This window comes from Prionailurus bengalensis, chromosome E2 (genome assembly GCF_016509475.1).
Source record: "Prionailurus bengalensis isolate Pbe53 chromosome E2, Fcat_Pben_1.1_paternal_pri, whole genome shotgun sequence".
In the NCBI taxonomy this organism is placed as follows: Eukaryota; Metazoa; Chordata; class Mammalia; order Carnivora; family Felidae; genus Prionailurus; species Prionailurus bengalensis.
Window position 1 is genome coordinate 20521094 of NC_057352.1, and position 134024 is coordinate 20655117.

The 134024-nt window shown below is 45.4% G+C and overlaps 3 protein-coding genes and 1 pseudogene across 9 annotated transcripts; 1 reads left to right on the forward strand and 3 right to left on the reverse strand.

The window, feature by feature from the left end:
• Nucleotides 1–423: 423 nt before the first annotated feature.
• On the forward strand, nucleotides 424–27718 carry SLC7A9 (solute carrier family 7 member 9). 5 transcript variants are annotated; one of them, XM_043599096.1, is made up of 14 exons: nucleotides 424–539; nucleotides 1098–1255; nucleotides 3037–3184; nucleotides 3465–3707; nucleotides 4079–4204; nucleotides 4434–4533; nucleotides 5257–5301; nucleotides 5764–5887; nucleotides 7435–7538; nucleotides 13510–13606; nucleotides 14685–14834; nucleotides 24044–24218; nucleotides 25972–26085; nucleotides 26435–27718. In XM_043599096.1, the coding sequence occupies exons 2-13, from the start codon at nucleotides 1160–1162 to the stop codon at nucleotides 26034–26036; spliced, it is 1473 nt and encodes a 490-aa protein (XP_043455031.1). In that variant the 5' UTR covers nucleotides 424–539; nucleotides 1098–1159; the 3' UTR covers nucleotides 26037–26085; nucleotides 26435–27718. The 5 variants fall into 5 exon arrangements, with proteins under 5 accessions (XP_043455031.1, XP_043455030.1, XP_043455029.1 ...); XM_043599095.1 differs by having other exon boundaries at nucleotides 27548–27718; XM_043599094.1 differs by having other exon boundaries at nucleotides 25972–27718.
• Nucleotides 27548–106421, reverse strand: TDRD12 (tudor domain containing 12). The gene is made up of 32 exons (XM_043599093.1): nucleotides 106100–106421; nucleotides 98246–98404; nucleotides 95937–96073; nucleotides 94165–94284; nucleotides 91442–91497; nucleotides 90137–90222; nucleotides 84537–84726; nucleotides 83662–83754; nucleotides 74607–74704; nucleotides 73729–73805; nucleotides 71225–71305; nucleotides 69384–69444; nucleotides 68946–69053; nucleotides 67096–67281; nucleotides 65371–65527; nucleotides 64781–64908; nucleotides 63218–63409; nucleotides 62840–62968; nucleotides 61829–61946; nucleotides 61030–61169; nucleotides 60676–60896; nucleotides 57905–58004; nucleotides 50283–50470; nucleotides 49312–49522; nucleotides 48219–48311; nucleotides 39925–40097; nucleotides 32590–32699; nucleotides 30823–30883; nucleotides 30621–30734; nucleotides 30384–30537; nucleotides 30230–30299; nucleotides 27548–28719 (listed from the first exon to the last, which is right to left on the reverse strand). Exons 1-32 carry the CDS (start codon nucleotides 106121–106123, stop codon nucleotides 28628–28630), a joined length of 3927 nt encoding a protein of 1308 aa, XP_043455028.1. The 5' UTR covers nucleotides 106124–106421; the 3' UTR covers nucleotides 27548–28627.
• Nucleotides 106422–113373: 6952 nt separating this feature from the next.
• Nucleotides 113374–113472, reverse strand: LOC122495342 (annotated as a pseudogene).
• A 4481-nt stretch (nucleotides 113473–117953) lies between these two features.
• On the reverse strand, nucleotides 117954–128758 carry NUDT19 (nudix hydrolase 19). Of its 3 annotated transcripts, XM_043599105.1 has the most exons (5): nucleotides 126795–128593; nucleotides 126373–126423; nucleotides 120883–121090; nucleotides 118511–119487; nucleotides 117954–118271 (listed from the first exon to the last, which is right to left on the reverse strand). In XM_043599105.1, the coding sequence occupies exons 1-4, from the start codon at nucleotides 127494–127496 to the stop codon at nucleotides 119282–119284; spliced, it is 1167 nt and encodes a 388-aa protein (XP_043455040.1). In that variant the 5' UTR covers nucleotides 127497–128593; the 3' UTR covers nucleotides 117954–118271; nucleotides 118511–119281. The 3 variants fall into 3 exon arrangements, with proteins under 3 accessions (XP_043455040.1, XP_043455041.1, XP_043455042.1); XM_043599106.1 differs by lacking the exon at nucleotides 126373–126423; XM_043599107.1 differs by lacking the exons at nucleotides 117954–118271; nucleotides 120883–121090 and having other exon boundaries at nucleotides 119416–119487; nucleotides 126795–128758.
• Between the last annotated feature and the right edge of the window lie 5266 nt (nucleotides 128759–134024).

Below are 134024 nucleotides of genomic sequence, written 5' to 3' on the forward strand. Positions count from 1 at the left end.
GCCAAAGGTGAGTGGGAAAGACTTGCCTCCTCCTCCTCCGGGCTTGGCCAGAAGCAGGTGGGAGGAAAGCACCCGCCCTGCCCAGCCCAGCAAGTGACACGCACGGCGGTTCCTCTTTGTGCCGCCTGACCAGGGTTGTAAGTACAGCCCATTGAGGCAATAAAAGAGTTAGTTCCAAAGTTTATCCCCTCGGATGCCAGTCTTCGGAGGGAGTTGTCCTTACAGGATGTTGCTGATTTGGGGGAATCTGGTTAAGGACAAAAACAGTGTTCTAGACATAAATGAACAACACAAAAACATTTGTGCACAGAAACTGGCTTGCCTGACCCTCCCCTTTTTGTGTGCTGTGTCCAAGCTTCATTGCTTAAAAAAAAAAAAAAAAAAAAAAAAAAGGTGTTTAATAATTACCTTCGTTGACCTCTGTACCTTCTGGCTTCCTCCACTCCTGGGCACAAGACATGGCCATTCCTAGGGCGCGACAGTGCAGACGCAGCCGCCAGCCTCGCTGGGCGGCTCCTGGACTCCGCGGGGTCAGGAAGGTAAGGCCCGAGGGGCGATGGGAAGGTTCCCTACTCTCCTGGCCAGAGGCTGAGAGGGACTTTATTTGGAGAAAGGGGACAGGAAATGACCGCCAGCTAGCGAGCCTCGAGCCGAATCTCCTCAGCATTCCATGCCCGGTCTCACTCAATGAAAAGCATCCCCTTGGCCTGCCCCAGGCGCCTCTACTCTTGGGCAACAACTACGAGGAAAGCGGTCATTCCTCACTATTGATGCCACTGAGTATATATTCCAGTATGTTCTAAGATACTTCTTTTTACTTTTGGAAAAAAGAAGGTGGAGGTAGAATGACTTTCGAGTGCATCGTTGCTGACGAGCAGGAGCTGACCGGTGGGGGCGGGGGGCCTTGGAAAAGAGCCCGGGACCCCCCCTTCCCCGTAGCGTCAACAGTGGTCGGGATGAGGTGTTAACCCTGGGACTGAGCAAGTGTACCCTAAAACAGTAGCTACTCATCTGCTTTTGGAGTCAGGCCCCACGGGCCCGGAGGGCTGCGAAGGAGAGCCCTCGCTGAGCCCGTGTCTGCATCCTGTCCACTACAGCATCTGCTGAGTCGAGGCCCATGCCCTCCTTGGAGCTGTCCTAGAACTGGCAGGAGGGGAACATGGAGGAGACAAGCCTGAGGAATCGGAGAGAAGATGAGAAGTCCATCCGGAGTATCCAGAGTAAGGAACCCAAGACCACGAGTCTCCAGAAGGAGGTAAGGTTGGTCCCTGGGCACCGGCCCTTCCCAGGTCAAGGGCAGCAAGAAGGGGCCCCGGTGAAGTCCCCGCTGATCTGCGTTGTAAAGCACATCTCTAAGTGAGCAGTTCTTTGGACGTACCTCTCTCCCTCTGGCCAGTGAACTTAGCTTTTTTTTTGCGAGGTTAACGCATGTGCTTCTGTGTGCCTGGCGAGTACCTGGAGGGGCTGGTGTTTGCCCAGACCGATGACCTCGGGGCGGGGGGGGTGGTCAGACAGGACCTTCTGATGTTGGGATCCCCTCTATAGTGTCTTTACCAAGAATCTGCCCCGTGTGTGTCCCTCGTATTCCTTCAGTGATGGGAAACTCATTCTGCTTTAGTGAGTCTAGCAGGGATGGTGAGTGTGACGTGGGTCTGACATGGATGAGCCCTCTGAGACGGAATGTATGTAGTAATGGCTCGAATTGGAGGTGCCTGCGCCCTCGAGGGGGTCAGCGTCACATGCGGCTGGCAATTGAGCTGCAGGGAAGGGGAGCTTTGTGGGGAGGGGGGAGTGGAGACAGAACGGAGCTCGATGCAGGTGGATGGGTGTGGAAGGACAGCTTCAAACTCACAGGATGAGGAAGGAGAGTTCCAGAACAAGATCAGAATGGCTTTGAGGGCCCAACTAGTGGCCTGAGCTCTGGGCGGAGCCTCCGAGAGCTCCCATGCCTGATGGCAGAGGGGATGGAGGAGGGATTTGGGGGACAGCACCACTTGACTGTGGGTTGGCCTGGGAGCTGGGGTCCCTAGGAGTGGCTAATGCATGTTCCTGCCCACCGAACAGCACAGAACTAATTCCAGGTGGTCCTCAAGTCATTCCTAAACTCAGGCAGCTTCGGGGTGAACGCTGAGGGCCTCTGGGCTGGTCAGCCACATGGGCCATTAGAGGAGAAAAGCCGAGACCAACCCGCTAGTGCACCCCGGCCCCGAGGCCAACACAAGAGCTGACCCTGCTCCCGGGCCCCTCCCCGATTGCGTGTGACCCTTGCTGGCAAGCCGCGGCTGGGGGCTTCCTTGTTCACTGGACTCAACCCGCGTAATTCCGTACGTGACGTGCAGATCTTCAGTGTTCAGTCTGATGGGTATTGACAAACTCCTCACCCTAGAAAGCTCCCTCTTGTCCCTTTCCAGGTGGACTCCCCACCCCAGCCCTGAGTTTCTATTCCCATAGGTTAGTTTTGCCTGTTCTTAAATTTCATAGGAATGGGATTCCACGGGACGTGTCCGAGGCGGGGCTTGTCGCTAGGAAGCTCATACCCTGCAAAACAGCATCAGAGAAAGTTCACAGCCCCCAGATGTTTCTGCGCCTAGAGGCCTGGGTTTCTCCCGCCTGTCCCCACCTCTGCTCCCGAGAGGCCAGGGCCCCTGGTCAGAACCCCCAGCCCTGATTTCACTGTTTGCTAAATCAGTCTTCACCGTCTGGGCGCCTTTATCAATAAGATTAGAGGTTGGGAGACTGGAACCTGAGCCGGGTCTACCCACTCTGGCTGTAGATCCCTGGACAGTCACGTGACCTTTCTGTGCCTCTATTTTCTCCTCTGTCAAATGGGGTCATGAGGCCGTGGTGAGGATGCATGGACCTGATGTAAGTGAAGCCTGGTGTTTTGCTGCAACAGCACAGGCCAGAAGCGCCTTCACCTGGGCTGCGCCGGCTGCACTGAGGGAGGGGAGGGGGGAGAGGGCTGAGGGCTGCTGTCTCGGGCCACGCGGCATCCTGGGTGGTGGCACTAATGCTCCCCCCTCCCCCACATCCAAGGTGGGCCTGCTCAGCGGCATCTGCATCATCGTGGGCACCATCATCGGCTCTGGGATCTTCATCTCCCCCAAGTCTGTGCTCAGCAACACGGAAACCGTGGGGCCCTGTCTCATCATATGGGCGGCCTGTGGGGTCCTCGCAACACTGGGTAACAAAGACGCCCCTCCCTGGCGAGCTCTCCCTGTGGAAGGTGGGCGCGGGCTGTGTGAGCACAATCTGTGTCCTGGCCTTGCTGTTGCCGGGGGTTCCTTTCGACGCCCGCGGGCAACCAGGTGTAAATTGGGCTGCTCTGGAATGAGCAATGGCCAAAACTCAGGGCGGTCTGCGGAGAGGGCCATGGTGGCCCGCATGGGCATGGCCCAGAGGGAGGGGGTGACCAGGGCCACTCCTCACCAGGGGCCTGAAGGGACCCCCTCTCTGTGTTCCAGGTGCCCTGTGCTTTGCAGAGCTTGGCACGATGATCACCAAGTCGGGGGGCGAGTACCCTTACCTGATGGAGGCCTTCGGGCCCATCCCTGCCTACCTCTTCTCCTGGACCAGCCTGTTCGTCATAAAGCCCACATCCTTTGCCATCATCTGCCTCAGCTTTTCGGAGTATGTCTGTGCGCCCTTCTATTCGGGCTGCAGTCCCCCTCCGGTTGTCGTGAAATGCCTGGCTGCCGCTGCCATCTGTGAGTACCCGAGTGTGACGCTCCGGGCTGGGGTCAGGAAAGACGCGGCACAAGGGACGTGGGAAGGCAGGCCTCGGCTCCACCATGCCCAGAAGAAGGCCGGTGGGCCTGGAGGCACTGGCGAGAAGCAGGGCACGGTCTGGTGGGGGCCCAAAGCCCTGGCGGTAGTCTGTCCCTCAAGGCAGCATTCACCTGGGGACTGGCTGCTTCTCCATGTCGTGGGACTCAGGGGTCCTCGCCAGGCACACCTGATGAATGAGGCAGTGGAGAGGACAGGATCGGGGGCAGGAGACCCTCTCAGGCCCCCAGGAAAGGAGGGAGGTGCTGAGCCCAGGGACGCACAACATCGCCCCCTCTCTGGCCCCTTCCAGTGCTCATCACCACGGTGAACTCGCTGAGCGTGCGGCTGGGGAGCTACGTCCAGAACGTGTTCACGGGGGCCAAGCTGGTGATCGTGGCCATCATCATCATCAGCGGGCTGGTCCTCCTGGCCCAAGGTGACCGGCGGCTGGAGGGGAGGGTGGGCCACTCGGAGGTTGTGCTCTGAGGCCTGTGTCTCAGAAAGCCTGGCAGGAGTTCTGCAGGAAACATCTGTGGTTTCTCTGCTTTTCAGAGTCTGTCTGATAACCTGAGGCCACAATGCCTGTCCTTCTGTCCCACGGAGATGAGGCAGGATCCCAGTGTGGTCCTCTGACACCCACAATCCACTGTCTGACTTAATTACAGGGAACACAAGGAATTTTGAGAATTCTTTTGAGGGCACAAAACTGTCCGTGGGAGCCATCAGTCTGGCATTTTATAATGGACTCTGGGCGTATGATGGATGGTAAGGTGCCCCCCATCTGGTTGGGATTTCTCAGGTACGATGCTGAAACCAAGGAAGGCAAGGACCTCCCCTTCCTCGGGCTTGCGGGGGGGACCCTGAAGTTCACCTCCACGTCTCCATTTGGTTCCGCACCCACCCCCCCCGCTTCTGTTCTCCTCGGACCCCACAGACGCTGAAACCCCGAACCCTTTCCCAGCCCCGCAGCAGGCCTGAGCTAGAAGCTTCACTGGACAGACAGGCCCAGCCGAATTGGAGGCCGTCAGAGCTGCCCAGGCACTCGATGAGGCACCAGTTCTCAGAGGCACGTCCATTGCACCCTGGGAAATACTAGGTGTAGTCGACGAGATTCCGTTTATGTTCTGTGAGGAAGAAGCGTGGCCCCCGAGGACGCTGCTCCTTCCCTCGTGCAAAGCAGCTTTCATTCTCCTTCCAGACAGTGACACTAACAGTTTTCCAAAGCAGCCTGGGGACTCGTGCCTCCCCAGTAATTCTTGAAAACTTCCATGATTCCCACAGAGGGCAAAGACTTATCACTGACAGACGTGCAGACGTTGGGGGCCCCACCATCGTGGGGCTTTCTCCAAATGACATTACCCTGGATTCCTGCAGGAGAATTTTCTCTGTGGTGGAGGGTCTTCAATGAGGCCAACCTTTACTTTGTGTTTCACAACCTTAGCAAAGAAAGTTGAAGTTATGTTACTTGTGTGCCTTTTCTTTCTCTAGGAATCAACTCAATTACATCACGGAAGAACTTAGAAACCCTTTCAGGTAGGAGAACTGAGTCAGGCGGGAGACGGTGGGCCAGCAAGCACGTTTCCCTTCCCCAAGCACCAAGTGGACCCCTTCCATACTGCAAATTGTTCCTTATGAGCTCATGTATATCCGCTCGTCAGAGCTCGGTTTTGCTGTGGCAAAGTGGAATCGTAGCAGAGAGGATGAATGAACCCCAACTTTATCCTGGGCTTATTTTGCTTTATGAACAGTTCGACCTCCCCACCCTGGAGTCTGAGAGTGGGAGGGTTCTTTCTCATTTGAAAATGTCACGTCCCACAGCCCCTGCTTGTGGGTGGGCCTCCGGAGGCAGCAGTGACCCCCGCCCACCGCAGGGAGAAGTGGACGGGCAGCTGGGTGGGTGGGAAGAAAGGACTGGACAGAGACAACAGTCTTGTGAGGCTGTCACGGGATGCTCTGTCTGACCCTGGGTCCCTGCCCCTCGCCCCGCCCCCCCAGAAACCTGCCCTTGGCCATCATCATCGGGATCCCACTGGTGACAGGCTGCTACATCCTCATGAACGTTTCCTACTTCACCGTGATGACTCCTACCGAGCTCCTGCAGTCCCAGGCGGTGGCCGTGGTGAGGACCCGGAGTCTGTGGGGAGGGTGCTGGGGTCTGTGGGAAGCTGAGATACCCGCTCGAGATGAGGGAAATAATCGTCTAGGACATGCGTGGAGGGAGGGATAGCTGTTAGGGACGGCAGCAAAGACCCAATGCCATGGAAGGCCGAGGGCAGGTGGAGGCTTCTGTCTGTGACCTGGGCACACGCACTGAGGGCGGGTGGAGCAGGGCCGGATTTCCCCGGGGTTGGGGTTTTGACAGACACACATGTGCGTGAGAAAGCGCAAGGGAGGGACGGAAGGAGGGAATCAGAACAACAGACTGCAAGTTAAGCTGGTCAAGGAGGGTCTCGATGACAAGGGGGATGGGTGTGAAGGTCCGCAGAAAAGGTGGGGAGGGCCCCACATGCTTGAGGCCTTGTGGAGCTGGGGTGGGACAGGAAATGAACTGGAAACAGGAGACAGGGAGCAGACGCCATCTTGGTTATGATGAGGTCACTGACCACCAGGACAGGTGGCTGAGGTGCAGGGAGAACAGGGTCGTGCTGAGCAAGGCGGTCAATTCCTTGACCCCTTGACTTCGGTGAGGGGCCACGGTGTTGGAAGGAAACCGGGACGAAGAATTAGGACAGGGAGGAGTGGAGAGGAGACTTCTGTTACTCAGTGTTAGACGGTGGGGGACAGTAAAGCATCCCAGAACAAAGAGCTGACTCCATACAGTTTACACAGCGTTCTATTCAGCATAGCTTCCTGACAGGGGAATCCGGCAGAGGTTGATCAAGGCTCTGCGCAGTTATTCTCTGCAAAGTCTGGGCCTTGGTCCACAGATTTGATAGAGCGAGGGATGCGCAGGAGGGCACTGGAGTGAGATCAAAGGGCTAGCATGCACCCAGTTGCCAGCCAACCTTTCATGACAACCTTGTGTCATGACCACCTGTGCACCAGGAAGGGGAAAGACCGTGTTCTAACAGAGTCCTGGGAGGGCAAAACAAGTCTCCTCCCATCCCAACCTTGGCAGGCATTTTTTTAAAAATTTTTTTAACATTTATCTATTTTTGAGACAGAGAGAGACAGAGCATGAACGGGGGAGGGGCAGAGAGAGAGAGGGAGACACAGAATCGGAAACAGGCTCCAGGCTCTGAGCCATCAGCCCAGAGCCTGACGCGGGGCTCGAACTCGCGGACTGCGAGATGGTGACCTGGCTGAAGTCGGACGCTTAACCGACTGAGCCACCCAGGCGCCCCCTTGGCAGGCATTTCTAAGGGATGTAGGTTACCGGGAACGCGTAGCCCCGGAGATCACCCAGAAAACATGAACACGACGGACAGAGGGCCAAGGATAGAGTATCATCAGCTCCGCTACAGTTCAGGAGGTGGGGGTGGGGAAGAATAAGTCGTTTTCTTCTGGAGAGGTTCTCTACTTTCTCCTCTCCCGGAGGGATTCAGAGCCAGTGCCCACCCAGGGGAGGGGGCCTGGGCCCCCCGGGGAGAGCCCAGCAGCTTCCTTGGGACCCATGGCTCCTGGGGGCTGTGCGAGACCTCAGGACTCCTCTGCTTCTCTCTGCAGACGTTCGGCGACCGCGTTCTCTACCCGGCCTCTTGGGTGGTTCCGCTGTTCGTGGCCTTTTCCACCATTGGTGCCGCAAACGGGACTTGCTTTACGGCAGGCAGGTAGGGGACCCCAGCACTCACCCTGGGGCGGTGGGGGGGGGGGGGTGGCGGTGGCAGCAGGGCCCATTCCACACTTGAGGAAAATAAGACCCAGGGTGAAAGTCCTTAGGGCTCTGCCAGGCTAACACATCATGGCATAACAGAAAACACAAAGTCTAACTGAAATTTGAGTAGAAGCTTAAAAAAAAAAGAAAAAAAGAGAAAAGAAAATCCAAAGTCCTAGAAAGGGAGCAAAAAGCTTGGCCGAGCTTACACACTGGCGCTGGACCCGGTGGCCCCACTGAAGCGAGGCCCTGGCTTCCTTGTCGGCGGGGAGCAAAGTTGCCAACTTCACCAGGCAGTATGGGGACACAGGGTGACAGGCACGCTGGGGCTACTTTTCACCTCGCCCCGTCTTTCACCTAAAAATATTTCTTGAACATCTTCCCATGTGAACATACACATAACCTAGATCAGGTAGTCCCAGCTTAGGCTTTCAGGCCACCTTTGTCACTACTCAACTCTGCCAGTGTAGCTCGAAGGCTGAGAGCTGGGGTTCCATTCTGCCCAAACTGTATCCACGCAAGCAGGCATAGCTCACCAGCCCCTGCCAATCCCCTGGACCCTCCTGGTCTAGAGAGAGTTGACAGCGGTGTTGTATTCCATTTTGCGATGTGGCACGACTTAACCTCGGCTCACGGGCTGAGCGGGGGTGGTGGTCACAAACACTGATGCAGGGAACATTCTGGAACATGTCTCTGCCCCAGTGTCCAGTGTTCTGAATGGATAGATTTCCTGAGAGTGGAATCGCCAAAGTTTCTGTGCTTACACACTCTATGCCACAAAACCTTTCTTCTGAAGCCGCCGTCAAAGCCCGGGTTGTGCTGGTCTAGCAACATTCGTTCTTCAAAAGCGTTCGGCTCTTCTGGATTCTTTGCATTTCTATAGGAATTTTAGAATCTACTTGTCAATTTCTACAAAAAGGCCCTCAAGGACCTTGATCAGGGCTGCGTGGAACCTGCAGATCAGTTTGGAGAGGGCCGCCATTTTAATGGTATTGATTTTTCTTAATCTAGGGGCAAGGACCCGCTCCCTTTATTTAGGTCTTAATTTTTTTCAAATACAGTTGTTTGAATAGTTTTTGAGTAGTTTTGAGAGTATGTGGCTTTTGCATATATTCTTTCAGATTCACCTCAAAATATTTCTTTTTTTTGCGCTCTTGTAAATGGTATTTAAAAAATTTTTTTCAGTTTCTGAGAGTTTGCTGCTAATATTGAGAAACATAATTTCAGTAGCTCCACTGAGGTTTAAATCCCATAAACTCACTTTGTAATTACACAATTCAATGATTTTAGTACATTTATTAAGCTGTGCAAATATCCTCACAGTTCATTTCTAGAACATTTCCATCACACCAAAAGTTCACTCCAGCCTAATTACCGTTAATCCCTGCTCCCACCTCCAGCCCTAGACTACCACTGACCCGCCCCTGTGTCTATAACTTTGCATTTTCTAGACAGTTCACTTAAATGGAGTGATACAATATGCCATTTGCATCTGGCTTTCTTTCACTCAGCATATGAGTTTTGAGGCTCATCCATGGCATAGCATATACCTGCTCGTTCCTTTCACCTGCTGAATCCTATGCCACTGTCTGGATATACCACAGTTTGTTTATCCATTCACGGGTAGATGGAGGTTTGCATTGCTTCGAGTCTGGGCTATCATGAACACTGCTGCTATGAATTCACACATGGGTTTGTGCGGACATATGTTTTCATTTCTCTTAGATTCCCAGGACTAGAACTGCGGGCTAATATAGATCTGCGATCAACTTTTACAGAAATGGCTTAACTGTTTTCCAAGTTGGTTGTCTCATTTTAATTTCTATTAGCAATACATGAGCATTCCAGTTTCTCTACATCCTCACTAACACTTGGTGTTGTCTTTTTAATTACAGTCTTTTGAGTGGATATTATGTCATTGTGGTTTTAACTGCATTTCCTTAATTACTAATGATACTGAGCATCTTTTTATGTGATTAGCCATTCATGTATCTTCTGATGAAATATCTATTCAAATCTTTTGTCCAATTTTTATTTTTTATGTTTTCAATGTTTGTTTATTTTTGAGAGAGACAGTAACAGATTGTGAGTGGGGAAGGGGCAGAGAGAGAGGGAGACACAGAATCTGAGGCAGGCTCCAGGCTCTGAGCTGTCAGCACAGAGCCCGACATGGGGCTCAAACCCACAAACCGTGAGATCATGACCTGAGCTGATGTCGGACGCTTAACTAACCGAGCCACTCAGGTGCCCCTTTTGTACACTTTTTAAATTGGGCCATTTGTCATCTTATTGAGTTGTAAGAATTCTTTATATATTATGGATACAAGTCCTTTATCAGGTATCTGACTTACACATATTTTCTCCCAGTCTGTGGCTTGTCATTTTTTTTTTAATGTTTATTTTGAGAGAGAGAGAGAGAGAGAGAGAGCACACCCACGCACATGAGCTGGGGAGAGGCAGGGGCAGAGGGAGAGAGAGGGAGAACCCCAAGCAGGCTCCGTCCGCACTGTCAGCACAGAGCCCTATGGAAGGTTTGATCTCACAAACTGTGGGATCATAACCTGAGCTGAAATCAAAAGTCCAACGCTTAACCCACTGAGCCACCCAGGCTCCCCAACTTCTCTTTCTTAATGGTGTTTTTGAAATGCACGTTTTAAACTTTGACAAAGCCCAGTTTGTCACCGTTCATGTGTCACGCTTTTGTTGCCATATCTAAGAGCCTTTGCGCAAGCCAAAGTCACAAAGATTTTTTTTCTTTTGTTTTACCCTAGAAGTTCTATATTCTATAGGCGTAGCCCTCACATTTAGGTTTATGATCCATTTTGAGTTAATTCTGTATCATTCATGTGCCTGTGCAGCTTGGGGGTGGCCTGGGACTTGTGCTGTACTGAATTCTGTTGGAGAGAATTTATTGTGGGGTCAAACCTAAGATTTTTGCTTCCTGGTTTCTGAGTTTCCTATCTCACATAGACAAACTTTTCGCCTTTCAATAACACCTACCCGTGTTTTCTTCCAGCATTTTACTTTAGCTCTTTGATCAATCTGGAATGTATTTTGATTTGAGGCATAAATCTCACTCCTCCCCCTGCCCCCAACCTCTACCTGTTGTCCCAGATCCTGTTGATAGTCCGACCTTTCCCCTACTGGTTTGAATGATACCGCTATGCCCAGCATGCCGGGTTCACTCCATATCACCCATGGGCCCTGTCCTGGGCTATCACTGCGTGCAGACGCTTCCCAGCTCTGGCCACACAACATTGGGGAGAACCAGTGCTCCCATGTCAGTGCTCCACTCCTCCTTGCCTGCTCAGCCTTCCAGCCACACTTGCAGTGATGGTCTCCAGTTCCAAAAGTCCTGCTTGCTTTCTGAGCACTTGGAATTTACGGAGGGCTGTAAGCACTGAGGGGTCTACAGTGTGAGGTCACAGCGCCACCTGTCTCCTTCCATCTGGCAACTCCTTTATTCCCAGTTTCACTGGCTTGTTATGGGAACTAATCCGACGCCCTGTTTATGTCGTTTTCAAAGTTCAAATACGTACTTTTAATAGACAGGGCCCTTTGGCCTTTGTATTCCTGACTTGCGATTTTATCGTATTGTTGTCAGAGTGTGGGATCTTTATGACCTCACTTCTTCGGAAGCTTTAAGCCTTCCTTTGTGGCTTACTGCAGTCTTTATAAATGCTTCCTAGGGTCTGCAAAATAAGGTGTATTGTGTTCCCGCCGTCTGGATTTTTTATATCATCAAGCTTGTGCCTTGACCGTTCGAATCTTCTGCTCTCGGGGGATTTGTCAAGTTTGGCCTTCTCTCTCAAGGGCTCCTGTTTTTTGTAGTTTCTGGGTAGACGGCTTCCGTTTTCAGAGAAAATTCTTTTTGCCTTACGTTCTGTATTGTCCGATACTGATACTGCGGTCGCTGCAAGCTTTAGGATGCTGCTTTTGGTAACACATCCCCCAACCCTTGTATCTTCCACACTCAGCGGCGACGGCGGGCTCTGGCTTGTCTCTTTCAACAAGCCCCCCCGGGGCATCTCGGGCAAAGCCAGCGGCCTCTGGTCACATTTGACGTGATTAGTATTGCAGTGGGACTAATCTCCAAATATCGTGGGGTTTTCTGGCTTTAAAAAAAAAATCATATCCTGATTATCCATCAAATGTCGTTTTTTTCTTCTGCTGAGGTGGAAGTTGTATTTCTATTCTTTTAGCAATTACCCAGCAAATTGAACTCGAACACCTAAGAGTCTACTAGCCTCTCTGTTCTCTCCCCTCTCCCGCAAGGGCTCTCCCTTTCACATCGTCCAGTAGGTGAGCTCCACCTCGTCTGTCAACCTGCCACGTGCAGGACAAAAATTAAAGATCCAATACTTACGATGGGGTTCGTGAGCAAACGGCTGAGAAAGAATTCCTGAAACGCGTTTGGTGCAAAAAGGTGATTTTATTAAAGCACGGGGACAGGACCCAAGGCAGAAAGAGCTGCACCGGGGTTGGGAGGAGTGACTGATTATATACTTTTAAGCAAGTTTCGAAGGAATTTGGAAGCAAGGCTTTCAGGACCTTGAGGGGCTAGCTGCTGTTAAGATAAGGTTACTTTTAGTCTTTAATCGAACATCAACGTGAAGGCACTAAGGCAGTTCCTCGAGGAAGGTCACACTCTGCACGTTTCCATCGGTGGTGTGTATCAGTGGGCTGCAAGCTGTAAGGAGATTTCATTGAAGCTACGTTTCTCTTGCCTTTGTCTCCCTCGTCACTCACATACATACCAACGTGTTTTACTGCTGTTTCCTTAACGTTGCTTCTTCAATCAACTCCTTCTGAGTTCAGTCCCTGTTTGTTTGTTGGAGTAGACTTCTGAATAGTTTCCAATGAGGAACGGAGAGCAGAAAATGTGCCGTAGTTATTGTTTACCTACACATGTACTTACTAAGTCCGTCGTCTTGAATGGTAGTTTAGCTGCACAGCACAGGAATCTGAAAACCAATTTCCCTCATCGCCGAAAAGATTCTCATTCCACGTCTGTTATGATTTTGCGTGTCTTAATTTTGTAGCTAATCTTTTAAATTCGGAAGCTTAAAATTTTTTTTCCTTCCACTATAATATTTGTATCTGGGTATGCTTTTTTTTTTTTTTTTTTTTTTTTTTTTTTGTCTAGAGCTGGATTTAATTTGAAAGTTGTTTTTCAATTCCATGAAAGCTCTCTGCCCTTCTTTGAGTTTGCCTTACCCCGTTTAATATATTTGGGCTTCTTCCTGTTTCTTAATTTCCTGTCTGCATTTTCCATTTCTCTACACTTCGTAACTCAGATCTGGTTTCTAATTTATTTTTTTCACTGGTACCTCGTATATCAGTTATTGATTCTTAAATTATGGTAATTTTGTATTTTTTAGAAATTTTTGGCATTTCCGCTTTTTCAACATTTTAAACCTCGTCTTTCAGATTACTGAATCACCAGGAGTTCTTGGGGGCGGGGAGTCTAAGCTACTTGTTTGCAGTCTGCTGACCCACCCTTAACGTGTTTTGGTTCAGGTTTTGAAATATGAAAATTCTGTACAGCTTGGATTTAGGGAGTGCCAGGCTCCCCTGTGTTTGCTTCTGTCGCGTGCTCTGAGCACCGGGGTCCACTGCCCCTAGACTGGTTTTTCCATTTGCTTCTTGCCTAACTTTTGAGGACACAGAGCAGGTCGAGTCTCCCCCCAGGGCAGCCCCCTGCTCTTCCCCATTCATGTGACCCATGGTACCAGGATGCATTGCTCTCAGGAGCATTTAACCGCTTCACCTACTTCCCCCAAACTCACTCACCCCCAGAGACCGACTCCCACTGACAGCACCAGGTTCCGATTCAGTCCCTTTCTCCGTGGCCTTGGTGGTGAAGCCCAGTGATGGCACGACAGTCTGCACGCCCATCCACGGGTGCCGTATTATCACTTTTCCAGACTTGTGTATGTGGCGGGCCGGGAAGGCCACATGCTTAAAGTGCTCTCCTACATCAGCGTCAGGCGCCTGACTCCAGCCCCTGCCATCATCTTTTATGTAAGTATGAATTCCGCCATGAAAACACCCTCTTAAAGACAGAGGGGCCCTGAAGTAAATCAGTATTGCTAAGCCCAGTGGTTTTCCAAAGGCCCAGGTTCCGTTAGTCCTCAGCATGAAACAGGTATATGAAACAAGTTACCCAACGCCTGCTCCTCCTTCTGAGTTGATCCAGGAGACACTGTTGGACTCTTCCAACCTTGTACCCTCCGTGAGTCTTACAGGTACATTTGTATGTCTGGATCCCTGCTAGCAAACTATACCAAAGCCCACTAGCTTACAGGGAAGGAGAATAAGGCATTTAATGAGGTGCCTGGTAACTGCTTCTTGTTATGACCCAGGAATTTAGACGGCATGGCATCGTTGAGCACTAGAGGAAGCCCTGTGACATCTTCTGATTGGAGTTTCTCAGTAGGGGACAGTCCCTGGTCCTGTGCAACTGTCTCTAGTACCTATGGTCTCTATGGACCATCCAAGCCCAACCTCGGGGCCAGACTCCTTCCACCTCTTATGGAGAACATTGCTCTCCATAAGCCTACACGCTTTGAAGATGAGGAGAGGGCCCAAATCACAAAGCCTAGGCCACACAGCCGAAGGCAGGGCGGGGTCAGACTAAGGCTGTGTTGCAGCCCCCGGCCCTTTCCCCTGGCAAAGACTTTCCCGTGGGAAAACGTATCAGAACACTGGAGAGGTGCCTGGCTGGCTCAGCTGGTAGAGCCTGTGGCTCTTGATCTGGGAGTTGTGAGTTCAAGCTCCACAGTGGGAATAGAGATCACTCAGAAAAGTAAAATCTTATCAAGAAAAAAAATTTTTTTAAGAAATCTGGTGTGATAAACATGTGTGTTTTGTTCTCCCCCTGCTTGAAACTGCAACTTCACCGAGTTCTTTCCATCAGGCCTCGGGGAGAACACCCATCACAGCCAAAGACTAGTTTAACCCCACCTATATGGGATATGTAGGTTTCTGTCATGCAGACCGTTCCATCCACAGGAAGCACGGCTTCCTTAGCCTCCTGTGAAGGGACAGGGACCACGTTTTATGTACAAGTGACCGAAGAATTCACTCTTCTTTCCACTAGGGCATCATAGCAACTATTTATATCATCCCTGGTGACATAAACTCATTGGTCAATTACTTCAGTTTTGCTGCATGGCTGTTTTATGGCCTGACGATTCTGGGATTGGTTGTCATGAGGTTTACAAAGAAAGACCTGGAAAGGCCTATCAAGGTAAGTTTCGTTGCCTCAAATGTCACAGGTGGCTTTGATTTCTTGAAACGGATTACAGGTAACTACACTTTAAAATCTAGGGGTATGCTTTCTATTCCCAACCGGAGTGGAGTTTGCTCCTGATTTCTGGCCCCAGACCCGTTCCTGTGCAGGCAGCCACTAATAGTCCACATCTGCGAACTGTCTGGGGCTCCCTCCCTGCACAGCTCCCCGAGGTGGGTCTAAGAAGAATTTATTTTGTTTTGCTTCTGTTAGGGGCTTTTTGTTTTGCTTTGGAAACAACAATACGATTGAATTCTTATAAGAGCAAATGCAGATATAAGAAAAAGGTGGGGGGGGGGTGCGGCGCCTGGGTGGCTCGGTCGGTGAAGTGTCCGACTTTGGCTCAGGTCACGATCTCACAGTTCGTGGGTTCGAGCCCCACATCGGGCCCTGTGCTGACAGCTCAGAGCCTGGACCCTGCTTCAGATTCTCTGTCTGCCCTCCCCCCCAACTTGTGCTCTCAAAAAAAAAGTTAAAAAAAAAAACTTCTTAAAAAAAAAAACAAGGTAGGAAAGCTGAGGACTTAAGTAACTAGGACAAGAACAGGATCATGTCTTTAGCTTTAGGATGTTGTTTCAGAAGTGTGCCTGGTGGTCTTTCTGGCACTGAAGCCTGCCTGTGGCCAAGTCTCTGAAGTCAGCGGAGACATGGAATTTGGCATTTCCACTTCCATCAGGTCACCTGGCAAGCAAAATCATGATGGTAGAGCAGATTTTTTTTTTTTTTAAAGGAGATTGAAGTTTATTGACTATAGCACAAGAGAGCAACGGGCAGGTCAGCAAAGCAGAGGCTGTCTGCTGGTGGAACAGATTTTTTCATCTGTACAAAATCCCTCAAACAAAAGGTATTTGGCAGAAAATAACAAAGGAGGTAGGGGAAAAAGGATCTAACACACACGTACAGTTGGAGTCCCCGATGAATGAAATAAAAGCAACAGAATTCTTTTTTAAAATTTGTTTTAGATTTATTTTTGAGAGAGGGCACGCAATAGAGTGGGGGAGGGACAGAGAGAGGAGGAGACAGAGAATCTGAAGCGGACTCTGTGCTGACAGCAGGGAGCCTGATGGGGGCTCAGACTCACAAACTGTGGGATCGTGACCTGAGCCAAAGGCGGATGCTTAACCGACTGAGCCACCCAGGTGCCCCAAGCAACAGGATTCTTAAGAACTGTAATTCAAGGAACGTGTATTAGGGTCGGAAAAACAGAAGGGGGACCGAGAGAGGAAGGGATTGGAATCAGCATACCAGAAGTCGTATGACATCACTTACAGACTCAGAACTAGAAGGGGCAACCGGGAAATGTATTCTGATTGAACTCTGCAGCTCTAGAAGATCATGCTGTGAGTGTCCACTCCCTCCTCTTTCCTCCCCCGACCCCAGTCCACTTACAAAGGAAAGAAATTAATACGGGCACCAAAATTCTCATCAGCCACACTTCATATCCCGAGACAGTGGAGCAACCAATTTCTGGCGTTCAGAGAGAGAAAATATTAGCCAAAGATTTTATATCCAAACTGACCTCGAAGAATAAACTTACCAATATGAAACACCTCAACGCATGGACTGTTGCATGAGAACTTTGGGAGGAACCACCTAGAGAATGAGCTTCAGAAACCAAAAAGTTTGTGGCCCAGAACCGGACTCAGTGACGGCAGACAGGGAGACAAAATATCAAGCCCTGACAATTTGATGCAAGATGGAAGAGAAAGCCTATGAAAGCGTGCCGGGTAAGGAAAGCACGCCAACAAGACTGCCCCGGGGTGCCATCTGGAATTAGACGTGGGGAGGAAAGAGAAGAATCCCTAGCTAATTCCATTACTGCTTATTATAGACACTATGGAACAAAGAGATTGTAAGGAGGGTACGGTGTGATATCTTCTATTTATAATGGTAACTCTCGGAACAAAAACAGCATTTATAGATCCCAAAAGTTATATCCAAAATACATACACACACACACACACACACACACAGACCATATTGTAAAAGACCCTCTCTAGAAAGACTTGAAACAAATCAGAATATCTGCCTGGTTAACATTTTCTTGGTAGGAGGCATATTAGGGTGATTTGCTGTTACTCTTGGTTTTTTTGCTTATTACAACTTTTTAACACCCCCAAACTTTCTAGAATCTATAAATCTCTTCATAGTCCCATTTCCAGCTGCTAGTTGTGTGGGAAAATAATAATATTTAAGTCCCCAAATGTAATACGATGTTTTCAAGACGTGTGAGCAAAGTTTCAAATTGCGCTCCAAATCCAACACAAGTCAGAATCGCGTGTACGCACAGTGAAAAGTGAGAGTCACGTGCCCTCAGGTGCTGGGAGACCGCGTTACTGGGCGAACGGTAACCACTTGTTAACAACCAGATTCACTGGTTGGTCACCAGGAGATCACTTTTAAAGCAGTTTACTTCCTGGTGTAATGCATGCGTTTATATGCATTTGCTGTGTTTTAGTTACATTTGAGGACACTGGTTGGGAATCTGGCGTTTCCTGTGATACGTGGTATTTTTTCCCCCGTTTAAAATAAGAGAAACAGGCCTCAGGTGAGAGTTTTCCCACCGAATGTCACTCTTCAAGGGCGGAAAACTGACAGTAAGTAGCAGTCTGCATAAAGGAATATAAAACAATGTGGAGCCCAAACCTGTCAGTTACATGAATAAGCTAATCTATTCAGTTTACGTGAGTTTAAATCAACCATTAAAAGAAAAAGACTTTTCAGAGAGCGCCTGTGTGGCTTAGTCAGGGGCCGGCTCTTGATTCTGGCTCAGGTCCTGATCTCACGGTTCCCGAGATCAAGATCCGAGTTGGGCTCTGTGCTGACAGTGCGGAGCCTGCTTGGGATGTTCTCTCCCCCTCTCTCTCTCTCCCCCTCCCCTGCTCGCCTTTTCTCTCTAAAAATACATAAACATTAAAAAAAAAAAAAAAAGATTTCTCAGGCAGCTTTACAAAGCTGTGAAAAATTAAAAGGATATCAGCAAATGAAAACACACAGACAACAGGATTTGTGATCTCAGCAAACAGGCACCAAGGCCCAAAGCACACTTCAGTGTCCTTCGTAATGCGAAGTGCTTCAGTGATGCTGAAGGCTAAAATCCACAATAAAGAGATCACAGGTATGAAAACCTAGTCACCAGATCACACGGTAGTCATTTTCATGAAGCAGCAACCTCAGAAAGTACAGCTAGACACACACACACACCCTAACAGGAGACTTTAAAGTGGCTCCCTTCAGGGACGCCTGGGTGGCTCAGTCAGTTAAGCGTCTGACTTCAGCCAAGTGTGATCTCACAGCTTGGGGGTTTGAGCTCTGGGCTGACAGCTCGGAGCCTGGAGCCTGCTTCAGAGTCTCTGTCTCCCTCTCTCTCCGCCCCTCCCCTGCTCATGCTCTCTCCTAAAAATAAACAAGCATTAAAACACATTTTTCACGTGTCTCCCTTAAGTCCCAGACAGACCCAGACATCGCACTGGTACATGTGACAAGCCCTAAACAGCAGAACAAGGCAGATGTCAGAGACCATATCAGACTGTGAGGCCCCAAAATAGCAAACACACCTTTTCAAGTGCATATGGGAGAGGGCTGAAAACTGACAGTCTTTGATGCCACAAAGAAAACCTTGAAAAAATTAGAAGTAAGGGCAAACCACATCTATCTCAATATCTTAATGCAATGACACAGGAAAGTCATCTTTAAAAATTAAGCTTTTCAACCCAACAGGAAATAGGAAATGAAAGTACACAATTTCCTAAAAATGACAGTAAAAATAAGACATAATCTTAGGATCGGTGCTCTGAGAAAGTTTCGTTGCATTAAATACAACAATAAACATGAAAACAGGCAACTCAAAAAGCAAGAGAAGGAACAACAAAGAAAACCGAGAATGTAGAAGGAATGAATGAACATGAAAGACTTTAAGATTTTTAATTGGATTATCTGGTTTTTGGAATTTCCCTGAGAATTAGTTTTAGTAACTTTACATTTTCCTAGAAAATTGTCCATTTCGTTGACTTTATTTACACTGAGTTGTACAAATTAGTTTTACGATTAAAAAAAATTCCCATGTTCTGGAGATTATTTCCCCATTTTTGTTTCTTATTTGTGTGTTTGTGCCCTCATTTTTTAAAAGGTTACCCACAGGGGCACCTGGCTGGCTCTGTCAGTACAGCCTGCACTCTTCATCTTGGGATTGTAAGTTCAAGCCCCATGTTGGGTATAGAGATTACTTAAAATCTTAAAAAAAAAAAATTTTTTTAACGTCAATTCATTTTTGAGAGACAGAGACAGAGTGTGAGCGGGGGAAGGGCAGAGAGAGAGAGGGAGACACAGAATCCGAAGCAGGCTCCGGGCTCTGAGCTGTCAGCACAGAGCCCGATGCGGGGCTCGAACCCAACGAACCGCGAGGGTCAGATCGTGACCTGAGCTGAAGGCGGGCACTTAACCAACTGAGCCACCCAGGTGCCCTGACCTGAGATTACTTAAAATCTTTAAAAATAAAAATAAAAGGTTAGCTACAGATTGTTTTATTGATTTTTCAAATTATTTCTATCAACTATAATACTCATACCAAAGCTAGCACAAAAAAGGGGAAAAAGAAAATCATAGACTAATCTCACTTTTCAATAACAGCTATAAAATTTTTTTTAATTTTTTTTTAACGTTTATTTATTATTGAGAGACAGAGTGTGAGCAGGGGAGGGGCAGAGAGAGAGGGAGACACACAGTCTGAAGCAGGATCCAGGCTCCGAGCCTGCAGCACAGAGCCCAATGCAGGGCTCGAACTTACAAACTGCCAGATCATGACCTGAGCTGAAGTCAGACACTTAACTGACTGAGCCACACAGGCATCCCTAAAATTCTTAAATAAAACTGTTTAACAAATAGAACATAATTACATTAAAAAGATAATATATCATGAGGCGCCTGGGTGGCTTAGTCGGTTAAGCATCTGACTTCGGCTCAGGTCATCATCTCACAGTTTGTGAGTTCGAGCCCCGCGTCGGGCACTGTGCTGACAGCTCAGAACCTGGAGCCCACTTCAGATTCTGTGTCTCCTCCTCTCTGCCCCTCCCCTGCTCATGCTCTGTCTCTCAATAATAAACGTGAAAAAAAAAATTTTTTTTTAAAGATAGCATGTCATGACTAGGTCATGTCTGTGCAAGAACAGCTAAAGCTCAGAAAATCTACTCTCTCCCAAAATACATAAACATTAAAAGGGGGGAGGGTGGCTCAGTCGGTTGAGTGTCCAACTCTTGATGTCATCTCAGGTCATGGTCTCGCGGCTCGTGAGACTGAGCCCCATGTCTGGCTTTGCACTGGCAGCACAGAGCCTGCTTGGGAGTCTCTCTCTCTCTTCCTCTGCCCCTACACTGCTGGTGCTCACGCTCTCTCGCTCTCTCAAAATAAACAAATCTTAGATTTAAAAAAAATCAAATATGGATTTAGCTCATGGGTAGATAGAATTCATCATATTAATATACCTATGGAGGAAAACCCTACAATCACCTCTCACAGATTTCACCAGATATGATTCAATATGCATTACTGATAAAAAACAGGAACTTATTACTATTTCCTTAGCATGAACACACACACACACACACACACACACACACCCCTTCGGCAAAATGCTAACAGCTGTTTTAATTGAGAAGGTGACAGACACTACAGAGGTCCCCGCTGAAGTGAGGCACAGGCGCCTTCCATGTCTGCTGTCATTTAGCTCGGTTTGAAGACAGTAACAAGGCAATGAGACGAGAAGGCAACTCGGAGTGGCAGAGCTAGGAAAGCCTTTCTAAAGTCTCAGACTTCCTCCTTCCCAAGACACCACATCGTGCCTCTGGAAAATCCAAAAGGATTAAAGAAAAAACTACACGGAAATATGGTCAAGTAATGAGACGTAAAATAAACACACTGAAATCAATAGCCTTTTTATAAAAATGGCATCCACTTAAAAGATCATGAGTGCACTTCATTCCCCCAAACACATTAATTCGCGAGTGCCTAGTCGTAACCTCAGAGGGGAGGCCTCTTCTGAAAGACAGAAAAGGTCACCTCAACAAAGGAAAATTCACACGTGTTCTGAGTTAGGAAAAATCAGTATCATAAAGATGTCACTGTTTTTTAATGTAGACATTAAAAAAAATTTTTTTTTTTTTTAACATTTTGAGAGACAGAGAGAGTGCTAGCAGGGGAGGGGCAGAGAGAGAGGGAGACACAGAATCTGAAGCAGGCTCCAGGCTCCGAGCTGTCAGCACAAGAGCCCCATGTGGGGCTCGAGCCCATGGATGCAAGCAAGATCATGACCTGAGCCAAAGTCAGACACTCAACTGAATGAGCCATCCAGGCGCCCCTTAGACATTTAATGAGGCCATGATATATCAGATCTTTTTTCTAGAGTTAGAGGAGTTGATTACAAAGGTCACACTGAAGAAGCAAGATGAACAGCCAGCAGAACAGAGAAGAGGATATTGAAATATAAAGGTTCTAAAATTTAAACATAATGGTGCCTATGCATGAAGAAAATCTAAATTATGTAAATTGCTTTGTCATCCAAGAATGGGCGAAAACTTTCCTAGGACTCAAAATCCAGAAATGAAAAGGGAAAAATGGACAAACAAAACCCGAACAAAATAAAAATGTATGCATTGAAAAAAAGGGAATTTTAAAACACGTATACGTAGCAGATGGGGAAAATACCTGCACTGATATCACAAAAAGAAAGGGGGCTAATACCCTTAATTTAAAGAGTTCCTACAATTGGGACGGGAATCACCCACATCTGAAATGGACAAAACCTATCAACAAACAACAGATACGAAAAGACAGTTCAGAGAGCGCCTACAATGATACTTAAAGATGAAGCAAACGAACCCCAACCAGCTCCACCTCCCGCCAGTAAGAGAACGCAGACCACAGCTCTGGTTGCCCATCAGTCGGGCAGACACCCCACACTCTGGCCACACTCCTCGGGGAGCAGCCTGCTCGCACACGGCTGCCGGCATACAAGTGGCGTAGCACATTTGCATTTACCTTTTCACCCGGACACCCCATTTTGAAGTAATCTACCCCAAGGTGAAATGGGCAAAAATATGAAATATACACAAGATTACTTACTGCGGCAAAAGGTTCAGCACAACCCAGGAGCCAATCATTGGGAGACCGGTTGAATAGATGTTGACACCTCCACGAAGCAGAATGGTATGCAGCAGTAAAAAATGGATATTTTTTACTAGGTATTATTATGGTATTACTATGGCCCTATCTCTGCCACATATTAATGGAAAAAAAGCCAAGTGCTGGGGCGCCTGGGTGGCTCCGTCGTTTATTTTTATTTATTTTTGAGAGAGAGAGACACACACCGAGCACAAGCAGGGGAGGGGCAGAGAGAAAGGGAGATACACAACCTGAAGCAGGCTCCAGGCTCTGAGCTGTCAGTGCAGGGCCCCACGCGGGGCTCGTACTCAACGAACCTCGGGATCGTGACTTGAGCTGAAGTTGGATGCTCAACTGACTGAGCCACCCAGGCACCCCCTGGGTGAGTCTCAGGTCACGATCTCACAGTTCGTGATTTCAAGCTACGTTGTCGGGCTCTGTGTTGGCATCGCGGAGACTGCTTGGGATTCTCGCTCTCCCCCTCTTTGCCCCTCCTCCACTCACACTCTCTCTCTCAAAATAAATAAGTAAACTTCAAAAAAAAGAAAAAAGCAAAGTGCAAAACCATTGTTTATATGTTTGGTATCTTTTATCTGGGGGCAGTGGAAGATGAACATGTGCATGTATGGTTGCACTTCTGTGTGTGTGTATTCATTTTCAAAAAGAAATAGGTCAGGGGCACCTGGCTGACTCAGTCAGTGGAGCACGCGACTCCCGATCTTGGGTTCATGAGTTCAAGCCTCACATTGGGCGTAGAGCTTACTTAAAATCTTAAAAAAAAAAAAAAAAAAAAAAAGAAAGAAAGAAAGAAAGCAAAACTGATAAGAAATTTTAAGTTATATTTTTTTTATGAAATTTATTGTCAAACTGGTTTCCATACAACACCCAGTGCTCATCCCAAAAGATGCCCTCCTCAATACCCATCACCCACCCTCCCCTCCCTCCCACCCCCCATCAAACCTCAGTTTGTTCTCAGTTTTTAAGAGTCTCTTATGCTTTGGCTCTCTCCCACTCTAACCTCTTTTTTTTTTTTTCCTTCCCCTGCCCCATGGGTTTCTGTTAAGTTTCTCAGGAGCCACATAAAAGTGAAAACATAGGGTGTCTGTCTTTCTCTGTATGGCTTATTTCATTAAGTTATAATATTTTAAAATTTAGAAGGGAAAAAAAAATCCCTCAAAACTGAAAACAAATAAAGAAACCTTACTCTGTGACAAGTAAATGACAAAAGCACCCGGAGGAAAACTAAGTGTGGTATTTTGAATGAATCTCCCTGTGGGTTATACTCTGAGGTTAAAAAGAACTACAGGACATCTTACAACTTCATAGCACCACTTACAGTAGTGGTCTGAAGACAGGACTGGTACAGTTACAGGCACATCGTAGGACAAAGCAAGTAACTACGCTGAAGCCATTTAAGAAACAAGATTTTCAGAAGCGTTAAGAAAAACAAGTCTAAAGTAAGGAAAAAATGAAATCTTACCTTTGAATTGGCAGTAGCAGTGTGAACTTGTGCATTTTTCCCTTTCTTGAAAAAAAAAAGTGTGTTCGGTCTCTGTAAAAGAACAAGGAGTACTCCAACCCCCCAGATTATGGTTTCTAAGCGCCATTGCCTACTAAAAGAAAACCGCTCCCTGGAGAAATGGAGGAATCCAGACCCGGTGGCACTGGCTTCCTCTCCTGCCCCTGAAGCCACTGACTGACCCTGGCGATTCAGAAGTGGGACAATGAGACTTTAAGGGCCTCATGATGGGTTTAGGAAAGGAAGCGCTGCCGTTCCAACGACCAAGTATTCTTGCCTCCAGACCCAACTGCCAGCGTGCAGGGAACTTTCAGGGAGAGGCGGGGGGGGGGGGGGGGCAGAGGGGGAGGAATTAAAATTACTGAAATTGGAGGAGGGGCACACAGAGTTCATTACATTCTTTCCCACTCAGTGTTTTGTTTTGAATGAAAACTTTCGGGAAGGACAGGAGTGCACGTGGTCAAATCATGACTCCATGTTGTCTCGCCTGCAGGTGCCCATTTTCATCCCCATCTTGGTGACTCTCGTCTCCGTGTTTTTGGTTTTGGCCCCAATCATCAGCGAACCCGCGTGGGAATATCTCTACTGTGTGCTATTTATACTCAGCGGCCTTATATTTTACTTCCTTTTTGTCCACTATAAGTTTGGATGGGCTCAGAAAATCTTAAGTAAGTACCAACACGGGGACTGTCGTGCTGTTGGCGAGGCGCAGACAGGCACAGCGTCCCGCACCTCACCTGTCCTGGTTCTAACAACTTTCTTATCGCAGGATCTCAGGCAGCTAGCAAATTTCATCCTCTCAGTGTGACACCTCTGGGGTCCACCCGTGGCCTCGTCCCTTGTCCCCGTCAATTACTGTAACAAGTAGGAAGGGACATCACCATCTGCTTTTCTTATTTTCCACCGTAAAGTACACATAACACTGACCATCCTAACGGTTTTTAAGTGTAGGCTTCAGTACGGATAAGTGTATTCACATCGTTGTGCATCCAACCTCCAGAGCCCCACTTTCTTTCGTCTGATACACAGACGCCATCTGAGGCTCAGCAGCACCCCCGAGACACCCAGAACGTGACAGAGTCAGGACGAGGGCCTGAGCCTTCCAATGCCGGAGCCACAGCTCTCACCACTCAGCCATCCTGGCCCCTCAGCTGCGTTAGGGCAATTGTTAGGAAGCGTAGCTACGTTAACCACTTTCACTTTGGAAAAACAAAGTCGTGGTACCAAGTACATCAAGGGGCCTCTGCGTACAGCGCACCTGGGGGGGGGGGGCACTCACAGCATCACATCCTGTGCTGCAGATTCAACCACAGGGAGCCAGCCCCCAGCACCCTCGCCCGTCAAGGGTCCTCTACCTCTGACAGCCCTTTCTCGGTCCCCCACTCCCTGTACTGTTTCTAGAAGGCGGGAATTGGGCTGTGCAGTTTCACTCCGGGTCTATGCAACAGCCACCTAGTATCCATAGAGTAGATGTGACGAAAACAGGCCCCTTCTCCCTCAGCTTGTCCGAGCAGGAAAGCAGGGAAGCACAGCCGTCCCTGCAGGCACTCCTATCTGGTTTTACTTCCGTACGTGCGACTCGGGGAGACGTACGAGGTACGATAGCAAAACCCAACTGCGAGGCGGTGAGGTTGACCCTGGACTTTCCAGGGGCCGCTCCCCAGCCCGGGCACTGCCTCACCTGGGAAACCTGACATAGGTGTTACAGCAAGAGCGAATCTGTTTCATGTTGATTAACAAAGTGAAACCAAACCCAAAATTCGGCTTTATTGTTTCTACCGGGGACATTTTCCTTTCCGGAAGCAGCTCTCCCCACCGCACAACCTCTTTCCTCTGATCGAAGCCCGAAGCTGAGAGAGGGCTGCAGGCACACGACTAGAGACAGGAAAGTCCGGTGGTTACTGTGAGGACAGCCATTTTCCCCAGGCCTCGGAGCATGAATTCAGATCTGATCGTCCCGACAGAGAATCTGGCCAGGACGACTCACAACCTACAGGGACAAAGCAGGGCTTACCTCTCAGCTTTAGAAAACTTACTCCACCCGCTCCCTGCAAAAACTGGTAGGAAGCTGGGCTTGAGGAGGTGGAAAGAAGAAACTATCTGGGTTTTAGGCAAGATGCAGGCCTGGTGCCTTCCAGCCACATATTCAACTCTTGGTCAGTGGTAGTTAAATATGTACACACGAGTCCTGCAGATCTTCCCTGTAGAGGACGGGGTTTGGTGGCAATAAAATAGCAGGTTCCCAATGCTTTTCCGGGAAGTAACTTACCTCCAAAGAGCCACTGTGGCTCCCAGGATGGTTCTGAGCCCCTCGGGCCCCTGACCCCTGAGCGCGGCTCGAACAGAGGACACGGCCCCAGGGGGCGGGAGCCAGATTTCTGCGCCCCTCTGACCGCACTTGTTGACTGGCTTTTGCTCCAGAGCCCGTCACCATGCACCTTCAGATGCTGATGGAGGTCGTGCCGCCAGAGGAAGCTCCAGAGTAGCAAGCCCGGCCTCCCGGAGCCAAGTCCAAGCTGCGACGGATTTATTTGCGTAAGCGGTATTTGTGGTTATTTCTACCTGGTGTCTTCCTCAAGGGAAAAAAAAACCCAAAAAAAACACGTATTCAGGTGTTCATAACGCTGTTATGTTTCCATAGCCTCAGTTCTCTGGGTGGGGGTTCTAGAGAGAACGGACAGGCGTTTGCCGAAGTTAGCAGTGAAGATGCAACCTAACTGAAGGCTGGCGGCCAGCCGAGGGCTCAGTGAAAACTACCACCTTACGACTGTGACGCTTCAGCGGGGGGAGGCACATCACATCTACTTAGATAAAGGGCACTCTTTAAACCAGGGACCAAGAAGGTGTGCAAAAATACACACACGTTTTGCTCTGATCGAAACAGATTCTTAACACACTGAAGTACAGATGTTTTACTGCCCACCCTCGCCGCTCCCAGAAGTACCGCACCCCCGTGTCCGAGGCAGGTCTATCCCAGGCTGAATGTCGAGGCCCCCACTGCAAGACGGACCATCCAGAACCATCCGCAGCCTGGTGCCCAGGACAGGCCCCACCTCAGCCCTCACAGACACTGGTCAAACCAGAAAGGGTGATGAATAAAATCATAGTTTGCGTTCGGCACTCAGGGAAAAACACTGTCTAAAAAAACGTAAAATGGCATTTCTGTGAAAACGCTGAAATTTTATTGATATACTACAAAAAATATTCACACCACGACTAAGTATGAGAGCAATTTTAGAAGGCATAGAGACAAAAGCACTTTCACTTTGCATTTCGGAAATCTTCCCCAAACGTGAAATCAATATGTATTAATAGAACAAAAACAACTGGTCATTGTTTACATTTCACAAGTCGGTGCCTACATCCTACAGAATGTTATCCAGGACTTCAGGTAGTACATTTCAATGTCAGAAAAAAGAAGGCAAGATTGAAACCTACAGCCCTGCTCCCCCACCATTTCCCTTTGGCTGTCTGTGAACGACACGAGAGAACCAGAACCCACCCCCCTCCCTTTATGCAGCTCTCTTACTTGCTCTTATTATGGGCTACGTTTTACAAAAGAGAGTGATTATAAGTGAGCATCAACGGCGGGTGGCCAACAATCACAAGAAAAGCCAGTGCAGCTCAGGAGGCCCGGCCACCAGTCCAAAGGCTCTCCCAGTGGGAGCAAAAGTTCTATTTACAGAAACCGACACCTGCTGAGGACATTACAAAACCTTTGCCATCAAAGACCAGGACTTCCTACTTCCTGAAGAGCCTGCACAATTTAGTGAAGAAAAAGGACAATCACCACCGTACCGCACGTGTCCACGTGACACCTGCCGGTCAACCCACGGGAGTCACAGCAGCAGCAAGGGAGCGCTCCCCGCAGCGGGCAGGGGTCTGACCTCCATCACCGAGGCGCTGCGCGGAACAGAGGCCCCTGCCCGGCAGCGTGCTGGGGCAATGCCCGAAGCAAGGGCAGGCCACACCATGAGCAGAATGTCTTATTTTACAGATGAGGAAACTGAGAGCCAGAGCGTGATCCAAACCTACTCACGGGACAGCCTGATGACAGAGTTTACCTATCGTTCCAGAGGTGGCTTATGTACCCGGGACAAACACAAACGCGGACACCTGTGCTTTCTGACGTACACTAAGAATAAAAATCTTGGGGACAGTCACGACAGTCATGTTCTGTCCCTTTTCTTTCCTGCTTCGAGGCACAGCAAAGCCGTGCGTGGGGCTCGCATTCTGTTCCTTTCTAACTCTCCCAGTTGGCGCGGGCATCAGGCTCGGGGCGCCCCCACAGTCAGGTGGTGACGGGACACCTTCCTCCGGGAACCTCGCGACCCTGCAGGCCGCAGCCCCACCCCAGGATGGCATCGTGAATGTCCTGGCTCCTCACACCCAGCTGTCCTGAGGGTCACCTCTAAGGCCCCACAGGTCCTTTCCAGATTCCACTAAAGACAAACCTCTGTCCCATTTGCCCAGGACTCTGCAGCCCAGGTGGTTCTTCAGAAGCAGTAGCTTTTCCTCTAGAAAGCCCTAGGTCCGGCTGGGAGTTGCCGAGGCCACCCCACTTTTACCCTTGGTCTATCCTAGAGCTTCACTCCGAGTTTTGCTGAATCCCAACTAGCTCATGGCTGAAAGCTCTGTTAGGCAGTGCTGAGCATGACTTTGTAAGCTGGAAACCTCAATTTCTATGCAGGACACCAGGTTTTTAGCAATGTACCAAACAGGTCTACACGAAAACGCAAACAGACTAGCTCCAGAAAGTACAATTCATCCCTCAAATGCACACCGTGCTCCCCGTCATTCAAGGCGAGTGTTAGGACGGGCTGCGTGTGACCAGTGTGGGATGGATGGCTCAGGAGGAGGCTGGGCCCGAGTGACAGCAGTGCCCTCCCCCCTTCTCCCAGAGCCCCTGCAGCCCATCTCTCGCCAATACCAATCCCAGTGCACAGGATGACACTAGGTCCTAATTTATCCTTGAGTCAAGGACAGGTTGGCCATGACGGCTTGTCTCCTGAAATCCCAGCCACACCGTGTGTCCATCTCTGTGCGGTTCCGGCCACCCTTCTGGGTCTGACTCTGCTCATTCACTCTCGCTTCCGTCATCCTCCAATGTCCCGTCACTGCTCTCAGCCACCTCTGCCACCTTCAAGGGCAGGTTTTTACAATTCACAACTATAAGAGATATTGTTGAAAACCTTTTAATTACAGGCTGATTAGCAAATCTCCCTTCCCCAGCCCCACCATTATTTTGGCCAATGTAGGAAAAAAAAAAAAGTCCCTTAGGTTCTAGAGCGCTATTTTGCAACTTATTTTAATTTTTAAATTTTATTGAAATCCAAGCGTAATAATGGTTTAGAAGTAGAATCTAGCGGGGCTCCTGGGTGGCTCAGTGGGTTCAGAGTCCGACTGTGGCTCAGGTCATGATCTCGCAGCTTGTGAGTTCAAGCCCCGCATTGCTGTCAGCCCCGTGCTGACAGCTCAGAGCCTGGAGCCTGCTTCACATTCTGTGTCTCCCTCTCTCTCTGCCCCTCCCCTGCTCACACTCTCTTTCTCCCTCTCTCAAAAATAAACATAAAAAAAAAAAGTAGAATCTAGTGATTCATCACGTACATATAACACCCAGTGCTCATCCCAACAAGTGCCCTCCTTAATGCCCATCACCCATTTAACCCATCCCCCCGCCCACCTCCTTCCATCAACCCTCAGTTTGTTCTCTGTATTTATTTTATGGTTTGCCTCCCTCTCTCTTTTTATCTTATTTTCCCTTCCCTTCCCCTATGTTCATCTGTTTTGTTTCTTTTTTTTTTTTTTTAATTTTTTTTTTCAACATTTATTTATTTTTGGGACAGAGAGAGACAGAGCATGAACGGGGGAGGGGCAGAGAGAGGGAGACACAGAATCGGAAGCAGGCTCCAGGCTCTGAGCCATCAGCCCAGAGCCTGACGCGGGGCTCGAACTCACGGACCGTGAGATCGTGACCTGGCTGAAGTCGGACGCTTAACCGACTGCACCACCCAGGCGCCCCCATCTGTTTTGTTTCTTAAATTCCACAAGTGAAATCATATATTTGTCTTTCTCTAATTATTTTGCTTAGCATAATACACTCTAGTCCCATCTATGTTATTGCAAATGGCAACATTTCATTCTTCTTGATTGCCAAGTAATACTCCATTGCATATATATACCACTCATCGGTCAGTGGACATTTGAGCTCTTTCCATAATTTGGCTGTTGTTAATAATGCCGCCATAAATGCTGGGGTGCCTGTGAGCCTTTGAATCGGTATTTTTGTATCCTTTGGGTAAATACCTAGTAGTGCAATTGCTGGGTTGTAGGGTAGTTCTATTTTTAATAACTTATTTCAGATTTTGACTAAATAGTGAAGAAATAGGCAAGAAATGAACAGGTAAAACTGGCCTGCTTATAAATAAATTACTATCCTGGGAAGATGTGCACAAGTGTTATAAGAAGATATGCTTATAATTAAGAGCTGATGCTTCCTCAAACCAGATCATTTATCACCAAGATCGACCACAAGGGGGAAACGAATTCCTAAGGGCTTCCTGTTAACGACCGACCGATTCCCACCAAGGCCTCAGCCCTCAAGCCAGCGGCGTGATCAGGTGAGCCCCGTGGCGTTCAGCACCTGTCCCTCCCCAGGAAGGGGTGCACCCCAACTTACCCTTGGGGAAGGGGCTCTCCTCTTCTTCACGTTCTTCCCAGTGATCGAAATCGAAAGCCACATTAGGATTCTGTTCAACAGAAGAGGTGACGGTAAGTGAGAGAACAGGTGACGCTCGGGGTGCTGAGAGCAGCCGGGGCCAATGTGCACTCACCCTCTGTTTGAGTAAGCTGCCCCAAGGCTCCTTTCTCTCCTTCGCGAGAGTGATGACAGGTTCCTCGTCTGCAATCGTGCACTTGCAGCCGTCTCTTACTATGTTGGCCTGCAGCTCCATATCGGCCACGTAAAATTTCTCTCCCGCCCAGGCACTAGGTTTGCAGAAGGAGAGATCGGTCTTCTCACGTGTTAGAAGTGATTTCTAGTGTCCTTTATAAGACACACATGAACCTACCTGAACACGACTCTATCTCTGAAATATTTACAGTTGTAATCCTTTACGTTCCTTATTCTTATCTTCAGTATGACCACGTCGTCTTTTTGGAACCATCTGATTTGTGGGTGGAACCTAAGAGAGAAGAAAAAGACTTACACACGCATCACTATTTACTCAAAAGGCAGGGAGGGAAGACAACTCCAACGGTGGATGGACATACCTTTGCAGAGGTTCTGTGGTTTTGTTAAGGGAAGAGTCTCTCGTGTTTTCAGGTAGAGTTTCTGGGCAGAAGGTCAAATGTTCCAATAAGTTATTTATACGCAACTGTATAATCTACGTACCCATATGTACTTTTCCCACTTCCTGCAACTTTTAGCTGAGAACTGAAGAGCACAAATTCCACAGTAACTCAAGTATCCGCTTGCAAAGAATAATTAGAAAAAATTAAAATGCACAACACTTAGCAGAACTAATAAAAATGGGCTCTGACAAATACTATACAAAAAACAATCAGGGGTTGCCTGGATGGCTCAGTCGGTTAAGGGTCCGACTTCAGCTCAGATCATGATCTTACAGTTTGTGGGTCCGAGCCCCACATTGGGCTCTGCGGTGACAGAGCTCCAGAGCCTGCAGCCTGCTTCAGATTCTGTGTCACCCTATCTCTCTGCCCCTCCCCACTTGTGCTGTCTCTCAAAAATAAGTAAATGTTAAAAAAAAATTAAAAAAAAAAAACAATCAGGAAAGGGAAGTTACTCTGAAAGGAGTGGCATTATTGCTGCAGCCACAGGCTTCTCTGGGGCTACCGTGCCCTGCTGGGACCAAAGATGCCCGGCCACATGGGAAGTCGTCTGTAGCCAGTATACACGAGGAACCAGTGCTAAACACAACACTTTCTGAAACAATGCCATTTGAACTTCTAAGTCTAAAACACTTGAATCTTCCATCCGAAGACTTGAGCGAGAATGTTCACAGCAGCTTTAATAACAGCCAAAAACTGAAAACAGCCTCAGTGTCTATCAACAGGTAAACAGACAAATAAGTTGCGGTATATTCGCATCATAGAATACAACTCAGCAGCAAGAAAGTATCACCACTCCTCGTGATAATCTAGATGAATCCCACAGATAGGATGCTGAGTGAGAAAGCCACAGGAGTATACACTCTGTGCTTCTAACTCAGCGAAACTGGTGGTGACAGAAGTCAGGACAATGGTTCCCGGGAAGGGTTTCAGGTGGGGGAGAGGCATGAGGGAGATTCCTGGGCTTCTGGAAATGTTCGACAGCTTCATCTGGGTGTGGTCAATGGACGTATATACACGTTAAGTAATTCTGATGAGCTATGTACTTTATTGGATGAACGTTATTATACCTCAATTAACAAAAAGGAAAAAGTTATTTAAATTTTTTTTTTCAACGTTTATTTATTTTTGGGACAGAGAGAGACAGAGCATGAGCGGGGGAGGGGCAGAGAGAGAGGGAGACACAGAATCGGAAGCAGGCTCCAGGCTCTGAGCCATCAGCCCAGAGCCCAACGCGGGGCTCGAACTCCGGGACCGCGAGATCGTGACCTGGCTGAAGTCGGACGCTTAACCGACTGCGCCACCCAGGCGCCCTGGAAAAAGTTATTTAAAAAACGTTGGGGGGGGGCTCCTGGGTGGCTCTTTTGGTTGAGTGTCAGACTGTTGGTTTCAGCTCAGGTCATGACGCCAGGCTCATGGGATGGAGCCCGGCACTGGGCTTTGCGCTGAGCGTGAAGCCTGCTTAAGATTCTCTCTCTCCCCCTGCCCCTGTCCTCAGCTCATGCTCTCTTTAAAAAAAAAAAAAAAAAAAGTCTCCCGTTTGAAAAATAAAACCATTGGAGGTTGAACTGTCAAAAATAGGAATTTAGATAACAGCAGTTTATGTCACCTTCTATATAATTCACCTAAAAGCTTATGAAATTTCCAAGCTTTCATGATTTTAAGTCAGCCATGTTTTAAATCACCAACCATGCTTTTGGCTTTCTGGCTTTGTCTCGGAGTCAGCACCTCCTCCCGAGCCCCTGTCCTCTTGCCGCGCGCTCTGCAGACAAGCAGCATCTTCTGCTGAAGAAGGCGCCCTGGACGGAGGAGGTGAAGGTCAGCTCCGGGATGGAAAGAGAGCAGACTCTAGCCCTCTCCAGGATCCCCCCAGCAAGAGGAGGAAGGCAGGCGGCAAATGACTGTGAGGTGCCTACCGCCACAAGTCAGACCTGCACACAGCTTAGGGCCCCTTTCCGGATGGAGGGCGGGGCCGCCAGGTCTGCTCCCTGCCGCCCACCTTGCAGCGAGCACAGAGCACGCGATCCACAGAGACTGTCAGATAAATGCAGTAACTCATTCACCAAAGGAGTTAAAAGGGCAGGAAGTAAAAGCCATCTCTGCTCCCTGCCCTAGTCCCTCAGCCCCTTCTCCTCCCGGAGACATCCCCTTGCCAGTGTGGGTCTCTGTCTAGAAACATTCTTTGCATAAATAAGCAAATATTGCCATCTGTATCTAAAACAAACACACACACACACACACACACACACACACACACACACACACACCATTTAATGATATGGGATCCTATTAAATTCACTCTTCTGCCCATTATCCAATTAACTAGAGACAGATTACTCCATATCGGTACAATTTAAAATTAAAACATTTTTAAGTTGTTTACATTTTTTGAGCAGGTAACCACATTCATGCAGTTCAATATTTTGAAATAAATAAAAAGGTCTACAGTGAAAAATCTCTTTCATCCCTGTTCCCCAGCCATCCCACTGCCTTCCTCATGGGTGACAACGTAATTCATTTTTTATGCATTGTTTTAGAGAGAATCCCAGCCTAAAGGAGCAAACCATACTAAACTATACAAACACGTGTCCACACACACACATCCATGGTGTGGGGAGTGTGCATGTGTCTCTCCAAGGGGACTTCTGGTTGACGCACATGAAGCCTGTGAACGGCACCCCCCAAATGGTGAAGGCACATCCGTGTTCCAACCAGCCAGGCAGGGACCCCTCCTCAGGCCTCGTCCCCCGCACCGTGCAGCACCAGGCCCTCCATCACCCACCCTAACTAATGCCACCGGGGCTCTCCTCTCCTTCACCAGACCCTCACCTGCTGGGGCTCCGTCCCTCCTCATCACACACTTTCCCAGTTGTGACTCTCCTTTAATACCAGCAGACTAGTCTTCCCAGCTGCTTTCCTGAGCTCTAGGCTTCTGCTTTTGATAACCCTAAACTTAACATGTCCCAAACCAACTCAGTATCTCCCCCTCCAGAGCTAGATGCTCTCTGGGAAGCACCCTGGAACTGTCCGCCATGCCAATACCCTCCCACCCCCAGGGCTCAGAACTACAGAACCACACTCCCTATGACTGTCAAGCCCTATGGCTTCCAGATCTTTTACATCCCCAAGATCTGTCCTCTTTCCCAACCTGCTGTAAGAATGGTGCCATTCGGCTCCTGAAATGGAGTCTCTTGGGCAGGTCCATCTGTAGAACCTAGTTCGCGGTCCTTTGCACTTCCGCCTTAACGTGTGTGGTCACAGGTGGGCAAGACTCCTGCACAACCACACAATCAGAGTACAGAGGGCCAAGAGGAGAACAGAGCTGGGGCTCAGGAGTTGCTGTGTTTCACAGAAGTGATCAAGCCTTGCTTTCATTAAATCTGCTAAACTCTAATGCGGTGTCTGTTTTTAGAAGAATATCTTTTTTTTTTTTTTTTTTTTTTTTTTAAATTTTTTTTTTTCAACGTTTATTTATTTTTGGGACAGAGAGAGACAGAGCATGAACGGGGGAGGGGCAGAGAGAGAGGGAGACACAGAATCGGAAACAGGCTCCAGGCTCTGAGCCATCAGCCCAGAGCCTGACGCGGGGCTCGAACTCACAGACCGCGAGATCGTGACCTGGCTGAAGTCGGACGCTTAACCGACTGCGCCACCCAGGCGCCCCTAGAAGAATATCTTATAAGCAAGCATGGAGCATTTTTTGCTTCCTGAAAGTGTATAGAAACTGACATGTATCCTGATCTCAGGGCACCCAATTCATTAAGATAAAAACTACCAACCTCAGACGGTGAAGTATTTTAACCTTTGCCATGTTCTTTCAAATTCTCCTGCATTCATCAGTCAGCAGGAGTCCTCCCAGGTCACCGGCAGCCCCATGGCTGCCCCCATGACCAGCTTCTTCCTGTGCTCACTCCTCGGGCCTCCTGGCAGCATCTGGCAGGCTCACGGCTCCTGCTCTGAGACACCTCCCTCACCTGCCGTCTGGGCGTTCGCCCTCCCAGGCCTCCTCCTACCCTGCTGCTGCTCCTTCTCAGGCTCCATTCCGGTGTCCCCATAGGCCCCCGCCTCTCAACACCGGGCCCCAGGGCTCAGCGCTCGCTCCTTCGGGCTCTCAGTACCCAGGACCTGTCAACAAGGCTCGTGAGGCCACACACTCACTACAAATATACCCAGAAAGCAGCCACTTCTCACCACCTCCACACAGCCACCCTCGCCCAAGCCAGTGTCACCCTGTCCTGAACTCCCAGCACAGCCTTCGTCCCTCACCCCAGCCTATCCTCAACACCGGTGCCAGGGATCTTTTGATTAAATCATCCCTCTGCTCAAAACCTTCTCATGGCTCTGCCTCCTTAGAGCGGGAGCCCAGTCCTTGACACTGGCCACAAGATCACGTCCCAGGACTGCTCAGCACCTACGGTCCCCCACCCTGCCGCATTTCTGCTCTAGTCGCTGTACCTTCCTCCCTGTTCCCAAAATCACGGGATGATGGAGCCCTCTCTACGCCCTCAGGAGGACTGTCCTGGCCAGTGGCTGGGCCACTGCTCACCCTCCTCAGCCCACAGCCACCCTAACTTCCTTTCAGTGCTCATTTGCTGCCTCTCACCGGTCACCATCGCTGTATCTCTGGAACCTGCTTATGGTCTGTCTTGCTCTATTAAAACACAAGATGGCCCTTCATCTGTTCGCTGTATCCCCAGTAGACAATAAAAATTTACGGAATGAATTTTAAAGCTTCAAGTGGCCCAATGGTAATTCAGTTAAGAGTAATTATCTGTTAATTAGATGAACTGGAAACAAAATCAGACTGAAGAAATATTCCCGCACCTTGCCACCAGAAGACATGCAGAACAAAATGGTGGGCAAGGAAGCGCCAGCTTCCCATCTCCCCACAGAAGCCCTGAAAGCACCACCAGGTGCTGTTGGAACCAACTTTCCAGGAGCTAACACCCAAAGGTTAACAGCAACAAAGCAAACGCCCGATGAAGAAAAAGCCAGCTTCAAAACTGGAGGAAGGGCCTTTGGCATTTCAACCAGCCCTTGGCCCACCCGCCACGGTGTGGTGGTCTTGCTTTGGGCAAGCAGCAGCCCGATTCCCATCCCCACCTTAAACCAGAGGTAACAGGGCAGACTTGACTCACAGATTACTGTGTGGTCCACTCTGACCTGTCCGGTGGGGGACCTGAGGGACCAAACTTGGAACACAGACGGAAAATGGCGGGCACTGCTCAGAAAAGGAGACCACAAGCCCACAGACGCTGAGGGGAAGGGATCAGGGACCCAGCAGACCACAGGCCACCTAAGGCCCAGAGGAGAAGCTGGGTGACACTAGGAAATCAGGACATTCACAACCAGAGCACTCAGGGGCAGAAAGCCACACGCATACCGAGGCAAGATGCGTGTTCAGAAACGTCCTGAGGAGACCTCAAGCCTTCACCTTGGGCTAATTTCTAGGCAAGGATTTGGAGAAAACGGGAACCTTCGTGCATCGCTGCTGGGAACGTCAAGTGGAGCAGCTGGTGTGGGAAACAGTTCGGCAGTTGAAGAAAATGAACCACGGAATTACCGTATGATCCAGCAATGCCACTTCTGGGTGTATCCCAGGAAGAAGTGAAAGCAGGGACTTCAACAGAGGTTTGTACGGCCATGTTCACAGCAGCACTACTCACAACAGCCAGACGTCCACTGACAGATGAAGGGACAAACAAAATGGGGTCTATCCACACGGTGGAATATTCGTCAGCCTTAAAAAGGACGGAAATCCGGATACGTGCTGCAATGTGGGTGAGCCCTGGAAACTTCACACGGGGTGAGCTGAACCAGACACGAAAGGCCCCACGTTGCATCGTCCCATTGATACGGGGTGCCCAGAATAGGCCGAGTAACAGAAAGCAGAATGAAGGTCTCCAGGGGCCGTGGGGGCAGGGATGGGAGTTAAGAGTTTCGTGGGGACAGGGTTTCTGTTCGGGGAGATGAAAACGTTCTGGAGGTGGACGGTGGTGGTGGTTATGAGCAGGGAACGTTAACATCAGGCAGGGGTCGATCAGCGACCCTCGACCCTCGACCCTCAGGGAGGCAGGCTGCAGCTGCAAGTGGGAGGCTGAAGAGGCGGTGGGATTTGGGGGGGCGGGGGGGAGGGAAAAAGGTATTCCAGACCTGCCTGGACTAGGGGCCAGGAGAGGAATCTCACAGACTTTCTGATAAGGTCCCAATAAAAAGTCAGGGGCAAAAATCCTCGGTGGCTCCCCAGTCGGGACCCCTCACTTTTGACAGCTTTGTACTTCCCCTCAATAAACTCTATCCCTCTGCTGTCTGTTGTTTGCGAGATCCTTTCTTCCACTGGGAAGCCAGGACCGGAGTCTCTCCCGCCCTCCTGTAACATTCCTGTCAATGTACTTCTGGATGCCTCGAAGAGCACGACAGGTTTTATGTGTATTTCACAACTTAAAAAAAAAAAAACCTGAGAAATTCTGTTATGCATATTTTAACACAGTAAGAAACACATGCAATTTTGGAAATGACTGTTAATTTTTTAGACGTAATAACAACATTCTAGTCAAGTTTCTAAAAGCCTTTTGTTACTTCACAGCCTAACCAACACCTGGTATTTTCTTTCCCTCACTTGGGGGGGGGGGCGGGTATGAAGTGCTATTATCACACCGTGGCTTTAATCTGCATTTCTGTGAAGACTAGGGAGTTTGGGCACCCTTTCACATATTCATTACTGAGCAATTCATTAGTTAGACGTTGTAAAGTGTCTGCTCAGGTGCTCAGTCTTCTGCCCACTTTTCCACCAGGTGGCTGCAACGTTCTTCCTGATGAGTCCATCCTTCCCCACGGGGGTGCCAGGTACTTTCCCAGTGACTTCCACAGTCTCTCATCCTCTGCCTGTGGAAGTGTAAACTGGGCCTCCCAGTCTGGAACACTACTGGGCAGCAGCTTTAACTCTGCCTCAGCAATTCCAGTTTTTCCTTTCTTTGTGTGTGTGTGTGTGTGTGTGTGTGTGTGTGTGTGTGTGTGAGAGAGAGAGAGAGAGAGAGAGAGAGAAAGAGAGACAGAGAGAGAGAGAGAGACAGAGACAGAGAGAGACAGAGACAGAGAGAGACAGAGAGAGAGAGAGATTGAGCCCTACGATAGGCCCTGTGCTGACAATGCAGAAGAGCCTGCTTGGGATTCTTTTTCCCTCGCTCCCTGTCCCTCCCCCACTCATGCACCTGCTCTCCCTCTCAAAAATTTAAAAAAAAAAAAAAAGCCCTGGGGCAACCTGGGTGGCTCAGTCAGTTAAGCATCCGACTTCAGCTCAGGTCACGATCTCCTGGTTCGTGGGTTTGAGCCCCACGTTGAGCTCTGTGCTGATAATGCAGAGCCTGGATCCTGCTTCAGATTCTGTGCCTCCCTCCCTCTTTCTCTGCCCCTCCCCCAATCACACTCTGTTTCTCTCTCTCAAAAAGTAAATAAACATTAAAAATTTTTAAAGCCCATCTGAAAAAAAAATCAGATTATGTCTCTAATCTTGGTTATAATAAAGACTACACCCTACAATGTCAAGCTTATCTATTTCTTCTGAAAAAAAAAACAGGGAAAGAAAGCCCTACACTAGGAAAAGATGGAAAGCAATTCTGGTCCTTTTATTCATGAAGGAGAGGATGAATAGAAATGAAGGTGCCAACTGCCCTTAAAAAATGGATTTTTAAAAGGCGCACAGGCACAAAAATTAAACTGAAAGAGTACAAAGTAACTCTGTCCTGACGTTAAGAAAGCCAAACAAATGTGAGGGTGAAGTTGTGGGACGTTGATGTTTACCAGACACACAGACTGTCCCGTTTACGCGGCGGGGTGTGTGGGCTGTGATGGAGTCTCAGAGGCAGGAAGTCAAGGAATTTTGGGTAGAGGAAAGCAACAGTCCCACAAAGTGTCGAAGAATCCAAGTTTGGTTTTTTTTCAGGTATATTTGCATAAAAAGAAGCGAAGTGAAAACGATGCAACCCGGGCTCATTCACACAACACACACAGATTGCAAAATACCAGCCTCAAGGAGCAACACCTATACATGCACCAAAACACAGGCAGGAGAATGTGTCTTAACCACCACCAGAAGCGGCTCAGAGCGGGGAGATTCCTCCCACCAACAGCAGGCGGGGTGAACAAACTACAGTACATTCACACGATGGAATGTCATGTGGCAGTTAAGATTTTACGACCTACAGCCACATGCACAACACGGATGGATTTCACAAGCTGTGCCCGGCCCAAGAAGCCAGACCAGAGACATACTGCTTGACTCCCTTCGAACAAAGTACAAATCAGGGTAGAGCGATCCATGCTCTTCCAGGTCAGGGTGGCAGCTGCCCTCGGGGAAGGGGCAGGGGGTGGCATGGACTCACGCCCTCTTTCTGATTCAGGCTTGGCTTCTGTGTTCAGAAAGCCCACCAAACTACACTTACGGTGTATATACTGTTCTGTGTGTGTGCAGTCAGGAGAAAAGATAACAAAAGCTGATTTGGCAAGAGATACAGGTAAAACAATATGTCTGGCATCTGTTTTATAATATTCCACCCAAAGCAAAAAAATGGGCATTGGGGTGTGGATAAAATAAGATTCCCAAGTCTGAGAAATTATCGAAGCTGAGCGATAGAAACATGGAGACTCAGTAACCTAGTCAACTTTCAAAAAAAAAAAAAAAGAGAGAGAGAAAGAAAGAAAGAAAAAATCTCGAACACTTGTGAGTTATAGTCCCCAAAAACAGCTCTTCCAAAAGGGAGACAAAAATCCACTTACAAGGGTGCCTGGTGCCTCAATCAGCTGAGCATCCGACTCTTGATTTTGGCTCATTGTGATCCCAGGGTTGTGGGATTTGAGCCCTGCGTTGGGCTCCACGCTGAGCTTGGAGCCTGCTTGGGATTCATTCTCTCTCTCTCTCTCTCTCTCTCTCTCTCTCTCTCTCCCCCTCTCCCTCCCTCCCTCCCTCTCCCCTGCTCACACACACTCTGTCTCTCAAGTTAAAAAAAAAAAAAAAAGTCCACTTACGGGGCTTGGCTTAAGCTTTCTTCACCGGGTGGTGTTTTAGCTCCTTCCTGTAACGTCTTCAGGCATTCCATATGCTCTGAGTTGTCAATGCCCATTCCCATTGACAGAATTTCAGCACGAACGTTATAATCAATGACAGAAGTTTTCAGATTTGACAGTTTTGTAACGTGCACCTTGAATCAAAGAAAAAGCACATTTGCAGGAATCACACCGTGAACTTTTAAATCAAACATGCTCGAGGAGTTGCGGCAAGATGGCGGCTTAGGAGGACGCTGGGCTCACCGCACGTCCTGCTGATCACTTAGATTCCATCTACACCTGCCTAAATAACCCAGAAAACCGCCAGAGGATTAGCAGAACAGAGTCGCCGGAGCCAAACGCAGACGAGAGGCCCACGGAAGAGGGTAGGAAGGGCGGCGAGGCGGTGCGCGCTCCACGGACTGGCGGGAGGGAGCCGGGGCGGAGGGGCGGCTCGCCGGCCAAGCAGAGCCCCCGAGTCGGGCTTGCAAAAGCGGAGGGGCCGGGCGGACTGTGTTCCGACAGCAAGCGCGACTTAGCGTCTGGGAGGTCAGAAATTAACAGCTCTGCTCGGAAAGCGGGAAGGCTGGAGGACAAAGGGAGGGAGAGCTGCTGAGCCCCCTGACAACAGAGCTCAGTTTGGTGGGGAACAAAGGCGCTCGCCAGCGCCATTTCCCCCGCCCATCCCCCAGCCGAAATCCCAAAGGGAACCGGTTCCTGCCAGGGAACTTGCTCGCTCCGCGCAAACACCCAACTCTGCGCTTCTGCGGAGCCAAACCTCCAGCAGCGGATCTGACTCCCTCCCGCTGCCACAGGGCCCCTCCTGAAGTGGATCACCTAAGGAGAAGCGATCTAAGCCTGCCCCTCCTGCCCCCGAGCACCTTGCCTACCCACCCCAGCTAATACGCCAGATCCCCAGCATCACAAGCCTGGCAGGGTGCAAGTAGCCCAGACAAGCCACACCATCCCACAGTGAATCCCGCCCCTAGGAGAGGGGAAGAGAAGGCACACACCAGTCTGACTGTGGCCCCAGCGGTGGGCTGGGGGCAGACATCAGGTCTGACTGCGGCCCCGCCCACCAACTCCAGGTATACACCACAGCACAGGGGAAGTGCCCTGCAGGTCCTCACCACGCCAGGGACTATCCAAAATGACCAAGCGGAAGAACTCCCCTCAGAAGAATCTCCAGGAAATAACAACAGCTAATGAGCTGATCAAAAAGGATTTAAATAATATAACAGAAAGTGAATTTAGAATAATAGTCATAAAATTAATCGCTGGGCTTGAAAACAGTATACAGGACAGCAGAGAATCTCTTGCTACAGAGATCAAGGGACTAAGGAACAGTCACGAGGAGCTGAAAAACGCTTTAAACGAAATGCATAACAAAATGGAAACCACCACAGCTCGGCTTGAAGAGGCAGAGGAGAGAATAGGTGAACTAGAAGATAAAGTTATGGAAAAAGAGGAAGCTGAGAAAAAGAGAGAAAAAAAAATCCAGGAGTATGAGGGGAAAATTAGAGAATTAAGTGATACACTAAAAAGAAATAATATACGCATAATTGGTATCCCAGAGGAGGAAGAGAGAGGGAAAGGTGCTGAAGGGGTACTTGAAGAAATCATAGCTGAGAACTTCCCTGAACTGGGGAAGGAAAAAGGCATTGAAATCCAAGAGGCACAGAGAACTCCCTTCAGACGTAACTTGAATCGATCTTCTGCACGACATATCATAGTGAAACTGGCAAAATACAAGGATAAAGAGAAAATTCTGAAAGCAGCAAGGGGTAAACGTGCCCTCACATATAAAGGGAGACCTATAAGACTCGTGACTGATCTCTCTTTTGAAACTTGGCAGGCCAGAAAGAATTGGCAAGAGATTTTCAGGGTGCTAGACAGAAAAAATATGCAGCCAAGAATCCTTTATCCAGCAAGTCTGTCATTTAGAATAGAAGGAGAGATAAAGGTCTTCCCAAACAAACAAAAACTGAAGGAATTTGTCACCACTAAACCAGCCCTACAAGAGATCCTAAGGGGGACCCTGTGAGACAAAGTCCCAGAGACATCACTATAAGCATAAAACATACAGACATCACAATGACTCTAAACCCGTATCTTTCTATAATAACACTGAATGTAAATGGATTAAATGCGCCAACCAAAAGACATAGGGTATCAGAATGGATAAAAAAACAAGACCCATCTATTTGCTGTCTACAAGAGACTCATTTTAGACCTGAGGACACCTTTAGATTGAGAGTGAGGGGATGGAGAACTATTTATCATGCGACTGGAAGCCAAAAGAAAGCTGGAGTAGCCATACTTATATCAGACAAACTAGACTTTAAATTAAAGGCTGTAACAAGAGATGAAGAAGGACATTATATAATAGTTACAGGGTCTATCCATCAGGAAGAGCTAACAATTATCAATGTCTATGCACCGAATACCGGAGCCCCCAAATATATAAAACAATTACTCATAAACATAAGCAACCTTATTGATAAGAATGTGGTAATTGCAGGGGACTTTAATACACCACTTACAGAAATGGATAGATCATCTAGACACACGGTCAATAAAGAAACAAGGGCCCTGAATGAGACATTGGATGAGATGGACTTGACAGATATATTTAGAACTCTGCATCCCAAAGCAACAGAATATACTTTCTTCTCGAGTGCACATGGAACATTCTCCAAGATAGATCATATACTGGGTCACAAAACAGCCCTTCATAAGTTTACAAGAATTGAAATTATACCATGCTTACTTTCAGACCACAATGCCATGAAGCTTGAAATCAACCACAGGAAAAAGTCTGGAAAACCTCCAAAAGCATGGAGGTTAAAGAACACCCTACTAACGAATGAGTGGGTCAACCAGGCAATTAGAGAAGAAATTAAAAAATATATGGAAACAAACGAAAATGAAAATACAACAATCCAAACGCTTTGGGACGCAGCAAAGGCAGTCCTGAGAGGAAAATACATTGCAATCCAGGCCTATCTCAAGAAACAAGAAAAATCCCAAATACAAAATCTAACAGCACACCTAAAGGAACTAGAAGCAGAACAGCAAAGGCAGCCTAAGCCCAGCAGAAGAAGAGAAATAATAAAGATCAGAGCAGAAATAAACAATATAGAAACTAAAAAAACTGTAGAGCAGATCAACGAAACCAAGAGTTGGTTTTTTGAAAAAATAAACAAAATTGACAAACCTCTAGCCAGGCTTCTCAAAAAGAAAAGGGAGATGACCCAAATAGATAAAATCATGAATGAAAATGGAATTCTTACAACCAATCCCTCAGAGATACAAACAATTATCAGGGAATACTATGAAAACTTATATGCCAACAAATTGGACAACCTGGAAGAAATGGACGAATTCCTGAACACCCACACGCTTCCAAAACTCAATCAGGAGGAAATAGAAAGCTTGAACAGACCCATAACCAGCGAAGAAATTGAATCGGTTATCAAAAATCTCCCAACAAATAAGAGTCCAGGACCAGATGGCTTCCCAGGGGAGTTCTACCAGACGTTTAAAGCAGAGATAATACCTATCCTTCTCAAGCTATTCCAAGAAATAGAAAGGGAAGGAAAACTTCCAGACTCATTCTATGAAGCCAGTATTACTTTGATTCCTAAACCAGACAGAGACCCAGTCAAAAAAGAGAACTACAGGCCAATATCCCTGATGAATATGGATGCAAAAATTCTCAATAAGATACTAGCAAATCGAATTCAACGGCATATAAAAAGAATTATTCACCATGATCAAGTGGGATTCATTCCTGGGATGCAGGGCTGGTTCAACATTCGCAAATCAATCAACGTGATACATCACATTAACAAAAAAAGAGAGAAGAACCATATGATCCTGTCAATCGATGCAGAAAAGGCCTTCGACAAAATCCAGCACCCTTTCTTAATAAAAACCCTTGAGAAAGTCGGGATAGAAGGAACATACTTAAAGATCATAAAAGCCATTTATGAAAAGCCCACAGCTAACATCATCCTCAACGGGGAAAAACTGAAAGCTTTTTCCCTGAGATCAGGAACACGACAAGGATGCCCACTCTCACCGCTGCTGTTTAACATAGTGCTAGAAGTTCTAGCATCAGCAATCAGACAACAAAAGGAAATCAAAGGCATCAAAATTGGCAAAGATGAAGTCAAGCTTTCGCTTTTTGCAGATGACATGATATTATACATGGAAAATCCGATAGACTCCACCAAAAGTCTGCTAGAACTGATACAGAAATTCAGCAAAGTTGCAGGATACAAAATCAATGTACAGAAATCAGTTGCATTCTTATACACCAACAATGAAGCAACAGAAAGACAAATAAAGAAACTGATCCCATTCACAATTGCACCAAGAAGCATAAAATACCTAGGAATAAATCTAACCAAAGATGTAAAGGATCTGTATGCTGAAAACTATAGAAAGCTTCTGAAGGAAATTGAAGAAGATTTAAAGAAATGGAAAGACATTCCCTGCTCATGGATTGGAAAAATAAATATTGTCAAAATGTCAATACTACCCAAAGCTATCTACACATTCAATGCAATCCCAATCAAAATTGCACCAGCATTCTTCTCGAAACTAGAACAAGCAATCCTAAAATTCATATGGAACCACAAAAGGCCCCGAATAGCCAAAGGAATTTTGAAGAAGAAGACCAAAGCAGGAGGCATCACAATCCCAGACTTTAGCCTCTACTACAAAGCTGTCATCATCAAGACAGCATGGTATTGGCACCAAAACAGACACATAGACCAATGGAATAGAATAGAAACCCCAGAACTAGACCCACAAACGTATGGCCAACTCATCTTTGACAAAGCAGGAAAGAACATCCAATGGAAAAAAGACAGCCTCTTTAACAAATGGTGCTGGGAGAACTGGACAGCAACATGCAGAAGGTTGAAACTAGACCACTTTCTCACACCATTCACAAAAATAAACTCAAAATGGATAAAGGACCTAAATGTCAGACAGGAAACCATCAAAACCTTAGAGGAGAAAGCAGGAAAAGACCTCTCTGACCTCAGCCGTAGCAATCTCTTACTCGACACATCCCCAAAGGCAAGGGAATTAAAAGCAAAAGTGAATTACTGGGACCTTATGAAGATAAAAAGCTTCTGCACAGCAAAGGAAACAACCAACAAAACTAAAAGGCAACCAACGGAATGGGAAAAGATATTCGCAAATGACATATCGGACAAAGGGCTAGTATCCAAAATCTATAAAGAGCTCACCAAACTCCACACCCGAAAAACAAATAACCCAGTGAAGAAATGGGCAGAAAACATGAATAGACACTTCTCTAAAGAAGACATCCGGATGGCCAACAGGCACATGAAAAGATGTTCAGCGTCGCTCCTTATCAGGGAAATACAAATCAAAACCACACTCAGGTATCACCTCACGCCAGTCAGAGTGGCCAAAATGAACAAATCAGGAGACTATAGATGCTGGAGAGGATGTGGAGAAATGGGAACCCTCTTGCACTGTTGGTGGGAATGCAAATTGGTGCAGCCGCTCTGGAAAGCAGTGTGGAGGTTCCTCAGAAAATTAAAAATAGACCTACCCTATGACCCAGCAATAGCACTGCTAGGAATTTATCCAAGGGATACAGGAGCACTGATGCATAGGGCCACTTGTACCCCAATGTTCATAGCAGCACTCTCAACAATAGCCAAATTATGGAAAGAGCCTAAATGTCCATCAACTGATGAATGGATAAAGAAATTGTGGTTTATATACACAATGGAATATTACATGGCAATGAGAAAAAATGAAATATGGCCTTTTGTAGCAACGTGGATGGAACTGGAGAGTGTGATGCTAAGTGAAATAAGCCATACAGAGAAAGACAGATACCATATGGTCTCACTCTTATGTGGATCCTGAGAAACTTAACAGGAACCCATGGGGGAGGGGAAGGAAAAAAAAAAAAAAAAAAAGAGGTTAGAATGGGAGAGAGCCAAAGCATAAGAGACTGTTAAAAACTGAGAACAAACTGAGGGTTGATGGGGGGTGGGAGGGAGGAGAGGGTGGGTGATGGGTATTGAGGAGGGCACCTTTTGGGATGAGCACTGGGTGTTGTATGGAAACCAATTTGTCAATAAATTTCAGAAAAAATAAAAAATAAAAAAAAAATAAATTAAGGGTTATAAATGTGAAATAAATATATATTATTCGAATCAAAAAAAAAATAAAAAATAAATCAAACATGCTCTCGGTGACCCCGCGATTCACCGTGCAATGTTTGGTGCACATGGGCCTCCCTCTGCCGCATCAGAAGTCACACGTGAGATGCTTCCAGAACCTGCCCCCACACTGCGGAAGTATGGTGAGGTCTGGGGTTGGGAGGCCCAAAACTGAATCCTGGAGTAAAACCCCCAGATGAGACCAATCTATAATGCAAGGACCACACACACAACTCTTACTTTCTAACTTTCTAACTTAATTACTTGAGTATTTTCACCTCTCCTAACAAGGAGCCTACCCCAAGGCTCGGAGACTTTGGCGCCCAGAGAGGGGCTACGCCAAGGCCCTAAGTCCCATGTTCTGGACAGTTTCCTCCACTGGGTTTTTTTCCTGCGACCAAAATACTCTCATCAATTTTAATGTGGATGGAATATGAAGTTCTGCAACATCCTGATTCCTGCTGACGGAAGGTGCAGACCCAGGACCGCGCGGTCCTTTCATGGCAGGGGAAGCAGCGGGAGCACTTTCCGAAGTGAACACCGGGAACACATTCCCACCTGGGAATGGCGCAGGTGCCTCTTTCCACTCGACTGGGGGTTGAGCTGGGCCGGGTGGAGAAGGAAGCAGGCGTGGGGGTCTGTCTCCCCTCCACCGAGCCACGGACAGCACTACACTTCGGAGCTGCGGGAGCAGACGGCCAGGTGGGTTTTCTGTTTTAGCTTCTTCATTTTCTCAGCTATGGTTTTCAAAATCAGTTAATCAAGTTTCCATATTTTTTCTTCTCCATTAAACAACCAGAATATTGACTATTACGGAAACTGAAGACCCCAAATCTTCATTTACCTAAACTGGCAACCTCTACCTTCTCTAGTGAAAATCATTTTCTCTTCTGAACCCCTAAATCTTACACCCAAGCTTCTTGTTGTAAGTGTTAGGGCTTTTCCAGTCTCATAAAAATAACTTCTAGTGGAACAGTTCTTAAGAACTGGATTCCTTTAAATCTTATCATCATACTAATTTAAGTCCAATGGAGCAAAACTTCAAATTGAAAAGCAGGGTTCTCAGGGTAGGAGTTCTTGTTCATGGACAGAAGCCAAGTGCTCCCACACAGGACCTAACACATAAATATTAGTGCTCAATAAATATTTGCTGAAGGAATGAGGCAGAAACTGTAACCATAATTCAACCTACCTTTCTTTTTTTTTTTTTTTTTCAACGTTTATTTATTTTTGGGACAGAGAGAGACAGAGCATGAACGGGGGAGGGGCAGAGAGAGAGGGAGACACAGAATCGGAAACAGGCTCCAGGCTCTGAGCCATCAGCCCAGAGCCCGACGCGGGGCTCAAACTCCCAGACCGCGAGATCGTGACCTGGCTGAAGTCGGACGTTCAACCGACTGCGCCACCCAGGCGCCCCTCAACCTACCTTTCAAAAAAACATTTTTTTTACATGTTTATTTATTTTTGAGAGAAACAGCGAATGGGGGATGGGGAGGGGGGGGGGACACAGAATCTGAAGCAGGCTCCAGGCTCTGAACGGTCAGTACAGAGACCGACGCGGGGCTCAAACTCACTAACTGTGAGATCATGACCTGAGCCCAAGTCGGACACTCAACCGAATGAGCCACCTGGGCGCCCCGAAACCTATTTTTGAAAGCCCAAGAATCCTCGACATGACTGATCCCACGTGGGGGCCACCACCACCAGTGGAGACAGAGGACTGTGAAACTGACTTAATAGTGTACAACCAAACCTTGAAAAAGTGGAATAGAATTATAAATATCAGAGACTGTCACATGGAGCAAGGAGAGTTTCAAAACGCCTGTCTCCATCGTGAGTGCTGGGTTATAGTGTAAAGGATTCTCTTATACAAGAAATCTACAACCAAATTCATGACCCAAATAATATGTAAAAAACCAACTCTCCCTAACACAGAGATCCCCCAAAACCTCCATTTATTCGAGGCAAACAATTATTCAAGCCACAAATTAGAATAATATGAATAATTTCAGGGGCCCATTCAAACACAGATTTCTTTAAAGAAAAACACACACTCACCATTGGGTCGACCCACACTGTGTTTCCTAAAGCCAGTATCACTTTCGCATCATGCAATTTCCCAATGATTTTATGATGAATGTACCTAGTGATCTGAAAAAGTAAAAGAGGTAACTTATCTGAAGCTTTAAGAAAATCTCTTATCCCGTTTATGCTGTGTACTTTTGCAAAAACCTGTTCCGTGTATTTTCCTTGTGCCTTCCCACCTCCCCGTGAGGGGGGTCACAGAGGCCATGGTGCCCCTCTGTGGACAAGGGTACTGAGCCGTGGGGCTCGGTAAGGACAGTGCACACGGCACTTCTGGACTCCCAAGGTGCATGTTTCCCACTGTGGCCAAGTATCCTCTCTCCTCTGTGAACAAGTCTTCAAAGTATGGATGCCCATTTCTTTGGAAGCTCAATGAGAACGAAGCGCCCTGGAATTGAGGGGCCCCGGGCTTCCGTGTACCCTTTCCCAGGCACGTGGCTGTTTTTCCCTCACGCGAGCCCACGGCAGACCAGACGTGCCTGAGTACTCTCTCAGGCACATTTTACCTCCGAGAAAGCCCACCCGCCTTGGACAGCCAGGTGAGCCCACGTGGGATCAGTCTTCCGTGCACCTTCACCTTCAGTGCCTCATCCGGTCTGCGAGGTGACATGCTAGCTATTACTCCTGAGGAGCCCAGAGGAAATGTCCCTTCCAGACTCTCTCTCCTTGACCATCGTCCCAACCGCAGGGGAGCTACCCCGCCTGGCCAGAGAATATCCATCACCCGGGCCCCCGGGGGGCCCACCCCCGTCTGCCAGGGGCATTCACCTGGTGCTTACACTGTTTCTTCTCGAGCTGACAGCCAACCTATTGCATAGCAATGCATATTTTATACCAATTCCAAGACCGTGAGCGCTAATGATGACGACGGTGCCAGCCAGTTCTCTGGGGCTTGGGAGCTGGCTCTGGGACGGCGGCTGTCAGCGCATTCCCACACCAGCAGGGACCCAAGCAACTGCTGCGTTAACTGGCCAGGACCAGGACGCATTCTGCCTACACTCAAATAAACCTCCATTCTGTGTATATTCTCAAAGTCAACAGGACATAAAGAGCCAAAATAACTTACCTTTGGGTTCCATTCAACTTCGTTGTCAGCGGGTTTCACTCTGCAAACAATGAACTCCACCGCCTGCGGGGGCAGAGCGTGGAAATTTTCTGGGAGAGGCAGCAATTGGTGTCTCGTGACGAGTCCAGTCCGGCCTTCGTCTATAAACTTGACGAGGACGCTGTCCGGGCCCCAGCTGTCTGCTTTTTGGCTCATCTCCAACACCTCAACCCTGGAGAACAACAGTGGCTTCAGTTTGACACAGAGATCCCAAAGGAACACAATCTTTGCCTCAACCTAGTCATTACATCCAAAACGTATAAAAAGACCCTAACTGCACAGTTTTATTCCAAACTAGAAATAAAAATTAACTGGAGCTGTCACGAGCACTCAGAATGGCTTAATTCAAGTACGTAGAAGAATAAAAACTGGGTAGTACCGTTGAATGGAGTAAATCCCCTTATCTGACAACACAACGAAAATCAACACAGTAAGGTGAACTTTCGAAGGTTCTCATTCTAGGCTCCACCGAGCGGAGACTGGACTGCCAACCACGGGCGTGAGCAGGTCCCTGAGGCAGACTGCCGGTGTCGGAACACCGGCTGTGCCATTTACTAAGCTGAGGTCACATAATCTAGGTGACCTCGCCGGGGCTCAACTTGCTCATCTGTAAGATGGGACCCACTTTACAGCTTTACAGGAATGATGTAAGTGTGCCTGTAGGGGGCACAGAGCGACAGCTCAGGAACCGGTGTGTGAGTGATACGCTGTCCTCCACGCTCTGTGCTCAGGAGCCCAGGGCTGGGTAAGTCACAGGCACGGCACCGTGCCAGGCAGCTGCGGGGGGACGCGATGCTGCCACCACCCTACCGGCCGGCAGCCAGGCTGCGTACGTGCACACTGGGTCACATGGACACGGGTCAAAACAGGGATTCGAAACCACTGGGACAAATGCTTCCCAACTTTTAGAGACAAAATAAATAGACCTTTACCTGTGAAAAAGTGTTTTTTCTGCTAATCCATATAATCCAAATTTTTCCACCTTTTCAACAGCTGTGTTATTGCTGTTCCCCTTAAAATACTCGTTCATTTCAGCATTAAGGGTTGCATAAAGATCCACGTGCTTATCAACTATACGGCCAAAGTAATGCGTTGCATTCAAAATATAAAAGGGTATTATCTGGGGGAATAAAAAGAAACAGCAAACATATCTAGAGAACAAACTCAATCTAAGCCAAAAAGGTACCTGCCGAAGAAATCAGCACGTGACCGAAGGGCCCAAAGCAGGCCAGCAGGGAGGGAAATGCAAACGAGGAAACAGGCCAACAAACAACAGGAAACCTTATCGGACTCACAAATAAGTGTGGTTTCACTTTAAACCCTATGGGAAGACTTTGTTAGCCTCGTTACTTTAAAGCTTCATTATAAATTGTAAGTGTTCCTTTGTTTACTTAACTGCACTTTGTTGTTCTTAAATAGCATCCCTGGGTCTGGAGCTCTTTCTGAGCTGTGTTCTTTATTAGCCTCTTTACTTTAAAGCTTCATTATAAATTGTAAGTGTTCCTTTGTTTACTTAACTGCACTTTGTTGTTCTTAAATAGCATCCCTGGGTCTGGAGCTCTTTCTGAGCTGTGTTCCCGTAACAGGCAGTACCCTATCGAGGGCCTACGGTGTATGAGGCGCCAGGGATACGAGAGGAGCCATGTCCTAGAGGGACACCCAGCAACCCACGGGCTGACAGATGTGCCGCAGCCGGCACACGAGCGGAAAGACAGCTCTGCACAGGCAAGTGTATGCAGGGTGGGCAGTGCACGAGGAGCAACGCCGGGGAGCACGTATGTTAGCAAAAGCATGGAGAAGGCGGTCTAGACACGGAGCAAAACGTCCACGTGAAGGTGGGGAGTCACGAGCTACCAGCAGCAGGCACCAGGACAGAACAGTTACCGGCCGAGAAGGTGCTGCTCACTGGGAGGCAGGGGCAGGCGAGGAGGGGCAGGGTCGCCCCTCACGATCAATGTCATGGGGCTGGCAGCCCACGGCCCTCCTCTGTGGCGCCCCCAGGCTCCACTGCTGGACATTCTCCCCCTCTCGTTGCCAACAAGCCCTGTCCTGTGCCACGAACACTTCCATGTTAACTCTGCTGGGGGGATTCGCTGGTTCCTCTCCCCGGAACAATCCTCCCCAGATCTTCTCGTGGCCGGATCCTTCTTCTCATTCGGCTCTCAGTGTAGCTGACCCCTCGGAGTCCCTCCCTGCCCACAGTTTCCACAGGCCCCTTGTCCTCCAGCACGTGTACCCAGCATACCCCCTGGGACTCTGCTGCATTTCACCTTCTCCACAGCACGTGTCACCTTTCTGACTCACCTGTCCACTGCCGACCCTCCCAACAGGAGGACAGGTAGCATGTCTGTCACGGGTCCCGAGCCAGCCATTCTGCAGCACCGTGGAGGAAGCTGCCTGAATAAACGCTCAGTGCTTACTCAGGCCCGCCGCCATGCCAGGCAGGGAGCCCGGCATCCCTTCCTGCATGACAGATGGCCTCTGCCAGGGAAGCCTTCTCCCCCACCATCCAGAGGCCCACTGTATGATGGCAGACAGTGACCACACGGTGGTACGGACAATATGCCCGCTATGACGTTCCGAGAGCTAAGCAGGACATAATATATACACCAACGACAAATCTTTTAAAATATGCACAACGAGGGGCACAAAGAGCGGCTCATTTGGTTAAGCGTCCAACTTTGGCTCAGGCCATGATCTCACGGTTCACGAGTTTGAGCCCCGTATTCAGGCTCTGTGCTGACAGCTCAGAGCCTGGAGCCTGCTTCAGATTCTGTGTCTCCCTCTCTCTCTGCTCCTCCCCTGCCTCTCTCCAAAATAAATATTTTAAAAAATTAAGAAGAAATAAAGGATGCACAAAGAAAAATGACAAACTAAATGTACTAAGATGCTAATGATGATTGTTTTAAGGTGACAGGAGTAAAGGGGAGAGTTTCTTTTCCCCCATATTTCCCAATTTAGGAGCCTCTGTGTTAAGCCTCACAGACCTCAGCACACACAGTGAACAAAATCCAGGCCCCAGATGTGGCAGTCTGTGGTTATCACCTTTGCATGGCATTAGCACAGCTGAAGACACATTAAGTTGGCAGAATAGAGGGGGCAAAAAGAAGCTTGTGGACCAAAGGAGGCCTCCAGAAAGGGTGACCAGTTCATCCTGGTTTGTCTGGGGCTTTCATGCTTTCAGCACTAAACATCCCATGTGCCCAGAAAATCCCTGGTCCTGGGCACACCGGAAGGGTCCCTTCTAGTCACACCCCTGCCTGTTTTGACTCCACTCTCACCAACAGTCCTGCACATAACTAATTCACTTTGCTACAGTCGCAGGATACAAGGTAAGGACACACCAATCAACTGCATTTCTAAATAATCAGAAAATGAAGTTTAAAGAAAAATAACATTAATGTCCAAAAACATGACCTATGAGGGATAAAGTTAACAGAGTAAGTACAAGATCAGCCTACCGAAAATTATAACACGTTGCTTAGAGAAATTAAAGATGACCTAGATAAATGGAGTGATAGCTATACCATGTAAATGGACAAGATGACTCAGTATTGTTAAGATACTTATTGTCAATTCTTCCCATATTAATCTATAGACTCAATGCAATGCCCTTTGAAATCCCATCAGGCTTCTAAGTAGAAACTAGCAAGCTGCTTTAAAATTTTTCAATGTCAGAAGGATATTAAAGATGACAGGCAAGTTGGGAAGACCTCCCTACCAGTCTCCAGGATTATTTATAAAGCTACAGTAGTCAAACCAATGTGGCACCTTACAAGGGTACACAAACAGACCAAAGAATAGAAGAAAAAATTCATAATTCACAAATATGGTCTCCTAATTTATGTCAAAGGTACTAGTGTAATTTAAGGGGAAACGAAGGTCTTTATGATAAATGATGCTAGTGCAACCATTTATCTATAAGGGAAAAATTTGCCCCTTATCCATACCCCCCTCCCACACACACATTAATTTGAGATGGATCACAGACCTAAATGTAATACCATAAAACTTCTAGAATAAAAAAATAGGGAAAAATATTTGCAATCGTAGGATAGGCAAAAATTTCTTATGGCATGAAAAGCACAAAATGTAAAATAAAAAAGTGAGAAAGAAGACTTCATCAAAATTAAAAACTTCTGCTTTTCAACCGAGGGAAAATATTAGCAATTTATCTGACAAAGGATACCCATAATACATGAAGAACTCTTAAACTCAACAACTCAAATTTAAAAATAGGCAAAAACATGGGCACAAAGTGTGAAAAGAGAGTTCATAAAAGAGATACAAAGGGCCAAATGAGCAGTGAAAAGAGGTCCAAGATTATCACCAGAGAAACGCAAATAAGATTATCTGTGCAAATGCAATGGCGTGGCAAAAATTAAAGACTGAGAACACCATGTATTGAGAATATGCACCTACTGGAACTCTTGTATGCAATGCTGGTGAGAATGTAAAATGGTACCACCACTATAGAAAACGGTTTGGCGAGTTCTTACACACACACAATCATGAGCCGGCAATTCCACTGTCTCACTCAAAAAAACATGAAGATACAGATCTAAAAAGATTTGTAACACAGAAATTCACAGCAGCCAGAAACTGCAAACAACTCAAATGGCATAAACTTGTGAACAGACAGGCAATCCACGGGAATCCTACTCGATAAGGAAAAAGGTGAATCTCAAAAGCATTACGCTGAATAACAGAGATAAGACTCAAAAGACTACGTATTGTATGATTCCATTACAAGAAATTCTAGTAAACACAAAGGTCTAGTGACAGAAAGCAAGTCCAGTGGCTGCCAGGAGTTGGGGTTGGGGATGAGGGGCCAGGAGAGACCTTTCTGAGGCAATAATAATGTTCATATCTTGACTGTGGCAGTGGTTACATGATTGTACATATTTCTCAAAACTCAACAAACTATACATTTAAAATAATGATTTTTACTGTATGCACACTGAACTTCAATAGAGCAGATTAAAAGGGAGGATCTGGTTAGAGGGGTTCTGGGAAGGTGACAGTGGTGAAGTGTCATGTGTTTTGACTCTGAATCCCCATGTAAAGACAGAGCAATGAGATGGCAAACCAAATACCGGGGGCATACTTTACAACAAAGCTAATCGACAAAATATCCCCACAGACCCCAAAATAAAAGCAGATGAGGAAGATAACAAAGGAGAAAATCCAAGAGACCTTGGGTTTCATGATGACTCTGTGGATATGCCAAAAGCATGATTCCATGAGAAAAACAAGTGGAAAGTTGGGTCTTCATTACAATTAAAAACCTCTGCTCTGCAAAAGGCACTCTAAGGAGAACGAAAAGACAAGCCACAAGACTAGGAGAAAATTTTTGCAAACCACGTATCTGATAAAGGACTGGTATCCAAAATCTACAAAGAACTCTTAAAACTCAACAATTAGAAAACAGACAACCCAATTAAAAAATGGGCAAAACACCATGAACAGAGAGCTCACCAAAGAAGACATACGGGTGACAAGTAAGCACACGAAAAGATGCCCAACATCAAACATCATCAGGGAACTGCAAATTGAAACAATCAGGTACCACTACACACCTACTGGCATGGCCAGAATCCGAAACGCTGACAACATCAGCTACTGGAGAGGAGTGAAGCAACAGGACCTCTCATTCTTTGCTGGTAGGAATACAAATGGTGCAGTCACTTCAGATAACAGTGGGGCAGTTTCTTACAGAGAAAAACAGCCTTACTATACAAGCCAACAATCGCATTCCTTGTCATTATCCAAATGAGTTGAAGGCTTACGTCTGCACAAAAACCTGCACACAAATATTTACCATAGCTTTATTCATAATTGCCAAAACATGGAAGCAAGTGAGATGTCCTTCAAAAGGTGAATGGATACACTATGGTATACTGAACAATAAAAAGAAATGACCTATTAAGGGATAAAAAGAAGCCAGTTTGAAAAATGAAAAAAGCCAGAAAAGCCTACATAAGGTACAGTTCCAACTGTATGACATCCTAGAAAAGGCAAAAATATGAGACAGTAAAGTATCAGCGACTGCTGAGAGTTTCAGGGAAGAGAGGAAGGGTGGAGCAAGGGGGTCCTGAGCCATTGAAGAGTTCTGTGGCACCAATGTAGAGTCATGTGTCACTCTGCATTTGGTAAAATCCACCGAATGTTCGCTACAGGGAATGAATCCTAATGTAAACTACAGACTTCAGTTAACAACTAAACGTATCAACACTGACTCATCTATTGCCACACATGTGCCACACTAATGCAAGATGTTACTAATAGGGGAAGCTGTTGGGGTGGTATCAGGAACTCTGTATTTTCTGTTCAGTGTTTCTGTAAACTTAAACTGCTCTAAAAATAAATATCTAGAGGTGCCTGGATGGCTCAGTCGGCTAAGCGTCCAGCTTTGGCTCAGGTCACAATGTCACTGTGAGTTCAAGCCCCACATCGGCCTCTCTGCTGTCAGCACAGAGCCGGCTTCAGATCCTCTGTCTCCCTCTCTATTCCTCCCTGATTCGTGAGCGTGCACATACACGTGCTTTCTTTCTTAAAAATAATCCTTTAAAAATACATAAGTAAAGTATCTATTAATTTAAACAACAACAACAAAATAAGCAGATGAGCCAAACCCAGCCGCATCACGAAGCCTGCGTGTTATCACTGTCTGTGCAGGAAGAAGCACATGCAAGAGCCTAAACACAGGAGTCCACAAGCGGCTACAGGTACTCAGTGAAAACACCGTGGGTGGGGGAGGGGGGCGGGGGTGGGGCGGGGTGGGGGGAGGGCCAGTGAGACGGGAGCAACTGAGCCTGGCAGGTTTTCTTCCATTCCAACAGTGGGTGAAGGCTGGAGCCCCAGGAAGTCTCCAAACTATCCATCCAAAGACAACAGAGATGAAGGGCCAGATGCATGTGGGAGACGGAAATGGAGCCAGGAAATCTGCACAATCTCAGAAACTATGTCCCCACCTATTTTAATTACAAGAAAGAAACGGCAGAAAAGGAAACTTGGAAATTATCAATGTTCCCCTGACTCAGACATTCTAAAATTCAAGGGAAATATATTTTATCTGAAAAGGAGCTGTAGCAAAGTATTAAGACCAAATTCCATATTAAGTTATAACAAAAAAGAGAATAAGGAGAGTAACAGTCCCTACAGATAATGGGGGAGTCACTGGGAAAGATGGATCCACAACCTAGATCAAAACTGTACCCTTCAACTTGAAAACAAGCTACCTTTCCTCTTGTTAATTAAGAAAATAATGGGGAGCCGGGCTGGCTCAGTCAGTGGAGCATGCAACTCTTGATCTTGAGATTGTGAGTTCAAGCCCCACAGGTGTGTGTGTATATATATATGTGTGTGTATATGTGTGTGTGTGTGTATACGTATATATATATAATCCTCTCGAGAGGGAGAGAGAATATATATATATATATATGCATATATACATACACACACACACATATATATATACACACACACATATATACATATACATAGAGAGAGAGACATACGTGATAAACAACATGTATAAAGGAACATAGACCAGAAAAACTTAGAAATGAGGTAACAGAACTAGGGAGACAGAACGGCACAAATGAGCAGAACATAGTTGCTTTAGGGAAAAGGGAAGGTGAAAAGAAGTCCTGAACTCAAGAAGAAAGGAAGAGGGGCGCCTGGGTGGCTTAGTCAGTTAAGTGTCCGACTTCAGCTCAGGTCATGATCTCCCGGTTTGTGGGTTCGAGCCCCACATTGGACTCTGTGCTGACAGCTCGGAGCCTGGAGCCTGCTTTGGATTCTGTGTCTCCCTCTCTCTCTGCCCCTCCCCTGCTTGTGCTCTCTCTCAAAAATGAATAAACATCAAAAAAAAATTAAAAACAAAAAGAAGAAAAGAAGTATTAAAAAGGATTCAGGGGCGCCTGGGTGGCGCAGTCGGTTAAGCGTCCGACTTCAGCCAGTTCACGATCTCACGGTCTGTGAGTTCGAGCCCCGCGTCGGGCTCTGGGCTGATGGCTCAGAGCCTGGAGCCTGTTTCCGATTCTGTGTCTCCCTCTCTCTCTGCCCCTCCCCTGTTCATGCTCTCTCTCTGTCCCAAAAATAAATAAACGTTGGAAAAAAAAAAAATAAATAAATAAATAAATAAATAAATAAATAAATAAAAAGGATTCAAAAGAAAGGGACAAACTCTTAAGTCAGCAACTTTATCTACATTTCAGAATTTCCTCAAAGGACCATGGATATCGTGAAGAGACATGAGTTATCACTGCACTATTTTTAATAGTCCCCAATGGAAACAACTTTCTTTCTGAAAGTACAACTAAAAAAAATCCTTTGATTGTTGAGGTTGGTTTATCTATTTTCTCCATGTGATGTTGGTTTTCTAAATAAACTGGGGTCTTGAAATAAGGCATCTCGTAAGGACACATGGCTACTGTCACATTAATGGTGGTACATTAATAGCGTCGTAATTATTCTGCTCCTATGAATGGAATACGTTCATTAAAATGGTCATTAATTACTGGACAAAAGGATCTTCAGTAAAACTTACTTTGATGTATCCAAATGTTGGTAGAGTTTGGTTGGATAATTTCCTTGGCATGTCTATTTCTGGATTAATATGGTGTCGATCAGGACAGATCCTTTTGTCTCTGAAAAAAAAAGTAACCGGGTTTTAAAAACAAACAAAAAAACAGTAATTTTAATGTATTTTAAAGTATTCTTCAGGAAAATTAATCTGTAATTGAAATCAGAGAACTTTTATCCCAAATACTTTAAAGTTAAGTAACCATTTTAAATACTTTAGACACTAACAACATGCACATTACTGAAAAAGGGTCCTAAAATTTAATTAACACTAAATAAACTTCAAGAGTTACTTCATTATTTCTCTAGACAGTCTGTAAACGAACAAAATGTACTTCCAAAACAAAGACCCTGAAATCAGAAATTCATCCCCACAACCCACAACAAAGGCTACTAATAACCTCTAAACCAGAAGTCGCTCTGTAACCCACACTGAGAAAACAGAGCTTCTGTTTCAAAAGTCAAAATTCTGTTTAAAGGCATAATAGAAACTGCCACTAATAACCTGTTTAATGTACCATAATTCAAAAAAGTTAATGTCAATAGTTATCTGATAGATACCAGACTCCTCCTACCCAGTCCCAGTGATCACAGATCAAGCACTGGCATCATGTCCGAATCAGGGAGAAGGCTCCCGTGACTGTTAAGATAACCATCCTCTCCAAGTTGATTTATAGTATCAACACACATGCTATCAAAATTCAGACAATGTTTCTGAAGAAACTGACAAGCCTATTCCAAAATGTATGTGGAGATGGAGCGGACTTAAAAGTCAAAACCACCTTGATGAAGAGCAAAGTTGGAGAATTTGCATACCAGCTTCCAAGGCTTGCTAAAGTATAAGCTACGGTACTTAAGAAAGTGTGGTGCCGGTGTAAGAACAAAGAGACCAATGTAACACAGTCCACAAACGGACCACGTATGCTATCATCTGGTTTATGTCAAAGGCACCAACTGAGTGACAACACATTGATGTTTTAAATAAAGGCCACTGGAGCAAATGATTACCCACGTGGAAAAAAGTAACCCTTGCCCCGTACCTCACACTTTAAACAAAAATTCTCACTCTAGATTATATACCTAAGTGTGAAACCATCCATAAAGCTTCTAGAAGAAAATACAGAAGAATGTCTTCATGACCTAGAGACAGGCAAATATTTCTTACATAAGGACACTAAACAATAGTAACCATGAAATAGTTCATCAAAATTAAAAAGGTCTGCTCACCAAAAGACTTACAATGAAAAGGCGGGCACCTGAGTGGCTCAGTCGGTTAAATATCTGACTCTTGATTTTGGCTGAGCATCATCTCATGGTTAGGGAGTTCAAGCCCCACCTCTGGCTCTTGGGATTCTCTCTGTCCCTTGCTCTCTCTGCCCCTCCCTTGCTCTCATAATTAATTAATTAGTTAATTAATTGAAAGTAGTAAATAAAAAATTAAAAGCACAGTGAAAAGGCAAGCCATGAACTGGGAGAAGATCTCAAGGCATATATCTGACAAAGTAGTTGTATGTCGAATAAATAAACTACTCCTACAAAGCAGTAAGAAAAAGAATAACACCCAATTTATTATTATTATTTTTTTAATTTTTTTATTTTTCAACGTTTATTTATTTTTGGGACAGAGAGAGACAGAGCATGAACGGGGGAGGGGCAGAGAGAGAGGGAGACACAGAATCGGAAACAGGCTCCAGGCTCCGAGCCATCAGCCCAGAGCCCGCCACGGGGCTCGAACTCACGGACCGCGAGATCGTGACCTGGCTGAAGTCGGACGCTTAACCGACTGCGCCACCCAGGCGCCCCGTCCAATTTAAAAAATTGGCAAAAGAGGGGCGCTTGGGTGGCTCTAGCTGGCTAAGCCTCGGACTCCTGATTTCGGCTCAGGTCATGATCTCGTGATTTGAGGGATCAAGCCATGGGCTGGGCTCTGCACTGAGTGTGGAGCCTGCTTAGGATTCTCTCTTTCTCCCTCACTCTCTCTGCCCATCTCACCCACCAAATAAATAAACATTTTTTTTAATGGGCAAAAGAACTGAACAGACACTTCACAAGAAAAGGACGGTCAAATGTCCCAGAAGCATATGAAAAGACACTCCACATCATAAATTACTAGGGAAATACAAATGGAAACCACCACCCCCGCCAACACCGTGTTGTCGGTGAGGATATGGAGAAACTCTGCTCTCCCACACACTGCTGACGGGGTCATGAACCCGTCACACACCTTGGGAAGGTTAGACAGGCGCTCACCCCATGACCCAGCAATCCCAAAGTCTACACCCAAGAGAAATGGGTGCGTGTTTCCACAAAGGGACATGTGCAAGAGTGTTCAGGGGAGTTTCATACATAATAGCCAAAAGCTGGAAACAACTGCTCTCCCATCAACAGGAAAATGGATGTATACATTGTGATATATTCCTACAATAGAGTATCGAGCCATTAAATCCACAGATAAATAAATCCACCCAATACACACAGGAACAGAGATGAATGTTGCAGATAGTAAGCTGAACGTACAGTTCCATTTATATAAAGTTGGGAAACGAGCAAAATTCATCAATGTTGACAGATACTTAGGGGCAGTTACTTCCAGGGGGAGGGCAGATTGGGGAGAACCTCCAGGACTGGGTGGTGGTGTGTACTGTGCGTACATATGTAAAGGTCTTCCAGCAGTAAAAGTATATCACTGTGCACTTTACTGTACATTTCAAGGTTTTAAACAAATGACTGGCTTACTTGCAAAAACCAAAAGACTTAAGATACGGACAAAGAGGCCTTCGGGCTTTCTTATCTTCTTTGGCTTCCAGAACCCCCGCAGTAAACTCATACAGCTCCACGGGAATCTTGGCATCGGCTCGCTCCAGGTAGCGCAGGACCCCGACCGCGTGGCACGCATTTCTCTCCGTCAGCAGCAAGACAGATTTGGTTTTCTTATCTCCCTGTTCTGCAGGAGAACCCTTAAAATCGGGGGCGAATAAAGGAAGCAGGTCGTCCATCCCAGTCTAACTGATAAAACCCCGCGGACTCTGCATTTCTCATTGCACAGAAAATGCCAGGGGAATATTTAGAGATAACGAAAATTAATCAAACCTGTTCGGTTGGACTCTGAAAATGGTCAGACATGCAATACAGACGCCCACCAAAAATCTTTGGTGAGGAAGGGAAGCTGAAGTGAATCACGCACGTGGCATCGGTGATGGTCAAGAGCGGTATGCAGTCGTCAGTTAAGGCTGGAGACAAGGATCCGACAACCACAGATGAGGCGTAGCTCCCTGCACTGACGCTACACAGCAATTCTGTAACCGTACCTCAACACGTGTCTCTACCGCACTTCACTGAGTAGGTGCCAACAAACTCCTTCCCCGACTCCCCCCCAAAATGTCACAGCCCCGCGATCACATTCCAGAGAAAAGTCGTCTCCCTAACTTTAGCTTGGAAAATGCCCCTTTCTATTACAAATCTAGGCTGCCCATCTATTTTTCACTTATCTTACAGTTTGACTTTCAGATTTCTAACGTCATTGTTCACAACCATCTGTGACAGATTTCCTCAGAGGCGTGCGTGCGCAGACACACACACACACACACACACACACACACACACACACACACAAACGAGATGGTGGCCCTCAACCTGCAGCCCCAGGGACAAGGTCTGTGCTAAGGGCTGTTGCCTTCTGCCACGAGTGCTCCGGGGCCCCCGCATTCGCCTCAACACCAAAATCTTAATGGAGTTTAACTTTCATTTTGGGATTGACGTTACAATAAATTCTCAGGAGATCTGCGAAGTGATGAGAAATTTGGAGACGAGATATTCAAATAAGCTGAAGACATGATTCCCATCGGCTCAGCAGCCTTCTCTAAACATAAGTAGAAATTAAAACACTTACCTAATACAACGTGAGAGCCAGAACTTAACTTCTTCTTCCACTGTTCTAAAACACTTTTTAAATTAAAAACCGTTTCTTTATGCATTTTCAAGCAAAATATTGAACTGCTTTCTACTACCTAAAGATGAAACCAAATAAGCCAGTTCACAGTCAGGAACATAAGCTTAAAGTTAACTGTTCCATCAATAATTACCAGTATAAAACATTTAAAATTATCCGTGAGGGTATTATCTCATCGATCCACTAATTGTAAGAACAAGATGATTGTAAGTTTAAATAAATGTATTTCTAAAATTCTACAGTTTGTATCTAAAAGCTTGCTCAACTGAAACAAACATTATTTTGCTAAAACCATTTTCCTTCCTTTTAAGTAATGCGTGCATATATAGATGTGTGTATTTATACACGTGGATATACATGTATACACACACACACACACACACACACCAAATTTATGTGCCAACACGCATCACATCTTTTCACAAGACCTCCAGTTCATCATTGCTGAAAGGTGGATATACTGATTCTTGTATTTTAATTTGTATTTGGCTTCATTTACACATTTTAGTATTAACTTATGTAGAATTAGATTAGTTAAATCTGTAGACAATTTATTTGGCTTTTCTAGCCATATGATGCGATCTCTTGGTGTTATTGTCTCCGGTTTTTTAAACAGAGGCTACAGAAGACGCTGGCATTTCTTCGTGAATGGGATCCTTTTAACGACAAAGCACAAAACACCCTCCTTGGGGAATGTCTGCTTCCATGGAAAGGATGGTCCCACCTACTTAGCTCCTCCCTCCGGGCCCCCCCAGCACCCCCCAACCCCCGCTGTCCTTTCTCACTGCTGTCTATTCTCTGCAGCACCAGCCACCTCCTCCTCTGACTGATAAACTTGTGCAGTTTTATTCCCCTGGCAAATATTTAACTACCTGGTAATTCTCTGATGATTTTGAGATTCAATCATGGTTTAAACAAAAAATACAGACATTTTATGTGTGGAAGGCTCACCTTACACACGATTTCTGTTTCAGCTACAGAACCAGTGAAGATCAAGGTCTTTTGTGCTTGACTTGGAATGAAATCTAGAGTCTGGAGTAAAGTAGAGGTTTTTTCACATTCCAGGCAAAGGTGCACTACCTGGTAACGAAAGGCAGAAACAGTGTGGTTTTAAACACATTCCAGGTGCCCCAGCTTCACTTTTCATCGCTAAGTTAGGATTTTAACAGAAAACAACGTATAGAATGACAATATAAATCTAAATACACGATTATCGACTCGTGTAGATGAAAGCTGCAAAATTTTACTTTATTAAGCCACGAAATGGAGGCTACCTGCTTGTGTTCCTCAGCCCTTGACCGCCCCCACCCCACGCCCACGAGCCCGCACCTGCTGGACGCTGCCATAGAGAGCAGCCTCTTCCATGGCCGTGACCACAACGTAGGGGTCATTCATGAACTCTTTCATCAACTGTTCTATATGTCTGCTCCAATGAACTCCAACGGCAACAATCTGATGTGGTGCAGATTCCCTTTCTTCAACGTCAATGTTTTTTTTAAAGTTATCTAATATAGCGAACATCTAAAAAAGTTAGTATAATTAATTTCATTTTTATTTCAAAAGGGAATAATAGTTGGTTGACAGGAACATAAGTGGTAAAGAATTGCACACTTTCTGTTCTCAGAGTGGAGAAGGCCTTTCCAAAGAAAAGAAGAAAACTACAAAGGAGAGAATGTTAAGTATAAACAAAATCAAAACACAAACGGTATCTGGGTGAAATGCGTGTGACATATGCAACCAAGAATTAATATCCTTACATGAAAAGTTCTACGAATGGACTAGAAAAAGGTGATCCTGCCGACAGAAAATAAGCAGAGAAAATGAACCAGCAGTTCACAGAAGAACAGTAGGAGTGGCCGGTATACAAGTCAGCCAGGAAGTACAGATTACGCTCACGAGACACCATATGTAACGAGGAGACTGGAAATGAAAGCCGGACCAAGCCGGCCACAGGGCATGTGGTGTGGTGGCGCATTGTCCATGGGAGCGTAAATCGGTCTCTGCTTTCAGAAAGGCAACTAACTATATGATGCAGTATTCTGGATATTAGTTTTGCAAATAAGAACTGAGGCTTTAGAGGCATTCAGAAACCCTGCACAGGCCATACAGTCAGCAAGTAACAAAGCCCAGACTTGAACCTGGGGGTGTCCTTGCTCCAAAATGAAATGCCTGTGGTCATCGTGTTATGCTGTGCCCAAGAAATGCCTTCTTATAAGAATTCAGAGTCTTTGATCCATTAATCCCCTTCCTAGGAATTTATCCTAAGGGAAACATGCAAGAAAGATGTATGTTTCTTTAGACACACACACACACACACACACACTGCTAAATGTCCAAAAATAACACCATTTAAAAAATTATGTTACATCCACAGGACTCCCTATGTCCAGTGAACAATCGTGCAGTAGAAGAATTACTAATAATACTCATGATGCTGCTTACTGGAAAATGCAAGTTATAAACTAGCCATAAAATAAGGCCTGATGTTGTTAGTTGTAGGTACTGACACAGGAATTACTCCAAAACAGTAAGAGTGATTGCTCTGAGTGTCCGACTACGGATGCTGGGGTTTTTCAAGTACTCTTCTCTGTATCCCAAATTTTCTAAAATAAAACATATTGTTTCCATAATCGCAAAAATATCGGTATTTTAGAAAACCTCTCTGGAAAAGAATATTTGCTCTTCAAAGAGAACTTTAAAATTTGGGAAGACAATTTCAGACAAATTTTCTTTCTTCACAATGATCAAAGTTCTAAAGGGAAAACTTTTTTAGATGAACTGGCTTCCTCCCCAACTAGACGCTTTTCCAGATTCCTAAAAGCAGGTGAGACTTTCATCATATATATATCTATTTCCAAGTGATAATGACGTCTCGATGGACACCATACTTACTTCTTTGTTAGCTTCAAAGAATAATACTTCCACCTCATCCAAAATGAGGTGACAGAGTCTGAGAAATAACAAGCTCTGATACTGGAGAAGTCTCAGGAGGCTGTGCGGTGTCGTCACAATTATATCACCTACGTTTAAGAAAAATTAACACTTCAGATTTTTCACAGGTTTTTCCAACATTTCCTTTGCTAAGATGCCACACGCTTTGTAGAACTGCCGTCTAAGGACGCAAAACCTTGGGTTTTCTTGCTCACGTGGCTGCGGCCCGCCCGTCCAGGCTAACACCTGTCTGTATCTGGTTAAATACCTGGGCACCCACCAGGTTTCGTGCTCCTCGAGGGCAGGGGGTGGGAGTTTAGTCAACATCTAACAGGAGATAGTCGATAAAGAGTTGATAAGCGAATGAAATCATGTCGTTTTTTCAGTGAAACGGCTGTAAGCCAAGAGCGCCTTCGCCCACCAGGCCCACCCGTAACCCACAGTGCGGTCTGGACCGGTGATGACTGTGGCTGCATCATCACACACGCCTGCCTGGCAGGGCTCCGCTGTGCTCTGCAGGGAAAACCAAACAGCTTGAAGAAGATGCTTACAAGCCCTTGGAAGCTTCATGTTTTTGGCTTCATCTTTGTGGAGTCCGATTGTTAACAGCACCGGGTGAAGAGGCCTGGGGGACATGCCATAGTCCCCCAGTAATTCAAAAGTCAACTGGGCCTTTTTCCACCCAGGGCACACGATGACTGCCAGAGGCTGCGAAGACAAACAAATTCACATAATCTTGGACAAAGGTTAGGAATTGAACAGAGTATATGCACAGCATGCAGAACATCTCTTTCTACAGAGTAAACAATACTTAAATTTTTTTGCTCTCTCCATTGTCACGTAGGTCAGAAAAGATATGATTAAAACAGATTTAGACACATTGACTCAGATTTTCCTAGGGCTTACACTAAGCATGTCACAAGTATTTTGTTTTTTCTTTAAGACACTCTTACAGGGTAGGACCTACTATTACCTCATTTCTCAGATGAGGAGTCTGAGGCACAGAGAGGTAAAGTTAGTTGTCCAAGGCTGCACAGCTAATACGTGGTAGCGATAGGATCTGAACCCAGGCGGTCTGGCCCCAGAGCTCCTGCTCCTAAGTACCAGGGGAAATAACTGCCCCCTGAAGGGGGCCTTGAAAAGGTTAACATCTCTTCCTTAGGAGATTAAGTTTCCTACAGCAGCGTGTGACCCCTGACCTCCACCATCCCATAGTTCTCTCCTGAAGGTGCACCGCCTGCCCAACACCCTCCTGGACATACGGCGTCAATTTGCCGAAGACAAGAACAATTCTCCCCTTTCCTTTACGTAGATCCAGTGGGGGCCAGCTTCCGGGCGGCAGGTGTGAAAGCAGGCTGGCCATGGAGACGTGGAGAAAGCAGAAGGAATGAGAGGCAAGACCCGGACATAATTTCTGACCAGCCAGGGTTCTATCCGAGAACAATCAACATCTCGTCCATAGGGGTCAACCACTAACTGAGGGATGTAGATGTTTAAACCAACACATAATAACTTAGTACAGAAAAGGAAATCATTAAAACGACACGACGTGGCAGAATCAGAAAAATGAGCATCTCTTCTAAGCACGACTGGTCCTTTCTTACTGCCAGTTTTCACCATTCTGCTGAGTAACGGAACCATCCATAGCACAGCCTCTGAGACAGGTCTGAGACAGAGGTGCTCTGTGCCAGAGTCCCCCTGACCGCCCAGACCCCGAGAGCAGGTGTCACTACCCCACCGTCCCCTATGCCCACACCCCATTTCTCTCCTTTCCACCACCTGCAGATTTCCTGCATACAGGAAAACAAAAGATTACACAACAGTGGGGGGTGTTCGGAAATAATTAAAAGAATATGGGACGAGATGACAGGAAAACCTAAACTCTAATCCCATTTCTTGTCAACTTCTCAGCTGTTCAGCATCTGTACCAGTAACTTTTCATGAGGCTAATTTTCTCATCCATGAAGTGGTGAAAACCATACATGGCCCATCTCACACAGTTACCATGACAGTTAGAGGAATTTAATCAGTGAAGTAAGTTTATAAGCTATACATCCATCCCTAAAAGCCAGAAATCTCTTGGCAGCCAATGGCCATCATGGGACTTCAAGGTGAGACTCGCTGTCAGAGTCAATGACTCTGATAAGTTCCTGTCCTCTCATGGAAATCAAATGAGTAATGTAATGCAAACTTCACCAAAGGTTAGGTTAAACCTAAAACCTTAAAAATAAAATTTTAAGCCATTTTACCGTGAAACAAAATCGTCTCCAACTTACTCCGTTTCTGCTCGGCAAAGACTTGTAGCAGCCCCCCGTTTGCAGAATCGTAAGGAGTGGCGGAAGGTACAGCAGAGGGTCATTTCCGCAGTGAGAAATGACCACCACGTCACAGCCCCTCGCTATGGGAGGCCAAGAGTAAGATTCAGTGTGGCTAGGTCCCGGAAACTTGTTTCTTTGGAGAGCCTACAAAACACCAACAACCGAAACCCTACAAATAAAGCACACACCACAAAAACTCCCATCTCCTTGCTCACTTCACCCCCAACAGCCACTATACGTTTGCTCAATCTGGTATTTTCTAACGCCTAACTTGACAAGTCCCCCTGAATCTTTTCTCAGCACCAAACTCCTGCCATGAGACACTTGCTTTCCTGGGCTCCGAATCAAAAGGTTCAAACAGGCATTCCATGGACTGACCAGGTGCTTGGAGCTTGTCAGAGCAAGGACATGGCTTCTCCTCCTCCTCCTAATAATCTTGAGTATACCACCTTCACTTACAAAGTTTGTTTTAAATTTTTTAATGTTTCTGTATTTTTTAGAGAGAGAGCACAAGCGAGGGAGGGGCAGAGAGAGATAGGGAGACACAGAATCGGAAACAGGCTCCAAGCTCTGAGCTGTCAGCACAGAGCCCGACGCGGGGCTCGAATTCACGGACCACGAGATCATGACCTGAGCCGAAGTCGGACACTTAAGAGACTGAGCCACCCAGGCACCCCGTAACATTTTCTTGACTGCCTACAGTTTGTTTCCTTCAGAATTCCTTTTGGTCTTTTCAAAAAAAGCATTTTGTTTTTAGGCGGGTGCTTTCTTCAAATGCCCACGGATCCCGGATGTGTGTTTGCACGGAGTAGGAGCACTAAAAGCTGACTGAAGACACATGGGCCGGGCAGAGCTCGCTCCCAGGAGCATCACAGCCCTGCAGGAAGCCAGGGCAGTAAGAAGGCAGTTTTACTGGAAGAATTCCAAACAGCATCATCTGAAGGGCACTTCTAGATCGTCCAAGCTCCCTGCTGAGTGGCTGCCTGGGGATTCTCAGGAAGCGGAAGAGGGAAGTTCAGTACCCCCCACTTCGCTCCTTCCTCTGCTAGTCAGCCACACTCCGCTGCCCGTTCTCCATCTTCTGGAAGCCTGTGGAAATCCCTAGGCCACTAAAGGCTTCACTCCTATTTTAATTCCTCCTCCTGGTTTTAGCTTTTTTTCCTTCTTCTTCTTTTTTTTTTTTTTTTTTGAATCCAGAAGAAAATAGATAAACACATAGGATCGATGGCAGGTCTCTACAATAATTCTGAAAAGAACACTTGGAAGTAATCTTGTAACTGCCCTGGCAACTTGCCCTTCTAAGCACCTTCGCAGAGATACATGTGAAAACTTATTTCAGAAAAGCAGTAAGACTTATACAGTGGTTTCTCCACAAAAGAATTCTTCACTTATAAGAAGATAACCTGAACTTCAGAATAACTGAGGGGTGCCTGGGTGGCTCAGTCGGTTGAGCGGCCGACTTCGGCTCAGGTCATGATCTCACAGTTCGTGAGTTTGAGCCCCGTGTCGGGCTCTGTGCTGCCAGCTCAGAGCCTGGAGGCTGCTTCAGATTCTGTGTCTCCTTCTCTCTCTGCCCCGCCCCTGCTCGTGCTCTGGCTCTGTCTCTCAAAAATAAATAAATGTAAAAAAAAAAAAAAAAAAAAAAAAAGAATAAATGAGACATCAGTAATAAAAAAGAAAAGCTGAAGAGAGAATTTCAAAAGCAAAGAAATTATACAAGTGCAGCCTTGGAACTGTTTACTAAAAATCCTCCTGTGTTAGAACAGGTCAGTATTCCTTTGTGAGTGCGGCTTCAGGAGCATTTTTACCTTTTTCAGGTCAGCCGAAAGTGGCGACGTGTCAACCGACAAGCAAGGCTCGATCTTGTTCCGGAGCACAGCAAACGGCTGCGGGGACCCCGACCGAAGCTTCTGCAGCTAAGACAGCAGCCCATTAGATGCCCCACCCCCGGCACACGAGGTCAACCACTTTACGGGAAGGAGGGAGATGCCAGGGTCTGACTGCAATGTCAAAGCCTAGGTACATGTGCTTATCAAAACCCAAGATTAAAATTAAATTAAAATGAAAAAAGGAACAATTCATCTAAAAGAGTAACTCACTGGACAATTTCTAAAGGGATGTTCTCAGGTAGAGTCCCCCAACTAAAGGGGTTTCTCTTCTAGTCTCAAATCCAGATGAGGAAGGAGAGGGATTTAAAGAGTAAACAGTTGGTTTTGATTTTTAATTTTTTTTTAGGGTTGTAATACCTTCTGAAGATCAGAGATTCCATCAGTTCTCAAAGGATCAGGATTTAAAAACTGCAGTAACCTATAAAATAGTTAAAAGGACAATTTGAAGAAAAAAAGTTTTATTTATATTTATATTTCCTCAACTGACTTATTTATATTTATTTATATTTATTATTTCCTCAACCGACTTATAATTTTAAATCTTCCTTGACAGAAGTAAAATGAAATATATAGTTGGCCCCCAAGCAACCTGGGTTTGAACTGTGCACATCCTCTTCTACGTGGACTATTTACAGTACGTTAATGAGAATGCATTTTCTGATGATTTTAACATTTTCTTTTCTCTAGCTTTACATTACTGTAAGAATACAGTATATAACACAGATAACCTACAAATAAATACGTGTTAACTGGCTGTGTTATTAGTAAGGCTTCTGGTCAACAATAGGCTATGTGCAGTTGAGTTCGGGGGAGTCAAAAGTTATACACAGACTTTGAACCGTGTGGCTGGTTGACACTCCTAACCCCGTGTCTGTTCAAGGGTCACTTGTATATCCCAAGGCACAGCTGTGAAATTACTGCTTTATCCTGTTTTTCCCTGTTTATTGTGATACGAAGGCCACAGAGGTCATGCCGGTACTGTGCTTGCCCCCGAACTCCGACCCCCAGACTACGGACAGTGTCACCAATCCCAGGGGCACTTGTTCTGAACAAGGAGAAAGACTGCATGATCACTAGGTCACCTCCTGTTGCTGCTGCCTCCTCCCTTCTTTGCTGTGATCTTAAACCACTTTAAGTTTCCCTGGAACACGGCGGAACTGTCGGAATAACTGACAGGTCTAATCAATGAGTTCTAAGTAAAGGGCATTTAGCCCAAGAGAAGATACAACCCTCCAATACAAAAATAAAAGGCAACAGAGTATCTCAGGGTTAATTTATTAACTATAATTTAATGTAATCAAAGGAATGAGCAGCACGGATAATTCAAGGTCTCCTGTTCCAGGGAAAACCACCACGTGCGACCCACGGCTTGCAGGTATCAGGGTGGAGGGATGCCCATGGCTTTTGGGACATCAACACAGGGGCACTAACAGCCACCCCCACATCTGTGGGCCCCGGGGCAGCCTTTGGAGCCCCCGGGCCCGGAGCTGTGTGGGGCGCTCCTGCTGGGTGAGAGGGTGTTACGGGGCCCAAGGGTGGGCTCTGGGAGGCGGGCACAGTCAACACCCTCTCCCCAGGCATCCCAGGCCAATCAGTGGATACAGTGCGCCTGACCCACTTCTGAACGGTCGTAAATTCCTTGTCACTCTGGTGGCTTCAGAGCAGCCAGTTACTTGGAGTATAAGGGTGTTTTCAGGCTGGGGTGGTGAGAAATCGTAAAAATGGGTAGGAAAACGTTTTGTGGAGTAAATAAGTATAAAATGAAGTCACAACTCTATTATTAACTTGTTGGTGAATACTCTGTGAATCTGGCAAGACAAAAAAACCCCACAAAAACTCAGTTCCATGCTGCAAAAGAGTAGCTTCTCCGGCAGGTGGAAGGCCTCTTTACCACAGAGAAGTGGGAAGAAAGCAAACATTAATCCATATAAAATTGACGGCCCCAAAGATCAACCGTATCTGATTTGTTTCTTAAAAGAGTTTACTTCATCAAGAGGACGAGGAAGGGGAGGCAAAAAAAAAAAAAAAAAAAACCAAAAAAAAACCCTTCAAAGTTAGTTACACATGCAGCCAGTGCATGTATATTTTCTAAGTGGGATCACAGGTTTGAATAATAAAATTATACGTAAATTCCTCCTGCTTATAATTGCATTACAATTACTTCGATAAAAAGTGCAGACCAAGGAAAAAACTCATACTTCACACAGCCATTCTTCTCATTGTGTTCTTTCTTCTCGGCCAACCTGAGTGGCTTCTTACTTGGCTTCTGACATAAAGTGCTAGAAACCAAAAAACATTCATTAGAATCTCTGAGCCCATTAACCCCAATCCTGAAAATGCCTTTCTTTTCGGGGAGAAAACTCACCAAGGAGCACTGAGGAGTGAGTTGCTCCACATACATAGATCTATTTCTGTGCGAACTGCTGCTTAGCCCTAAGCATCGTCTAAGGATGAAGGCCCCACTGGCGCACAGCCTGTGTCTCCACAGGCCAGGAACTCCACAGGAAGTACAGAATCATAGGGGAGAGAAGTCAAAACGTGCAAACCACCAAAATCATGGAGAGCTCCCTGGGCTTTTACCTTCCCATCTCCTGGTGCTGGCCCGAGGCTGGCCTGAGATGCGGAATTGCACAGTGGATGTCAACACCAAACACTGAGAGAAACCTTCTATTTCAAGCCAGAGCAGGAGCCATTCGCCAGACAGGGTAATCACGACTGATTTTCTCTTGTCCCTTTTTCTCTCCCAACCCTGTCCCAAGGCCGGTTCCAATCAGGCAGCGGCAGTGGCAGAGGCAGCACCAGTACCCCAAACCCTGGGGGGGAACCCCCTCCCACTTCCTCTAGAGGATCTGGGAAACGGGACCTGTAATCCAAAGATGCAGGGGAAACCTTCATCTTTTTCCTCTCCTGTTTCTGCTGCTGTTTTGCCCCATAAGTGGCCTTAAACACACAGAACTGCATGGCCATTTCTCCACGAAAAGCAATCTACCTGGACAGAGGCCCGGGGACAGGGCCTCTAGAGCATCTAGAAAATGGTGAATGTGAGGAAAATCCCGGAAAAAAGAGAGAGTGTACCAGAGGGAGGGCATTCCCCATTTCTATTTATGACCCAACACGAGCTGGGCTTGCCCCAAGTTGAGCATATTCAGAACAGATGGAAAACAGAGTAGCAGTCACCACCCACAGAACCTGAGACAGAATCTGTGGCCTGAACAAAGGGAGTTGCTGACTTCCTGCTAAAATAAACAACAAAAAGGTCAACATTCTCCAGAGAATTTAAAAAGAAATCAGTCTCACACTATAATATTCAAAATATCCAGAACAGAGTACACAATACACAAAGAATCAGGAAAACCAGATCAACTGTCAACGGAAAAGATTATCAGTAGGTATGACCCCCAAGATGGCTCAGAAATGGGAATTGTCATATACTATTATAACCATGGTCCATAAGAGAAGGAGGGGTGACAGTCCTAAGTGGAACGATAAAAGTTATCAGCAAAGACTTTAAAAAATATATTTAAAAAAGGCAGGGGGGGTGCCTGGGTGACTCAGTCATTTAAGCATCTGACTTTGGCTCAGGTCATGATCTCACTGTCTATGAGTTCGAGCCCCATGTCGGACTCTGTGCTGACAGGCCGAGCCTGGAGCCTGCTTCGGATTCTGTGTCTCCCTCTCTCTCTGCCCCTCCCCTGCTCACATTCTGTCTCTGTCTCTGTCTCTCTCTCTCTCAAAAATAAATAAGCATTATTAAAATCTTTTTAAGTTCTCAGCAAAGAAATACAAACTATAAAAAAATTTCAAGTGAAAATTTTAGAACTGAAAAATACATCAAATTTAAAAGTTCACCAGATGGTGAAATTCAGCAGGATGGAGATAAAACAAGACTGAATTAAGTTAAAGATAGATCAGAAGAATTATTAATCTGAAGAACAGCAAGAAAAAAAGGTTGAAAAAAAATGAGCAGAGTCTCAGGGACCTTTTGGACAGTATCAAAAAGTGTGACATTTGTCTCATCAGGGTCTCAAAAGGAGAGGAGAAAGAGACGGGTGGGTGCAGAAAAACTATCTGTGGAATAGCAGCCACCCACGCTCCAAATCTGATGAAAGACAGAAACTTACAAATGAAAAACCGTAATGAGCCCCGAACATGAGAAACAGGAGGGAAACTACACCCATGCACATCATAATTAAATTGCTCAAACCAGAAACAGAGAAAATCTCAAAAGCAGCCAAAGGAAAAAGACGTGTTGCAAACAGAGGAACAACGAAAAAGGTGACAGGAGGATTTGCAACGGGAACGATGCGGCAAGCAGAGAGTACAGCAGTATCTTTAAAACACAGGGGGGGAAATTCGTCAGCCTAGAATCTATACCTAGCAAAAATACTTTTTTTCAAAACCAAAGCTGAAATAATTTTTCCAGACACACAAACGCTGAGAAGAATTTATTATCAGCAGACTCACAATACAAGATAATAGTGAAGGAAGTCCTTCAGGGAAAAGGCAAGTGATGCCAGATGGAAATCTGGATCCACACAAAGAGTGAAAAGCACAGATAGTAACTATGAAGGTAAATCAAAGCTTCCAGGGCCAGTCTTTATTGAAATTGGCTCCTTTCCTATCATCAATCTTACAGAACACTGCGTTAAGACAGTATTACACTTATGTATCTATCCAATTACACTGAATTTTCAAATCATACCTTGCTGCCGGTGTATCTGGCTCAGCGTATATGGTTATTCCCCTCTTCGTTGGCCAGTACGCTGAAGATTCAGCACACTGTAAAAAAAAGAATATGTATGCAAGCAAGATATATATTCTTTTTAAACAATTTTTTAATTGTTTTTTAACGTTTATTTATTTTTGAGACAGAGAGAGACAAAGCATGAACGGGGGAGGGTCAGAGAGAGAGGGACACACAGCATCCGAAACAGGCTCCAGGCTCTGAGCTGTCAGCACAGAGCCCGATGCAGGGCTCGAACTCACAGACTGTGAGCCAAAGTCGGACGCTCAACCGACTGAGCCACCCAGGCGCCCCAAGATACATATTAAGGAACCAAAATTCCATGGGAAATACTCTCATAACAACCATCCCAGATAATTTTCAGGCAACACAGACACAGAGAGACAAAGAACTGGAAAACTGGGGGGATTATGCCATTGCTATAACCACTAGATTAAAGTGTCCAAGTAGCAAGCAGCTGGCACTTCAGATACTCAGTATTTCAAATGTCCTGTAATTATTTCTCTTGTCTTCTCAAAGGAACTGGAAGGACAGGTTAGACTTACTTAACTATTAGAATGTCCCGTAATCTCAGGTTTTCACACTCTTGCTAAATGAGCATAAATACCCTATTCTGTACAGAAGCCACGAGGCCAGGAACAAGAAGGAAGTTGCAGTTATCTTGTTCTTTAGAAACAGAGCAAATTCACAAACCGTATTTTTTCCTGAAAAAATCACTATCATAGCCAAGGATTTCCTACTAGAAAATATATTTTTGGTTCCTAGATTTCAAAGGAGACTATTCTAAAATTAACATTATATGAACTTTGTACCTAATGAATATTTAAAAACACAACCTTATTTATATCTTTCAAAGAGATGCGCTGTTGTTTCATTTCAGATTTTTTTTTAGGTGAACCTCTCAATGAATCCATATTACATTTTACACTTTTATCTGCAAAATAAAAAGTGATAAAAGAGCTTAGAAAGTACTATTAATAGAAAATAGGACACAAAGGAGTAGAATTTTTACCATACTATTATAAAATCTTAATACATGAAATTATTATAGAATAGGGTTTTACACTGAACCTTGAGGGTATTAAATTTTTTAAATCTCGTTTCAACCCTTATCACGTAAAAAAAAAAGTTTAAATAATTCTTCTACTGGCTTACTAACAATTGAACATAATTTACTTTCCCCACTTGGTGGACTATATTTTTCGAAGAGGGCCACAACATGTCCCCCAACACATGTGCTCTTCTTAGAGTGTGACACTAACACCTGTCCCATTGACAGATGGGCTCTGTATTCCCTTCTCATGAGCCTGGGGGGTGGGGAGCTGTAAACGACACAGAAGTGGCGTTATGAGACTTCTAAAGCTAGACGGCGAAAATGCCACATACTAATGACCAGTTCTCCTAGATGCTCACTTTTTTTTTTTAATATGAAATTTATTGTCAAATTGGTTTACATATAACACCCAGTGCTCATCCCAACAGGTGCCCTCCTCAATACCCATCACCCACCCTCTCCTCCCTCCCACCCCCATCAACCCTCAGTTTGTTCTCAGTTTTTAAGTCTCTTATATTTCAGCTCCCTCCCTCTCTAGCCTTTTTTTTTCCTTCCCCTCCCCCACGGTCTTCTGTTAAGTTTCTCAGGATCCACATAATAATGAAAACATATGCTATCTTTCTCTGTATGACTTATTTCACTTAGCGTAACACTCTCCAGTTCTATCCACGTTGCTACAAAAGGGCATATTTCATTCTTTCTCATTGCCACGTAGTACTCCATTGTGTATATAAACCACAATTTCTTTATCCATTCATCAGTTGATGGACCTTTAGGCTCTTTCCATAATTTGGCTACTGTTGAAAGTGCTGCTATAAACATTGGGGTACAAGTGCCCCTATGCACCAGCACTCCTGTATCCCTTGGGTAAATTCCTAGCAGTGCTATTGCTGGGTCATAGGGTAGGTCTATTTTTAATTTTTTGAGGAACCTCCACACTGTTTTCCAGAGCAGCTGCACCAGTTTGCATTCCCACCAACAGTGCAAGAGGGTTCCCATTTCTCCACATCCTCGCCAGCATCTATAGTCTCCTGATTTGTTCATTTTAGCCACGGACTGGCGTGAGGTGGTATCTGAGTGTGGTTTTGATTTGTATTTCCCTGATGAGAAGCGACATTGAGCATCTTTTCACGTGCTTGTTGGCCATCCGGATGTCTTCTTTAGAGAAGTGTCTATTCACGTTTCCTGCCCATTTCTTCACTGGATTGTTTTTTGGGTATGGAGTTTGGTGAGCTCTTTATAGATTTTGGATACTAGCCTTTTGTCCAATGTGTCATTTGCAAATATCTTTTCCCATTCCATTGGTTGCCTTTTAGTTTTGTTGCTTGTTTCCTTTGCAGTGCAGAAGCTTTTTATCTTCATGAGGTCCCAATAGTTCATTTTTGCTTTTAATTCCCTTGCCTTTGGGGATGTGTCAAGTAAAAAATTGCTGCGGCTGAGGTCAGAGAAGTTTTTTCCTGCTTTCTCCTCTAGGGCTTTGATGGTTTCCTGTCTCACATTCAGGTCCTTTATCCATTTTGAGTTTGTTTTTGTGAATGGTGTAAGAAAGTGGTCTAGTTTCATCCTTCTACATGTTGCTGTCCAGTTCTCCCAGCACCATTTGTAAAGAGACTGTCTTTTTTCCATTGGATGTTCTTTCCTGCTTTGTCAAAGATTAGTTGGCCATACTCTTGTGGTCTAGTTCTGGGGTTTCTATTCTATTCCATTGGTCTATGTGTCTGTTTTTGTGCCAATACCATGCTGTCTTGATGATACAGCTTTGTAGTAGAGGCTAAAGTCTGGGATTGTGATGCCTCCCACTTTGGTCTTCTTCTTCTCTAAAATTACTTTGGCTATTCAGGGTCTTTTGTGGTTCCATACAAATTTTAGGATTGCTTGTTCTAGCTTCGAGAAGAATGCTGGTTCAATTTTTATTGGGATTGCACTGAATGTGTAGATAGCTTTGGGTAGTATTAACATTTTAACATTTATTCTTCCAATCCGTGAGCACGGCATGTTTTTCCATTTCTTTGTATCTTCTTCAATTTCCTTCATAAGCTTTCTATAGTTTTCAGCATACAGATCTTTTACATCTTTGGTGAGGTTTATTCCTAGGTATTTTATGCTTCTTGGTGCAACTGTGAATGGGATCAGTTTCTTGAATTGTCTTTCTCTCGCTTCATTATTAGTGTATAAGAATGCAACTGATTTCTGTACATTGATTTTGTATGCTGAGATTTTGCTGAATTCATGTATGAGTTCTAGCAGACTTTTGGTGGAGTCTATTGGATTTTCCATGTATATCATGTCATCTGCAAAAAGTGAAAGCTTAACTTCATCTTTGCCAATTTTGATGCCTTTGATTTCCTTTTGTTGTCTGATTGCTGAGGCTAGAACTTCCAACACTATGTTAAACAACAGCAGTGAGAGTGGACATCCCTGTTGTGTTCCTGATCTCAGGGAGAAAGCTCTCAGTTTTTCTCCATTGAGGATGATATTAGCTGTGGGCTTTTCATAAATGGCTTTTATGATGTTTAAGTATGTTCCTTCTATCCCGACTTTCTCAAGGGTTTTTATTAAGAAAGGATGCTGAATTTTGTCAAATGCTTCTTCTACACCGATTGACAGGATCATATGGTTCTTATCTTTTCTTTTATTAATGTGATGTATCACGTTGAATGATTTGCAAATGTTGAACCAGCCCTGCAGCCCAGGAATGACTCCCACTTCATCATGGTCAATAATTCTTTTTATATGCTGTTGAATTCAATTTGCTAGTATCTTACTGAGAATTTTTGCATCCATATTCATCAGGGATATATATTGGCCTGTAGTTCTCTTTTTTTGCTGGGTCTCTGTCTGGTTTAGGAATCAAAGTAATGCTGGCTTCACAGAATGAGTCTGGAAGTTTTCCTTCCCTTTCTATTTTTTGGAACAGCTTGAGAAGGATAGGTATTATCTCTGCTTTAAATGTCTGGTAGAATTCCCCTTGGAAGCCATCTGGTCCTGGACTCTTATTTGTGGGAGATTTTTGGTAACTGATTCAATTTCTTCGCTGGTTATGGGTCTGTTCAAGTTTTCTATTTCTTCCTGTTTGAGTTTTGGAAGTGTGTGGGTGCTCAGGAATTTGTCCATTTCTTCCAGGTTGTCCAGTTTGTTGGCATATAGTTTTTCATGGTATTCCCTGATAATTGCTTGTATTTCTGAGGGATTGGTTGTAATAATTCCATTTTCATTCATGATTTTATCTATTTGGGTCATCTCCCTTTTCTTTTTGAGAAACCTGGCTAGAGGTTTAACCATTTTGTTTATTTTTTCAAAAAACCAATTCTTGGTTTCGTTGATCTGCTCTACAGTTTTTTTAGATTCTATATTGTTTATTTCTGCTCTGATCTTTATTATTTCTCTTCTTCTGCTGGGTTTGGGGTGTCTTTGGTATTCTGCTTCTATTTCTTTTAGGTGTGCTGTTAGATTTTTGTATTTGGGATTTTTCTTGTTTCTTGAGATAGGCCTGGATTGCAATGTAATTTCCTCTCAGGACTGCCTTCGCTGCATCCCAAAGCGTTTGGATTCTTGTATTTTCATTTTCATTTGTTTCCATATATTTTTTCATTTCTTCTCTAATTGCCTGGTTGCCCCATTCATTCTTTAGTAGGGCGTTCTTTAACCTCCATGCTTTTGGAGGTTTTCCAGACTTTTTCCTGTGGTTCATTTCAAGCTTCATAACATTGTGGTTTAAAAGTGTGCATGGTGGGGCGCCTGGGTGGCGCAGTCGGTTAAGCGTCCGACTTCAGCCAGGTCACGATCTCGCGGTCCGGGAGTTCGAGCCCCGCGTCAGGCTCTGGGCTGATGGCTCAGAGCCTGGAGCCTGTTTCCGATTCTGTGTCTCCCTCTCTCTCTGCCCCTCCCCCGTTCATGCTCTGTCTCTCTCTGTCCCCAAAATAAATAAACGTTGAAAAAAAATTTTTTTTTAAAAATAAAAGTGTGCATGGTATGATCTCAATTCTTTTATACTTACGAAGGGCTGTTTTGTGACCCAGTATGTGATCTGGGAGAATGTTCCACGTGCACTCAAGAAAAAAGTATATTCTGTTGCTTAAATATATCTGTCAAGTCCATCTGATCCAATGTATCATTCAGGGCCCTTGTTTCTTAATTGATCCTATGTCTAGATGATCTATCCATTACTCTAAGTGGAGTATTAAAATTCCCTGCAATTACCACATTCTTATCAGTAAGATTGCTTCTGTTTGTGTTGTTTTATATATTTGGGGGCTCCTGTATTCGGCACATAGACATTTATAATTGTTAGCTCTTCCTGATGGATAGACCCTGTGATTATTATATAATGCCCTTCTTCCTCTCTTGTTACAGCCTTTAATTTAAAATCTAGTTTGTCTGATATAAGTATGGCTACTCCAGCTTTCTTCTGACTTCCAGTAGCATGATGGTAGTTCTCCATCCCCTCACTTTCAATCTGAAGGTGTCCTCAGGTCTAAAATGAGTCTCTTGTAGGGGCGCCTGGGTGGCACAGTTGGTTAAGCGTCCGACTTCAGCCAGGTCACGATCTCGCGGTCCGTGAGTTCGAGCCCCGCGTCAGGCTCTGGGCTGATGGCTCGGAGTCTGGAGCCTGTTTCCGATTCTGTGTCTCCCTCTCTCTCTGCCCCTCCCCCGTTCATGCTCTGTCTCTCTCTGTCCCAAAATAAATAAAAAACGTTGAAAAAAATTAAAAATAAATAAATAAAAAATAAAATGAGTCTCTTGTAGACAACAAATAAATAGGTCTTGTTTTTTTTATCCATTCTGATACCCTAGGTCTTTTGGTTGGAGCATTTAGTCCATTTACATTCAGTGTTATTACAGAAAGATACGGGTTTAGAGTCATTGTGATGTCTGTAGGTTTCATGCTTGTAGTGATGTCTCTGGTACTTTGTGGTCTTTGCAACATTTCACTCACAGAATCCCCCTTAGGATCTCTTGTAGGGCTGGTTTAGTGGTGATGTATTCCTTCAGTTTTTGTTTGTTTGGGAAGACCTTTATCTCTCCTTCTATTCTGAATGACAGACTTGCTGGATAAAGGATTCTCGGTTGCATATTTTTTCTGCTCATCACATTGAAGATTTCCTGCCATTCCTTTCTGGCCTGCCAAGTTTCAGTAGATAGGTCTGTCACTAGTCTTATCGGTCTCCCTTTATATGTTTATCCTTAGCTGCTTTCAGAATTTTCTCTTTATCCTTGTATTTTGCCAGTTTCACTATGGTATGTTGTGCAGATGATTGCTTCAAGTTACGTCTGAAGGGAGTTCTCTGTGCCTCTTGGATTTCAATGCCTTTTTCCTTCCCCAGATCAGGGAAGTTCTCAGCTATGATTTGTTCAAGTACACCTTCAGCCCCATTCTCTCTCTCTTCCTCTTCTGGAATTCCTATTACACGGATATTGTTGCGTTTGATTGCATCACTTAGTTCTCTAATTCTCCCCTCATACTCCTGGATTTTTTTATCTTTCTTTTTCTCAGTTTCCTCTTTTTCCATAATTTTATCTTCTAATTCACCTATTCTCTCCTCTGCCTCTTCAATCCAAGCTGTGGTCACCTCCATTTTACCTTGCACCTCATTTATAGCATTTTTTAGCTCCTCATGACTATTTCTTAGTCCCTTGATCTCTGTAGCAATAGATTCTCTGCTGTCCTGTATACTTTTTTCAAGCCCAGCGATTAATTTTATGACTGTTATTCTAAATTCTGGTTCTGTTATATTGCTTAAATCGTTTTTGATCAATTCGTTAGCTGTCGCTACTTCCTGGAGTTCCTTTTGAGGAGAATTCTTCTGTTTCATCACTTTCGATAGTCCCTGGGGTGGCACGGAACTGCAGGGCACATATATAAAATACACATATAAAATACAGATGTAAACATACATAGGCACATGTACACATACTCCTCAGCTCCGTCCATGGAAGGGCCTGGGCGCAGTAACACCCCAACAGAAACGAACACCCCTAGCTCCCAGATCTTGGTTTCAAAATGCCACTCTCCATGGAAACAAGTCAGGGCAACTTGGAGAAATGGTGGATTCCAGGGTTTCGAATAGGAATCGACACTAACATGAATTAATGAATAAAAAGGAACGATATACTTATGCTTCATGAGAGCTGCCTACAAAGTATTTACATGGTGAAGAGTAGCTTTCAGTGGAGAAGCCTGGCAGACGCTACCTTAATTAAGCAATCAAAGGATACAATTCATCAGTCATGGGACAAATCAAAGTTTTGTGTCACCTGGTAAGATGGGATAAGCTGAACACAGCATCCTCTTTTGAGGTATCCCTGCCACAGGTGCATCAGCTGAATCTTATGACAAAAACACCCACTACAATTGAGAGACAGTCTACAAAACGACTGGTCTATAGTCTTCAAAGGTGTCAAGGTCATGAAAGTCAAGGGAAGACTTGAGAAACTATTCCAGGCTGAAGGAGAAGGAGACGTAATCGCCCAAGCACAATAAAGAATGGCAAGCCACACCCTCTGCCATAAAGAAATGGCGGGACGAGCGGCCAAACCTGAATGGTGCCTGAGGCTTACGTGATCACGATGTGTCAATGTTAATTTTCTGATTTTTCTGGCTGTATTGTGAATATCTTTGAGAATACCTTTGTTTCTAGGAAAAACACGCTCAAGTACTGGGGAGCGATCCAGTCAGCAACTTAATTCTCACGTGCTTTTGAAAGACACTTCTCTGTCAAGCTCTCTAACTTTTCTGTAAGTCTGTGATTATCCTAAAATAAAAATCTCACTGAGAAAATGGACGTAAGCCCCATGAAAACAGAGACCTGTTTCCTTCCTTGAGTCCCTAGAATAGTCCTGACACCTAAGTGGTAATGACCATCTGATGAATAAATACACATGGGTCAGGGGTGTGAGCTAGTCTGTCACCGAAGTCAAGACAGTCTGTCTAGAACTGATAAGCCTAGAAATAGTAAATTAATCACAACTGTTTCAAAATTTGGAGATAACTGCCAAAATAAATAGCTAAGGGGTAAGATAAAGGCTTGCCTCTAACGAATGGCCTAGGGTGAGGAGAGGTTGGAAAGAGAAAATTACTTTCCATTACTCCTGTACTATTTGACTGTTTACGCAAGTATTAACAAAGTATTGTACTTTCATTTAAAAAAATGTAAGGCAACTTCAAGGAGAAGTACCAAAAATTAATTAAAATACAATTGAGGGATGTCTGGGTGGTTCAGTTGGTTAAACTTCTGACTTTGGCTCAGGTCACGATCTCATGGTTCATGAGTTCGAGCCCTGTGTTATGCTCTGCGCTGACAGCTCAGAGCCTCAAGCCTGCTTCAGATTCTGTCTCCCTCTCTCTCTGCCTCTCCCCTGCTCATACTCTCTCAAATAAACAAACAACAAACAAACTTAAAAAAAATACAGTTGAAATACCACCTCACTATGATCACAGGGAAAAGGAAATCTTTGCTTGGACAAGTAATATCTAATAATTTTGTTTTTCACATGACAACCAGTGACATCTCACATTAGCATTTCTTTAGTTTACCATCAATCTTTTCCTTTTCAAAGACATGCATAGTCCATTACAACACTGACTACTATAAGGAAAAAATGGGAAACTGTTATTGTCCGGCAATCCGGGGCTACTTAAAACAACAATGATCTATCCATATGACGGAAAACTGTGCAGTGATTAAGCATAACGTCAAATGCCTGGTATTTTCCTACTCTGGTAGAAATGGGCACATATTTTTACTTCCATTTGTATTTCTTCCATCAGTAAAAGGGGCTCCTTTCAGCAGGAATTCTCATCTGGGATCCCAGCAGGAAGCACATCACAACACGGGGTGGGGGCCACGTGTGCCCGAGTCTGCCACAGGCCAGGCGCTGGGCCACGTACGCTCTGTATGGGAGTAATGGATGGGAACCGTGCCTCTCCATGACACATAGGAGGGAGGGACACTGATAACCCTCTCACGTCACAGCTCATACCTTTAACCCACATGATCCTGGACACATCTGACCTAGAAAGAAGTTCACCCATATGTTAACCAAAACAGTACACAGAAGTTATGTGTAGTAGAGTCCCATTTCTGTAAGATAAAAATGGTATACACAATCTCAAAACTGGACACTCTGGAAAGAAAGACTCTGGAAACTCCTTAGTAAGTGGCTATTAAAGATGGCAGGTTTTTAAAACTCTGCATATCTGTATTTCTCTATGATAAACAACATTACTGAAGTAATTAAAAATAGCGCTAAATGTAGGGAATCACTTCACTGGCCACAGCTTTAACTTAGTTGAGGTTTACAATGTACGTGCATGAAACAACACTCCCATAGGTATACATGTGCCTGACGTAAAAGGGAGTAAGTGGTGGAGGCATTGCCTACAGGGGGTGAGCCAAGAATCAAAGAAGCTGGCAGATTCCGCTCTTGTCCAACATTTCCAACCCATTATGTACCTTGGAGACAGGGAATTAAAGACCGGGTATTTTCACCCTCACAAATGCCACTCATTTTTAGGTGAGCTGCTGCTTAAAAATTGCTCATAAACCCATATGGATACTCAGAGAACAAATAATAATCACTGGTATGGGGCTGGGCTTGAAAAAATCAGTTTTACGCATAACGCCTCTTATACATGCTCTTTACATTACAATAAAATCCTCTAAGTAGGGACTGCACGGCAAATGATCTCTGCCAGCTTCTACATCATACACGGGTTCCGTGAAATTAAGAGAAAGAGAGAAAATTACCATAGCCCTTCTACACAACCCTTAATACTCTTTAGATAGTTGAGTGTTCTTTTACGCTGCCTATGAAATGCCACAAGCAAGTAAACTTACCCAGGATCACAGCAGTTGGCCCAAGGTCACCAACAACACCCTTGGGCCATGGATGCTGAAGAGACTGAGCCAGAAAAGTTAAACCATGTGAATCTGATGGAAAGAACACAATTCAGGATTAAAGCATGAAATAAACCCAAACTACAAACGCAAATTCACTGGCCTACTATTTCAGCTCTTGCTTTTGCTGGAAGGTCAGGGGGCACCTAACTTGGGGCAGGAAAGCAGAGTGAAGGAGCTAAGGAAAACGGAATTGAGAGAGAAACATTTAAAATTATTTCCACTGTCCATCACAGACTCTTCTCAGATTTCCCTGCTAATAAATAGCTCTTTTAAAATGTGTCTAAAATGGGGCGCCTGGGTGGCTCAGTACGTTAAGCATCCGACTTCGGCTCAGGTCATGATCTTACAGCTCGTGGGTTTGAGCCCTGCATCAGGCTCTGTGCTGACAGCTCAGAGCCTGGAACCTGTTTCAGATTCTGTGTCTCCTTCTCTCTCTGCCCCTCCCCTGCTCACACTTTGTCTAAGATAAACATAAAAAAAAAATTAAAAGTGTCTAAAATGGTAGGCATATGACCTTGTTTTAATAATATCTTTAAATTATGAATTTATGGACTTCTGAAAATGTACTTCCATGTTAAGAAGAAATGGAGAACAGTTTTTTCCTGGTCTCATAAAAACAAACATCCTGTTGATAGGACCTCAAAACGTGCCACAAAATCACTAGGATTAAAGTTAAAATATTAAATTCAGAGTCCGAGTCTCTGCCTCCGTATAGGGAAAGTATGCACAGCTTACATCAGTTCAGTAAGATTCATACAAATAAGACAATTAAAAAAAAAAAAAAAAACCCGTATCGATGAGGATGCACTCACTTTCCATTCCCTGAGAATCTTTTCCTTGCAAAAACATTGGCCAAAGAGTAAGCGCTGGATTGAGTTTACTGGAAAAGGATGCAGACTTTCTATTCAATCGTGGTTTCTCTACAGAATGAAGGTTTTTATTCTCCTTGGGTGATATGTAACGAGCAAAGTTCTTCGCAACCAGATCATCATTAACACAGACCTGCACAATTTTGGACGTTTCATGAATGAGACAAATAGAGTCAAGTAAGTGACTGTTCAGAAAATATCCCCAACTTGACCCCAAATTTCAACCTTCAGAAAAAATTATTTTACAGGACATAATTTGATAGAAACCAATTTCTTGACTTTTGCCCTGGTGATGATGAACTAAGTATTTCTGACCAGCCCACCTGATAAGGAAAACAGTAAGAATCTGCACAAAATATAAGAAGTATCTTCTTGAAAGCACTGGAGAGCTAACATGACTTTGCCAAGCAGAGATCTGGGGGGTTGGCAAGACAAAGCACAAATCATCAAAGGAAAAACTGACAGGAGCGCCTGGGTGGCTCAGTCATGATCTCATGGTCCGTGGGAGTCCGGCTCTGTGCTGACAGTGTGGAGCCTGCTTGGGATTCTGTCTCTGCCCATACCCTGCTTGTGCACACAGACACGCACACATTCTCTCTCTCTAAAAATAAAGAAACTTTCAAATAAACTTTAAGAAGGAGAAACTGATAAGTAAGACTTTATCAAAATTTAACTTTTCCACTTCTCAAAAGATACTGTTAAGAGATAAAGAGCAGGTGGGGCGCCTGGGTGGCGCAGTCGGTTGAGCGTCCGACTTCAGCTCAGGTCACGATCTCCCGGTCCGGGAGTTCGAGCCCCACGTCAGGCTCTGGGCTGATGGCTCAGAGCCTGGAGCCTGTTTCCGATTCTGTGTCTCCCTCTCTCTCTGCCCCTCCCCCGTTCATGCTCTGTCTCTGTCCCAAAAATAAATTAAAAAACATTGAAAAAAAAAATTAAAAAAAAAAAGAGATAAAGAGCAGGAGCGCCTGGGCGGCTCAGTCGGTTAAGTGTCTGACTCTTAATTGCGGCTCAGGTCACGATCTCATGGTTCCTGGGATCAGGCTCCCGCATCGGGCTCTGTGCTGACAGCCTGGAGCCTGCTTGAGATTCTCTCTCTCCCTCTTTCTCTGCCCCTTCCCCACTCGTGCTCTCATAAATAAATAAACAAATAAACAAAATTTTTAAAAAAGAGAGATGAGCAATCTACAGATAGGGAGAAAAAAAATTTTTTTAATGTTTACTTACTATTGAGAAAAAGAGCACAAGCAAGGGAGGGACAGAGAGAGGGAGACACCGAGTATGAAGCAGGTTCCAGGCTCTGAGCTTTCAGCCCAGAGCCCAACGTGGGGCTTGAACTCATGAACTGTGAGATCATGACCTGAGTCGAAATTGGAAGCAAAACTGACTGAGCCACCCAGGCACCCCAAGGAAATATTTTTAAAATTTTCTATCTGGATGGACATGTATCCAGAATATATAAAGAACTCTCAAAACTTAGTAAAAAGATGACAAATAACCCATTTTAAAAATGGGTAAAACACAATGGAGTATTACTCAGCCATAAAAAAGGATGAGATTTTTGCTATTCGCAACACCACAGATGGACCTAGAGGGTATTATGCTAAGTGAAATAAGCCAGAAGACAAACACTGTATGATTTCACTTATGTGTTGAAAGTAAAAAGCAAAAATAAACAAACAGCAGAAACAGAACCATAAATACAGAGACCTGACGGTTGCCAGAGGAGATGGGGGAAGGGGAAGGTACAACATGGGTGAAGGGGAGTAGGAGATACAGGCTTCCAGTTATGGAATGAAACAGTCACAAGGAAAAAAGGTTCACAGGGAATATAGTCAATGGTATTGTAATAGTGTTGCATGTGACAAATGGGAGCCACACTTGTAGTGAGCATAGCATGGTACAGGCTCATTAAATCACGATGTTGTACATCTCAAACTGACGTAATGTTATGTATCAAATATATTTCCATTTAAAAAGTCATCAAAAATGGGCAAAATACCCAAATACTTCATCAAAGAAGATACATGGATTGCAACAGCATATGAAAAGATATGTAACATCATGAGTCATTAGGGAAAATGTATAGTTAAACCACAATGAGATACCACCACATGCCCGTCAAAGTGGCCAGACAAGTGTTGGAGAGGAAGTGGAGGAACCAGCGTCACACATTGTTCATGGAATTGTAAAATAGTTGATCCCTTTGGAAAACAACAGGCCATCTCTTAATACCTACACTACCACCCAGAAATTTGACTCCCACGTATTTATTTTCCCAAGAGAAATGAATGCATGGGTTCACAGGAAGAACTGTACGTGAATAGTCATAGCAGTTTTTTTAACAGTCCCCCAACGGTTCCCAAATTCAAATGTCCACCAAGAAGTGAACAGATAAACACACTGTAATATATCCAGACAACGGCAGAGTATTTGACAATAAAAGGGATAAGGTGGACATATGCTAAAATCATTCTGCTGAGTAAAAGAAGCCAGGTAAAAAAGAAAACACCCTGTGCTTCCTTAGAGAGCCGGAAAAGGGATGGTGGGTCCTGTTTTTCTTTTCCTGACAATTACGACCTCATGCACCCACTGTGAGTTCTCTCTGCTAGTAAGCATGCCTTCTGCACTCCCCGACCTTGAAGGAAGAACAACTTATCGTCTGCACACAACCACACAGAAGAAAAGAGACCTACTGGAAAAGCAAAAAGAAAGAAGTCGGTAAAGAACTTGTTCAAAGATGTTTTACAAGACTCTTCCAAGAGCCAACATTTTGTTACTTTTACCAAAGTGAAAAATAAGCAATGTGAAATTGACAAGGATGTGGGGGAAACCCAAAATGCACCACCAAGAGTAACAAGGGAACCTTACTGCAAATGAATAACATCATCACCAGGAAGAGGGCTGGGCAAGAAAACAGCCCACCTAAGTAACTTTGGAATACAGTGTTTTGGCTGCACCTGTAAGGCTAGAAACAAACTTCTTTTTCATAGGAGTGTGGGTGAGCAATTCCAGAATTACTCCATGCGAACACTAGCATTAATCAAACAAGTATGTGGTAGCTAACAAGAGGTTTCCCCGCTGTTGGGAACAGGTGTCACGATAAGGAACGGGGAGGGCCAGAAAGAAACCTGCGAAGCCGGACTAGAATGAGAGATGCGGAGCTGTGTGTGCATGGACGAGCGAGCGCACGTGCACATACTTCCTGTCTGCAGAGACGGCCTACAATCACCAGCCCCCGGGAGCCACAGAGCACACCTTGTGCCCTCGTCTTGCTATCTGAATACCATTCTTGTGCAAGAAGCAGCTGATTCCAGAGCTGGGCTGGAAGATGACAAAACTGGCCTAGAGCACCTCATGGTACCAAAATGTAGAAAGTTTTCAACAATGATGGGGTACACTGAAAGGACACGTAGGCCACTTTGAAGAAGCTAATGGCCAAATCGGTGACGATGTGAGCAAGAAAATAAGGGCAGCAATGGATTATATCCCCTAGAGTAAAACAAACAGCCAAGAGTCCATACTAAGATAAATTACTGAATCAATTTAATAAGTGGGGGGAGAAGGGCCAGTTCTTCTTTACACAATTCCAATTAAAGAATGTAGCAGGCCTGGGGTGCCCGTGTGGCTCAGTCGGTTAAGTGTCCAGCTTCAGCTCAGGCCACGATCTTGTGGTCCGTGAATCTGAGCCCCGCATCGGGCTCCGTGCTGAAAGCTCAGAGCCTGGAGCCTGCTTTGGATTCTGTGCTGCCCTCTCTCTCTCTGCCCCTGCCCCAATCGTGCTCTGTCTCTGTCTCTCAAAAATGAATAAATGTTAAAACAAATTTTTTTTCAAAATGTCGAAGGCCTGACGCGAAAGGGGCAAGCACCACGGAAATAAGCACTGCAGGCAGGAATCACTGAGGCGTATCTGCACAGCCCCAGGATATCTCCCCGTAAGATACTTCACAATTTGAAAAGGAAAAAGCAGTAACTGCACAGGGCACACCCAGCAGACACCACCTCAACCAGGTGATGGAGGTGAGCCCGACATCAACATCAGAAACCCCCTGCGAGGATGCACACAAGGGCACGAAGGTCACTTCTGTAACATTCTTGCCCCAAATGTACCACCTCAGTCTAATCACATCAGGCAAACCCACACTGAGCAACATTCTACAAAATAATTGGACAACACTCCAGAAGTGTCAAGGTCTTAGAAGATGAGGAAAGACCGAGGAACTACCACCGATAGGAGGAGACTAAGGAGACAGCAGGAGATCCTGGATCAGGTCCTAGAGCAGAGAAAGCAATTTAGTGGGAAAATGGGAAAAACTCAAACCAGGTCCATGGACTTGCCGAAACAGCATTTTAGGGGCATCTGGGTGGCTCCAGTCAGTTAAGCATTTGACCCTCGATTTGAGCTTAGGTCACGATCTCACGGTTCGTGGGTTTCAAGCCCTGTGTCAGCCTCTGGGCTTCTAGCGCCAAGCATCCTTACAATTCTCTCTCCCTCTCTCTCTGCCCCTCGCCCCCACTCGGCATGTGCATTTGCACTCTGTCTCAAAATAAAAATGTTTTAAATGTTTATTTATTTTTGAGAAAGACCGAACACGAGCAGGAGAGGGGCAGAGAGAAAGGAAGACACAGAATCGGAAGTAGGCTCCAGCCTCTGAGCTGTCAGCACAGAGCCCGACACGGGGCTTGAACTCACCAACTGTGAGATCATGACCTGAGCTGAAGTTGGACACCTAACCGACTGAGACACCCAGGCGCCCCAAAAATAAAATAAATCCACAGTTAAGATGCCTCCTATTGCTCCATCTTTTTGCCCTGGGCCACCCTCCATAAGGGGGGCAGCCACCCTAATGGTAATGGCTGATAACGGGGGGTAGGGAGTTCACGTTATGCCCACCTCCCCTCTACTTAGGTTACCTCAATTTTCTACGATGAGCACTTATTACACATAGTGAGAAAATTATGGGTGGAAAAAAAGCAACGAACTCAAAGCCATACAAATACGTGTATTTATAAAAACTACATCCTGGGGGGCACGTGGGTGGCTCAGTCAGTTAAGCATCCGATTCTTGATTTTGGCTCAGATCTCACGGTTCGTGAAATGGAGCCCCAAGCTGGTCTCTGTGCTGACAGCAGGGAGCCTGATGCGGGGCTTGCGCTCATGAACCATGTGATCATAACCTGAGCCGAAGTCAGACGCTCAACAGACTGAGCCACCCAGGCACCCCAACTTTTTTATTTTCTTGAAGTTTATTTATTTATTTTGAGAGAGAGCAAGAGCACGCATGCGTGTGGGGGGGAGGGGCAGAGGCAGAAGAAGAGAGAGAATTCCAAGCAGGCTCCACACTGGGCACGGTGCCTGATGTGGGGCCCCATCCCATGATCTGAGATCGTGACCTGAGCCGAGATCAAGTTGGACACTTAACCGACTGGACCAGCCCGGGGCCCCTAGGTGTGAATGACATTCTTTTCCTTAGTGTTTACTCTTTATTAAAATAAAACATTTAGGTAACGACAAAACGTTCTTCAAATGCAATTCTTTCACTTACTTTCTCATTTTTTATGGTTACGTAAAGGTAGACCTCAAAAGTATCTTCTTCCACGGCGCACAATTTGGCTTCCACCTGGGTAGTTGCTAAACAGCATGAATGAACAAACGTAAAAGAGCTGATATTAAAAGTGTACTTGGAACAATCGTATTCCACCTATCAATCTGTGCTCACCACTTAGCATCACCCAGAGCCACCAGGGCTGCCGGCTTCCCCCCCAGGGGCGGTGGGTGGGCGGAGACCAAGGCTCTCCCCGCGTGGAATCAGCCACGCTTCCCCTGCCTGCGAACACCCTGAGCAGCTCTTGGCCCTCTTCCCTTCCGGTGCCTCCCAAATCCACTTCCCGCTCAGTCTCCCGCCTGAGTCACTCCACACTGCTGACGCCCCGGCAAACAGAGCTCCCGGCACCTCTCTGAGACCCAAGAAGCCACGCTGCAGTTCCAGGCTTGGGCACCTTCAGGCCCCACGCGAAGTCCGTCACAAACGTGTTTCATTTCACAACTGTCACCGTCATTTCCGGGTGAGGAGACCGGGCTCAGAGAAGGCTGCAGGGCAGGATGCAATCCCAGGAGCTCTGCTCCCTCCACACCTGTATCTCCTAGTGCCCCCCCGCCCCCCCCCCCCCCCCCCCCCCGTGGGCTCGCAAGGGCCCAAACTCCACAGCCGGAGACCTTCCCAACCTCTCCTGTCTCCCAGGCCCCAGCACCTGGCTCTCCCTTCGCCCAGACAGTGGGGCGGCACAGGGGAGGGGCCGGGACCCCAGCAGGCACCAGGCAGCAGCCCAGGCATTTCACCCCCACTTTTCCTCAGAACAGCTCTGGGAGGCAGGCATAGGCATTTGGCTCTTGACTGCCAGGGGTCAGGACAGACGTCACATGAGACTGTACTTTACGGTCGACAATACAAAGAGAGCACACTGTATAGCTTCTCTGAGACTGCCTATGCATCTTAAATAGGCAACAGTGATCATTACACATCACTGAAAAAAGAGAGGCTTTCCATCAATTGCAGGTTTAGTGAAATGCACGGACATTTATTTTGTAGTGCACAGCTTCCATGCAAACCAAGGGGCAGGACTATTGTTGGGGAAGGGTCCCTCACCCGAACAGCCCCTTTCTCATTCTCCATGACTGACATCCACACCCACTCCCAAAATTTCAGGGGTGCAGAGTCACTGTGACACAGGGTGGACGGAGTTCCAGGTAACAGATGAACACGCACATCTCAAACCCCCTCACCAACGGAAAGATAAGCCCCCTGAGTGTCAGTTCAAAGCAGGCTGCGGTGATGATGCACCTGCCTTACCTTTCAGGATGTTCTGAAAGTACTGAATAGCTGCACTGTCCCACTTCTTGGCAGGTCTGGAACAGGAAACAGATGCCACCTTATCAAACACAAATCTGAGGCTAGGACACCAACATCATTTTGTAAGCCACAAGCTGGACGTTTCTGACACTGCGTGGTGAACATATGACACGGATGCTGGGGAGCTCGGCCCCGGCTCTGGCTTTGGGGGTGACCATCCCAGCCACGCCCTGCAGGGGGCCCTCCTGCCACTGCCGCCTGCACCCAGTGCAGAACCTCACAGAGAACAGACCCATCTTGGGCTTCCAGAGTGGCCGGTGCATCGCCTTCCCAACACCAGTGTCCCCAGTGGCCTGGGACATATCTGTCTCCCCAGCCAGAACGCAAGCTCCCTGGGGCAGGGACGCTGCGTGTGCAGCACTCCACATGTGACTGGTTAGACCAATATGGTAAGAGCGGCTGGGGGAAAGCTGGCCATCGGTGCCTCACAGCCTCTGTCTCCCGCTTTCTACCTATCACCTTGCCCTTTCCTGTGCTTGCTTTGGAAAGAAAATCTAAGAAGAGCTGTAGGTGGTGGAAGACAAGGAGAAACCAGTATTTGGAAGCAAGGAACAAAAATAATGGAAGTAAAGGCAGAGTGACCAGTTTTCTGTCTCCGCTGGTTTGATTCCCCAGAGATGCCACCACCACGCTCCAGGGGCTGTTTTAAGGATCAAATGAGGTAACGCACAAAGCACCCAGCCCCATGCCTGGGCTAAGATGTTGTTTTTACTAAAATAGATATTAAGCACATTACTTCAAGAAAATCACAAAGGGTTTCTAAAAGGAGGCAAAAAAAAAAATTTAAGACAGTGGTTCTAAAACCTTGCTACACACAAAAAATTACCTAGTAAGTTTTTAAGAATGAAAGAAAATGGCCCAAAAGAAAAATCGATCTAGGCTTTCACAGGTAAACCAATCATACAGTCTGTCTCTTTCTCTCACGCAAAAAATAACCACATGAAGAGATACCCAACTTTATAAGTTGGAAAAATACAAATTGAAAACAAAATACCATTTTCACCCAGGAAACAAGCAAAAATTTAAAAAGCCTGGTGATAATTAACGTTGTACAGGAAAAGAGCACTCTATACCCCAGTGACGCGAGTATAAATTGCTAGGCCTCCTGGAGGACCATGTGACAAAATCTACAGAAACCGTAAAACACATATTGTCACAGACGTTCTAGGTGAAGCGCAAACACAAAGGTACCACGTGTGCCTGCACGGAGGGTGCGTCCAAGGCTGGGAAAGCTCCCTGAGGAGCACCGCGGTGCTGGGAAGGTGGTGACCAGATGGGGAAGAACGAGATACAGTCTGCCTCTGAGGGACAGCTGGGAGTGGACAGACCCGCACCAAAGTCAGCCCTGGAGGGGAAGGAGCTCGCTGCTCTGGAAGTGGGACTGGGAGGAGGCAGGGGCTGCTGCTGCCTGTGGGACCCACTCTCCCACAGTCTCTGAGGCCGGAGCGGTGTGGGCTGGCCGCAGGGAGCCTGGCGGGGCATCGGCAGGGACAAGATGGCTCAGCATCTATAGTGCAGCTTCTGAGGCCAGCCACAGGGCGATGCACTCACCCTCTCAGGGAAACTGTAGGTGCTGGGGGTGCAGGGAGTGGGAATGGAGGGTCTCCACAGATCCCATGAAAGCATCCCCAAGAAGAGTGGCTTCCAAGTTCAGAGAACACGATGCCACATCACCAGGACGTGTAAGTTAAGCCGGAACTGTGCTGGGCCTTACACTTTTTCTTCCCACAATGCCACAGTCCAGGGTGGGGGGGTACCAGGTGGAAGGGCAGGGCTGCCTCAGGACCTCAGGTAGCACTTGGTCAAGACAGCAGAGACCGCAGCCACACCCCTGCCACAGTACTGCCCAGTGCAGGGACCCATCCTGCACAAATATTGGCAATGCGGCCCAACACTAGGAAAACGAGGCAGAGGCGGGGGGTGGGGTGGGGTGGGTGATATGTGCACATGTACTGCCTGCGTGTACACATCTCCATACCCCTATGTTGCATACGCACATCTCCGCATTCTCACAGCAATGTTCAGCGCACAGTGCTCTGGGAACACTCTAGCTGGCTCTCAAGACGGCAGTGGTTATGTACAGCAAACAGCCAGTTATGTTCACCACAGAAAGGCCAACAGTAGAAGATAGTATGTTGTATTAGCAAAGAGCTTCAGCACACATTCTTAGGTTAAATTTGCAAATAAGGCAGTATGTTCTATTTTCATGAAAGGCTCCGCGCAAATGAACACATAGGAAGTGCTGAATGAGCTCTGCAAATTCAGAGCCTAGACAGGCCGCAGAGGCCTGGGTGGAGAGAGGGGCGGGAGAAAAATACAATGGGCAGGTTTTTTTTTTTTTTAAATACTCCATAAGCCTATACTTGGCAATGTTTCTCTTCACACTTAATTTCCTACTTTTTGTAACTTAAAAAAAAAAATCACAGAGCCCGGAGCTCAGGCTCGCCTATAAGTCCCTCAACTGCAGCCTCTGCCCAGGGAATTCGGCCGCAAGGCCAGGTGCCAGGTTCCACACATACCAACTCAGAAGATGCCTCCTGAGGAACAAAGAAGCCTCTAGAATCACTGAGCGCTACTCAAGGGGAAGAGACGCACTGTAACATCATCCACTTGATTTCGTGACTTTTACCCACGATTCAGCATCTGTTACAGGCGGTACTTACACAATTTCAGCGCTATCTTTGCAGAAGTCAATGTGTAACGTAACAGGTTTCGTGCAGTACAGTCTGAATTTTTTCGCACGGTAGGGAAGCTGCATAAAAGTTTCTACTGCAACTCGGATGCTTAAGAGCAAAACAGAAACAGTTCCATTACAAAGAAAACTTACATATAAAGTATTTCTTTAAAGTACACCAATGCAATTAACATACCTAAAATACACAAAAACCAATTCTTCGTTTCTAATAGAGCCCCCAACAGCAGGAAGTGACTGGCAGACATCTGCTCAAGTCAGGGGGAGGGAACTGGTTCTCAAGGTGGGGGTAAAGCACAGATACGTGACTAGCGTGTAGGTGGATATTCAGTGTATCTGTCGTTAAAACTTCATGGTGTGGGGCGGGAGGCACCAGAAAAATTATGTCTAACATGCCTCCTCACACGAGGAAATAATGCACAATCCTGTGAAATCAATTCAACTTAAGATTTTTAAACATTAATTTCAACAGACAACCAGGATTATCTTAAAGTTTCTGTAAATGAGCAGAAACTCATTGGGTTTTTTGAGGTGTTTTTATAATTAATGTTCATCAACGCTGCACAAAAGAGGGACTCAGATTTGATGAACACGTCGTTCAGCAGTTTCATTCCCATTCTTCAGGCAAACGACAGTCCACGTGCATCACCATTTCGACAGAAGCCGGTTCTCGATGCCCTGTATGGGCAGCCTCACCACGTCTTGTCTCAACCGTTCACAAAAAGGTGGCCGTCCTAACTGCCCCTCCAGGTCTCCCTGTGCTCTGTTTAATCACAGGGCTCTCTTGCCCGAAACAAGCAAAACTGAAAACTCCAAACACTAAAAATCTTTCCAAAGAATTCAACACAACATTTGATTTTATAACAATTCTGATTACTTATAAAGGTGCGGAATCACAAGCTAGAAAGGCATCTTTTTCTTAAATGACTGCCAATTCCCAATGTCCGTTAAGTCCTTTAGCCATGAAACTCTTCCGCTCAAGATAAACCTCTCACTGCAACTAAAGTCTTTTGGAAGAAGGGTCCTCAAGTTAATTATCAAACCAATATCCTCTTACTCGGAGGCAGGAAACTGTAAAAAAAAAAAAATTGCCACAAAGCCTCCTTGTTGATAGTGTTTTCTAACGAACTCTTAGTGGGTGATCCTAGAGTCAATGAGGGCTCCTTCTCAACTGTTTCCCCACCTAATCTGACCGATGGTCACGTGCCTGCTCTGCTAAGTAAAATGACCAGGAATACTCAGACAGGTGCTCTAATCCCCCACAACCGGAGGCCGCACCACCACAGGCCCCCTCTGTGGGGACAAGATGACTCTCCGCCTCCCTGAGGACCCACCCCATCACCTGACCACACTGAGAGGGGAGGCCAGGAAGGAAGGTGGAAGAAGGGCCCAGCTACCTGATGAATCCTCACTCTGCCCACTTGCTCTTACAATGACTGCATGTAGAACTGGAACCTGCAAGCCTTCCCTAGGGAAGCTAAAAAAAAATCCCAGTTTTGTGACCGGTATCCCCTTACTTTATTGACACTCTCCTTTAAAACTAATAGTGGTCTTCTTAAAAAGCGTAAGGCAAAATAAATACATAGGTACTTTTTTGAGAGACAGAGGGCGCAAGTGAGCAAGGAGCAGAGAGAGGGGGAGAGAGAGAGAGAGAAGCGGCACTCGAACTCACGAACCACGAGATCATGACCCGAGCTGAAGCCAGATGCTTAAAGACTGAACCACCCAGGGGCCCATACGTACTTTTTAGATTTCACTGGGATGTACTTGGCAAAGTCCACCAGGAAGCACTCCGCCAGGTGATGGTCCGCCAAAGACACCAGCGACTTAATGACAGCCCTGCACCAGCACTTCAGTTCCTGGCAGTAAACCACACACACCTGCGAAGTAACCACTGCAGTGTGAAGACCTCGAGCGAGGGAAGGGTACTCCCGCACCATCGCCACCTACACCATCCCTCACAGGAGGAAGGCATGTGCGGAGGCGGGGGCTGCCCATGCTAACCGCTGCTGGGCGGGGAACAAGAACACAGAACACCCAAGTCCTTTTTCCTTGCTTCTCTTAACTACGTTTTGACGCCTTAACTGGGGACAATTTTTTGAAAGGAAAGTGCATCGCTTTGCCTTCTCAAATCGGAAACAAAGCTTACAAATAGTTGTCAATGACACGGCTACGCCCCTGTGACACCGCGCCCCAGGCTCATCTTCCCCATCCTGATTCCCGGGGCTCTTCCTGCTCTCCAACTTTGGTTCACTCTGTCACAACTGAACGTTGGCTCCAGGACGATGCGGACGTCTGTTTTCTGTACTGTCAGGTTTCCAGCACCTAGAACGGTGCCTGCCATGCGTTAAGTCTCAAAAACCACCTAAACGGCTGCAGCCTGTTTTCAGGGAAACCGCCCTGCAGGAGTGATAGCCCCCTGGCACCCCGAACGTCCCACAGGACTGCCCGGCCAGAGCAGACTCGACTGCAACCCAGACAGGCAAACCAGATGCTGAGCACAGGCTCACAAAGGGCCCAACAGGGAAGACGTGATTGCCGCCCTCGGGAACTGAAGCTGGACACTAGGTGCAGCCATGTTGCAAGGGCTGGGTTCCCGGGAGCCTCACAGAATTCCAAAGTCAAAAGACTCCAGAGAAATCTTGCAAAAGGACGGAGAATATTTCTGTTTAACGGTGAGTTCAAAACAACTTGTAGGAACGGTGGGAACACTTAACAGTTCACACAGCCTGTCGGCTTTGAACTGGTGACGTACAGGGCTTCCGCTAGGCCAAAGTGGGGTAACTTAAGCATCAAGAACAGAGATTACTACTGATGAATACGTTAAAAGCCAAGAGTTCAATACAGTACTTAAAAAATGAAAAGGAGGAGGGAAAACAACATAAACCTCCGGACACCGATGTAGACAACTGGGCACATCACGAGGTGGAACACTGGTAAGGGAAAGAATCAAGCAACTTTTCTACCTATCCAGTGCGATCGGTACTATTTCTGGGTAGCCAAACCATCTTAATAGGGAGGGAAAGTTCTCTGCAGATGAATTCGAACTCATGAAGACAGAAGGAATGTGAAAACGACCTTTTTGCAAGCTTAACCAGAAGGACAGATTCGGGCCGTGCTGGTCACTGCACGGTGCTGCCACTCGAGGAAGAGCTGAGGGCAGCCCCCAACCCCGAGGGGGGGGGCTCAGGCTGTCACCATCTGAATCCGCTGGTCTTCACCCAAAGTGATATTCGTTCCAAATTTAACACAGGATGAAGCTCTCAGCCCCAATCGTTCTGAGCGGGGGCCGTAGGGAGTGACCCTAAATCCAATCAAAGCTTTATCTTTAACTAACAGTCCACATAAAACAGAGGAGATAGAGGGAAAGTTCACCACCACCACAAACAAGGAGGCACTTGGGCAATCCAAAATGTGGAATATTTTAAAAGGGCAACTGACTGGGTTTTGTTCCTTCAACAAGTCGATGGTACGGAGAAAAATAATAAATGTTATCACTGATGATTTCTTTGGAAGTGGGAAGGAATTCAAATTATTTCTAATAATCTTCTCTTGTCATACTATTAGAAAAATTCAAACTCTCCTGAAACATGACTGACGTGTAGAGAGAATCAGACAATGGGCCTGGGAGCCAAAGTGGCAAGAAAGGAAGGAGGGGCCATGACATCAAGTAAGGAAAATAAACAAGCGTGAGTTGGTCAAAGTCATGATCAACAAAAGGGAGTCATACGCCCTAGACTGAAAACCCCATGCCCTCTTGCCTGAGGCCCCCACACCTGTGATGGAACGGGAATAACCCTCCAGTTCCCCGCCCCAGGAGGACCACCCAAAGCCTCAATTTTCGATGACATTTCATCTCCTGATGCCTCACATGAACCTTCTACAACGTCTGCTTTCCAGGACCAGCCTGAATCCTGTGCAGCCGGAAGAACCTAACACAAGGCAACGATAATAAGCAATTAACATACTCTAAAAGCTTTTTATCGCCAAAACAGCAGACATTTCAAGTAGTATTTCAAGACTCAGTGCTTAAAGCAAATTGAGATACATACCTGCCCCTCTTCCAACATTAACGGCTTTGTTTCTATATCTTGACACATGCTATTATAGAAGTCATTCATGGCACTATTTAGTTTTTGATAATCAACTTCATGATCTAAAAAGGGACTACATCCTTTTATAATAACCCAGAAGCATCCTGGATCTTCAATCTGTAAAAATTTTAAAGGACAAACAAAACAATGCATGATTTAAAAGTAGAACCATAAAATAATAAACCTTAGAGGCATGGTAACTGTTATGAACTTAAGTGATCTACCAAATTCTTGATGAGTACCTCTGTCTTAAATTGTCACACCAAAGGTAAAAGATAAAACACAAAAAAGATATAGATCAACTCATCACACTGTATACCTCAAACTTACACAATGTTATACGTCAATTATATTTCAATAAAGCTTGAAAAAAGGTAGAAGATGCAAAGATATAATTCTAAAACACATAAAAAAGAAAAATAAAAAACACATAACCAATAATATGTAATTTTGAATTATGTGAGTCAAAAAGTAAACTGAGATCAAAGCCCTCAAACTCCTATATTTAAGTATTTGTAATAAAATACAAAAGCAAGGTCCCAAATAATGTTCTCAATATTGTCTTTTGTAAGAAAGAGAAGGAAATATGAATACACGCATATTCTGCTCATATTAAAAGGAAGACAACAGATAAACCAGAACGAACACAAGTTATTACCTACAGGAAGCCAGCTTGTTATGTATCAGTGTTCTTGAAAACTAAGATTTTCATTGTTAGAGAGAAGGCACAAATGTAAAATGAAACGTTAACTTTGAATTGAAAGTATCAAGAGGAACCCATGACTTTTTAAATGCACTTATCTCCTAAGTCTGCCTACTGAAAGGGCCTAAAAGCAATGCCATCCCAAGACTTCGGCTCCTAGGTAGCAGGTGGCAGAAGTACCGGTGTTCACTTTAAGTATTCTCTTTTTCTAAATGTTTGACTATTTTAATAGGAAATAGTTGGGAAAAAGAACAGCAGGCCATTCTGGCTCCCGTTCATGGCAGACTAATTTCCATGGACTAACCCCCCTGTAAGCAACAATGATAAGCCCTAGGAAAAGAAACACAAACTAACAATTTAAAGGCCCTGAACAGACTAGAAACAGAGGGACCGGATGCTTGCAAGGCGGGGAGCCTTGGGTGGGTCTGGGTACAGCTTTCCAGCCCAGGCTGAGGGGCTGCAACACGGGCAGAAAGACAGTGTGGCTTGAGGAACCAGAGAAGGGAGTTTGCGGCTATGGGAGTAGCTGTTAAGTTTAGGGAGAAATTCTGAAAGAGCCACAAGAGCCACGCTGGGCAGAGCCAAGTCCTTGGCAAGCGTGCATCACCCAACTAAGACCCCTGCAGTCCAGATAAAAGCAATCATTACAGGGTGGACAGAAGCACTACACCATTTTAGCTGCTGCCCATGAGAACTGCAAACTCTCGCATGCGCATGCGACAGCCCCGGACCTCTGCACCTGGAGGCCGTGTCCCGAGGATGACCCCAGCCCCTCTACCATGCCTGGCCTGGGGAAGGAAGCTCAAGGCTGCCAGGAGAACTCACTGTCTGTTCCGGCCAGCTTCTCAGAGCCCCTCAGCCTCCCTTCCTGTGAGCATTCCCTAAAGAGGGCTTTCAGGTGCCAGCGCTTCCTGTCCCCTTGAGATGTGCGTGCGTCTCCCACTACTCAGGAGTCTCTCTCGAGGACCCGAAAGCCATTCCTGCGACATGGTATCACCCGGGAGGCAGGGACAGAAGCCGCCTTTCTCGGCTAGCAGCCACGCTGGCCTACTCACAGGACGCTGACCAGCCCTGTTGGTTTTCACCAGAGCCCCTCCCCTCCTCTTCCTCTGCCTTCCTTTACCATGCTGGGCCACCTCTGCCCTTCCGAGCTCCTTCGCTGCCAGCAGCCAAGGCTTTAACTACTGTCGGCCTTTGTCCCTGGCACTCATCACAGGAAAACAGTCTGCGGCACCAGTCCTGCCAAATTAAAGAGGCTTAGGATGCACCGCAGGCCCTCCACAGAAACCCCCAGGTGCCAGGCCTGAGAATACAAGACCACACTACCGGGCAAAGGAAATGTGCCCTACCGGCTTGCCCCAGGCCAACAGGTGCTTGAAAAGCGTAAACCAAGCCTCCCAGAGGCCAGATGTAGCAAGTGACTAAGGCACAGGTCAGCACTCTTTGCCATAACCACAATATCCAGGGTAGCAATTACTAGACATGTAAAGACATGAACAGGTGGTTATGTGGCCAAGGAAAATAACAGTAAGAAGAAAGTGAACCCAAGGTTGCCCAGGTGTTGACATGAACTGGCAAGGACTTAAAAGCAGCTGTTATAAATATGCAGAACAACTTAAGGATAAGCGGTTATACGGAGTTGGTTTACCCAAGAGGAGAATCTCGTGTAAAAAAATGGAAACTTTAAAGTTTTACCCTTTGGAAAAGGTGAATTCCAGAACTAAAAAGTAAAACCTACAAAAAAAAAAAAAAAGTACTAGCGGTATATGGTCTCAACAACTATTCAACATCGTATAATAAGATAAAAAAAAGGTTTTCAGGAAGATTAGAAATGAAGAAAGAAAACGGTCTCTATTCACAAACGAGAACATCTACATAGAAAATCCTAAGGAATCTACCAAAAATAATGTCTGAACTAGTTAAGTGGCTATACCAAGGTTCCAGGGTACAAGGTCCAATATTGAATTCAACTGTATGTCCATCATACTCCAGCAATGAAAACTGGAAATTTAACTTAAAGAAAAATAGTGCTATTTTCAACAGCACCAAAAGACAGGAATTACTTAGAAACGAATCTAACAAAATAACTACAAAACGTGTGTGGTGAAAGGTATACAAACTAATGAACTAGATCAAGGAAGACCTCTAATGCAGATATGCAGTGTTCACGGATTGTTAAAATGTCGATTTTCCCCTCGATGATCTATAAATACAACTCCATTCCATCAGGAATTGAGAAATTGATGAACTTACTATGAAATGCTTATTGGAAAGGCAAAGGAATTAGAATGGCCCCAATAATTCTGGAAAATACCAACAGTGTTGGAAAACTCATAACATCTGATTTCCAGACTTACCATAAAGCTACAATCATCAGAAAAGTGTGACACTGGAGAAAGCACAGACACAGCAACAGAACAGAAATACATTCACACATATATGATCAAATAATTTTCAATAATGGCACAAAAGCAATTTGCTGGAGAAAGGGTAGTTTTCTAACAAATGATACTAGAACAATTAGTTATCCATATGCACAAAAACGAACTTTGATCCATTCTTCGTATCAGATACAAAAATGAGCTCAGATATATCATATATCTACATGTAAAATATAAAACTATAAAGTTTCTCAAAGAACACATGGGGGAGGGGCACCTGCGTGGTTCAATCGGTTAAGCGTCCAACTCTTGGTTTCAGCTCAGGTCATGATCTTGAGTTTCGTAGGCTTGAGCCCTGCATCGGGCTCCACGCTGACAATATGGAGCCTGCTTGGGATTCTCTGTCTCCCTCTCTCTCTGCCCCTCCCGTGCCCTCTGTCTCCCTCAAAATGAATAAACTTAAAAACTTGGGGGGGGGGGGTGCATGGGTGGCTCAGTCGGTTAAGCATCCAACTTCGGCTCAGGTCATGATCTCACGGTCGAGTTTGAGCCCCACATTGGGCTCTGGGCTGACAGCTCAGAGCCTGGAGCCTGCTTCAGATTCTGTGTCTCCCTCTCTCTGCTCCTCCCCGGCTCACGTTCTGCCTCTCTCTCTTCCAAAAATAAACATTAAAAAAAAATTTTTTTTTATTTAAAACAATACATGGGGGAAATTTTGTGAAATACACGGGGGCTGCCTAAAATCTTAGGCAAAGATTTCTTAGCTATAACACCAAAAGTATAATTTGTATGAACCAAAATTGATAAACTGGACTTAATCCAAATTAAAAACTAATGCTTTTTAAAAAAAATTTTTTTAACGTTTATTCATTTTTTGAGAGACAGAGAGAGACTTAGCATGAGCAAGGAAGGGAAGAGAGAGACACACAGAATCTGAAGCAGGCTCCAAGCTCTGAGCTGTCAGCACAGAGCCCGACGTGGGGCTCAAACTCATGAGCGGTGAGATCACGATCTGAGCTGAAGTCGGACACTCAACCGACTAAGCCACCCAGGCGCCCCACTAATGCTTTTTTTTAACTTTTTATTTATTTATTTTGAGAGAAAGAGAGTGTACACAAGCAAGGAAGGGGCAGAGAGAGACAGACAGACAGACAGACAGAGACCCAAGCCAGCTCCTCCCTGTCACCACAGAGCCCAACACAAGGCTCAATCTCACGAACTGTGAGATCATGTCCTGAGCCAAAATCAAGAGTTGGAAACTGAACCAAGCCACCCAGGGACCCCTATAACTTCTGTTCTTTGAAAGATATTGTTTAAGACAAAGAAAAGCCATAAAATGGGAGAAAATATTTGCAAACCACATCCAAAAAAGAGCTTCACCCACCATATATAAACTCTAAAACTCAATAAGAAAACAACCAGTTAGAAAAATGGACAGATATGAACAGACACTTGACCCAAATAGATGGAAGCATGGCAAACAAGCACCTGAAAAGACGATTAACATACCATTTGTCATTAGAAAATGCACGTTAAAACCACAAAAAGATATCACTACACACTAAACGTTACCAGAATGGCTGAAATTTATAAATAAAACTGACCATCTCACGTGCTAGTGAGGATGCGGAGCAACTAGAACTCTTTTTTTTTTTTCCCAAGATTTTATTAAGTAATTTCTACATCCAACATGGGGCTCGAACTCACAAACCCAAGATCAAGAGTCCCACGATCCACCAACTGAGCCAGCCAGACGCCACGCAACTAGAAATCTTGTACATTGCTCATGGGAATGTAAGATGGTCCAGTTACTGTAGAAAATTTTCTCATGAAGTTAAACAGACAAGTAATCCCAGCCTATTTGCCCATGAAATGAAACCCGTGTTCACACAAAAAGTTACATGTAAAGGTTACACCAGCTTTATTTATACTCTCCCCAAACTGGAAACAACTCCAGCAGCGCCTTCAACTGGTGATGATACAAATTGTTGCATATCCACACAATGGACAACTACTCAGCAGTAAAAAGGTTAGACATTATGATTCATGCAACAACCCAGGGCAGGTCTCAAAGGCATTAGACTAAGTCAGAGAAGCCAGTCTCAGAGGCTACATCCTACTGCATGATTCCATGTGCACGTTTCCATTTTTACAACATTCTGGAAAAGGTGAAACAGGGAAGAAAAAGATCAGTGCCTGCAAAGGATTAGGAGTTCGGCAAAGAAATGACTACAAAGGAACATAAGGTAATGGGGGGTCAGGGGACTGCTGTCCACTGTGATTGTAGCAATTACAGGACTGTCTGCATTTTTCAAAATGTCACGAAATTCTAACTAGACTTCAAAATAAAACTTGAAAAAAAATGTCACGACTTCTACAGGAAAAATAATGTATTTTACTACATCTAAAATCATACCTCAATTTAAAATAGTTTATGGGTGGGGCGCCTGGGTGGCTCAGTCAGTTGAGTGTCCGACTTCAGCTCAGGACATGATCTCGAGGTCTGTGGGTTCAAGCCCTGCGTCGGGCTCGTGTCGGGCTCTTTGCTGACAGCTCAAAGCTTGGAGCCTGCTTCCCATTCTGTCTCTCTCTCTGCCCCTCCCCCGCTCATGCTCTGTCTCTGTGTCAAAAATGAATAAACGTTTAAAAAAAATTTTTTTAAATAGTTTATGGGTTAAAAAAAAAAGATGTGAAGCAAGTATGGCAAAATGTTAAAAGATTTGAGAAAGCTCAGTGGTGGATGTCCAGGTGTTTGTGACTTTTTTAAAATACTTCTTTGTATGTCCAGAATATTTCCTAATAAAAATTTAGACTTTTAAACTACTTTTCACCACAAGTAATGATTTTAAGTTTCTTGTCCTCTGATGTAAGATCAGCTCTACAGTATTTTTTACTAAAAATGCCCAAACAGAATCCTGAGGAAACAGACAAATCCGAATTGAAAGATATTTTACAAAGAAACTGCCCTTATTCTTCCTAAGTTTCAAGGACATCAAAGACACGAAAAAGCCAGGGAACTGACCTCAATGAGGCTAAGTTAAGACCATGACAATTAAATGCAATGAACAATTTTTGATTGGATCCTAAAACAGAGAAAACAAATTCTAGAAGACATTATTGGGACAACTGGAGAAATCTGAACATTGACTGTATTTTATAGTATTATATCAATATTACACTTCTCCAGTGAAATAATAAAATCATGATTACGTAAGAGAAGCTCTTTGTTCGTAGAAAACATACATGTAAGTATTCAGAGTTCTCAACTAATTCTCAAATGGTTCAGCAAAAAAGAAAAGTTTTATATATACATATTTATTTTTTTGGTATTTATTTTTGAGAAAGAGAGAGAGTGGGAGAGGGGCAGAGTGAGGAGGAGACACAGAATCCAAAGCAGGCTCCAGGCTCTGAACTGTCAGCACAGAGCCCAACTCGGGGGCTTGAACCCACTAACTGCGAGATCATGACCTGAGCCAAAGCCAGACACTTAACCGACTGAGCCACCCAGGCGCCCCTATACATACATATTTATAAAGAAATATACAAATGCAATAAAATGTTATTATTGAGTCCAGGTGTAGGGCATATGGTTATTCTCAACATAGTTTTTGTAACTTTTTTTTTAAATTTTTTTTTAACGTTTATTTATTTTTGAGACAGAGAGAGACAGAGCATGAACGGGGGAGGGTCAGAGAGAGGGAGATACAGAATCTGAAACAGGCTCCAGGCCCCGAGCTGTCAGCACAGAGCCCGACGCGGGGCTCGAACTCACGGACCGTGAGATCATGACCTGAGCCGAAGTCGGCCGCTCAACCGACTGAGCCACCCAGGCGCCCCTGTAACTTGTTTTTATATTTGAAAATCTTCAAAAGATCACCTTCAGGAAATGTGCTTGGAAAAAAATTAAGGCAGGGCACCTATATGGCTCAATCTGTTAAGCGTCCAACTTCGGCTCAGGTCATCATCTCACGGTTCATGGGTTTGAGCCCATGTCCGACGGCTCTGGGCTGACAGCTCAGAGCCCGGAGCCCTTTCAGATTCTGTGTCTCCCTCGGTCTGCCCCTCCGCTGCTTGCACTCCGTCTCTCGCATTGTCTCAAAAATAAACATTAAAAAAAATTATAAACTCCTCCCTCCAAGTAACTTGTGAACACGCCATGACTTCACAGTCTCCTGCATCTCCAGCCAGCACTCACCTGAAATAGGAAATTGCAGCTGTCTGCAGGCCCAACCTCCCTGCAGGCCCGACCTCCCTTCAGCCCCCGCTCGGAGAACTAAGGATCGGAGCCCCGGGACGCACGCGTGGGGAAGGGGCCGCCAGAGTCCCGCGGCGCGAGCGGAACGGGTTTCTGCGTGGAGGGGTGGTTGCCACGAGGGGGCCCCAAGGTGGGGATCCGGCGGAAAGGACCCGTGTGGGAGGAGGGAACCGGCTGAGGGTCCACGTGGGAGAAGGGGTTACGGTCCGTCCCTCCCCCTGAGGTTCCAGATTTGGCAAATACAGGACGCCCAGGAAAATCCGAATTCCGGACAAACAACTTTTTGCTCTGTGTCCCTAACAATGCAAGGGCACACTTGAACCGAAATCCCGTGCTATGTATCTGCAATCAGGGGTCCGGGATGCCATCCGGCAAGCCCACCCGAGGGTCCGGAGCCCCTGGCGGCCAGCCGGGCGGCCCCTCCGCGTGGAGAGGAAGGAAGGTCGGCCGGCAGGGGCTGGGCGCTCGCTCACCTTCAGCACCAGCACCTCGAGCATCTTCCCCGCGCCGCTGGCCGCCGGGGTACCGGCCCTGGGGAGACAAGCACCGTCGCGGCCGCGCCCTTTCCCGGATCTTCCCGTCACCACTCACAAGGAGGGCACGTTGGGGGCAAAACCCGAGGTAGGGCCAGCCTCCGCCCTCCGTGGGGAACACGGCCCGGCAGGCCCGTGCGCAGCGCACCACCTGAGACGCTCCGCGCCCTCCCAGCCCACGCCGCCACGGGCGCGCTCCGTCCTCTACGCCGCGCCCCGAATCCCGGGCCGCGCAAGCCTCGAGGCTTCCAGAAAGCCGCGCTGCGCCAACGGCCGGGACAACGGACGGCCGCCAGGCGCACGGCGCCCAGAGCGGCGGGGCGGGGCGGGGCTGGGCCGCAGGGAAGAGTCGCGCAGGGGGCGCTCCGCGGGCCGGGCCCCTGGTCACGTGCTTCACCCCTCCCCACCCCGGCGTCCCACCCATCCCGAATCAGTTCGTGATTGTCTACCTGAAGGTGGCCCTGGACCCGCCTCCACCTCTAGGCCTTGAGGGTGAGGAAGAGGCTCGGCCCATCACTGATTGGGGGGGGAGGGCGCTCCCGGCAACATCCCCTCCCCAGATCCCCTTCCCCCACTTCACCTCCTGCTTCGGGTTCCAGCTTTTCTCCCACCTGGCCCTTTTCTCCCACCTGGCAGGGCTCCCCCAGACAGTCTCGCTGGCCATTCTAGTCACCACCAAAGGCTGCAAAGTGCAGCCTCCTCTGGCCGGGTTCTCTTCCCCGCCCCCCACGTGTATTTGTTGTTAAGGCACCAAAGGGTTCTGTAAATTTTGAACACCTGGAGGCCTTGGTTTTCTCACCTGAAAATTGAGACTCAAAAGTAGATGAGGTCACACTATGTGAAATAAAGGGACACCCAAGAAGCACTCAGGGAGGATTGGGTTTTATTACTATCTCAGGAATCCCTCTCTAACACTTGAATAAGCCAATAAGAAGCAAAAAGAAGACCTTGAAAATCAAAGGAGCCACAGCTAAAATACATAAACAAAAATTTAAAATGCCAGGCCTATGTGGTTTTACAGGTAAATTCTTTAATATCTTGATTGTGAAGAAACAAATTTTAAGCGGTGTCAAAAAGCATTAACTTGGTAGTAAGGGGAACCAACAAGATGGCAAAAAAATTGCACCAGTTTAGAGAGAGCGTGGCAATTGTGGGGCTGTGTTTTGGGGAAACAGAATGCTCACAAAAGCGTCCGGTTTTAAAAGTTTGTTAAATTTCACAAGGTCAAACAAGTTCATCTGCTGAAAGTGGCAGGCAGGGCAGGTGGAGAGTCAGGAGAAAGACACAGCTGCAAAGTGCATGAAGTTCAGCTGTTGCTGAACTGGGCTAACCAGGCCTCACCCGGAGTGGAGGTAACAGGCAGGACCAGTTCCCCTGAAAGCTCCCGACTTTGTCAAAAAGAGGTATGAAGGGACAGTTCCCAACCCCCAAAGATACAGAGTACAGCTTTTTCCCAGTTCTTAGTGGGGAGTCAACATTTTTTTTTTTTTTTTGGACTAGAAGCCATGCTACCACACAGTGTTTCCCAAACTTTTTCACAACACAGCTTACAGAAAATGGAAGTATTTGTCCATCACACTGGGACCAAGAGTCAAGATTGGTCTCACTGCCAATGAGAGCTCACTGCCCTGGGGCTGAGCCACCTGGTTCCCTTGAGGCTGAAACGAATCAGTATCTGTACCTGTAACCTATCTCCCCCCCTCATCCCCACCAGCTAGTGAGAAGTACTGTTTCAGAAATTACTCCAAAATAGGGGCGCCTGAGTGGCTCAGTTGGTTGAGCGGCCGACCTTGGCTCAGGTCATGATCTCGAGGTCCGTGAGTTCAAGCCCTGCATCGGGCTCTGTGCTGACAGCTCGGAGCCTGGAGCCTGTTTCGGATTCTGTGTCTCCCTCTCTCTGACCCTCCCCTGTTCGTGCTCTGTCTCTCCTTGTCTCAAAAATAAATAAAACGTTAAAAAAAATTAAAAAAAGAAGAAACTACTCCAAAATAAATAAGTCATGGGTATGTAATGTACTGTATGGTGATTAGAGTTAATAATACTGTATTTCATATTTGAAAGTTGAGAGGCACCGGGTGGCTCAGTGGATAAAGCATCTGTTAAGCTCAGGTTATGTTCTCACGGTTTGAGTTCAAGCCTCATCACGTTGGGCTCTCTGCTGTTAGCACAGAGCCTGCTTCAGACCTTTTGTACTCCTCTCTCTCTGACCCTCTCTCTCTGTCTCTCAAAAATAAATATTAAAAAAAATTTTTTTGGGGCGCCTGGGTGGCGCAGTCGGTTAAGCGTCCGACTTCAGCCAGGTCACGATCTCGCGGTCCGTGAGTTCGAGCCCCGCGTCAGGCTCTGGGCTGATGGCTCGGAGCCTGGAGCCTGTTTCTGGGGCTCGAACTCACGGACCACGAGATCGTGACCTGGCTGAAGTCGGACACTTAACCGACTGCGCCACCCAGGCGCCCCCCCAAAAAATTGTTTTTTTAACCTGACAAAGATAACACAAAGAACTACAGACTAATCTCACTTATCAACATAGATACTGAAATCCCAAATAAAATGCTGCCAAGTCTGCACTTCCTTAGTTTTAAAATATTCTTGGGGCACCTGGGTGGCTCAGTCGGTCAAGCATCTGACTCTTGATCTTGGCACCGGTCATGATCTCACGGTTTGTGTGTTCAAGTCCCACGTTGGGGTCTGCCCTGACAGAGCAGAGCCTGCTTGGCATTCTCTCTCTTTCCCTCTCTCTGTCCCTCTCCACCCTCGAAATAAATAAACTCTAAAAATAAAATATTCCCATCTTTTTTACAAAAAGCAATGAAAAACAAGTTCAGCCCAAAAGCTGCCTTAATCATTTGTCAGTTGATTTTTTTTTTTTTTTAGAAAAGTACTTTTTTGGTTTTATTTCTTACACATCTTGAATCAATTGAGAGAGAGTGGACATTATGATTATGGCATTCAACCCAAAGGTAGAAGCCTGATGCTTGTCCAGCATTTTCCCCAGACACCTGTTACCTCTCATGGACTTGGTCAGAGAATGTCTTGTTCATGGTTCCCACTAGTATTATGTATTTATAAGATTATCCTTATTTCTTATGTATTTTTTTAATTTTTTAAAAAAATTTTTAATGTTTATTTTTGACAGAGAGAGAGAGACAGAGCATGAGCAGGGGAGGGGCAGAGAGAGAGGGAGACACAGAATCCGAAGCAGGCTCCAGGCTCTGTCAGCCCAGAGCCTGACATGGGGCTCGAACCCACGAACTGCGAGATCATGAGCTGAGCCGAAGTCGGACACTTAACCAACTGAGCCACCCAGGAGCCCCTCTTATGTATTTTTTAATAGCTCAGTGTTGTTATTCACTGCAAGAACATTCTCATATCTCCACTTTGAACTGTACACTATCAAACTAAATTAACCTTTGTCCCACTTAGCTTTGTATGTTGAATTCTACTTCATCTGATTAATACGCTGTAAGCTTTTCTTGTTTTCTCTTTTCACCTTTAGCCCTCCTGCAGAATTGTTTTAAACAACTCATAATCAGGTTTCGTTTTTTTAGTTTTGTTGAGATCCAGTTGACATATAATATTGTCTAAATCTAAAGTGTGTAACATAATGATTTGACATATGCATATATTACAAAATAATCACCACAGTAAGTTTAGTTAACATACATCATCTCACATAGTTACAATTTTTTTTTCCTGGTGATGAGAACTTTTAAGATCTACTCTTTTAGCAACTTTCAAATACACAATATAGTTCACTGTACTCATCACATTGTATATTACATCCCTAGGACTTATTTATCTTATAACTGGAAGTTTGTACCACTTTCACTAATTCTTCCATCACCCACCACTCACCTTTGGCAACCAAAAATGGGATCTCTGTGTGTCTATGAGGGTGTTGTTGTTGTTGTTGTTTATATTCTACATAAAAGTGAGATCATACAATATTTGTCTTTCTCTGTCTGATTTATTTCATTTAGCATAATGCCCTCAAGGTCCATCCATGTTTCACAAATGGTAGGATTTCCTTCTTTTGTATGGCTGAATAATATTCCACTATATATTTAACACTTAATGTAAGTAAATATTTAACATGACATGCCAATATATATTAGAACATAGACATTTACATATGAACATATGTGACTATAATCGTGCTCCACGTTTTCTTTGTTCTTTTTTTTTTTTTTCACGTTTTCTTTGTTCTATGGACACTTAGGTTGTTTCCATCTTAGCTGTTGTAAGTAATGCTGCAATAAACATGCTCGTACAAATATCTTTTCGGGATAGTGATTTCATTTCCTTTTTTTAAGTTAATTCCTTAATGACCTGAGCTGACATCGAGAGTCAGACGCTGAACCAGCTGAGCCACCCTGGCAACCCTCATTTCCCTTGGATATATACCCGGAAGTGGGATTTCTGTACCATACAGTTCTATTTTTAAGTTTTCAGGGATCTCCATACTGTTTTCCTTAATGACTGTGCCAATTTACATTCCCACCAGTAGTGCACAGGGATTCCCTTTTCCCCACATCTTCACCGACACTTGTTATCGCTTGGGGTTTTTTATTTTTGTTTTTGCTTTTATAATAACCATTTCAACAGGTGTGAGGTGGTATCTCATTGTGGTTTTGACTTGTGCTTTCCTAACAATTACTGACGTTGAGCATTTTTTCATATGTGTGTTGGCCATCTGAATACAGTGTATCTTATATTTGGAAAAATGTCTATCCAGATCCTTTGTCCATGTTTCAACTGTATTTTTTATTGGCCGAGTTATAAGAGTTCCTTATGTATTTGGGATATGAACATTATCAGATATGTGGTTTGCCTTTTCATTCTGTTTCTTTTGCTGTGCAGAAGATTTTTAGTTTGATATAGTCCCTCTCGTCATTTATGTTGTTGCTTGTGCTCTGGGTGTCATACCCAAAAACTCATTGCCAAGACCCACGTCCGTAAGCTTTTTCTTTATGTTTTCTTTTAGGAATTTTATGGTTTCAGGTCTCACGCTAAAGTTTTTAATCCATTTTTAGTTAATTTTTGTGAGTGATGTAAGACAGAGGTCCAGTTTCATGCATTTCATGCATTTGAGTATCCAATTTTCTCAACACCATTTATTGAAGCAATTATGTTTTCTCCATTGACCATTCTTGACTCTCTTGTCAAATATTAGTCGACTATATATTCATGGGTTTGTTTCTGAGCTCTTGATTTTATTCCGTTGGTCTGATACATCTGTTTACATGCCAGTAAAATACGGTGTTGATAGCTTTGCAACATAGTTTGAAGTTGAGAAGTGTAATGCCTCCCCTTTTTTCTTTCCCAGGACTGCTTTTGCTATTTTGAGGTCTTTTGTATTTCCACATGAATTTTAAGATTGTTTTTTCTATTTCTCTAAAAAATGTTATTGAAATTTTTATAGGGAGTGATTGAAGCTACAGATGGTTTGGAGTTATATGGACATTTTAACAATATTAATCCTTCCAATCCATGAACACAGGCTCTCTTTCCATTTGCATCTTCTTCAGTTTTCTTCATCAATGTCTTATAGTTTCCAGCGTAAAGATCTGTCTCCTCAGTGGTTAAATTTTTTCCTAAGTACTTCATTGTTTTTGATGCTATTGTAAATGAAACTGTTGTATTTCTTTTTCAAATAATTTGTTTTAGTGTACAGAAATGCTACTGATTTTTGTATGTTCACTTTTAAATACTACAACTTTAGTGAATTCATCTATTATATCCAAGTTTTTCAGTGGAATATTTAGGATTTTTTACATATACCTATATTTTCTATGTATATAAAATTATGTCACCTGCAAATAGAGATAATTTTACTTTGTCCTTTCCAATTCTAATGCCTTTTACTTCTTTTTCTTGCCTGATTGCTCTGGTTAGGACTTCAAGTACTATGTTGAATGGAAGTGGTGAAAGTGGGCACCCTTGTTTTGTCCTGATCTTAGAGGAAGATGTTTCAACCTTTCACCACTGAGTACGATGTTGGCTGTGGGCTTGTCATCTGTGGCTTTTATTATGTTGAGGTACATTCATTCTGTACCTAATTTATTGAGTTTTTATCATGAATGGATACTGAATTTTGTCAAGTGCTTTTCTCCATCTATTGCAATAATCATGTGGTTTGTTACTTTTTATTCTATTAGTATGATGCATTATATTTATTGATTTGCATATATGTTGAACCATTCTTGCCTCCCATGGTTGAATCCCACTTGATCATGGTGTATGATCCTTTTAATGTGCTGCTGAAGTCCATTTGCTAGAATTTTGTTTAGAATTTTTGTATCTACTGTATATCTATCAGGGATATTATCCTGTAGTCTTTTCTTGTGGTGTCCTTATATGGCTTTGATATCAGGGCAATGCTAGCCTTATGACCTTGGGAGTATCCCCCCTTCTTTAATTTTTGTAAGTATTTGAGAATTAGTGTTAATTCTTTAAATGTTTTGTAAAACTCACTAGTGAGGCCATCTGGTCCTGGGCTTTTCTTTTTGGGGAGGTTTTTGATTACTGATTCAACTCATCCCTTATTGGTCTGTTCAGATTGTCTATTTCTTCCTGATTCAGTTTTTGTAGAGTGTATGTTTCTACGAATGTTATCCAGTTCGTTATTTCCCTTGTTCTGCTAACTTTGGGCTTAGTTGGTTCTTTTCCTAATTAGATCTTAATACACTTAATCTCAGTTTTTCCCTCTGAATAAAATTAACCCATTTTTGTGTATTGCCATGGTTGACCTTCATTCCTATTTGAATTGTTTTACTCTAAGCCTCTGGGTTTTGTTTCATTGCCACTCACACTGATTTCTGTCTTTTGCATTAGGGGTTATGCTTTGTTTTTGACTGATCTGAAAAGTGACGATTCTATTTTTAACTCTACTAGCTACTTTTGCATTTAAAAACACACAGGTATTTTTTTCAGTTTTTATTTTTATTTTTATTATTATTATTATTATTTTTCGAGAGAGAGCACGAGTGCACAAGCAGGGAAGGGGGCAGAGGGAGAGAGAGAGAAAGAGAAAGAATCCCAAGCAAGCTCCACGCTCAGTGCAGAGCCCCACGCGGGGCTTGATCCCACGACACTGGAATCACCACCTGAGCCAAAATCAAGAGTCGGACACTCAACTGAGAGCAACCCAGCCACCCCTGTAAGTTTTTATTTTAATCACCTGGTGTTCATCACAAGCACACTCCTTAATCCACAAAAATATGGAACCCTTCATGAATTTGTGTGTAATCTTGCACAGGGGCCACTTGTCTGTGTCGTTCCAAGTTGAGTACCAATGCTGCTGAAGCGAGCACCTACGCAGGTATTTGTCACAAAGCTGCGGCCGTTGATTTCATCCTCTCCTGTTTTTTTCTCATTCCTCCCATAGCCACTTCCTGTTTCAGATAACATAATCTGGGATTATTTAACCAAGTTATTTTTATGAAAAAGACGTGTTTTTTGTTTCTAAAATAGGTTAAAATATGAATTATTTTTAACGCAGTATTTTACATATTATTCACACTTATCTCCTATATTTAATTGATTTTCACACTCACCATTTAGACTTCTACCACATCTTTCTACTTTAAAAGTTTTTATTTTGATTAATCTCTCACTCAGCCATAGTGTTTTTATCAAGTGAGTTTTTTCAGAACAGATGGAATTTTCAGAGCCCAGATATAAATGAAAATTTATCTGTGGCTTTCATGCAATAGAATTACTGGGTACATACATCCTTGTCCCCCACTCAGTATATCCTGTTATTCTGTGACACACACTCAGAAGCCTGATTCTCTGCCTTTGTGAGCAACCTTCTGTTTTTCTTCCTGAAAATCTGTGCATTATCTTTGAAATTCAATACTCATCCAGGTACTGGACAATTTCTGTTAATTTTCCTTTGGCTGCAGCAGGACCTTTTTATCTGAAGATCAACATTTTTCTTCAGCTCAAGGAAACTTTATTCTCTTCTCTAAATAAGGCTCTCCTAGGGGCACCTGGGTGGCTCAGTCGGTTGAGTGTCTGACTTCGGCTCAGGTCATGATCTCATGGTTTGAGTTCCGGCCCCGCATTGGGCTCTGTGCTGACAGCTCAGAGCCTGGACCCTGCTTCGGTCCTGTGTCTCCCTCTCTCTGCTCCTCCCCCACTCATGCGCTCTCTCTCTCTCTCTCTCTCTCTCAAATATAAATAAAAACATTAAATAAATAAATAAGGCTTTGCTTCCCTTTGTCCTGGAATTTTCTTTTATTCATGCCAGTAATCCACATGTTGGGCGCCCATCTTCATCTGTTTTCCTGAGGTGGTAGTAACAGAGAGACCCAAGAACATAGTTCAGAGATCCAGGTTTGCTTCAAGGCAACGACATGTGCAAAGATCCTGAGGTGGGAAAGAACTTTGAGTAAGTAAAGAAGACCTTCTGACGGGAGTGTAGAAGGAGACGGGTGTATGGGATCAGAGAGAAAGGTGGGATCTTGCAGGCCACAGTGAATTTAGGTTTTAAGTGCGAAGAAAAACCACTGAAGGGTTTTGATGAAGGCGGTGACAGGACATGACTTACATTTCTATGCAAGAGCACTTTTCCAGTTCAATAGGAGAGAATGCATCATGAGGTTAAGAATGAAAATGGAGGGGGGGGCATCCGAGTGGCTCGGTCGGTTAAGTGTCTGACTCTCGATTTTGGCTCAGGTCATGGTCTCACAGTTTATAAGTTCGAGCCCCGCATCAGACTCCATGCTGAGTGTGGAGCCTGCTTAGGATTCTCTCTCTTTTCCTCTCTCTCTCTGCCCTTTCCCTGCTTGCACACACTCTCTCTGAAAATAAATAAACTTTAAAAAGAACACAATAAATCTCTAAAAAAAAAAAAATGAAAATGGAGAGACTGGCCCTTACATTCGTTGCAGGGCTACCGTGGCTCAACTAAGGTGATGACAGTGCAGAGCACAGACGATGGGAATTCCAAGACAATTGGGGGCAATTGAATCAACAGGACTTGCTACTCACCTGGATATAGGAATAAAGGAGAAGGAGGACTTTTAGGAATATAGGATATAAGAGTAAAGGAAAAGAACGACTAATATTTTTGGCCTAAATAACTGGTAGGTTTCTGGTATAGGGAAGACTGCTGAGGGAACCTCCTTAAAAGGGAAAATTGTAGGGGCACCTGGGTGGCTCAGTCGGTTAAGCATCCGACTTCGGCTCAGGTCATGATCTCGCGGTCCGTGAGTTCAAGCCCCGCGTCGGGCTCTGTGCTGACCGCTCAGAGCCTGGAGCCTGTTTCCGATTCTGTGTCTCCCTCTCTCTCTGACCCTCCCCCGCTCATGTTCTGTCTCTCTCTGTCTCAAAAATAAATAAACATTAAAAACAACATTTAAATTAAAAAAGAAAAGGAAAATTATATAGGTTAGGAAACAAGCTTAATGGTTTTCACAGAGGGACCCCCAGACTAATGACTTATATTTTCTTTCATGTAACAAGCAAGAGGTGAGCAGTCCAAGCCTGGCAGGCAGTTATGCCCTACCGTCTGGCTTCTGTTTCTGGGTCCCAGGGAACTGCTTCAGTGGCCACAATGTCCAGCCAGTGAGAAGGAAAGAGAGAAAGCACAGGGCAAGCAATTTCCTTTTCAAAGGACAGCACCTGGAGGTTGTGACCTTGGGTGCTTACCTCACCCAAGGACAGTAGGGAGTTTGAGAACAAGTCCTGAGAGGCTCTAACAGCTAAAGGTCAGTGAGAGGAGAAGAAGTTAAAGGGAAAAGACGAGTGGCTAAAGAGCGAGGAGGAAGTGGAAAACGCCAAAGTTGCAGACACGTTAAAAACAAAATAGGGGTTTGAGAAGAAACAATAAAATAGCTACGTATGCCCAAATATGAGGGCCCTTCCCCCACAATTATCCCTCAGAAGCCCCCTTCTATCTGGTATGTCTCCCACAGTACAGCACACTCTTACAAACAAAGAACCATGAGGACAAGCCATGTTAACCTGAAATACTGACGCCAGCCCAGTTTGGGATTCCCATGGAAGTTGTTCAAAGGAATCAGAAAAAAGATGTAGGTAGTGAAAATGAATACTGACTTGGTATTAATTCCTGAGTTTGTCCCTTCAGTTTCAAGAAACTGTATAGTATCGTAGAAAATGGGTTTTCCTGGCTGTGTCCCAAACAAGATGGCAGGCAGTAGGGATACGAGCATGGGCAGGAAGGGGACTTGAAGGGGGAGCCGTGGGGACAAGTGGTCAGCTTTCTGTTTCTGCATCTGAGGCCCAGGTAGCTTGAATACAGGAAGTAAGAGCATATGGTAAATGCCACAAGCACTCACGAGCTAGGCTCTAAAACAACACTCTTTTTCAGTTCAGGAGGGTGGCCCTATTTTGTGCCGGGGCACTAGGGTATTGTGACAGCTGGAAGTCATGTGGCAGTCTCCCAAAAGGCATCCTTGGAAAGGAGACAAAGGTTTCATTCAGATGAAAACGACAACAAAAATACATCTTTATGCGGAAAAGTTAACTCACGTTACTTGTCACACCTCCCCCAAATCACCCACTGAACCATGTAACTCCAAAAAGGGTGCAGGACTAGAAAGGTTGGGAAAGGCAGTGTCACGCGGTCTTTTGACCCTCCCCCCGCTGCCTAAGTATGGGCCTTGAGCCTGGAAGGCTTCCCTACTGAGGAAAGAGTCCTCACAGCCCGTGCTGGCCTCATCACCTTTGTGTGGGAATGTCTTTCCCTGTTTCAGACTCAACATGTACTCCTTTGCTCTGCACAAGCGTGTGCATCAGATGACACCTGGCCAACCCCATATTATATGTGTCCGCTGCAGCGAGATGGGGTCCTTCTGTAGCACAAGAGGCGTGCGTGCAGGTCACTTGCCCTGTGTTGGCTACAGGGAGAACACCTGTGGGCCATGGGGGACTGACGCACAGTACTGGAGCTGATTTTACTCTGCTTCTTCTCTATGTGAATAGGGCATTATTCCATCCAATGCTTGGCTGTGTTGTGGTGTCCTCGGCGACTGGAATCCCCAGACGCAGTGGGCAGAACTGTTAGCTCTTCTGCTTTTGGCGATAGGTAATAGATGTCACTTGCTTAACAGAGAAGCAGGTGCCACTCAGCTGCGGCGCTAATCAGCTGTGTGGATCTGTCCTCAGTTTTCTAACTGGCAAAATAACGGTGTTCACGGAGTTCTCTTCCAGCTACATTCTGGTTCCTGTGAGAGTGAAAGAATATGATGCCCAAAGCCAAAGTCAGTAAGGAGGACTTTTGTAGGTGCAGGAGCCGGGGGAATGCTAACAGTATATGGTTCTCACAGTTTACATGTTGGAACCATTCACTGAAGAAAGACTTTCCTTTAGATCAGAGATTCTCAACCTTGGCCAGATGATTGCTGTGGACAGCTGTCCTATTTATGGTAGGATATTTAGCCGCATCCCTGGCCTCTTCCCACTAGATGGTAGCAGCATCTCACTCTCAGTTGTGACCACCAAAAATGTTTCCAGATACGGCCAAATGTCTCCTGAAGGGCAAAAGTGGCCTCCCTGGATGGAGAACCACTTATCCAGATGGTTTCCTCTAGTCAAGGTTAAGTAATACAGGGGCACGTGGGTGGCTCAGTTGGTTACGTGTCTCAGGTCATGATCTCTAAGTCTGTGAGTTCGAGCCCCGCATCGGGCTCTGTGCTGACAGCTCAGAGCCTGGAGCCTGCTTCCGATTCTGTGTCTCCCTCTTTCTCTCTCTCTGCCCCTCCCCAGCATCATGCTCTGTTTCTCTCTCTCTCAAAAATAAATAAAATGTTAAAAAAAAAAAAGATTAAGTAATATACATATACTTTATTGATCAATACCACTATTTTATAGGTAGGAAAAATAAGACATTTCATGAAAAATAAAGTCCATCATATGATACATAATATAGTCAAAGATCTGAAACAGAATTAGTGTCTTAACTATTTCACATCTTTAATCAATAAACATTATTCCTCTTAAGAGGAGGTGAAAAAATGACCCATATTAAAAACCATTGAAAATAAGCATCATTAATAAAACACCATTAAATGATGAATAGTTCTACATCTCTTTAATCTCTTTGTATTTATTAGCTACTGCTCCCCAGAGTAAAAATAAATATGTTTTTTTTTTATTTTTTTTCAACGTTTTTTATTTATTTTTGGGACAGAGAGAGACAGAGCATGAACAGGGGAGGGGCAGAGAGAGAGGGAGACACAGAATCGGAAACAGGCTCCAGGCTCTGAGCCATCAGCCCAGAGCCTGCCGCGGGGCTCGAACTCACGGACCGCGAGATCGTGACCTGGCTGAAGTCGGACGCTTAACTGACGGCGCCACCCAGGCGCCCCCCAAAATGAATATGGTTTTTGTTGTGGCTTCATACTTCTTTAAAATGGGAACTAAATGGTTTCCAATTTGGTAGGCCTAATCACTAATGCCTTTTGTATCAAACAGATTTGTGTGTTAATCATCAAGCTAAAGACATAACAAGAAAATAACGTCACCTGAGTGTCATCTCAGTGTGCTATTCACATGTAATCAGACACCCTTCAACTAATCTCACGGGCAAGTCTAAGGAACTCATGGCTGCACCTCCTCAGCACGTCAAGGAAAGCGCTAATGCAGTGGACAGTTAAAAGACAACGGCAGTAGAACATCTTATTTAAACTTTTGATAATAAAATAATACAGAAGTGGATGGGTGCCTGGGTGGTTCGGTTGGTTAAGTAGCTTGATTTCGGTTTGTGAGTTCAAGCCCCATGTCAGGCTCTGCGATGACAGCACGGAGCCTGCTTGGGATTCTCTCTCTCCACTCCTCCCCTGTTGGCTCTCTCTCAAAAGTAAGTAAATAAAATAATAATTCAGAAGTGGAAGCCTTTGTGAGGTTTTCTTCCCCCCTCATTCCGGGAACAGGATCATTAATAATTAATTACATTTGTGTGACACCATGAGGTTTAAAGGATGAAATAAGCAAGAGAGCACTATATTACGCTTGAAATGTGTATTATACTATATCAGATTAGACTATTGGTACTAGATTGTACAAAGGTCCTTATGCTCCAAGCAAGTCCAGTCGACCTCCGGTATTCAGCAGGACAACTTCAAGCAAGCCAGCTTACAAGCAAGCAGTCCTCTATAGATGGCTCTGACTTACTACGTAGGTCTTAGGATAAACATGTTTATGCTTTGACTGGACAGTCACGTGGACACTGTACACATGGCGGCTGTGTAACACCATTCGGTGAAATGTCTTGCCTTCCTTCATGATTTCTCCAGTCTTTTTTTCCGTGGACATAACATTCTCTACAAAGTCTGAATCTTCTAAGTACAGTTCATCTCCTGAAAAATAACATTTTGAGCCCACAAAGTGTTATTTTATAAAACATTCCAGTATATTAGTGACATGCACATCGGTATCGATCTATGTCATGTGTTTGGAACAGAGATAGGTGTTAAGTAACTCTAATTTTATGAGCCTACCTCAATGTCTTTCTCGTGTTTTTAATACCCGCACCCCCCAATTCCCCATTCCCCAGCCAAAAAGTTTCTTTGGGCACATAAGTATTTATGACTTGATATTTTTCATCACGATTATAACTTTTAGGCTAACTCATGACTCTTTATTCTAGTTGGTATTAATATTGGCCTTGATACCCATACATTTTTGGGTTTCGATGTGAGCTATTCTAATAATTTTAAGGTTAAATTACATAAATGATCATTTACACATCAAAACTACTAAACCGTACTACTGTAGGATGAGTAACAAGTATTGTCGCTATTGTAAGAACTGAGACAAGCAGCCATGAGCAGGTCACAAAGCCCCACCCATAAAACCATGGCGCCTAGGTGGCTCAGTCAGTTAAGTGTCCGACTTCGGCTCGGGTCATGATCTCACCGTTCATGGGTTCAAGTCCTGTGTTGAGCTCTGTGCTGACAGTGCAGGGCCTGGAGCCTGCTTCGGATTCTGTGTCTCCCTTTCTCTCTACCCTCCCCTGCTCATGCTCTGTCTCTCTCTCTCTCTCTCTCTCTCAAAAATAAATAAACATTAAAAAAAATTTAAAAGGTAAACTGCCACAAAACCCCCACCTAGCACTTACCCAACAACAATCAACTGCCAACAAACTCCCTAATTCAAATAAGTTGACAATTTCTCCTAATTCAAGTTCTTAACAGAGCGTAGTTGAAAACAAAAGTTTTCAACTTCATAACTCATTCTCAAAATTCAAAATTAAAGTGTAAAAAAGTGAGATAACATATGAGAAAGAGTTTTGTAAACATCTAGGAAACATATTTAAATAAATGTATGTGTGTATACAAAGTGACTTACTTAGAACTTTCGGTTATAATAAACACCATGGATATTTTATAGACTTGGACCTTACTTAATAAACTGCTGTATTGTATAAAACAGATGGTAATTCATGTCTCTGTGTTGCACAATACTGCCATACAGCCCAGTGCATTAAATGTGAATACTACGGTGCTGGGCGCCTGGGTAGCTTTGGTTAAGTATCCAACTCTTGATTTCGGCTCAGGTTATGATCTCACAGTTCATGGGTTTGAGCCCCGCATCGGGCTCTGCATGGACAGTGTGGAGCCTACTTGGAATTCTGTCTCCTCTCTCTCTGCTCCTCCCCAGTTTGTATGCTCTCTCTCTCTCTCTCTCTCTCAAAAATAAATAAACTTAAAAAAAAAAAAGAAGAAGAAGAACACTGTGCTTCACTGACTTACCTGGTAAAAGCTGGAGCATTGCATCAGCAGTTAAAAATGTGATTGGCAGCCATCTTTCCATCTCTTCCAATGCACCATCCAAACAAAATTTGTGCAAGTCAGAGAGAGAGGCAAAGTTTCCCAGCCTTCTTATTTCGTAGAACTGTGGGGGTGCTAACCAAATTTTTTTCGATATGAAACTCTCAGTTGTCTCTGATGGAGATGACCACTGTGGAAGACAATGGCCAGGGTTTTAAGGTTTATTCCAGAGGCAATGGAAGATTTGAAATCATTAGATCAGTATCCAAATCTAACTGACGCCGTACAATTAATGTATTAATGTGCCTTGCTAGAATCCTCTAAGACAACATGAAAAGATTTGGTTAATGAAATGTGGGCTGACCCTCCACCCTCGCAAGAGGTTGGTTAATGGGACGTTGATCCTAAGGACCAATAAATCAACTAGGATAGATCACCAAGCATTGACCTGGGGGAATGTTCAGCAGAGAAGGCAGAAGATGCAAGAAGGCAAGCTGGTTCTGGTCACTCCCAGGGGAAAAAGAAGCCTGTCCGGTGTTAACTCATGAAAGCAGATTGAGAATTCAGTGCCCATTCATTCCACCCACAAACGGGTGCCTTGGGTAGGCCCTGGGGAGGTGGTGAACAAGATAAAGCTCTCTCAGGCTCTATGGGGCCTTCAGCAATCAGAAAGTAGCATGACAAGTTCACATGTTACAATGGGGTAAAGAGGAGCAAAAGGAGCTTTCAGGAAGGTCAGGAGGCATGACTCAGCCTATCGTTCCAGGAATGTAATAACAGCAGAGTATCAGGGCGCCTGGGTGGCTCAGTCAGTTGAGCATCTGACTCTTGATTTCTGCTCAGGTCTTGATCTCATAGTCAGTGGGACTGCGCCCCATGTTGGGCTCTGTGCTGAGAGCGCGGAGCTTGCTTGAGATTCTCGCTCTCCCTCTCAAAATAAATAAACTTAAAAACTAATAATAACAGCACAGTACCAACCAGACAGCATTTGCCCATTTAACTTAAGTGACCTGACTGCTGTGACCTTTCCTCCTTCCCAAGCCTTACTTCCATACACATTTAGATAAAAGGAGTTGATTCAATGAATATGAAATAACCCCAAAGGGGTCTTTCTTTAACGGATTAAGTATCCATTTACACTGATGGAAACTGATTCTCATGCCCAATCTAGGAAGTTGAAATTGATTTCTGCCATGGATAACTATAGGCCAAAGGTGTAAAAGCTTGTACGTGCCTAAACTTCCCCCTGAGGAATGCATATGGTTAATCTATGGGACCAAACAATCTATTTATAAGAAGCACCTCGGGTTATTCTCAACTTGCCAAGGCTGCATTTTGGAAAACAATGCTCGGGCCTCAAAGGACCACCCACTCTGTAAGTTATTTACATACAACTCTCTTTTATCAATTCCACATGAGTTCAGTGATAACAATCAAGATGAAGGGCTAAACAATAGGTACAACCCATTTAATTCAACCTATTCAGGTTAGTCCAGACCATAGATTAAGAGAGCTTATCATTTATTGGTTACTTGTTACTTGTAATGCACTGCTCACAAAACCTTTGACACTTTAGGCCAGATAATTATTTGTTGTGGGTGACTATCTTGTACCCTAAAGGATGGTCAGAAGCATCCTTGAGCTCTACCCAGTAGAAGCCAGTAGAACTACCCAAATTAGGAAAATCAAACACATCTCCAGACATTGCCAAATGTATCTAGGGGTGGGTGGGTGAATCATCCCCTGTTGAGAATCACCAGCCTTGACTAGGTTAAGAACTGCTGCTTATTGAAATCTTTCCAGGGGCACCTGGGTGGTTCAGTCAATTGAGCATCTGACTCTTGATTTTAGTTCAGGTTATGATCGCAGCAGGGTCATGCGATCGAGCTCTGCATCAGGTTCTGCACTGAGCATAGAGCCAGCTTAAGATTCTCTCTTTCCCTCTACCCTTCTCCCCAACTCATGTGCTCGCTCTTTATTTCTGTCCCTCTAAAATAAAAAAAAATTAAAAATCTCCTCTTCCAGCCATCAGTGCTAGAATTACCTTTCTCCAACATGATATAAACAATAGAGAAGTGGACAAAATCTATGAATCGATCATTTTCAGACATTGAAAAATGCAGAATTGTAATTTGTGAGAAAAGAAAAACAAATGAGGTGAACTCTACCATTGCCAAGATTTTCTGCCTAAAGGTAATCGTCAGACCACAGCAAAAGGAAAGAGAACCTAACCTATACCATTCTCACTGACTTACTGAGGAGACAGAGAACAGAGTTTGGAAAGGCCCATACAGGCTAGAATATGGAAGACATGGTACCTGAGAGGAGGGATCTATATAGAGTAGAGCTCCTAAAAGCTGTACAGGATGCCCTTAGTCTTTGCAAAACACTAATCTATGCCAGCATAAGATGAAACCACATGACATTGGAAAACATGCTTTCTAAGAAAAGAACAGTTGCTTGGGGGCTTTAAGACTAATACTTTCTAGGACTCACCTAGGGCCAGGAAAAATTTCCTCCAACCACAGTGGAGAGACCTTGTTGAATATAAGGGGCATTCAGCAGAAGGGTCTCATTAGAAGTGCAGCTGATAGAATAAAGGCTATCCTAGAACTACTCTAAAACCACTTTTAAAAAATAAGAGGTTCCTGGGTGGCTTAGTTGGTTAAGCGTCCAACTCTTGATTTCGGCTCAGGTCATGATCTCACAGTTCATGAGTTCGAGCCCCACATCGAGCTCTGCCCACTGACAGCACAGAGCCTGTCTGGGATTCTCTCTCTCTCCGCCTCTCTCTCTAAACAGAAACTTAAAAAAAAAAAAAAAATCTCAAGAAGATCAAGTTAATTTGCAATAACTTAACTTCCTGCCAGGAAAAGTTCAACAATCTTTAAAGGAACATAACAAAATCCAGTACTCTTAAAAATCACAATATCCAACATCCAATAAAAAATTGCAAGACCCATGACAGGAAAGCAGGAAAATGTGACCCCTAACTAGAAGACAAATTGGTCCATGGACACTACAGAGATGATGGAATTAGTAGAAAGGGGCATTAAAACCACTGTTGTAAGTATGTTCCATTGACTCAAAGACATAAAGGAAAATATGAACAGGATAAGAGAAATAGAAAATATTTTTAACTAAATGGAACTTCTAAAAATGAAAAGTATCTGAAATGTAAAACACACAGGATGCTATTTACAGCAAGTTTGATGCTACATAAGAAAAAAGAAAAAGAACTTGAAAACGTAGCAGTAGAATCTATTCAAGATAAAGCACAGAGATAAAATACTTGAAACAAAATGAACAAGTTATCAGTTACATTCTCAAGTAGTCCAACATAAATGTAATTGGAGTCCCAGAAAAGAGCAGGAGGTGAAAAATATCTGAAGAAACAAATAACAAAAAGAAAACCATGCACATTGTAATCAAATTGATGAACACCAGTGACTAAGAGGAAATATTTAAAGTAGCCACAAACACAAAACAAACATATTAGGCACAGAGGACCAAAGAGTTAAAAGCAGATTTCTCATCATAAATTATACAAACCAGAAAATACCAAAGCAACATCTTTAAGCACTGAGAGAAACAAACAAACAAACAAATATGTTAACTTAGAATTCTATACCCAGCCAAAATATCTTTCAAACAAATGGAGGCAAAATAAAGTATTTTTCAGGTAAACAAAATTTTCAAGATTCATTGTCAGAAGACCTGAAATACAACACATATTAGAGGATGTTCTTTGGGCCAAAAGAAACCAGTTGTAGATTTTAATCTGCACAAAGGTATGAAAAGCAGTAATAATGGTAAATATGCAGGTAAACATAAAAGACATTTTCTACTCATTGTTGCAGTCTTTCAAAGATTGACTGTTTAGGGCAAATTAATCAATGCACTATAGAGTTCATAATAACAATAAAAGTCAAATGTATGACAACAATAGCTATTGGACATGAGGGGAGAAATACAGGTATACTGTTGTCAGGTTCCAACATGATACATGATGAAAGCTATGTATTGCAAACCCTAGAGTAACCACAAAGAAGATTAATTAATAAGTCAATAATGGAGGTAAAACAGAGTCCTTAAAATACTCAAATAATACAAAAGGAGTCAGGAAAAGAAAAACACGCAAAGAATAGATAGGACAGATAACAAACTAAAAGATGGTAGATTTGAATTAAATATAAATATTTAAATATATAAACATATATAAATATAAATGATCTAAACACTCCAGCTAAAAGGCAGAAATTATACTACTGATAAGAAAAGGAAGACTATGTGCTGCCTACAAGAAACATACTTTATTTTTATTCAAAAAAATTTTTAATGTTTATTTATTTTTGAGAGAGAGAGAGAGAGAGAGTGTGAGCAGGGGAGGGGCACACACACACACACACACACACACACACACACACACACACAGAATCTGAAGCAGGCTCCCGGCTCTGAGCTGTCAGCACAGAGCCCAATGCAGGGCTCAAACTCACGAACCATGAGGTCAAGACCTGAGCCTAAGTCAGATGCCTAACTGACTGAGCCAGCCAGATGCCCCAGAGGGTATTTCATAATAACCAAAGGGTCAATCCATCAAGCTTTAACAGTCCTATATGTTTCGGCAGCACCTTACAAGGAAGCTTCAAAATACCTGAAGCAAAACCTGATAGAGAAAAAGACAAATTCACAATTACTCATTAAAAATGTCAGCATTACTGGGATGCACCTGGCTGGCTCAGTCTGTAGGGCATGTGACTCTTGGTCTCAAGGTTGTGAGTACAAGCACCCTGTTGGGTATGAAGATTACTTAAAAGAAAACAAATCTGAAAAAAAATGTCAGCATTCCTGTCAGTATCTGATGGAACAAGAAAACACTATGGAAGAGCTGAAAGACACTACCAACAAATTTAACCTAATTGCCATTTTTCCAAACTCTCCAGCAAGCACAGAACATATTATTCTTTTTAGGTGCAAAAGGAACAATCACCAAGACAGACCATATTTGTGGCCATAGAAAAAGTCTCAATAAATTTAAGACTGAAATCATATAAAGTATGTTCTCTGAAGACATAATTATACTGCATGGAATGGAGTGGGCATGAAATGAGTTAATGCAGGGAACGTGCTCAGGAAGGAGCCTGGCACCTGAACAGCACTGCACAACTCCTGGGATCTCCCCAAGGGCTCTCTTGGGGGGAAGCACCTGAGAGGCAGAGTCAAGGCCTCTTGAAGAAGCAGAGGAGCACTTCACCAAGGTCCTGGCTTTGGCCTGCAGGGTTGAGAGTGGGGCTACCTGGTTGCCTTGCTCGCTCAGTCACTTATCGGCTGTATGGCTCTGAGGAAGCTACGGACAGTCCTGACTCTGGTTCTACTTACAATTTTGCAATTCTAGGATGCTGCAAAAACCATACACATTCAAGCAGCAAAGTTACTTTTGAATTTTGATGTCTTCCCGCAGCTACTCACCACCGGTAGTGCCGGGCAGCAGCAATGAGCAAGCTCCCGAGTCGTGTGATCCTGAAGGTAAACGATTGATGATACCCTTGCGCTCATTCTGTACCATTACCACCTTTGTTGCCCACTTTCAGTATTCAATAAAATACATGAGCTATTCAACACTTTGTTATAAAATAGGCTTTATGTTAGTTGATTCTGCCCAATTGTAGGCTAATGTTAGTGTTCTGAGCACGTTTAAGGTAGGTCAGGCTAAGAGGTTAGGTAGGTTACGTCCCCGGGCTGTAACCCCGTCACAGATGAGGGGGTGGTAAGACCTGTAATTAGCCTCCGTGCTGGGCTTATAGGGAGGTTCCAGATAGGCCTGGGCTGCTGGCGGGGGGCCCTGATTCTCAAGTTCCGGTGGGTCTCCACGCCGGCGCCGCAGGCCCTACCTGGCAGCTCACCACCTCGGTCAAGTCCGGGTAGACGGGCGGCGGCTCCCGTAGGCAGCACAGGAAAAAGGCGGTGTTGAAGCGGCGGCCGCCCGAGCGCGTGAACGGCGTGAGCCAGCCGCCCCAGTCGTGCAGCGCCCAGATGTCGGGCGTGCAGTCGAGGTGCGCACACAGGCTCAGGAAGTGGCGCGGGTCGCGGCGGACGCGGTCGCGCCAGGCGTCCAGGCCCGGCGGCGGCGCGAGGGCGCGTGCGGGCTCGGCCGCGGTGGGCAGGGCGGCCCGCGGCCGCAGCAGCAGCACGCCCGCCTCCTCGAAGGCCTCGCGGATGGCACAGATGCGGGAGGCTACGTCATTCGGCAGCGCCGCGCCGTCCTCGTCGGCGGGATCGGGCAGCCCCGGGAAGGAGGCTGGCCGCGACAGTGGGGGGCCCAGGCCGAAACGCGGCGGCCCGTGGTGCGGCGCGAAGAGGCGCAGCCAGTCGGCCGAGTGGTCGGCCTTGTCCAGCACGCCCCCCGGGAAGACGTGCGCCCCGGGCAAGAAGCCTTGGCTCTCGGAGCGCTGCAGCAGCAGCAGCCGAAAGCCCTCGGCGGGCGGCGGGGGCGGCGACGGGGCGGCGGGGCCCGGGCGCGCCCAGCCAGCGGCCAGCACCATGGTGGCTGCCCGTCGCCAGCTGCTGGCGCCCGGCCGCAGGGAGCCGTTCATGGCGGGCGGCGGCGTGAGGCTTCCGGGCTCCGGGTTCTGGCGCAGCGGCAGCTCCTGGGCGCCGGTCCTACCGCCTCCAGCGGTCTTCCTGGGCTTGGGGACCCAGGCCCGTGTCACATAGGACGAGCTCGAGGCGGGGCGCGCGCAGGGGGCTCCGGGTGAATTCTGGCTGTTAGGCCTACACCCGCGCCGGCCTGTGGGAGGAGCGTTGGCGCCGGGGAGGGCTTGCACATGCCTGGAGTGCCTTAGTTCCCGGCCGGGTCACTGGCAGGACTAGGACTGTCACTGTCCCCGGCGACGGATTGTTCACAGCCGCCTGACAGGAGGGCCTGCCTGCCTCATCGTCCCCACCCAGGACACTGGGACCGAGAGCAGAAATGCCTAGGGGCATACATGACCTGCCACGTTAAAATGGGATGCAGTATTTTCACCAGGCCAGGTGACACCTAGCCCACCAAACCCCAAGAACTAGGACTTATTCTTAAACCACCGGTCGACACGGAAGTATGTTGTCTTTGACAGCGAAGGAGACCTGAAGGGTAGATCTCTGAGCTTTGCAGGCTCACATGACTCCACCAATGAGAAACTGATGGATGAGCCAGATGCCAAATTGTGGGTTCCCCACTGCACATCCTGGACGTGAAAGGCACTCTTGCCTCCGGGTACTTTGTCTTGTGTTCTGGACGCCTTTTATTGCCAGGGCACCTGGGACCACCTTAAGCCCTTTAGATCATTGGATGATTTCCACTTTCATGAGAGATGCTTAATCCAGGCCTAGGGATAGGAATTTCTCTCCACTTCATTTTCTTAGTGACTGTAATACTCCTATGTCCAAGAGAAACATTCCTGTTTCTTAGAGCCTGTTTAAATCTGAATCTTCTCCTTTACGATTCCTTGTCACGTGCCAACAGCTTCTCAGATTGCTATTACACCTGATCACACATTTGTTACACTTGGGGATGAAATAGAGACTGTTCTTTTGGTGGGCCTCATTTAAGAACTATCATTTTAGTGTGGGTTATTTTGTGGGGGAGGATCCGGACATGGCACTGTCGGTTTTTAGGGTTTTTTTTTTTTAATTAAAAAATATACGGTTTTTGTGGTTTTTTGTTTTTGTTTTTTATTGGAAGTATGCTCCACGCCCAACATGGGGCTTGAACTCACGACCCTGAGATCAAGAGTAGCATGCTCTACTGATGGAGCCAGCCAGACACTCCTAGGATGGTTTTTCTTAGCATCGTTTTCTAAAGGTACGACTCCCTGTGTACTGACTGCATCCTAGAAACAACAGCAACAACAACAAATGGGACCACACACGGAGAAAAGTACAGGTGGAAGCCAAAGAAGGACACATGTCCTACTTGGAGGGCCAACCAACTTTCATCTACCTTGAGTCTGCAGAATCCACAACTGGGGAACCCTTTCCTGAACTGCTTCCCAAATGCATGTAGCTCTCTGCACTGGGACAATCATTTCAGAACGTGTTGTAGAGTCTGGAGTGGTACCCGGGAGCCTGTATTTTAACAGTCCCTGACGCTGCAGGTGGTTCTAGTGCTGTGAGCCATAGGAAGCTCTGAAAGGTGGGGACATGATCAAGTTCATATCTTCAAGTTTGTGACACCAGCATGGTGACTCAATTGGATGGAGCTGGACTGGAGACCCATGGGGTGTGCTAGGCAAGAAATTATGAAGGCCTAAACTAGGAGAGTGGCTGTGGAGAGAGGGTAAGGATGGAGAAGGGAATGATTTACAGAGTGTTGAGGGGGTAGACTTGATGTAATATGGTAATTGGTTGAATGCAGAGCAGGGGACAGGAAGGAGTTAAGGTCTAGCTTGGGAGATTGAAGTAATAGTTATTCGACCCCAGAGGCAGTAATTAATAGTGATATTATTAAGCACCTACTGTGTGTGAGGCTCTGGGAATTTTGTAAGTATCCGCTGCGTAATCCTCACAAAACCTTCTAAGGTGGAAATAGCCATTGCCATTTCACAGAAGAGAAACTATTCATGGAGGGGTTAAGTCTCTTAAGAAAGGACATGCTGTTCTCTTCGCGGTAAAATAACACCATCGTTTTGTAGATAAAAATGTTAATTTGGGGGGCACCTGGGTGACTCAATCGGTTGAGCGTCTGACTCTTGATTTGGGCTCAGGTCATGGTCTCACCGTTTGTGGGATCGAGCCCCACATCAGGCTCTGCGCTGACAGTGCAGAGCCTGCTTGGGATTCTCTCTCTCTCTCTCTCTCTCTCTCTCTCTCTCTCTGCCCCTCCCCAGCTTGCTCACGCTTGCTTGAGCTCTTTCTCTTTATCTCTCAAAATAAATAAGTAAACTTTTAAAAAATGTTTATTTTGAGATCAGCTTGTTTTCCCAAAGGCTGCTTACTCCTAAGTGAGATGATCACGTTCTACAGTACATAGCAAAGTGGCATCCTTGGGTTGGATCTTAACCAATGCAGAACAGTCTCCAGAACTGCACGCTGCCATTTTGGTCTTATTCAGGAGGCTCTGTGACAATGCAATACCAGTTTATGTGTGTATCCACCGATCACATCCTATAACCTATTATCTGCACTGTTCTAATGTTCTCTGCTCCGAGGAAAAATTACAGATCTATTAATCTACTGCTATCAACAAACTCCTCTGAAACTTTGTGGCTTAAAACGATAAACATTACCTCACAGTTTCTGTGGATCAGGAGTTTGAGAACATTTTAGCTGGGTGGTTCTGACTCAGTATCTCCCATGAGATTGTGGTCAGCCTATCAGCCGGGGCTTGACTGGGCCTGAGCGATCCATTTCCACGATGGCCCACTCATGTCGCTATTGGCAGGAAGCTTCAGTTCCTCACCACACTGGTTTCTCCATTGAGCCACTTGAATGTCTTTGAAACTGGGCAGTTAACTTTCCCCAGAGAGAGTGACCCAAGAGAGAAGAAGGAGGAAGCCATGAATGCCTTTTATGATTTAGCCTCAGAAGTCACACTCCATTTCCAAGGTATCCTATTTTTACACCGGTCTGCTCTATTCAATGTGGGAGGGGACTACACAAAAATACCAGGAGGTTGGAGATCATTGTGGGTCATCCTGGAGGCTGTAGTAACAGTGGACAAAAAATGAAACCATCTAAGCATTGGAAGAAAACAGGTAAATTCCTCTATAATCTTTGGGTCAAAATCTAGAAGCAGTAAGGGAAAAGATTGGTAACTTGACATATGCTTCTCTCCATATTTATAACTTTATTATGACCAAAAACACTGCAAGAAAGTCTAAGATGGGGTGCCTGGGTAGCACAGTTGGTTAAGCATCTGAGTTCGGCTCAGGTCATGATCTCACAGTTAGTAAGTTCGAGCCCCACATTGGGCTCTGTGCTGACAGCTCAGAGCCTGGTGCCTGCTTCGGATTCTGTGTCTCCCTCTCTCTCTCTGCCCCCCCCCCCCGCCCCGCTCACTCTCTCTCTCTCTCTCTGTCTCTCAAAAATAAACATTAAAAAAATTAAAAATGTCATTAAAAAAAGAAAGTCTAAGACATAATAAAATGGAAAAATTACCTGTAATGCCTGTCACAAAGGATTAAGAGTTAGGAAAAAATGGAGAAGAAAAAACCTCTAATTATATAGAAAAATGGGCAAGAAAAAACAGTTTGGAGTAATTTAAGGTCACACATCCAGCAAGTGTTGGAAACCGTCTCCAAACCTATTGGCATGTTCTCAGAGTGTCCTGCCCAGCTCTGTCCTGCCAGGGGCATAATGCCAGCTGCTCCAGGCCTAACAGTAAGTGCACACGGTCATTCCCTAGTAGCACCAGCAGTTACAATGGGCCACTTGGTCACGAGAGCGCAAGTCACTTTGTTTATGAGTCAGTTGCTTACTTCACAGTTCAGGACAGTTGACTCTTCATTCTGATGTTCTTCCGGTCCTCCCCAGCTTTACTTACAATGAAAAAATCCCTCATTGGATTTATTAGAACATGTTAAACCTTGAAGATAAGTAAAAACTTTCCAAACATGTCCTGCCTCTTACCTATAGCTCCGTGTAGTCTTTTAGTTCACTATCAAGTTCAGCAAGCCCCAATTCGCTTGAGTCATCCACTATTTATCAGGTTTTTCCGTTAAAAAGGGAAGCAAGGAAGAGAACTTTGGGGCTAGCCACTGAGAGATAATTTCAACTTGGATGGTCAACGGTAGCAGGAAAGCACATTCAGCCTTCCTAGAAGTCAAGGCATGTCACCAGGGTTAAACAAAACCCACCTGTGATTGACCAATAACATCCTGTGCACCACGAATCGCCAGATAAAAATTATTCCTCAAACTTTTTTTTTTTTGAGAAGGATTTTAAAAAGGTTCACAGCATTGTTTTCTCAAACATGAATGGATTCCGGGGCACCTGGGTGGCTCAGTCGGTTACGCGTCTGACTTCATCTCAGGTCATGATCTCACAGTCTGTGAGTTTGAGCCCCGTGTCGGGCTCTATGCTGTCAATTCAGAGCCTGGAGCCTGCTTCGGATTCCATCTCTCTCTCTCTCTCTCTCTGCCCCTCCCCCACTCACACTCTGTCTCTCAAAATATGAACAAACGTTAAAAAAATGAATGGATTCCATTTATGTGACATTCTGGAAAAGGCAAAACTGAAGGGACAGAAGTGAGATCAGTGGTTGCCAGAGCCTGGGGCTGAAGGAAAGGACTGACTAGTAAGGCACGGGGGGTCCATGAAGACTGCCATCTTGCTGCTTGCGGTGGTGGTTACATGATTGCACAGCTTTGTCAAAACCCAAAACCCCTCTGTGAAGGGTGAATGTGACCATATTTACCTTGTACCTCAAAAAGTTTGGCTTTAAAAATTCATAGATTCCAACTTACAGAGAAACCATCTGTACTTGACCTTTTTGTTACATACCTTTTCTCATCTTGACAAGTATATCTAAATTTGACCTTCAGATGGGTTTTTAGATTTTACCTGAGTTACAGAAAGTTAAATGTTTTCATATAGTTTGTTTTCATATAGTTTCTTTCCCCCAATTATCCAATTTCAGGACTTCTAAAGTAGTTTGATAAATAATAACAGCAGTGGGAGCCAACATTTATTGAGTCTTGTGCCCAGAAAAAGTCTTATCTTGATATCCTTATGAAGTATATATGCCTTATTATTACTCCCATTGCAAAGATTAAGTAAATTGAGGTCAGAGAGATTTAAGAACTTCAATGAGATCTGATCTGGACTCAGGTGTACTTTTTTCCATTGTTGGTACTTTTTTTTTTAACATTTATTTTTGAGAGACAGAGAGAGACAGGGCATGAGTGGCGGAGAGGCAGAGAGAGGGGGAGACACAGAATCGGAAGCAGGCTCCACGCTCTGAGCTGTCCGCACAGAGCCCAACGCGGGACTCGCACTCACGAACCGTGAGATCATCACCTGAGCCAAAGTTGGACGCTCAACGAACTGAGCCACCCAGGCGCCCCCCATTGTTGGTACTCTTAATCTCAACACTATAGTGTCTTGACACAGCATTTTAAAACATGCTTCTGATTCCCTGGGGTAGGATTCCAAAAGAGTTTTGCTTTGTTTTTAGGGGGGAAGGTTCTGAAATTGTTTCTCATTGTAGTTTGAGACCCTAACTGTTAAGATTTATATTTTAATAACAACAATAGGGGCGCCTGGGTGGCTCAGTCGGTTAAGCGTCCGACTTCAGCCAGGTCACGATCTCGCGGTCCAGGAGTTCAAGCCCCGAGTCAGGCTCTGGGATGATGGCTCGGAGCCTGGAGCCTGTTTCCGATTCTGTGTCTCCCTCTCTCTCTGCCCCTCCCCCATTCATGCTCTGTCTCTCTCTGTCCCAAAAATAAACGTTGAAAACAAACAAACAAACAACAATATGTTCCAGAAGATAAGAGCATTCAAAATTTTATTGTAAAAACAATATAACATTAAATTATTGAAAAAAACACCATTCATAATCCCAACACCTTCACGAATAGTTTCATTTTTATTTCCTTGCAGATTTTCTCTATATGCCTCACACATATGCCTAACACATCCATACGGACAGGGGACACTCACTTTGCTTTCTGGCAACAGCAAATGGACTCTTCAAAATCATTTCGACCAACAGGGGCTTTCATTTGGCTTCTTTACCTTTGTCACATAAGCCTAGGTTATAAACCTAAACGCCAACCAACAAGGATGGCCAAGAGCTCAGAGGAGTGCCGTGAAAACACCCAGAATTGTCTATGGAATGAGATGAAAATAAGTAAAAGAAAGGGAGAGAGCCATCTTGTCCTCACAGACAGAGGGCAGCAGCATGCGGCCACTTCCTGCACCTTTGGTCAGTTCTTAAGAGCCAAAGAACTAGTATTTGAATGACTTTATCTGTGTTGGCTGCAGCCAAAGATCATTCATGCAGAGATCTTATTCTTCCCAGATTCCCTTCTGCATTATAGGATGAGTATAATCATACTGTACAGAAGCAGTTGGAAATTTATAATTCTGGAGTATTTCCGCACATCTCTTTATATGTAATGAAATCTGTGAAGGGTAAGAAT

Bases quoted from the DNA above. Each gene is read 5' to 3' on its own strand.
- SLC7A9 (XM_043599094.1), top strand. From the start codon at position 1,160: ATGGAGGAGACAAGCCTGAGGAATCGGAGAGAAGATGAGAAGTCCATC. The intron at 1,256-3,036 runs GTAAGGTTGGTC...CCCACATCCAAG, and splicing joins CCACGAGTCTCCAGAAGGAG to GTGGGCCTGCTCAGCGGCAT. The intron at 5,888-7,434 runs GTGAGGACCCGG...TTCTCTCTGCAG, and splicing joins AGTCCCAGGCGGTGGCCGTG to ACGTTCGGCGACCGCGTTCT.
- TDRD12 (XM_043599093.1), bottom strand. From the start codon at position 106,123: ATGCTCGAGGTGCTGGTGCTGAAG. The intron at 62,969-63,217 runs GTGCGGGCTCGT...TTTCGTTACCAG, and splicing joins TCTATGGCAGCGTCCAGCAG to GTAGTGCACCTTTGCCTGGA. The intron at 30,735-30,822 runs GTATGTCCATCC...CTTCTCTCTTAG, and splicing joins ACCACAGAACCTCTGCAAAG to GTTCCACCCACAAATCAGAT.
- NUDT19 (XM_043599105.1), bottom strand. From the start codon at position 127,496: ATGAACGGCTCCCTGCGGCCGGGCGCCAGCAGCTGGCGACGGGCAGCC. The intron at 126,424-126,794 runs GTAGGGCCTGCG...GTTTACCTTCAG, and splicing joins CCGAGGTGGTGAGCTGCCAG to GATCACACGACTCGGGAGCT. The intron at 119,488-120,882 runs GTAAGTCAGTGA...GTTATTTTTCAG, and splicing joins AATGCTCCAGCTTTTACCAG to GAGATGAACTGTACTTAGAA.